The sequence below is a fragment of the Carettochelys insculpta genome, chromosome 1 (genome assembly GCF_033958435.1).
Source record: "Carettochelys insculpta isolate YL-2023 chromosome 1, ASM3395843v1, whole genome shotgun sequence".
Taxonomy (NCBI): Eukaryota; Metazoa; Chordata; order Testudines; family Carettochelyidae; genus Carettochelys; species Carettochelys insculpta.
In genome coordinates this window covers 331,076,549-331,220,727 of record NC_134137.1, presented here as the reverse complement: position 1 = coordinate 331,220,727, position 144,179 = coordinate 331,076,549, and the positions used below count along the sequence as shown (strand labels likewise).

The following is a 144,179-nucleotide window of genomic DNA, read 5'->3' as shown; positions in this document are numbered from 1 at the left end:
GCTCATCGTCAACAAGTTTGCTGATGCCACTCGCCTCTTTGGTTTGACCATCAGCCTAGGCAAGACCGAGGTACTGTTTCAACCTGCTCCAGGATCTGCTGTTCTCCCCGTTTCAATCTTTATTGAAGGAACAGAATTAAAAATAGTAGAGGAGTTCAAGTACCTTGGCAGTGTGATAGCCAATGATGTCTACCTTGATAAAGAAATCAATGCCAGAATCTGCCAGACCAGCTGGGCACTAGGACTCCTGAGAGCATGAGTGCTCAATCAGAACAATATCCGACAGTCCACTAACTGAAAGTGTACAATGCTGTAGTCCTGACCAGTCTCTTGTATGGCTGTGAAATGTGGACCCTTTACAGAAAACATATAAAACTGCTGGAGCGCTTCCACACACGCAGACCTGAGGTCAATACTCCACATTCAATGGCAGGACAGAGTTACAAACCTGGAAGTCCTGGACAGAGCAGGAACCACAAGCGTTGAAGCCATGATTCTGAAAGCCCAGCTTCGCTGGACAGGGCACATCATATGAATGGAGGAGTCACGAATCCCTAAGCAACTCCTCTATGGTGAACTCTCCCAGGGCAAAATGAATCAAGGTAGGCCTCATAAGAGATATAAAGACTGCATGAAGGCCAACATTGCTGGTGCTGGTTTAAAACCAGATCAGCTAGAGCAGCATGCAAAAGACTGAACAGGCTCGTGTGCTGTCCTATGACATGCATGTGACAACTTGGAAGAGCAGCGACGCGTATGCCTCATTGATGCTCATGAGAGGAAGAAAGCAACAGTAGCAGCTGCACCAACAGAGCCAGGACAATTCCTTTGCCCCCACTGTGAACGCCCATGCCGTTCAAAGCTTGGACTCCTCAGCCACATGCGAGTTCACAACCAATGAGCCTGTGCAAGCTCAAGACGTCATCATCGGACACAACAGACTACCTACTACTACTACTATTAATTTGAATACCTTTGCTATATCTTTTCTTACTCCAAGCTACAGAAAGATAATCTTTTTAACTCCTCCTCTGTTTCAATTTTATGCCTGATCATTTTTGTTGCCATACTTTGGACTTTTTTATATTGTTGTGATGTCTTTTTCTGCACATAGCTCCTGATACCTGTGGACTGCTGTTCACCCACTTCTGGGCTGTCATTTCGATAATCATCAAATCTAGCTCCTGCCTGTCTGCTGATATTTCTGGTACTGAAAAAGAGAGTTTGGCGTGGTCTTTCCCCCTCACGAGATGAAGGAGGCATTAATGCTGGATCACGTTTGTCCAAAATTACAGTCATTGCTCTGTTATGAAATAATTCTCTAGAGACTTAAAACCGCCATCTGCTTGGATGACTCACGGCAAAGCACTTTGTGATTATTTGTATCAAAAGTGATACAAGTGTAGACGAGAGAGCTCAGCAGGAGAGGGAAAGATTTGATCTGGCCACAAGCTGTGCTGTCTTCCACCAGCCTATTCCCTGGTCACAGTGTCTTGCAGAGGGTGGAAAGCCCACCCTGAGTGCATCACAAACCTTCTGTGATGAGAGCTGTGGAGCTGTCCCACATACATCAACAATGTGTGGTGCTAGCCTAAAGGAAGCATGGTCAGGTGTCCAACAGATGGAATCCAGCACAGCCATTCTGTAAAGCTAGACAAACTAGGTGTGGTAATAGATCTGGAGAAGAGGTTCGTATATCCGTCTCTTTCACCGACAGAAGTTGGTCCAATAAATGACATTACCTCACCCACCCCTCTCACTAATATCTTGGGACCAATCTAATTACACTGCAAACATACTTTAATGCTATCTTCCCTCAGAGAAAGTAGAGAGTGATGGTGCAAATATGACCTACCCTTCCCTGGTCATGAATCCACTTCCTGAGTTACAGCAGTTTCACTGGTGCAGGTGGGTGCAATTTCTACCTACTTATGACAATGAAGTTAAAGGAGGCCTGTGAACTTGCAGATCAGAAGTGCACTAACAATAGGCCCATGGTGCGATGGAGTAGGGCACCAAATGACTACATTAGTGATACATGTGAAAAATATCAACTCACACTTTGTATAAAGAAAGTTAAGTCGAAGGAGCATAGGGAAAAACAACTTTGAAATTATAATACTGTTGGTCTCTGGCAAAAGCTATGGTAACTGATTTCTTTTGAGTCCCAACTTCCAAGCTACTAAGTATCATTTACTGAATTAATGATTACGTGAAATTCTGAAGGTTAACACTAATGATTCTTATTCAAGTGTTTGTTAAACTTGTAATTCTGATCTAATGGGTAACTGAAGGCCTTTATTACCAGGAAAAGAAAGTTACACTTCACTCGTGAGATTAATCTTATTTAAAGCAAGAAATCTCTCTGTAGAAAGCTGGTGGTATGCATCCTACATTAGCATTTAGTGAAGTGAGTGGTTGAGCTTCGACTGACATTTATGAGGAGAAATGCATAAAAACTGTGCTTTGGTGATACCATTTCATGTCAGTGCAATTAGTTGCCACTTTGGATGTGAGAACTATCACTAGATAAAATATCAAAAGTAGGGAAATAAACTCTTGGTTATTAGGACCCAATGAATAATTGCTTCTTTTTTAATTTACATTTTGTGGCAGAATTTTCTACTGCTTGTGAAATTGAGAGACTGAGCTCTCAGGCTATATCTGGGCATAATAGAGTGGGGGAAAGTAATCATATTAACAGTGGTTGGTCTTCCTTGGTTGACTGCAAACCAACTCTGACTTTTGCAGCAAACATTAAAATTACTGGATGTGTTTATGATCACTCATCTCCTTAGAAGAACCAGGATTTTTATTTTCTACTACATTAATATATTAAATTAAAATTAAATTATATAAAATTAAAAAATGTGCTTGAAGATTATTGTGAACTTCAACCTGTTAGCTCAGCAGTTTACCAAGAACCCCTTTAATAAATCAGGTGTGAAGTTGGACTAACATTTTGACTGATTCCTCTTCTTCTAAAAGCATTCTTGTTTCCTGAAATACCCAAAAACCTGAAAGCATAATTTAGCACTACCCCAAAATGCAGAGATTACAGCTACCCACTCCAAATGGTGCTAATATGGTGCAATGATGCAAGAACACATTGCCTCTTGTTATGCTCTGCACACTGCAAATCCAATGCAAACATTAGTCCTTTCAAATTAAGATTTGTGTATTTGCTACACTAGTATTATGGGCCCAGGAATGATCCCATATAGAGAATTAACTCTCTCCCTTTCAGAGGGTGGTCCTTTCATGTCAACACTCAGATCAGCAAAGCAGTCTCTGGCAGCATGCACTGTGGCTGCTTGTATAATAGAGGGCCTTTGGATTTGTACAGGAATGCAGTTTTTAAGAGCTGCAAGTCCCTTAATCTTTATATAGACTGACAATCATCTCTAAATGTCTGACTGTTTCCTTTGGTTTTTTCTTTTTCCTGTTGGGATCCGTCAGCTGGAAAGTGATCCAGATAAATTTTTGTCTCTTGAAATTTTCATGCACTGGGTAATGACACGAGACCATATGAAGTTGTCTGAGACTATAATTTTGGTGGGTGGTTGAATCTCTTTCCCTTGAAAGGCAGGAATTTGCAATGAAATTCGTCCAGTTAAGTCACTAGAGTAGAACTTGGGAAATCTGGACTCTTTTCCTGATAGCACCATTCATGCTTTGTCTACACTATAAAATGCTCCTGACATAGCCAGTAACCAGTGTCCCTCATGAAATTGCCACTTACTTTTGTATAATGAGTAGAACTGTCATCCTGGTTGGTCTGAAATTGTGGTCACTGACAGGTGGACCCAAAACCTAGGATGTTTGGAGCTTAGTGCAGGAGCCTAGCAGAGGAGCCTCTACAGTTTGAGCTAAGAAACAGCGGGCTCTCAGCTAATGCTGTAAAGGACACTCATTCTTTCTTTCTGAAAGTGGTCTAAGAGCCACTACATGTAGGGTGACCAGAGGGGATGAGGAGAGAGGTGGCTCCTCCTGGCTCCACCAGGCTCTGGGGAGCTGGGAAGGAGGCAGCAGATGCCAGCCCTCATCAGGAGCCCCAGGGAAGTAACAGCTGCTAGTGCTCCGTGGGAGCCTGGGGAAGCAGCAGCCCCCAAAGCCCCCCGGAACCCCGTGAAGCAGCAGCCGCTGGTCCTCCCCCTGAACCCTGGGGAAGTGGCAGCTGCCAGTCCTCCCTGGGAACCTTGAGGAAGCAGCAGGGATGTGGCAGCCACCTACACTCCCCCGTTTCCCTGAGGTTTGGGGAAGTGACTCCCGCCAGCAGCTGTGCCCATGCAGCTGCTGGTGGAAAAGGTCAGCAGGGGAGTGCCCCAATAGGGGACAATTAGTCACTTTTAAAAAATAAGTCTGGGCACCTTTTTGGCATCCCAAATATGGGACTGTCCCACCTAATATGGGACGGATGGTCAACTTTACTACATGGGACAATGAATCACACCCGTTGGTGTGTTTGGGTTACAACATGACAATGCTGGAGCTAATGGGCTACCAAAAAAATCTTTCCAGATTCTGTCATTATGGATTCAGCTTATTCCAAATTCCTGCATCAACTTGCTTCATCTATCGCTCTGGGCCAAGAAACATTACTCACTCATTTCTACATACTCTAGAGTCACCTGTTCCAGGCTTGGGGGACACATGGCTATTGCAACCAAAACTCTATTAGCTGCTGGTCTGCGTTTCTCATCTCCACATGGAATATAGTCTCCTGACTTGCTGTATTACAGCTACCTTTCTGAAGTTCCACACAAATCCTCTCTTTCTGAGCAAGGAGTGAAGACAGACGCTGTGTGTTGTCACCCACCTTTTAAGACAAGGACAACAAATGCACGGGCACACAGTATCAGAGAGGTAGCCGTGTTAGTCTGTAGCTTCGAGAACAACAAGAAGTCTTGTGGCACCTTATAGACGAACAGGTATTTTGGAGCAAAAGCTTTCGTGCGCAAAGACCCACAAGCATGGATTCAGAGTAAATGGGCAGCCCAAACTGCAGGGGTAATGTGAACACATGCAATACTGATAGTACTCAGTGCTGTCCACTGGTTTGATCAACATTTTTTCAGTTCTTCAGTGCAGACAGACAGACAGCCAGCTTTAATTTCTGTGCCCCACTTATAAAATGGGCACATGAATACTCTCACAGGGGTCTTAAAATCCTATTAATCAAAAAGATGTGATGAGCAAAACTGGACACTATTTCAGCATAACAAGTTGTCTCATAATTGCACATGAAGAACTCTACTTCGACTAGCTATATCTATCTCAAGGGTGCTTAGGCCAAATGGAGAAAAAACTTTTCTAGGTTAATCATAATTCACAAATTGCAAATTGCAGCAGTTGTCAAGAAAGAAGGAAAAAAGAAGCTAACATTCTACATTGCACTTATTTTACCCAAGGCAGCATATTTATTTTGAGATTAATTTGGTACATGCAGGGAGTATTTGCCAAGGTATTTTTCCTGTTTAAATCTTCAGTTCCAAAGCTATGTTTTAATCCTATTACTGCTAATTGAGTGAAGTCTGCAGTCTTTTTCAGTTAGGTGAAGTTCAAGTTGTAACTGGTATCAAAGAAAGGCACAATGCAAGAACTAAATATTAATATTTAACTCTTGCCATTTTATTATTTCCACTTGAAAATCACAGCAGTGACTAAAAGAGCATTTCTGAGTTCATAAGGGCAGTGAATTGGGATGAGATTTTCACTTAGGCAGGGAGATTAACAAAAAATTGCTAGCTTTGGAAGAAGCGTGAGTTAAATATTATATTGGTGCCCAGTACCAATGGTTCTAGTCAAGGGTTTGGCAGTATTTTCATTATGAAGCTCTACCAACAGGTTGAGTATCCCCACTATAAAAATTCACTCAAGGCTAACAATTGGCATACAAAATTCCAGTGCAGCAGCTATTTTGTTTCGGATATGCAGTTTGGCATTTTGAGATAATGGGAAAAAAGTGACTCTATGGCAAGCTGTTTTGGACTTCAGTAGTTTTTCAGTAACTGTGATTTGTAAAGCAGAGTCTATCTGGTTGTAATTGTGTAATGTAGACTACTTGAGAACTGTATTCTGATTTTTGATGCTTATATTTGAGTATATTCAAGTTGCTCAAACCCAAATATGTTTAATTTGCTCAGTATTTTCATGGGACATAAGCCAAAGGAAAATGAAGGCAACAAAAACTTGACTTGACTTAAAGGCTTGTTAGTAAATGTCACCTTCAGTTACAGAACGTTTGGGAACCTTGTCCATTAGGAGAGGTTTTTGCCAGTAGGTATCTCCTCTCACCACAATGCATACCTAGTTTTTCATTGTTTGGGGCGTTCATGTAGATACAGGACCTTAGATTCACAAGTCAGAATATTGCATATAATGTTACTTTCTTCAGTTCCCACAACTGATCATCTGAAGTGAGACAGGATGGGTGCTGCTGCAGAGGGATTATTGCTGTGCCATTTCATTATAAAACAAATCTTCTGAAAAAGATACTCTTGTAATATTATGAGTTCCAGCAACACCATTGCTTGATAGGGAGAAAATTGATAGGAAGTAAGGCATAGAGTCAGAAGAAAGAAACAAATGAGATCAATGGCAGAATGGAGAGCAAAGAGAAGAAAGAAGTAAGCAGATTGAAATATGTAGAGTAAAAATGACAGATGAAGAGCAAATAGGCCACTAGGAGAACTAAACAAAAAGAATGACAATAAAATAGTACAGCCAAGTCAAATAACTCCCAGATACACTCATATACATGAGAAGAAAAAATCTTCACTATTATTATTTATTTGTATCTCCCAAAATGATATAAGATACTGTCTCTCAACCAGGGGTATATATAATATTGGGGGTACACCAAGATTTTCCAGGAGGTACATCAACTCACCTAGGTATTTGCCTAGTTTTACAGCAGGCCACATACAAAACAAAACAAAACAAAACAAAACAAAACAAACCCGCCCCAAAACCCACCAGTAAAGTCAATACATTCTCAGAGTTCATTCAGACAATGACTTGTTCTTTCTCATTCATATTCTTTACATTGAAATGTAAGTACAAGATTTCTATTTCAATCCATTTATTTGATAATAAGATGGTAGAAAGTCAGCAAGTTTTCAGTAGTAGTCATCTGTGATATTTTTGCATGTTTTTGTAAGTAGTTTTTAAGTGAGGTATAACTTGGTGTGCAAAACAAATCTGACTTCTGAAAAGGGTGCAGAAATCTGGAAAGGTTGAATGGCACTTGTTTCAAGACCTCAGCTTACCCTAGGATCATGTTTCTCAATTGGTGATGCATGTACCCTTAGGAGTACTTATAATTTTTTTTTTCTGAAAAAAGGGGACTTTATAAAGAAAGGTTGAGAAACACTGATATAAGGCACCTTATTGGACACACTGAGTGACAACTTCTTGCATTACAGATTTTACAGTCCACGTTAGTCACTTGGCATAACTAGCACTGGTAATGAAGATGGTCCCAACAGTGGACACCTGATATTAACAACCCTTTCCTTGAACACGGTGATTTCAGGACAATGTCTAAATAATTCATAAAATAAGAGTAGTCACTATGAGATTTAGTTTCTCCTTGAGTCATAACTCTCATTAGTTTACTGGGGAAATTGATCAGACCACTAAGCTTTCTACACTATAGTTCCATTTATGTCTTGAAGATAGCTCAATGGCTCATACAGACCTAAGAGTTCTGTGACATTTACAGTACATTAATTTGTCTCTAAAGGACCCAATTTCTACAGAATAGAAGAGTCTAATGACTCAGGACCTAATGGACTTCTAAAGCCAATGGGAGATTTTCCTGATGAACCATAATGGAACTGGAATCAGAGTGAGTTTAGATGAATATGAGCCTGTAGCTCCCATTGATACTACTGGCCTGTATATGTATGTATGTGGCAAAGAGGAACAGAGCCCAGATTTTGCACATATCCTCTGCAGCAATTACATAATCTGTTGCTGAGAAACGCACTTAAGAACTCTATGCCCAAGGACCTGAACTTACAAACAAGAGGTCTGAAGAGGCTGTTTCATGTAGGCTGTGTAATATCTAAACATATAGGCAAACAAATTCCTTGAACTCGGTGTTCCAACAGGAAATGGCTAGTGAGTTCTGCATAGAAAAGAACTGCAGGACCGAGTGCAAGTTAAGGATGCAGTGGAGTCCTCATTACTGAGATTCTTGATTTTTTATGAAAATGACATTTGTAATGTGGTTTATATGGATCTTTTGAGTACACATCTTTCCCAACATGCCCTGCAAACACAGTCTACATGCTATGCAGAGTCCAAACGCCCAAATTAACTGTTCTCCAGGGATTGGGATTTGCTACAAAGAGATTTTAAGAAGTTCAGCCCAGACTTTTGTTGAGGATTGATTGATCCTGGGGTCCTTTTCTATCCAAATACCTATTTTAAATACTTTATAATCCCTCTTTCCATAACGTACAAGGACTTTGATAAACTTGTCCTCATAACTATTGCAAAATGAACTTGTTTCAGTAAATAGTTGTTTCACAGAAAAACCGTGGCACTGAAATTATTAATATATTCAGGTCAAATTGAATAAATAGCTTTGTCTGAAATAAAATAAGGAATATTAGAGAAAGTCTGAACATTTCTCTTTGACTTTTTATGTATAAATATTTAATTTTGAAAATTTCAAAATGTTAATTTCAACTTTTTGTTTTGAAATGGCATTTTGGTTTCATATTTGGCTAAACATCCCACAAAGGTGAAAAAAATCATAATAATCTAAACTAAACTATGTGGGGAAAAATTGTTTTGAGTGAAGTGAAAAGTTTTGGTCAAATCAAAATGAGTTTTTTTTCAAGTTTTTTTTTAATTTGATGATTTTTTAAAATGATTTTTATTTGAATTTGATTTTTTTTTAGTTCAGCCCCTTACACAAAAATTCCATTACCTGTTTAGCTCTACTCACATCACCTCTGTGACAGGAGTACCCATTTTACAAGTGGGGACCCGGGGACTGGAGAGGCTATCTGACTTGACCAGAAAGTCTGCGGTACAGCCAATAATTGAACTTAAGCTTCTTAAGTGACATCTGTAGCTAGCACTTGATCCATGGGGCCCTTCTTCTTTCAACTCTAACGTCTCTGTTTCCAGAGAATCAGTCTTACTTGCCATATCTATATAATTTGTCTCAAAATGTCAGCAGAAGCTTTTTAACCCTTTTAACCCTTAGCTCACACCTGCTACCACAGAGACAAAAAAAGCAGTTCAGTAGCACTTTAAAGACTAACAAAATAATTTATTAGGTGATGAGTTCTCGTGGGAACAGACTCCTGGTATGGTTATGATCTGAAGAAGTGGGCCTGTCCCACGAAAGCTCATCACCTAATAAATTATTTTGTTAGTCTTTACAATGCTACTGAACTGCTTTTTTGTTTTGATAGAATACAGACTAACACAGCTATCTCTCTGTTACTTACCACAGATACATGCTTCAAGCAAATATTATTTGCTGTTATGGCATCTGAGCAAATTTCACAAAGTAAAATAACTTGTGCTATTAAATCAAGGTCAGAAATTGAATTGCTCTTCCAATTAATGAGACTGAAATTTTGGAAGTGGTATTAAACCTTGCACTTCAGAGGTTAAGCCTATTTCTATCTGTTAAAAAGCAGAATGAAATGTATGTGAGAACAAAGAGAGGGTGATTCCATATCTTCCTACCATGGGATTCTTCCACCTTCATCTGAAATAGCTGATGTTGGCCACCATCAGAATTAGGATATTGGACTATATGAGTGTCAGGTCTATGTGCCTATGATATGAAGTCCCTTAGGGTATATTACTTGATATTATATTGTTACAGTTTGTTGTTGTTGTTGTTGTTCTGCTGCATAAAATAACGTTGCTTTCCTGCCTGCCATTTGAGAACTGCTAGGTGACCATGGGCCTGTTCCAAAGGCCACTGAAAACAATGGACAGACACCAACTGACTTTTCTGAAAGCATTGGGTTAGGCTACAGAAGAGGAGATTTTTTTTAAGTTAACAAGGGAAAATATCACCCTGGTTTTAAAAAGAAAAACATGACTCTGAAAAGGTTTCTAAAGCTTTTGCATTAGCCATACCACTGTGATGAGATTTTGTCTCAGCAGATATGCCTCTTAGTCTAAAAAAACTGCATAAAATGAAAGGTATAATTTTGTTTTTAGGAAATATAACTTAAAGGGAACCTAAAAGTGATCACACATAAAATAGAAAAAATGTGTTTTTTTCTGTACCATTATTTGAAATCTTTATACTAAGTCATGTCTCTTGCATGCAGGGCTATTTTAAGCATATTTCCTAGCGGCAGAAGCGCTGATGACATCTCAGAAGTGATTCCCACACTGCTGTGCTAGTTATCACCACCGTTAATGGGCCCCTCTTGTGATAACAGCAGTCTTGATTCTAAAAATGTGATGATTCTCTGCAGATAGAAACGTCTTCTCCTGCATTATGCATATTGATTAAAAAAATACTAAAACACTTCTCCGTAGAAGGGAGGTCTGGAAGACATGAGGCTTCATTGAGCTTTTTTCTATATTAAAAATAGAAAAGAATACAAGAGGAATCGTTTTTAGAAGAGATGGATTCCTTTCCTTTCTATCCTCCTTGTTATTAATAATAGTGAATCCACATGAGCACACATATAAAATCTGTCCTTTTCCATATATAAATAGTCCTATATTCATGGTAGCATGACTTGGTAGAAGGAGTTGAAATGGGAGTACAAAAGTATCTAAAAGGCCTCACCCTGTGGAGCACTCAAAAACAGCAAGCAGTTCTGTGTCACCTTGGAGACTAACAAAAGTGTTAGGTAAGATGGGGCTCATGACCTAATAAATTTGTTAGTCTCTAAAACTGTGTCTACAGTACAAAATTCTGTCTACAGAAGTCACTGTCAACAGAGTTTGGCCAACAGAACCACTGTTTACAGTACATGTCCACACCTAATAGGGGCTCCCCCTGTTGAAGCCCTCAGTCAAAGAAGAGCGGCCAGACTGCCCAGACTTCTGTCGACAGAACAGCCAACCAGAAGCTCTGCAAACAGGGCTGCCAGGTAAACCAGAAGCCCTCTCTGTCGACAGAGCAAATTGCTTGCAGATGCAATCCATCGACAGAATACTGTCTATGTTTCCTTGTTGACAGTAACTGCTGTCAACAGATTCTTCTAGGGGGCTATGTCTACACTATCCCATATCTTCGAAATGGCCATGCAAATTCTGTTTGAAATTGCTGTGTCTCGCTGCCTCACGGCTCATCCAGATGGGTCTCCTTTTCCAAAGGACCTGGAGAACTTCGAAATCCCCTTATTCTGATGATAGGAATAAGGGGATTTTGAAGTTGGTGGGGTCCTTTTGAAAAGGAGCCCTGTCTGGACGAGCTGCACAGCAGCGAAATGTGGCAATTTTGAAGAGCCACAGCCGCTGGCATGCTAATGAGGTGCTGAATATATATTTCAGTGCCTCATTAGTAATCTTTGAAATGGCCAAGATTTGGTCTACGGTAGACATGGCTGTGTAGACATAGCCAAAGTGTCTATGCTACCTTTCTGTCGACAGAATCTGTCTACAGAGGCGTTATGCCTAAAACTTTCAAGACATAACTCTGACGGGAAAAAGGTCATGTTCTGTCAACAGATTCTACAGAGAATGCGTTTGTAGTGTGGATGCTCCCTAGTTTTGTTGACAGAAGGTCTCTTCTGTAGACAAAACTTTTTAGTATAGACACAACTTCTTGTTTTCGAAGTTACAGACTAACACAGCTTCCCCTGCATGAAACATTAGAAAAATACATATAAATACCCAGTCCCAAAGAGACTATTGTCCAGTTATACAAGATGCTTCTCGTTGAGTCTTGTTGATTTCAGTATTGTGTGTCAGGATCCTTTCATGCAAAACCCTTTTCAGGCAAGAAAGCTAATGACATAGGAAGGTAGGAGAACACAATTAGAATCAAATATTTATATTTTACAAACATTTGCTTTTTAAAAGATGTACGTAGATAGAGTACTACTGGCCACTCTTTTCAAACCTATAGCCTAAAGTTAATCTTCCAAATACATATTTAGGTACGTACCTACAGCTTGGATTTTCAGCAGTGACAAAGGATATTTTGGCATTGTATTCAGGAGGACATTATAGCTGTGTCTACACGTGCATGCTACTTCGAAGTAGCGGCACTAACTTCAAAATAGCGCCCGTCATGGCTACACACGTCGGGCGCTATTTCGAAGTTAACTTCGACGTTAGGCGGCGAGACGTCGAAGTCGCTAACCTCATGAGGGGATCGGAATAGCGCCCTACTTCGACGTTCAACGTCGAAGTAGGGACCGTGTAGACGATCCGCGTCCCGCAATGTCGAAATTGCCGGGTCCTCCATGGCGGCCATCAGCTGGGGGGTTGAGAGATGCTCTCTCTCCAGCCCCTGCGGGGCTCTATGGTCACCGTGTGCAGCAGCCCTTAGCCCAGGGCTTCTGGCTGCTGCTGCGGCAGCGGGGGATCCATGCTGCAGGCACAGGGTCTGCAACCAGTTGTCGGCTCTGCGTATCTTGTGTTGTTTAGTGCAACTGTGTCTGGGAGGGGCCCTTTAAGGGAGTGGCTTGCTGTTGAGTCCGCCCTGTGACCCTGTCTGCAGCTGTGCCTGGCACCCTTATTTCTATGTGTGCTACTGTGGCGTGTAGATGTACCCTCGCAGCGCTTATTTCGATGTGGTGCCGCGCAACGTCGAAGTTGAACATCGACGTTGCCAGCCCTGGAGGACGTGTAGACATATTTCGATGTTGCTACATCGAAATAAGCTATTTCGATGTTGGCTTCACGTGTAGACGTAGCCTATTGCAGCATGTGTAGACACACCTGAGCTAGCTTATATCTCACTAGATCAAAGCTGCTTGAGTCACAATAACAGTGAAAACACAACAGAATGGATGGCAGCAGGCCAATTATGTGCATAGGCTCCCTGGCAAATGAGACTAGTCCTTACCATTGTCTGTAAGCACAAGCTTCATTGTCTTAAATGATACAGCAACTAACAAATGGTGTGGAAAAAGTGAATCTGAAGCTTTCTTCATCTGAAACCCTCTAGCATCAACAGAATTGTTGATATTGGCTCTAGCCAGACTGCGGATTATTTCTTCTACATTTGGAGGATGAAAGTCGCTATCTTGATAGCTTTGTTAAGTTTCTCTGAAGCTGGGCATATTCTCAGGCTCTTGTTTGCTTTGTCTGTTACCAGTTTTGGGTGTTGTGAGTCATTTGGTTCACAGGCTTTCTTTAAAACTCTTAAATTCACTGTACACGTTAGGTGTTTTAGAAACTAGTCTCTCAGTGGAAGTGGAATTTTTCCAGTTAAAGCAATAAATGGGATTACTTAATGGGTTAGACAAATGTAATGTACATCTTTTATGAAACCAAATTAATTAAACACATCATGAAAGTCTTCTATTATTGCATGTTATTTAGAAAGTAGATCACACAAGGCTTTAATTATATGTTTGATTAAGTCAATTTTTTCCACGAGCCTTAATCATTTAAAAAAGCTGAACTTCCACACCCTAACTGTCAAATTCAATTGGCTGTGCAATTTTCATATGTATATACTTGAGATTTGATATTTAAAGTCTCATGATTGCTCTCTACTCTGTTGAGAATATTTTTTTATTTCAAATTGACTCCTGATTATCTGCTGTTCGTTTTCTGATAATATATTGGCTTGGGCTCCTAATAGAGTTTACCCTTGTCAGAATCTCTGTAAAGTTACCCTCTAGTTTTTATTTTCCTCAGTATCGACATGGGGCATCATTATAATAAATAGTTAACTTAGGCCCCAACTCATGAAAACATCAGTACAGTGTTGAAGCACATTTTTAAAGTCAGGCGTGTATTTAGCTCTTTTTCTCAGTCAAAGCCACACTGTTGCAATCAATCAGTTTCTGTAGCTACACGTGCATTGCAGTAACTGTGATTGTTCATGGTGATTATTCTTACTGTCATAGTTTTAGCTGACGTTTAGCTGACTGTTAGCTGTACTAGGCATTGCACACACATACACGCATGCATATATGTAAGCTACCTCTGCACTAGAGAGTTCTGTTAACAAAACTGGCTGAACTTGCCATACACAAAATGCATTTTGTTGATGTCCTGATGACAAGAACAAGAGAGTGTGGAATAACAATAAGCTGTACACTCACACCAAAATGCAAGTCTACAGAGCCTGCATCCTCAGCACCCTCCTTTATGGCAGCGAGACTTGGACCCTGCATGCCCGCCAGGAAAAGAGGCTGAATGTCTTCCACTTGCGCTGCCTCAGGCACATCCTTGGAATATCATGGAAGGACAGAGTGACCAACACCGCTGTCCTCGAGCAAGCTGGAATCCCAACCATGCACACCCTCCTCAGACAGCATCGGCTCCGCTGGCTTGGCCACGTCCACAGGATGAATGATGGAAGGATTCCAAAAGACATCCTGTATGGTGAGCTAGCCTCTGGCAAAAGACCTCCTGGACGCCCCCAGTTGCGCTACAAAGATGTCTGCAAGAAAGACCTCAGAGAGGTAGACATCGAGCTGAACAACTGGGAAGAACTAGCAGACGACTGCAGCAGATGGAGGCAGGGGTTACACAAGGGCCTTCAGAAGGGCGAGATGAAGATCAGACAGCTAGCAGAGGAGAAGCGAGCGCACAGAAAGCACACTAAGGACTTGCCAGACACCCACCACATCTGCAAGAGATGCAGCAAGGACTGTCACTCTCATGTGGGCCTTCATAGTCACAGTAGACACTGTAAATGAAGTCCTCAGTTGAAACTATAAAGGGCACGATCCATAGTCTATGCATACTGAAGGATGCCTACTACTACTACTCTGCTGACGAAACTCGGCATTTCCACTGACAGCATTCTGGTGAAACAGAGTTCCACTGAAGCAGCCCATTGCTCAGGCACACTTGCCGTAATCTGTTCTTGACCATCAGTTTCCACTTTTGGGACTTCTTGGCAGCTCAGCTCCTCCACAGTGCAGGGGTTATGGGAACATTTCCTGATGAACGGAGAGCTGATCAGAATCTTTGTGTCCTGAGATATGTCAATAGTAGCAACTTCTCTCTCTCTCTCTCTCTCTCACACACACACAGAAGTTGTCATATCCCCATAGTTGATATGTATCGACTGCTTCATAGTTCAAAGGATTGCCTGCTTGGATTCTTGCAGTAGTGAAGCAGCACAGTATATAATTTTAACATTAATGCTGGTTTATATCCTATGTAGGGTCCAATTTTCCACTGTTTTGCACCTGGAATTTTCATTTACACCTCTGAAAACTGGCTGTAAAATATAACCAGATCAGACTGGGAGATCTTGCCTAGGTTTAAACAGCTACAGAAGATGAATGGCTAAGGAGAAGCAGGATCCTAATTTTAAAGCACTGGTCCCCAGCTTCTCAGAGTTGCACTCCCCCACCACTGACCTCTGTCTACACCTCGCCCTCGCAAAGCTGGGGCTGTCAGTAGGTTCATGGAGGCAGGAGGTGGGGGTGAGGGGACCTATAGATGAAAAGAAAGGGCTGAGGCCATTGCTAGAAACTGGGGCTGGAGCCAGGAGACAAGCGGGGTGGCCAGCTCACCCTCCCTCCCGTAGGCTGGCCAGAGCCTCAGCTGCTTTCCTAAATGATCCTCTGCACCCCCTAGATAGTCACACCCCACATTCTGGGGGCCTTTGATTTAAAGTTTTAGGGCAGATTCAGGTTATCCTCCCACACCAGCAGTTCCTCTGTTCCAGGCTTCCAGGTCAATATACTGCTTCAGAGACACACAGAGGCCAGCTCTGTGCAGCAAATGGCCTGGGGAGAACTCAGTCATAAAATAACCTGTTCACAAGCACTGGGGAATGAGGTGTACTGAGAAGAAAGAAGCCAGTAGGAGAGGGAATAACTGTAGTTCATACTATTATGTAGATACTCCCATGAGGACCTGATTAAAAACTAGAGCAGCCACTGGAATACCTTTAATTCATGGCGGGGTCGGGGGGCGCTGTCAGTTAAGTTTGGAATAGCCCTGAAACCCAAAGGCACAAAGTTACTTTTGCCCTAGTCTTCCTGATCTGTGCTGGATGGCAACACAGAATTTCAACAGTAGTTCTGCCTATTATGTAATATACACGGTATTGGTGGTGTCAACCTCAAGCATTCAATCATGAGGAGATAGGTCCCCTTCCCTCCAAAAGTCATGTGATTGACTTAAAACTTGACATGATTTTAAAAATGAGAAACTTGAATCTGAATTTTCTGAGTCTAAAAAGTTGATGTTTTCAAGCTTTCGTCTATCCCCATGAGGCATAACAATGTATTTTTTAAAATGAAAGCTGAGATTACTAAATAGCTATGCCAGGCACTGGGGTTTAAGAAAAATGCCAAATATTGTGAGAATTGAGATAAAATTACTCTGTAGTATTGGTTAGAGTGTAGTTTTTAATCAGACTCAAGGCCAAGTCTGTATAAATAGCGTTGCTGACTCAAGGCACTTCTTGTTTTACTATGATAGAACACTTTAGCTACGTCTACACGTGAAGCCTACATCAAAGTAGCCTATTTCGATGTCGAGACATCGAAATAGGCTATTTCGATGAATAACGTCTACACGTCCTCCAGGGCTGGCAAAGTCGATGTTCAACATCGATGTTGTGCAGCACCACATCGAAATAGGAGCAGCGAGGGAACGTCTACACGCCAAAGTAGCACACATCGAAATAAGGGTGCCAGGCACAGCTGCAGACAGGGTCACAGGGCAGACTAGTGCTTCCGGGGCAACAGCTAGACGCTCCCTTAAAGGGCCGCTCCCAGACACATGCAGCCTGCACAGCACACGGTTTGCAGAGCCATAGGCACGCACACCTCGAGCGACGCAGTCATGGACCCCCAGCAGCAGCAGCAGCAGCAGCAGCCAGAGGTCCACCCAGCCGCCTCTGCAGGAGCAGTGCTTGCCCTGCTCTGTGCCATGCAGGAGGCAGCTGAGCACCTCCTTGCCACAGAGGAGGAGATGCCCGCAGGGGAGGAGGACGCAACCCCCAACTCTGCAGCACCCCGACCCCCCCACCGCCTCATACGCCAGCGGCTGTGGAGCTACCCCACCAGCACCGACTGGTGGGAGCGGCTGGTGCTTGGGGAGTGGGATGACTACCACTGGCTCAGGAACTTTCGGATGAGCCGGCAGACATTTCTGGAGCTATGCCAGTGGCTCACCCCCGCACTCAGGCACCAGGACACCACCATGCAGCGTGCCCTCCCTGTGGAGAAATGGGTTGGCATCGCTGTCTGGAAGCTGGCCACTCCAGACAGCTACCGATCCATGGGACAGCAGTTTGGCGTCGGCAAGGCCACCGTTGGGGCTGTCCTCATGGAGGTAAGCGGATCCAGGGGGGGAGTGGGGGAGGCAGCCCTGGCAGGGCAGGGGGGCCCTGGAAGGGCAGGGCAGGGCAGGGGAGGGGAGGTGAGGGGGGGCCCTGGCAGGGGAGGGCCACACACACCCTGCACACCCCTCATTGGTGCTCTCCCATGTGCTTCCCCTGCAGGTCGTCCACGCCATCAACGCCCTGCTCCTCCACAGGCTCGTGAGGCTGGGGGACCCAGATGCCACCATCGCGGGCTTTGCCACCCTGGGCTTCCCCAATTGCTTCAGGGCTCTGGATGGGACTCACATCCCCGTCAGCGCCTCAGAGCACAGTGGGGGATGGTACATCAACCGGAAGGGCTACCACTCAGTGGTCTTCCAGGCCTTGGTGGACAGCCGGGGCCATTTCCAGGACATTTATGTGGGCTGGCCTGGCAGCACCCACAACGCCCGGGTATTCCGGAACTTGGGCCTGTGCCGCCGGCTGGAGGCGGGGACCTACATCCCCCAGCGGGAGATCCCTGTGGGGGACACCACCATGCCCCTCTGTGTCATCGCAGATGCGGCATACCCCCTCCGGCCCTGGCTCATGCACCCATACACGGGCCATCTGTCTGCCAGCCAGGAGCGCTTCAACCAGCGCCTGAACCACACGCGCCAGGTGGTGGAGCGCTCATTTGGCCGCCTCAAAGGGCGCTGGAGATGTCTCCTCACCCGCCTGGATGCGAGCGCCACCAACATCCCTCAGATTGTGGGTGCATGCAGCGTCCTACACAATCTGGTGGAGAGCAAGGGGGAGGCCTTCTTTCAGGGCTGGGCTGTGGAGGCCGGCAGGGCCGATGTGCAGCCACACACCGCCCCCAGTCACCAGGTGGACCCCAAAGGGACCCGGGTCCGGGAGGCCCTGCGGGCCCACTTCGATGAGGCCGTGGGGTGAACGCTGCCAGGCCCCCCACAGCCCCCCCCACCCTCCACAACACTCCCTGCCCCTATGCCCACACCACGGAGCACCCAACAGCACCCCCCCCACACTTTTCCTGGACAAATAAAAGCAGACACTTGTTTGTGAAATCAAACTTGTTTACTTGGAACTCTGTTCTAACTAATACTAACTATATATAGGAACTTCTAACTAACTTAATATTAAATATGTATGTATATATTAACAAAAAAAAACAGGGATAACAAGGAAGGGGAGAACTATTTACATGGCGGGGGGGGAAGGATCAGACTGTGCAAATGGGGGTCACAAATAAATAAATACAAACTATATACAAGCCCGGAAAACAAAACAGTTGGGGGAATATATACAAGGGGGGGGCACGTCCTGGGCCCCACGCCCCTATAGTCCAGCACTGGGGGTGGGCGGCTGGGATCCCCGCCTCGGCCGCAGCCCTGTCCGGGGCTGGCTGGGGGCCAGGCGGACTGGTAGATACGGCCGGCGAGTGTCAGCTGGCCCCAGGTCTCCCTCGGCGGAACGGACCTCGGTGGCGGGTGGCGGGGTGATGGCGGATGGCGCAGCGACAGGAGCAGCAGGTGGCACGGTGGGTGGAGTACGCAGGGTGGGCGCAGTGGCGGCTGGAGCGGCATGGGGGGGCCAGGTAATCCGCTATGCAGTTGAAGGTCTCCATGTAGGCCCCCCATGCCTCTTGGCACCAGGCCAGCGCCCGTTCCTGCAGGTGGAGCCGGCGTTGGTCCACCCGCAGCCGCTGCTCCGCGACCTCCACCTGCCGGCGGTGGAGGGCCAGCAGCTGGGGGTCCGTCGCCGGTGGCTGCTGCTGGGTCCACCGTCTTGCCCGCCATGGGGCCGGTCGGTCCTCCGCCGAGGGGATGGCCTGGAGCGATGGCCCCGGAGGGGATTCTGCGACCACTGACGCCTCGCCGGCGCTCTCCAGTCCTTCCGATGGTGCAGCTGCGGAACACAGGAGGTGGGGAAGAAGAGTGGAGACAGGCGTTAGTGTGGGCCCCGAGCTGTGGCCCTTGTCCCCCCACCCCTGTGCTGCAGGTTCCCCATCTCCGTCCCCAGGAGATGCTGCTGTGATGGGGTTCAAGGGTCCCCCTGCACTGCACCCCGTCCCCTGGCGGGAGTGATTCTCACTTCACTCAGCAGGTCTGACAGAGAGGTTTCTTAGGCAACAGATGCCCAGTTTCTCCCAGAAGTGACAGTACAGCAGTCAGAGACAGTCCTTCCAACCCGTCCTGGGGTGTAGCTTTCCCCCTCCTCAGGCTGGCTGCCTTCCAGCTCTCCCATCCCCTAGCCTCTAATTGCGGCCTCAGATTCAAACCCAGCTCGGCTCCTCCCTCCTCTTTGTTCAGGGCAGAGGTGTAACCTGCCAGTTGTAGCCCCAGGATCATCCTTAGCCCCTGGGAGCTATTCAGCTTGTTGCTCATATCTAGCCTGAGTCTCGCATTTGCACTCCCCCTCCTCCATTCCATGCTGCTGCTGCTGCTGCTGCTGGGTGTCCCACCCCCTCCTCCCGGGGGACCCTAGAGGTTCCGCTCCCCCCTGCCCCAGGGATGGGGCATGGCACTGTCGTGCTGTGGGGGGAAGGGGCTGATGCACTCCTGTGAGGGACATGCCACTGCTGTCCTTGGGGCCGTGGTCATCTGGGCATGTGGAGGGCCCTGGCCACATATCTATTACCCCCACCCCTCAACCCCGGGGGTGTACACCGGGGGGGTACATACCTGTAGGTCCACTCCCATGGTCGGGGGACACCCGGGGGGCAGACGCCCAGCTGCTGCTCCTCAATGGCAGGAGGAGGATCTGGAGCGCCGTCTCAGTGGAGGAGGAGTCCCCCTCCTCCTCCTCCTCCTGCTCTGGTGCCCCGGATGTGGGCTCCAGGGGGGCCCCCCGGGGTGCGGGGCTTGCCTCCGGGGCGGACTCCGGCTCTGGGGCCTGCTGGGGCTCCTCAGCCGAGGTGTCAAGCGTGGCCGGAGGGGAGGAGGTGTGCTGGGGGCCCAGGATGTCCCTGAGCTCCCTGTAAAAGGGGCAAGTGACAGGGGCGGCCCCAGATCGTCCGGCCGCATCCCAGGCCCGGGTGTAACCCTGCCACAGCTCCTTGACTTTACTCCGGACATGGTCCGGAGTGCGGGCAGGGTGACTCTGGGCGGCCAGGCCCTCGGCCAGCCGAGCGAACGCATCCGCGTTCCGCCTCTTGCTCCCCATTATCTGGAGCACCTCCTCCTCACTCCAGAGCCCCAGCAGGTCACGAAGCTTGGCCTCCATCCAGGAGGGGCCCCACTGCCACTTCCCAGCCTGGCTCCTGCCCTGGCTGCCCTGGCTGCCCTGGCTACCCTGGCTCCCCTTCGGGGGGGTTCCCTCAGGGCGCTGGGGGGGCTGCCGGGCGGCCATGAGGTCCTTTGGTGGTCTGGATGGCTGAAGATGAGCGTGCAGGCGAGCCACATGTTATTGCTGCTGCCTGGAAGCTCTTTCAGCTTCCTGCACAGAAAGGGAGGGGGTGGGGACCTTTGAGGGGCCACTCCACGCGGCCACCATTGAGCGGAGGGGCTGGAGAGAGCATCTCTCAACCCCTCAGCTGATGGCCGCCATGGAGGACCCCACAATTTCGAAGTTGCGGGATGCGCAACGACTACACGTTCCCTACTTCGACGTTGAACTTCGAAGTAGGGCGCTATTTCAATCCCCTCATGGGGTTAGTGGCTTCGATGTCTCGCCGCCTAACTTCGATGTTAACATCGAAATAGCGCCCAACATGTGTAGCCGTGACGGGTGCTATTTCAAAGTTAGTGCCGCTACTTCGAAGTAGCGTGCATGTGTAGACACGGCTTTTATCACTACATAGTATCTTCATTTTCATTTATCAAAAGATTGTTGTACTATTGCCGAGAAAGGCTCAAATGTCTTGGTTCTTTAAATCACATTTATGAGATAGAAACCTCATGTTTGGTCTTTTTGATGAGGAATAGGCAAGTCATAGAATGTGAAAGATTCTACTTTATGCATGGACATGTTTATGTAAGAAAGAATTAATTCACAGAACGCTTTGTTGTCACTCTGGTTTTGATATTACAGTAGCTTATGAGTCTGAGTTTGAAAGTGAACGCTTAATAAATGTGAGTTTGTGAATAATGAGTTTTTGTGTTAGCCATGGCAACAGGTCAATGTAAAAACAAAAGTGATGGCTAACATCATGATTAGACTAACCACAAATATATTACGTTAACTTTCACCTGAGGACAGAACCTGAGTGGTTCTGCATGCATGTATAACCTATGATGACTATAACAAAAGTGTTTGTGATGGGGTTGCATCATAGATGTCCCCTTGAGTTGTCCTCTGGTGTGCTGATCATGCCACTGACATCTGCCTTCCTGCTCTCTGAGGCTCCCCATCAACCTGTCCTGGTGGGTCAGATCTTCTGGTCTCCCCCAGCCAAGGTAGAGAAATAGGGTTATCACACCTCTTTAGAGCAGCACAGACACTGAAACAGTTTAGTTCCAGAAGGGATAAGCTATAAGAGCTCAGCTCCTGAAAATGAACCCTCAAATGGGATTAAATCCCTCAACAAATCTGTCATACTTGGTATAAAAGTTTTGCACAGGGAAAGCTTATAAGATTGGGTCAATTATTGCTCCCCAACCCAAGTAACAATTATTTACATTGGGTTTGATAATAAACAAAAGTGCCTTTATTAAGTGAAAAAAAAGTAGGATACAAGTGGTTGCATGTGAAAACAATCAGATCAAAGTAAGTTACTAAATTAAAATGAACAAAAATGCTTAGCAAGTTTTAACCCACTAAGAAATGTGTTATATGCAAATTCTTACCCGAAACAGCCATTGCTGTCTCAGGTAAAAGAATGTCAAATCTGAGTTGATCTGTGCTCTGACTTGGACACTGAATTATAGTTAAGACCATAGTTAATAGGGAGGCCCCCATTTCAAAAGAGCCCCTATTCCCTGTCTACACAGCCTGTGTTCCGAAATATTTATTTCTGAATAGCTGAGGACTATTTCAATATGCATTTTGTGTGTAAACATGCTGTTTTGAAATAAACTATTCTGGAAAATCTCTTCTGGAATGGCTTATTCCCAAATAATGCTGGTGTGTAGACATAGTGTATCAGACTATATCCAGAAAATGTTGGTATAGACATACACACATCTCTCTCTATATATCTATGCATCTATCCACGAGGCTATATAAAGACTTGTTCAATTCAGTGTAGTTACTGACAAGGATAAAAAAGGAGGAAGCAGTCTATTATTAGTTGGTTGCTGTCAGTGGCTTCCAGGGGGGAGAAAGAATGCAATATTGTAAAATTTTTGCCAATTAGTTCTTAAATCTGTCAGTTCCCTTTTTTGTAAAATATCTAGTCCAAACATGCAGTAGTTGTGAGTATGGATGCAGCTATGTGGGAAAGAAAACCGGGTTTCTGTGGCTCATTCCCTCCATGGAGAAAGAAGATTACAGTCGTAAAACATGAGCGAACAAGTTCTTAAATCAGCTTTGGCCTCTGTCATAGAAGTCCTAGTGAAAATATTTTAGGCAAAGCTTTAACGGAACCTGGAAGGTTGCACAAAAATGCTAAGAATGGGATTAATTGGCATAATACAAGGTGGCTGGGCACAGTTGGGGAAAGTGTCAGTGTAAGGAGAATCCCCACCAAGTAAGACTGTCTGTGCAATTAGCTATTTGAACTCTAACCCTTCTAGAATAATTAATGAATAACAGAGGGGATCAAGACAAAGACACAAAGTGATTTGGTGGGTGCTAGCAAGTAATACATCAAAGAATGCTGGTAATTGGCCCTGTGGCTTTCATTCTTTGCCCTATTTCTTTCAATTCATTGACTCAAAATAATGGGTTCAGGTTCATTATCAACAGGTTTTAGCGGTAAGAGCACAATACTTCAACAAAGCTATGACTGAAGCAGTGCTGGTGGCTAAGTAAAAAGTTGTAGACTGCATCACTTGAAAGGGAAAGTAGCAGCACAGGCGTATGCTTCGTATTACATGAAACAGTTGGTATTCACAAAATTATTTTGCATTTCCTAAGGCTTGGTTTCCCTACAGTTACAATGCTGGAATACAGTTGGTATGGGCAGGTATGTATAACTCCACTTAAAACAGTCTTATAGCAGCAGTAAATATAGTATGTTCCTTCAGCTGTAAGAAATAAAATCAAATTCTTGGCATCGTGTCACATATTTATGTCACTATTTACACTTAACTGAGGCAATTCCTTGTTTTCTTTCATAGTTCTGGAAGCATTGAAGGAAATTGGAAATAGTTTGTTTTCAAGCCATACAAATACTTTTTGGTCTGTAAATTTTATGTTTTTTTTTTCTTTTGGCCTGACTGGGATGTGAACTATGTTTAACGGTTGACAAGGGTTTTATTCTATAAACGCATTGGGAGGGTATTGACCTGAAAAAGGAGATTCGTTTTCACTTAGATATAGAACTTGGGGGGGGCGGGGAAAGTCAAGATGCAGCAGAATAGCAGGGCAGGTTCTCTAGCAGGCATTTCAGATCAGTGAATGATATATATTGTTTTGCTAAGGCTCTGATATTCCCGTTTTCCATCATTGTGCTCATATTTTGCCCCAGTAGTTACAGTCTATAGTATATGTTGTCATTTTATTAGTGGTATTATTTGAATTAAATCTCCATTTGCTGCAAATAGCATAATGATAAACTTGTCATTTTTTGCTTAGTATTTGAGAGATGATGGTTTAAATGACATAAGCACAAAGGTTGTAATGATCCTTTGTTAACGTAATATGTGGATTTGTGCATAGTGAATGAGCAAACTGAGCTAAAGTGCCCACATTACCCTTCCAAATGGCTTTAGAAATCTCAACATTTCAAATCGTTGCATAGTGAAAGGTGTATGTCTTACGTTTTTCTTTACAGTAATAAGCAAGTAACTGCTATTTCAGTCTTAGGGCCTGATCCAAAGTCTACTAAATCAGTGGAAAGACGTCATTGGCTCCAATTGGCTTTGGATGAATCTCCTAATTATGAAATAGCTGCTGTTGTAACGTATTGGCTACTTGAACATTCTCGTTCAGTCTGAGGTCATTTACACCAGAATCTACGTGGAGCCACTGCACTGAATCTCGTTTTATGCATTTTAAAGTTTGTAGGTGTGAAAGCAGAAACCCAGTGGTTAATGTCTTTGTTTGCCTCAAAATTTGTTATGTTGTGGAATAACAATGGTGGATAAAGTGGTGTTGGATGGCCTCATGATATTTCATGCTGACCATACTTATGCTTCTGAAATGACACTTATTTGTGGAACGTTCAAATATAGGTATAATAAATCAGACTGTAAATATAACAGGTATAATCCACCCCCCCGCCCTCTTATGGACATACACTGATTATAACAATGTTAGAGATCTATTTAAAGGCATTATAAATGGGTAGCTATGTCATGCTTTCAGTTCCAGCATGGATTCCTTATTGTTTATTGCATAGCATGAGAAAAATATTTTATTCTGTAAAACTAATAATGACATTTGTATATCTTCTGGGTTAACTTGTCAACAAATTATTTGCAGCAAAATTGTTGCATAGCACAGAAAAGATTGTCATGAAACTATCATGATAAAACGTTTGAGCAACACTTTTCCTTTTTTTTATGATTTTTCCACTTTCAGCTGGTTTGACTTTAGATTTTATATGTGAAATAGGTTTGAGCTTATGCTCTAAGGCAGGAGCAAGAGGACTGTACTTCTGAGTTCAGAATCTAGCTCTGACATTGACTTTTTATGTGGGGCCTATGCGCTTCTTTGCCTCACTTTTCCTATCAGGAAAATGGCTCTGATAAAATATGACTCTATCTACCTCATAGGGTGTTGCTTATTTAAAAGAACTTTGAAGGTGATGAACAATGTGTCAGTATTGACTACTATTCTTGTTATTGGTCTTAATGCTGTTACCTAGTGGTAGAATAACAAGAAATATCAAGAAGAGACTTTTTTTTCCAATTCAGTAAAAAAATTCAGTAATTCAAGAGCTGCAATGCATACGAATATGAGATAGTCCTTAATAATAATGTCAAACCATGCTTTTTGTTACCCCTATTTTAACAAGAGCGTGTACACTTTGATTTCTAATGAGATACATATTTACTGCTGGATGTTCACAAATTTTTTACATATTGTATTTCCTCACATTTTACATGTGTGTTTGTATCCCTGTCTTCCTGACCTGCACTCCCAAACCTTCCCCGTCTCAGGAGGATGCTAGGAGCAGTTAGCCAACATTTCAAGATCACATATAGTTTGCTATTTAGATATGAGTTGATCATTTTTGGGCTTTTACACATTCACAATTTATCAAAAATAATCTGGAGGGTTATTTATTTATTTATGTTTCAATTATAGTGTTGGGCGCCACAAAGAAGTCCTTAAAAAGTGGCATGCAGCTCAAGAGCCTCAGGTTGCAGATCCTGGTCTTGAGTAATGAGAATATTAATTAACCTCCTGGGACATTTATTTTTTGGTGTATGGAAGGTCTGAGGCCTGAGGGTTTGGAAAACTGGAGGTTGTATTTTAAACTAAATTTGCTCCTCAGTTTTCTTGATATATCTATATAAAATGCCCCATGGGTGCAGATTTACGTGAACTCTTGAGATGTGTGATTGGCAAAATATCTACTATTTTTTCTATCCGTGGAAACTTAAATACACCTGCTGTATGAAAGTAACTTAAATTGCTCACTGCTCATGGAAATATAGTGCCTTGTTACCATGTTGGATGTTGTTACCCACGCCTTTCGAAAGTCATGCATGATGTTGTTACCCCCACCTTTCCATGTTAGCCTACAAGGAAGTTGTTTTTCCTACTACTGATAATAAGCACATGCATATTGACAAGCAATTATATTTGGTAACAGAATGTGTCTTGTATTTGGGTGGGCCTATGAAGCCATTTTTTTGCCCCTCAGCTGTAACTTATTCCTGTCCATTCTTATGAAAAGGGACAACTTAAAGATTTTTGAGAAGGTTTATCAGACAAGTACTTCAGCTGTTTTGTACAGCCATATGCAGGGGGTGGAGGGGATTTTTTAAAAAATGATTTAGATGGGTTTCTGTTCTCCAGTCTTTACAAAACGCATAGTAAGCTCTTCCAAAACTGAAAGCTGGGAGCCTCTTCAAATATTAGTTTCTCCAACACTAGAGACTCTGTGGCTGGTGGCCCAATTACTAACTCTGGCCTTGATTCGGAATAGCTCTTAAGTATGTACTTAACAAATTCCATCCTGGTTAGAAAAGGACCTTATTTATGCACTTATTTAGGTACTTAATGTTAAGGATATGTTTGAATAGGGAAGGTTTCTTAAATCAGGACCTCTGTTTGCAATGTATTTATGTGTAAAACAATATTGGGCCAGATTCTTGTAAGTTTATTACCTTCCATGGGATAACATGGGGTTTAATTTGGCCCATTGTCTATTTTAAGAATGTAGAAAATACACCAAATATTTTTTAAAAAATAAATTCTTACATCCCTGGAGTCATATCTTGAATTTTTCTTCTTGGCAATCACTCAATAATGAGCAGCATGTCTTCATGTCACCTCCTACTTTTTAAGTCCTTTGATGACTGGTCAGCCCACTGATTAGACTGTGGAATTAGGTAAAGGGAAACATATGACTCTTAGAACATAGACCTGGAGTCTGTAATTCTAGGTTTCCATCTCCATTTTGCAACAGACTAGCTATATAACCTTAGGTAAATCCCTTAATTTCTCCATGAATTAGTTTCCACATCTGTTAGAGAGAGATAACATTACATTAACACCCCGGTTAGGTGGCATTTGGATAATTGGCACATTTAGTTAACTGGCATGCCCAGCTGTGGCTGTCCTTGACCAGGCTGGCTACTGGAGGGCTGGTGTCCCACTGTTGCAGGGCCAGCTGCCCACTGCCTGTCCCAGAGAGGGGTTGGAGGATAGAGGGGGGCTGGCACATTTGTAATCTTTTACTGTACTCTCTTACCTGCATAATGCCTTTGAGATTCTCAGATGGAAGCCTTTAGCTGCACTGGATTACCACAGTTATTTTATTATGAAAATCAGCTCCTAGAAATGTAAATTATTTATTCTCATGGCCATTTGTAGCAAAGCTAGTTTAATGGGTATTTTTGTGAGCTCTTTCATTGCTAATGTTTTGCCTGTTTTCATGATGTACTCCTCAGGTATGCAGATGACAGCCTCTCTTGATTTCAAACAGGAGGATGTAAGGACTTTGTCATGTAGCAGAGACCTAGGGCCCATATCTGCACTGTGAGCAGGGGGAGGCCTCTGTTAGCTTCCTTGTGGCCTATTCCCCCTTTTGACAGCTCTATGTGGACTTCATGGAAAACAATTGCTGGAGGTGAAGGAAAGAGACAGCATGTGGAGACTGAGGAAAGGGCAGTGTAGGACATTGCCTCTACATGAATGTTTTATTGGTCAGTTCATGAAGACAGCATGGCCTGATGGGTTGCTCCACTCTTCTCCTTGCCTACAAATGTCTCTTTCCAGGCTATGGCTGCCATCTTGAACTCCGCCATTCACCCTCCATGTACGGCTTTGTTGTAGTATACGTGTGTTGGTTCTCCAGGATTCCTTTGGCATCAGGATTTTCTAACGGGGAAAAAAAAGTGTGTGAACTTGTCACCTCACTGCACGCTGGACTCTAGGTTTTATTGGTGATTCAATTGTGTTGAATTTATTTTAAAATTTGCCATTGTCTGGTGTGGTGAATGATGGACTCTAAATGATTGTTCTCAGGTAAACCCAAGCATAGGAGCCATGAGACTTCTGTTAAGTCTTGTATTGCTTGAAAGATAGATACCCCTCATTCATGTCCTCATACCACTACAAATAGATTTCTAGCATCTGGGCTGAATCCTTTGTTTGGTCAGATATGCAGGGGGCAGCCTGCATTCCTAGCATCTAGAATTTCCTCTTCTTCACCTGAGGAAATATTGATGCTACCTCCTCCCACTACAGCTGACAACTTCAGATCTTTTGGAAAAGAGTGGCAGACTTAAAGATGATATTTGCTCCATTGGACTTGTTCCTGGGAACGGTTAGTCATTTTAGGCTATGTTACAATTAAAAGAGGTTGTGGCACGTTGCTTAAAACCATTCTTAGCCCTTTTTGCTTATATGGTCTGAATAACGCATCATGCACTTGGTTGCAATCTGTGAGTCTTGCAAATGAGTGCCATTTTAATAGACGTAATAAACCCCATGAAAATACTGTACTTGTTACTTTAAATTATTAGTTTGCCTTTTTATTTTACAGTCAGTAGTCCCCTCTTTCCTGCACTTGATCACCTCTTCAGCTATACCTCATCCCTTCTTCTATTCCCTGATGTAGTAATAGGGCCTCTAGCTGAAACATAGACAGAAAAAGTGGGCAAATATGTGCGGCCTTTGGTTGTGAATCTTAGACTTTGTTTGGACAAGTGGGTGTAAACCTCCTATATGCAAACATTTGAATATCTTCAGACAGGCATAGGTTACAGTTATACTACAGTGCTCTGTCAACAGATATCACTCTCAGCAGAGATATCCTGACAAAGCTTCTGTTGACAGAGTGCAGCCACACACTGAAAAAAAGATCAAAGAGCCCAGCTGCTCTCTCGACAAAACAGGCACCCAGAAGCACAGAAGACAGGGCTGCCCATTGTTCTGCATGCCCTGTTTGTCGAGACAAGGCCCCCCAGAGCATCCACACTTTCTTTTTTCAGTTAACAGAATGCGTCACCAGCACCATTATGCCTCATGGCTGAGAGGCAGAACGCTGCTGGCTAAAGTGCTGAGTTTTGTCAACATACTGTTGACATTTGCATGCTGCACGAGTTTTGTTGACAAAACTGGGGTTTTGTTGTCAAAACTCACTACTGTAACTGCAGTCATTCAGTATTAATGTCAGCCAGGCCCCAAAATGAGAAAAAAATGCCTCTTTGAAGGGTTCAGAATATAGCCCCAGTTTTTAAGAACAGCTCATAAAATTTATGATTTTTATAATTACTCATAATTCTGAAGAAACTGCATTACAAGGAGATCCTCAATATAGCACTTTTTAATCTTTAGTTCAACAAATATTTCTGCATCAGTACATACATGAGTTGCCCTTTAAAATACCTAAACCTTGATCCATATTCAGGCCTATTTTTTCTTGAGTGTGCCTGCTGAGATGAAAGAGTCATCTCATCATGTATTAATTTTAACTGGTATATGAAATGTTGTTTCGCTACAGCTCTTGGGATAGTCTCACTGGCATATTGGAGAATGTCTGACCTTTAAGATAATGGTTAAAATTTTGCTTTCTGCTGAAAAAATATATTTGGGGTGTGGGGTTATATGGGGCCTATTTTCTTTTACTGCTTTCAGTTGTTTAATAATTACATGAGACTGAAACAACTGTTCTTTATTATGTGTAGCCTTTGCTAGTTTATAGGCTTATAGAAGTAATGGTAGTCTGATTATGGTATCAAAACAAAAGAGCAGTCAAGTAGCACTTTAAAGAGTAACAAAATAGTTTATTAGGTGAGCTTTCGTGGGACAGACCCACTTCTTCAGACCATAGCCAGACCAGAACAGACTCAATATTTAAGGCACAGAGAACCAAAAACAGTAATCAAGTTGACAAATCAGAAAAAAATTATCAAGGTGAGCAAATTAGAGAGCAAATCTTTATGCCTTAAATATTGAGGCTGTTCTGGTCTGGCTATGGTCTGAAGAAGTGGGTCTGTCCCACGAAAGCTCACCTAATAAACTATTTTGTTAGTCTTTAAAGTGCTACTTGACTGCTTTTTTGTTTTGATAGTGTATAGACTGGCATGGCTCCCTCTCTGTTGCTGATTATGGTAGTTTGATTAAGGCTTTGCTATCATGTATCCACATGTCTAGAAGCCATTAAAGAACAGCTAACTTAGGTCAAGAGCTGTCTTTACGCTCAGCAGTAATGCAAGTAGCCTGTCGGTAAGATCCGGCACAAGGGCCTTTTTGCAGAATTTTTCTTTTTCCCCATTTATAGGAAAAGTTAAGGTTAAAATAGCAACTTTGAGTTATTTGCATCAATCTTCACTATCAGCATCACTTTCTGCTATCAACTAGTACTTAAACTTTCCTTACCTGCTTCTGACTGGAAAGGAGTGATAGCTTTACCCTAATTTGAGTAAAGGTCACCTAATGTTGTTTTCCCTGACCTTTGCCAGATTTTACCCCAAAAGACTGACACACAGGGTACAGTTAGAGGGGAGGACCTCTATTTAAGGTCACCAAGTAATGGGGTATTTTTGAGAACAACAAGAAGTCTTGTGGCACCTTACAGACTAACAGATATTTTGGAGCATAAGCTTTCGTGGGCAAAGACCCGCTTCATCAGATGTATGAGTGGGGGGTGGTTTCAGAGGGGTATTTAAAGAGTGGGGTCCCAGTAAGAGGGAGGGCCAGAGCCAGAGCAGGGTATTTTTGGGAATTCTAAGGAACTGGAGCTTAACTGAGCATCAGTATTTGAGCACTGAGAGGTAAAATGGTATGTGGCATGTGTGCAGTGCAGAATTTGTACTCAGGGTGTGCCTAGCAACTTGCTGGGGCACCATTCTCTGTTCTCTTGTGCTATTGCTATTCTTAGAACAGCCTTTGTTTTCTTATTCTTTGACTTTGTATTCCACCTCTGCAATAACACCTTCCTCACTGATTGAAGCCAGCAGGCCTCAGCTTTTGGCTGTTCAGAGGAGTCAGTATTGTACTCTGCTTGTAGAGCACAAGTTTAGCCCATAAGTGCAGAAGGTTAAGTGAATTGTATTCTCTGTCATAACATTGTTAAGTAAGAATCTACATCTGCAACCCAATATTAACTGTATTTGACATCTTTCAGTTTGTATCTGTTAATTGTTGCTTGAATACCGCCATGCTGCTAAAATAAACAAATCATAAGTGCTGTAAAAAGTGTTGCCTGTGTAATCACCGGGATTCCTGAAAACTCACCTCAAGCCTGAGGCAAATGTTGTCCCAGACTATAAAATTAACCAGGGAAAGGTGCAAACTGTTGATCTTTAAAATTTTAAGTCAGATTGGCGAGTCTTTCCAAATCGGTAATTCCCATAAAATTCCATGTGGTTAACAATTGGCGAGCTGGCAGGCTACTTGCATTACTGCTGTGAGGAAAGAGAGCTCTTGGCCTAAGTTAGTTATTCTATAATGGCTTCTTGACATGTGGATATATGATAGCAAAGCCTTAATCATACTGCCATAATCAGGCTACCTTTACTTCTATAAGTCTATAAGCTAGCAAAGGGTACATATATTGCTGCTGGTTCTCCACAACCTACATCCTATCTCAATCTCTAGATCTGCAGACAGCCCTGGTCAAGTGAAAGGGGTGTTTCCTCTGTGGCAGAAAGGGAGCTGCAGACCTCTGGTCCTTAAGTGGTTCCTGGTGATGAATCAGGGGATATGAAGCTGTCTGGATCCACTGATCGTTTTCTTCTTTGTAAATGGAGCATACTAGCTATGTGGACAAATAAAACACGAGAAGATGCAGTAGCGGTTTCTCAGTTGCTGCTCCACTTCTGTGGGGATCCAGAGCGCATGGCCCAGCTAGACAGGCTGCACTTTCATAGACTTTAAAACCAGAAGCAAAGGGACTGTCATGATCATATAGCTTGACCTCCTGCACATTGCAGGCCACAGAACTTCATCCATCCACTCCTGCAATAGACTCATAACCTCTAAGGAAAAAGACTTAGAGGTGTAGCCACGTTCGTCTGTAGCTTCACAAAAAACAAGAAATCCCATAGCATCTTAAAGATTAACAAATTTACTTATTAGCTTTCGGCTACGTCTACACGTGCACGCTACATCGAAATACTCTATTTCAATGAATAACGTCTACACGTCCTCCAGGGCTGGCAACGTCGACGTTCAACTTCGACGTCGGGCAGCACCACATCGAAATAGGCGCTGCGAGGGAACGTCTACACCCCAAAGTAGCACACATCGAAATAAGGGTGCCAGGAACAGCTGCAGACGGGGTCACAGGGCGGACTCTACAGCAAGCTGCTCCCTTAAAGGGCCTGTCCCAGACACAGTTGCACTAAACAACACAAGATCCACAGAGCCGACAACTGGTTGCAGACCCTGTGCATGCAGCATGGATCCCCAGCTGCCGCAGCAGCAGCCAGAAGCCCTGGGCTAAGGGCTGCTGCACATGGTGACCATAGAGCCCTGCAGGGGCTGGAGAGAGAGCGTCTCTCAACCCCTCAGCTGATGGCCGCCATGGCAGACCCCGCAATTTCGATGTTGCGGGACGCGGATCGTCTACACATGCCCTACTTCGACGTTCAACTTCGAAGTAGGGCGCTATTCCCATCCCCTCATAGGGTTAGCAACTTCGACGTCTTGCCGCCTGACGTCGATTTCAACTTCAAAATAGTGCCCAACACGTGTAGCCGTGACGGGCGCGATTTCGAAGCTGATGCTGCTACTTCGAAGTAGTGTGCACGTGTAGACATGACCTTCATGGGTAAGACCCACTTCCTCAGAGTTTCTTTGGATGAGTCACTGGAGTCTTCAAATCATGATTTAAAGACTCCAAGTAATAGAGAATCCACCATTTACACTAGTTTAAACCCGTAAGTGACGTTCCCCAGGCTGCAGTGGAAAGTGAGAAACTCTGAAGCTCTCTGCTTATCTGTTCTGGGGAAAAATTCCTTCTGGACCTCAAATAAGGTGTTCAGTTAAACTTTGAGCACAAGGGCAAGACCCACCAACCAGACCCCTAGAAAAGAATTCTTTGAAATAAGTCCCCATCTGGCTCTCCTCTGTCCCCTACAATAGGTTAAGCCCCAGCTTATAACAAAACTTGTTGTTAGTCCCTAAGTGCACAACCTTGCATGTGACACTACAATATTTCATTTAATTTCTATTACTCCTGTTTTCCATCTTCTTGTATGATGTACTAGTGCCTCTCCATATTGGCAATACCTCCTAACTTTGTTCCATCTGCACATTTTATTAGCACACTCCCATTTTTGGAGCCAAGGCATTAGGAAAATGTTCAACATGATATGTCCCGAGACTGCTCCCTGGGGAACTCCACTAGTAACCTCCCCCAGCCTGACAGTTCACCTTTCAGTATAACTCACTGTAGCCTCTCCCTTAACCTGTTCCTTATTCTCCTTTAAACTGTCAGAGTAAGCCTCATATTCTCCAATTTAACTAATTTCCCATGTAGAACTGTATCAGATGACTCACTGAAATCCAGGTGATTAGCTCTATTGCATTTCCTTTGTCAAAAAGATTAGTTATCTTCTCAGAGGCTACATCTACACTACAGTGATCTGTCGACAGAAGGTACTGTGGGGAGAGATCTTCTGGCAAAACTTCTGTTGGCAGATCACTTCCACACACAAAAGCAGATTGGAAAAGTGATCTGCTCTGTTGACAGAGAATGGCAGCTCTCTCCACAGAATGGTCACCTGGAAGCCCAGCAAATAGGGCTGCCCAGTGGACTGGAAGCCCTGTGTGTTAACAGAGGGGCCCCAGAGTGTCTACACAGATTTTTTGTTGACAGAAGCTGTTGACAAAGGTGTTCTTCCTCATCCCAGAGAGGCAGAATGATGTTGGCAGAAGTGCAGAGTTTTGTTAGCTGATTATTTTGTGTGTAGATGCACTGTGGGTTTTGTCAACCAAACCCTCTTGTGTAGGTATAACCAAAGATGGAGATCAGATTGTTCTGGCTCAGAGTACTTTTGCTAAACTAGGTTGTACTTTATCTCAGTTACCATTTACCAATATGTTCTTAATGCCTTTCTCTTTCAAGATTTGTTCCAAGGCCTTGCAGGCAACTGATTTCATATTAAAAGGCTGTTGTTTCCCATATCACTTCCCACCCTTTTTAAAAATAGGAACTCTGGTTCCAGCTCCAGGGAAGTATTAACTACAGAACAGTGTTTAATTGTTTAGACATTAGTAATTGATTTAAATACTTATGTTTTACTGTAGCTGAATTTGTAGTGCTTTTTTGTGACAAGAACTGATTGGAAATAATTTAACCAATGCTTTTGGATTTAAATCATATCACAGTTACACTATTGTACCTCTAGAGTTGTACTGCTCCGTAACTAACAGGGGTTAAGCTAGGATATTAAACTAACATATTACTTACTGAGGAGACATGAACAATATATTTTCCAGTTTGCTAAAATTGTATTTTTATGAATCAATAGAATTAATGACTCAGTGTACAATCTTTTGCTGCTTATCCATGCAAAGCTGCTGATAAATTAAGCAAAATGTTTTCCTGCATGTTCAATGTAAGATTATGTTCAGGCATATGCACTGTAAGCTAACACATTATTCTTTTAGTGTATATTTATACTTGACACAATCTTTATGTTTTTATAATTTTGGTAGATATATATTTTATTTAAGCCTTTTCCTTTTCAATTTACATTTTCAAAGTTGTGTAAAATTATGGGTTTAAGCGTTAATTTTTATCAAGGTAAATTTTCCATAATTGCAGGAAATTGTGGAGCTTTGTGTCAGACAATTATTTAAGAATAGTTAAAGTTTTGTAATGATTAAAATATAAATGATCAGTATTATATGTCATAATGTACAAAGTGAGTACCCTTAAATCAAAATCCAGGAAGCATTCAAGCAGCGTTTTTCTCACTTTGCCTATAAATAAATTGTGATGATCATAGATGGAAATATTTTAGTCAGTTTGTGTGTCTGTGGTGAAACTGAAGTTTACTGTCATTTACCAGTAAGTTCTCTTTTCATTTTGAACATCAGCTCCACCTGGGGGATTGGGGGATCAGTGTGAACATTTTGTGTTCACTGTCTTCTTCCTGCCAAAGAATGTGCCATTTTATCAGGTGAAAGACTACTTGATTATGTTAACCCTTGGCTGAGGTGTTGGATGACTTTTTGTCTCTGGTAAACTGGTCTGAAGCTTCCAAAACAAACAAAGCATTCATGTAGCACCTTAAGGACTAACAAAATGATTTATTAGGTGATGAGCTTTCGTGGGACAGACCCACTTCTTCAGATCATAACCTTACCAGAACAGACAATATATAAAGCACAGAGGTCCAAAAATTGTTATCAAGGTTGACAAATCAGAATTTTTTTTTATCAAGGTTGGCAGATCAGAAGAGCAGAGGAATAATGTGTGTGTGTCTGTGTGGGGGGAGATTAAGATTTGGATAAAACATCAAAGTATGTAAAAGAGTCTTTATGCTGGGTCCTCCGAAGGTTGGGAGGTTGTCTATTGGATTCTCACTAGCAACCACAGGCTATACCACAATAATACTAATCCTGGAACCTTTTCTTACAGAAAATCCTGTTGCCAACTTTGTCCACATATCTATTCTGGAGATGCCATCACTGGACCTAACCAAGTTAATTAGAGAATCAGGGGCACATTCTCCTGTTCCTCAACTAATATTATATATGCCATCATGTGCCAACAATGCCCACACACCGTATATATAGGACAGACTGCAAATACTCTTCAACAAAGAACGAATGGACATAGAACAGACATCAAAAAACTCCAAACACACAAACCTGTCAGCCAGCACTTTAATGGAGTGGGCCATTCTGTTAAAGATCTGAAACTTTGTGTTCTACTGAAAAGGGACTTTAACAACCGTCTATAGAGCGAATGCTCAGAACTAACATTCATCTTCAAATTCAACACATTAACACATGGTTTGAACAGGGACAGCAATTACCTGACCCATTATAAGGACTCTATACTTTGATGTTTTATCTAACTCAACTCCCTTGCCCATCTTCCCTCCCCGCCTCCGCTGTCCCTCTGCTCTTCTCATTTGCCAGCCTTGGTAACAATTTTTCTGATTTTTCAACCTTGATAACTATTTTTGGACCTCTGTGCTTTATATATTGAGTCTGTTCTGGTATGGTTAGGATCTGAAGAAGTGGGTCTGTCCCACGAAAGCTCATCACCTAATAAATTATTTTGTTAGTCTTTAAAGTGCTACTTGACTTTTTTTTCGTTTTGGTATAATACAGACTAACATGGCTATCTCTCTGTTACTGGTCTGAAGCTGTTTTCCCAGGCTTTGAACATGCCTCATTCAGTAGAATTTTATAACGTTACATATCATGCTGCCATATATTTTACCAGGACAATAACGTTCAGAAGATTATGACCTTCAAATTCTACCTCACAGGGCACAGTTTGTAACAAATTATCATAGAGTTATAAAAAGTATGAACATAAGATTAGTCTGTCATATTGATATGTATCCAACAAGTGTTCATACTGCTATTTGATGTTAATGTAACTATGTTTATTTGCCAGCTGAAGACCTGGCCCTGTATGTACAGAACAAAGAGATGGACATTGTTTTAGAAAAGTTATATCAGAATGACTCCCTCTTCAAAGAGGTAGCAGAGTCCCCATGCACCTAGAATGTCGGCCTTCTGCCCTATAGGAGTTAAGGGAGGCACCAACCCCTTGCCCAGGGGATATTTCTATCAATCACCTGATATTTCTATCAATCATCAATCTCACACTTTATCAGACACAGGTGAATTCAATTTAGCCAGGTACACTGAATCTTAAGGGAGCCAGTTGCTCTGTGACAAATAACAAGAAGTCCTGTGGCACCTTATAGACTAACAGATACTTTGGAGTATAAGCTTTTGTGGGCAAAGACCCACTTCATCAGATGCATGAGTGGGGGTGGGTTCAGAGAAGGATTTAAAGAGGTGGGGTCTAAGTAAAGGGGAGGGCCAGAGCTGACAAGGTCTATTCAGTCAGGGTGGAAATGGCCCATTATTGGTAGTTAATGTGGAGTAGTGAACATCAAGACAGGAGAAAACAAATCGGATCATTCAGAGAGAATGTGGCTCATTGTCAGATTCTAACGTGGAGGTGTGAACATCGAGAGCAGAGAAACTGCTTTTGTAATGGGCCAACCACTCCCAGTCTGTGTTTAAACCTTGGTTGATGGAGTCAAATTTGCAAATTTGCAGATTTCTCTCTCCATTTGATTTGTAATGTAAATGTAAATGGCCATTTCGAAATTTACTAATGAAGCGCTGAAATACATATTCAGCACCTAATTAGCATGAGGGCGGCTGTGGCACTTCGAAATTGACGTGGCTTACCGCCACATGGCTCGTCCCGACGGGGCTCCTTTTCGAAAGGACCCTGCCTACTTCGAAGTCCCCTTATTCCAATCTGCTCATAGGCCATTTCGTAGTTTGGAGCTAGTGTAGACACGGCCAATGTGTCAAATTTGAATATAAAAGAGAGTTCAGCAGCCTCTCTTTCAAGAGTGTTGTGAAAATTCCTCTTCAGTAAGATGTAGACTTTTAAGTCATTAACAGAATGGCCCACTCCATCAAAATGCTGGCTGACTGGTTTGAGGATCAGGAGTGCTTTTATGTCTGTTTTGTGCTCATTAACTCTTTGTCTGAGACTTTGAAGTCTGTCCAATATACAGAGCATCTGGTCATTGTTGGCGCATGATGGCATATATGATATTAGTTGAGGAATATGAGAATGTGCCCGTGATTCTGTGAATAACCTCGTTAGGGCCAGTGATGGTATCTCCAGAATAGATATATGGACAAAGCTGGCAGCAGGCTTTGTTGCAAGGAGAAGTTCCAGGACTGGTGTTCCTACGGTATAGACTGTGGTTGTGGGTGAGAATCCTCATAAGGTTGGGAGGTTGTCTGTAGGAATGAACAAGCCTGTCACCTAGGGCCTTCTGGAGCATGGCATCCTGATCAAGGATAGGTTGTAGGTCTTTAATAATGCATTGCAGTGGTTTGAGTTGGGGGCTGTAGGTGGTGTTCTGTTCTTGGCTTTTTTGGGCCTATCTTGGAGCAGCTGGTCTCTGGGTATTCGTCTGGCCCTGTCGATTTGTTTTTTTTATTTCTCCTGGTGGGCAATTCAGGTTTATGAATATTTGGTGAAGATCCTGTAGTATTTGGTCTCTGTCAGTAGGATCAGAGCAAATGCAATTGTACATAAGGGCTTGACTGTAAACAAATTTTCACAACACTCTTGAAAGAAAGGCTGCTGAACTCTCTTATATTAAAATTCGATACATTAACATGTGGTTTGAACCGGGATGGGAATTTTCTGGGTCATTATAGGGGCTCGTTTGCACACTTGGCTTAATCTAATTCTTGACTCCCCCTCCCTCGCTTCTGCCCCTTTACTCTCTTATTTGCTCACCTTGATAATTTTTTTTTCTCATTTGTCCACCTTGATTACTATTTTTGGTTCTCTGTGCCTTAAATATTGAGTCTGTTATGCTGTGGCTATGGTCTGAAGAAGTGGGTCTGTCCCACAAAAACTCACCTAATATATTATTTTGTTAGTCTTTAAGGTGCTACTTGACTGCTTTTTTGTTTTGATAGTATATAGACGAGCACGGCTTTCTCTCTGTTACAATGTCAGAGTTGTTTCTGAGACTGTTGATGGCATTGCATTCTGCAGCCCTAACCCTACCCCCCTGCCACTCATGCATCTGATGAACTGGGCCTTTGCCCATGAAAGCTTATGCTCCAAAATATCTGTTAGTTTATAAGGTGCCACATGACTTCTTGTTGTTTTTGAAGACACAGACTAACACGGCTACCTCTCTGATATCTGTGACAAATGTATATCTTACACATTTTTTCAGAATTAATAAATGACATTCCTAATATAGCAGTGTACAAACATTAATTTTCATTTCTGGAAAGCTAAATTTTAGCTTTAGTTTTCAATATACTATTTTTATTATGGATTGAAGTTAAGATACAATGAAAGATTTTTAGAAGAATCTCACATGTAATAGTCCCAGTAAAAATCAAATGAACAAACCAGAGCACAATCTAGTAATTTAATCCACACAAAATGCTCTTTGTTCTGAATGATTCTGGAAGGAAGCAAAATTGAAGAATGATAACAAAGTTAGATTCTAAAGCATACACTGCATTTTCAAGTTTATCTGTTTAAGTTTGATTTACATATAAAAAGACTAAGCATACTGTATATCTTTGAAGATCAAGAATGTTCAACACCTAAACTGACAGGAGGCTCCAAAGGTGACAATTAGTGATAAGAAGAACAACTGTTCCAGAATTCTTATCTGTGTTAATTTCACAAGTTGTTTACACATGCTATGGTGGGAATTGCAAATGCATTTGAAAAAAAAAGTAAATTAAATAAGCTGACTTGAATTGCGGCTGTAAAAGGGGAACAAAGGTGGCTTTAAATTGTTTGCACAGCACCAGTTTTTAACTAATAAATTCTGGTCTAGTTCACTTCTCCAAATTGTGACAATTTTACACAGCCCAAAATGGGGGTTCTAGTAGCCAGGGATAACAAGGCATTCTTCCTATCTTGACAGCTGTTTGAACACCCCCCTGCGCAGATGATTCAGGCAGTTTTGCAGCAGTAGAGCATTGAAATTTTGTTATATGTTTCAGAGGGATAGCCATGCTAGTCTGTTTCAGCAAAAGCCACAAGGAGTCCTGTGGCACTTTGAAGATTAACAGTTTTATTTGGTCACAAGCTTTCACGGGCTGGAGTCCACTTCACCAGATGCGCAAAGTAGAAACAGAGATACATATACTTAAAAAGATGACTTGTTACATTGCTATGCCGAGGACCAGTGTTAATGAGACCAATTCCATCAAGGTGGATGTAGCCTACTCCCAATAGCTGATAAGGTGAGAATACCAAATGGGAAGATTACCTTTTGTAGTGAGCTACCAAGTCCCAGTCTCTGTTCAGACCCAGTTTGATAGTGTCGAGTTTGCATATGAATTCCAGCTCTGCAGTTTTACGCTTCAGTCTGTTTTTGAAGGCTTTTTTTGCTGGAAAATGGAAGATTGCAGGTCTGTTACTGGATGTCCAGGGAGGTTGAAGTATTCTCCTACTGATTTTTAATTATTATTATTGATATTCTTGATACCTGATTTGTATCCACTTATTCTTTTGCATAGACTTAGTCCAGTTTGGCCAGTGTACATGGCAGAGGGGCATTGCTGGCAACAATGACACATATTACATTAGTAGATGTGCAGGTGAATGAGCCCCTACTAGTGTGGCTGAAGTGGTTACAAGTGAGCATTTCACAACTTTAAAGGAGCATGTGCTCTAAAAGATAAGCAACATAACAATGAAAGAACATTAACTGGGACAACGTTAAGCAGGCCTGTATGCAGGGTGTGTGTGTGTGTGTGTGTGCATGCGCGTGTGTGTGCATGCGTGCATACAAGGGGTGTGTTTGCACCCCCACCAATGCCTCCCCTGCCCGTTCCATGCTCAGTCCACACCCTGATACCTTGCTGTCTCTTTGACCATCCCAGTCAGGGATTACCTGGGGCCGGGGCAGGCTGAGGATTGCAGCAGTGACTGTGGAGGATAACCTCTCCATGGCCTCCCTCCCCCTGCACTCACCGTGCAACTTTCTCCACTGACAGTTAGAGGCCTTCCAGATGCCTGCAGACAAGCAGGGCTCAGCAGGTCTGGACAGCGAGAAGGAGCACTGTGTGGTGAGTGCTGGGAAGGCCATCGCCTGTGACTGCAGCTGCCGTCACTGCCTTCCCTTGCCTCCCGCCCCCAAGTTGAGCAGGGTGGGGTTTTCGGGATCAGTGGGGAGTTAAGGTTTCAGGCTGAGTGGGAGTGGGGTGTTTAGGATGAGCAGGAGGGAATGCTGGGGCCTTGTGTGTGGTGGTGGCGGGGTTGGGCCAAGTAGGAGGTGAAGTTTTCGGGCATAATGGTGGAGGCAGTTTAGGGGGTTGGGGAGCCAAACCAGGATTGGCCTTGACACTGCAGCTCCAGAACCTACGGCCTCAGTGGTTGCTCAGCTCAGAAGCTCAGCTCCAGTCTGGGTCCTGCCCTAGTGGCCTGGGCCCCAGCAGCCATGTAAGATAACCTGGCCCCAGGCATCACCCTTCCTCCCCACACACTGTACCTTACCCACCACTCCCAGCCCCCTGCTCTGCCTCCTACACCAACACCCTGCCCTGAGCCCCCTCATGAACCCTGACACCTTGTTCTGGGCCTGTCATACACCTGAACCCTTACTCTGGGACTCCTGACATTCCCAGCTTCTTACCTTAACTTCTGCACCCCCCACTCATTGCAACTCCCTGTCCTGAGCCCCTCATAGCCTCCAACCCTGAATCCTGCACTCCACATTCCCAGCACCCTGCCCTAACTTCTGCACCCACTACATACGACAGTCCCATACCCTGAGTACCTCATACACCCCAGTCCTGACTCCTGCACTCCCACATCCCCATCCCACTGCCCCCAGCCTCCCATGCTCCAGCCCATAATTTTTTGGAATATTTCTAATTGACACATAGTTTTGTTTAGCATCTTAGAGCTGAGCCATGCATGGGCGCTATGCATTTTGGTGTGCTCACTATCTTGAGTTGTTAGAAAGGATGACAATACAGGTACTCCTAGTCTGGGTCTACACTTGCCATCAACTTCGAAGGGGGCATGTTAATCAGAGCGATGGGAGATTACTAATGAAGTGCTGCGGTGAATATGGTGCATGTCATTAGGGTAATTCCCCCCCGCAGCAACTTCAAAGCATCAGACTTCGCAGTGCCAGCATGTGTGTAGCCATGGGCACTTCGAAGTGCCTTAACTCCTTTTGAGTCAAAGTGCCTGTGGCTACATGCATGTTGGCACTTTGAAGTTTATTGCTTGGAAGTTGCTGTGGAGAAGAATTAGCCTAATGAAGTGCTGTGTATTCACCGCAGCACTTCATTAGTAATCTCCCTTCACCTGGATTAACATGCCCCCTTTGAAATTGGGGGCAAGTGTAGACAAGCCCCAAAAGTAGCATTCATTTTCTTTTCATTTGATTTCATTTTAAATAAACATCATAAGCATTGCACCTTCTTAATTATCCCTTATTTTAATATATTTTCTTCCACGCCTATGGACTGTTTATTATATATATTTATATCTAGGTTTGTTTCTTCGCACTTGTGGTGCACTTCCACACACTACCTCAGTACTGGTGTTGCACATAAGAAATTTTAACCCTCCCAAAAGAAAATTCAACACATCCAAGGATGAAATATCTCAGAGGGAACACCGCTCCCCTGCCCTGCACACTGCCAGGAGACTCCCAGTGCATGTGCATGGCTGGGGGCATCTGGGAGAGCCCAGCATGTGTGAGTGAGTCAGGACCCTGGCATACAGGGCAGGTAGGAGGTGAGAGACGTGTAGGGCAGCAGGGCCCCCCTGCACATAGACATGTCTGCTGGCAGCAGGGATACTGGGGAAGAGGGCCAGGGCCAGGCTGTCTGGAGGGGAGCAGTGGGGGAGAGGGCCAGGGCCAGCTGGAGAGCCAGGGTTGGGGAGAGAAGGGCAGGGCCTATGGTGTGGGAGTGGTCCATATTTACAAAAAAAGTACCTCCCAAATTTCTGTGTACAGGCCTGTTAAGTGAGGCAATATTGTAATTAAGTATAGCAGTCAGTAGATTTCTAATAAAAGGTGAAAAGCAGTCAAGTAACACTTTAAAGACTAGAAAATAGTTTATTAGGTGAGCTTAATAAAGACCTTATTAATAAAATAAAATAAAGCTTAATGAAGACCCACTTCTTCAGACCATAACCAGACCAGAACAGACTCAGTATTTAAGGCACAGAGAACCAAAAACAGTAAGCAAGGAGGACAAATCAGAAAAAGATAATCAAGGGGATTAACACATGGTTTAAATCATGATGGAAACTTTCTGAGTCACTATAGGGGCTCGTCTGCAAACTTGGCTCAATTTAATTCTTGACCTTCCCCCCCACCCCTCCATTCTCTGATTTGCTCCCCTTGGTTATCTTTTTCTGATTTGTCCTCCTTGCTTACTGTTTTTGGTTCTCTGTGCCTTAAATATTGAGTCTGTTCTGGTCTGGCTATGGTCTGAAGAAGTGGGTCTGTCCCACGAAAGCTCACCTAATAAACCATTTTGCTAGTCTTTAAAGTGCTACTTGACTGCTTTTTGTTTTGATAGTGTATAGACTAGCACGGCTTCCTCTCTGTTACTAATAAAAGGTGGTGTTTATATGACTGACCATCTCTTATTTGTACTATAGTGTCCAGGAAGTGGCTCCCTTTTGTGGGGTGGTCCGGGCTGAGGCTGATGGTGGGATGGATATTGTTGAAATCTCAGTGGAGTTCTTCCAGGACCTCCTTTCCATAGGCCCAGATAATGAAAATGTCATCAATGTAGCGCATGTAGAGGAGGAAAACTTGAGGATGAGAGTTGAGGAAGCACTGTTCTAAGGCAGCCATAAAAATGTTTGCATGCTGTGGGACCATACAGGTATCCACAAGTGTCGCTAAATTTACAGTATAAATTTTCTTATACAGGATGAGTGTCTCTAATCCAAAACTCTCTCGTATGGCAACATTCGTAATCCGACATGATTTTAGTTAGCTGGACGACCATAGGGTTGGTATGGCCAAGTTTCCTGCAATCCCAGAAAGTTTGTTTATAGCCACCAGTCCTGGATCTCAGTGTTCTGGGCTGTTATTTAGTTCTAATTTATCCCTAACTCTCTTCTAAGAGCTCAGTAATCAGTGGAAGTGTTCGTAATGCTGCTGGACAATATTGATCTCCTATGGTTTAGCGAACGCTCTCGTTTGGATCTGGTCAGGTCCAGAGGGTACTGGACTAGAGAGGTTCAACCTGTAGTTCCTAATATGTACCTCACATGTATGTACTCTATTTAGATTGCAAATTCTAAGCCTGAGAACCTTCTTTGTAGAGTGCTTAGCCCTGTGCTGGCACTCTGCAAGCAGGACAAGATCATCCTTCACTCTCGTATGTGAACATGGAGAGTGCAACCTGTGTCTACACTGACTTCAATACAGGGCTGCTATGTACAAAATAGACAATGTGCTCTGTAAATAGTGACACTCTAATGCACGCTACAAATGTGTGCCTGCAAAAAACTAGTGGTTCCAGTTGCAAAACATGAAATTGTCAGAGGCAAATCAGTAGCTATTCATGGATATAAATTGGTATTCACAGAACCACATGGCTTTCCTGGGAACCACAGCAGTGAAAGGATGAATTGAATGTGTCTCTTTATCTATAAACAGGCAAGGAAGCAGCTTTCCTGTGCTGGGAATTCCTACAGTTTGTCTGTACCATCCCACCCCCACCCCTGCCATCATCTCCTTATGCAGCTGTCTGTGTGACGGTAAGCCTGGTGCCCATCCCACTTGATGTGGCTGGCGGTGATACTGGCACACTGTCGGCACTGGCTGCTGTTGGCCCTGGCTGCTGACTCATGGGAGCGGTGACTCCATGATCTACTCCTTTTACAATAGCGGTCCCCAGGAAAGCCCCGTGATTCTGTGGATTCCAGTGTATATCTGTGGATATCTGAATTTGCATATATAAATTTGTGTCCACCCAAGGTTCTACAAATTAAGCAGTTGTGCACATAAATGGCCTAGTAAAGTCTTCAGCTACATGTTTGAGTTACATAGGCAGGTTCAAAACTTGCCCACTTGAAGTTTGGCTGGAAGCAAATTTAAGTGTGGGCTGGGGGAATATGTAGCAAAAGTCTCAGATTATACCTCACTTTATGAAAAAATGTATGGTAATTTTTTTCCTTTAGCAAAAAATAAAGAAGTCGAGAAGAGAAAATGTGCATATGGCTCAGCTTTCTTTGAAGTTCGTGTACAGCCCAAGGCAAATGTGCACCCTGCTCTTCCCTTTTGGGGATTGCCTCATACTCCTTCCCTTTCCTGAGCAGATAGCTGGCTCTTCTGGCCTGTGCTTTAGTAGGGGATGGGGGTAGGGAGGGCAGCTGTGGTTTTGGTATCTTTCACCTTACTTATTGCAGAAAGGCATTTTGTTTTTTTTTAGGTACTTAACAAACATTGGTGCGAAGAAACAAAGAATGAATTTGTTCAGAGAAAATAAGTTCAGCCAAACCTAAATAAAACCTGTAAGGTTGCAAAAGTAAGAGCTCAGGTCCCAGAGGCCCATTGTGTTAGATACTATGCAAATACATAGTAAGGTGACATATACACACTGAGCGCTATTTTGGGATATGGCAGTGTCCCGAAGTAGCTGCTTACATCTAAAAAAATGTGCCCGTTGTCTCAAAACAGTTTTTGAGCTAATGGGCATGCTATTCTGGCATTCCTGTGTACCACATCGCAGGAGGCATATGGGGATGCCTTGAAATAGCACTTCATTTTGGCCTGTGGCACCGTTTAAACAGCACCACATGCAGAAATAGACTATTTTGAAATCTACTGAAAATAAACCAAGCAATTTGTGTAGCACAAATTGCGTAGCTTATTTCAAGGTTGCCCAAAAATTTAAACAGAAAAGACAGAAAATGGGGGACAGAGGGAAACACTGGCAAATTGAGTTGCCCAGAGTTATGCTCACTTAACAGATCAGTGGAAGCCCTTTGGTAGAACCCATGAGTCTTAGTCCAGTACATGCTCTACTAAACCAAACTTATTAAGTATATTTTTCATACTGCTTTCACACATACCCCCACACTTACTTCTGCATTTCCTAGTTCCAGGCAGGGCAGGCTTGGAAACAGTTGTGAAAATAGCAGGGGGTGGGGGAGGGGAGAGGACCTGCTCTCATAGACTTTCCAGCCTAATCATAAACAGGAAGTATCAAAACTATTCCAACTAGCAGATTCTTATAAAACTTTTAGTTTTGCAAACACAAGAAACCACGTGTAGCTGTATTGCAAACCAGTTAAACTCCATACAATTTACTGGAATTGTTTCCACTTGAACTAAGTTTGACTTTTACCCAGTAAATATGGATAATATTTTTTATTATTGTTTAGTGCTGCATGTGCTCAGTGCTGTAGAACAGAGATTCTCAAACTAGTGTTCAGAGCTATAGCTAGTCATCTACAGAGAGCTATCTGACCACATGGTACTCATTCTCCTCCACATTTCCATCAGGTAAAGTGCTTTCAAAGACAGCTACAGGTACATAAGACACTTTCATAGTTTTGTTTTTATACAAAGGCAATTGCTGTAGGTGCTACGGTGATATTATATGAGTGCCAGTGGAAGGGTTTGGTGGACAATGAAGCTGTCTCTTGGTATTAAAATGTGGTCTGTGCTATGAAAAAATTGAGAACTGCTGCTGTAGAAGAAACATAGGCTATGTCTATATTACAGAGATCTTTCGAAGGAAGCCCTTCCGGAAGATCTCTTCTGAAAGAACTTCTTTTGAAAGAGTCCATCCACACACAAAAAAGTGGATCAAAAGAGTGATCTGCTCCTTCAAAAGAGAGTGTCCACGCAGTCCCTGCTATTTTGAAAGAGTTGGCCGAGGGTCAAAAAAGCAGGCGTCATGAGGACTGCTCTTTCGAAAAAAAGAGAAGCCTGCAGACTGTGTACACACGTGTTCTTTCTAAAGAAGCTTTCAAAAGGGAACACTCTTCCTGAAACAGAAAACGCAAAGCAATTTCAAAAGGAGCACTGCATTCTTTTGATTTACTTTCAAAAGGACACTTTTCCTGTGTAGATCTTCCACGGGATCTTTCGAAAGCACCCCCTTCTTTCGAAAAATCTTTCGAAAAATCTTGCTAGTGTAGATGCAGCCACAATGAGGATTGTTGTGGTCTCAAAGAGTTCAAAGTCTAACAGAGAACAAAGGATAGATTGTGAAATTGGGCAGCGTGAATAATTTAGTGTTGTTGCTTTTAAATGTTCAGCTTTTTGGGTGAACCTGTTGATATTTACCTACCACTATTCTAAAGCGATTACAGTAGATTCCATCTTCTTAACTTGCATCATTTTATAGGTTTTGGACTGGAACTCTGTTTTCAGACTATTTCTAAAAATAAGACAGTGAAATTTCATTATCTTAAGCAATTAGCGTATGATTCATGCCATTTCTTAGAATACACTGTGCCGCATTGTTGATTCATGGTAAGGGTAGCCTCTGCTCAGTTTTAGTTACTGAATGTAGCGGTAGCTTCTTTACAGAGCTTTGAGAGTAGAGGGGAAGAAGATGGGGTGGAGAGTCAAGAATTAGACACATTAACACGTGGTTTGAACTGGGATGGGAATTTTTTAGGTCAGTATAGGGGCTCTTTTGCATAGTTGGCTTAATTTAATTCTTGACTCTCTCCCGCACCTTCTGCCCCTCTACTCTCTGATTTGCTCACCTTGATAATATTTTTCTGATTTGTCAACCTTGATTACTTCTTTTGGTTGTTCGTGCCTTAAATATTGAGTCTGTTCTGGTCTGGCTATGGTCTGAAGCAGTGGGTCTGTCCAACGAAAGCTCATCACCTAATAAATTATTCTGTTAGTCTTTAAAGTGCTACTGGACTGCTTTTTTGTTTTCAATGGCCTCATAGTTAAAGAGTAAAGTTTAATGGATGCTCCTCAATTCCATTAGCAGTCTCTTTTGGCCAGGGGGCAGTGCTGCTATTCCAGCTCTCATGCTTGTATGCCGTTAAGTTTCTCTCCTGTAGATAGAAGCTGTATTACCTCCTGATTCTTCACCTGTCAGACATGAACTGAGCCAGGTTCTCTCCTTTTCTTTCTCCTCCGGGCCTGGCACTGGCTGCAGACATAGTGAGGCAGGGCTAGTTGTCTCTCTATAATCCTTTCTCTTCCAGTGTGAGGGGTCTCTGCTCCATCACAGTGGGACAATGTGTGAGGTGCCACCAGGTTCCACTGTGCTACAGGAGCCAGAAATGCCAGTATTGATGCCAAAAAGGTGGTGGCTGGGAAGGGTGCATTTCCAGAGGATACAATGAAGTTTGTTCTTTCTCATTGTATTCTAGGAAACCTCCATCAGCAAGGTTCCTATGGAGCACTAGATATGTTAGGGTCTGATTCTGCCAAATGCTCAGTGCTTAATGAATATTTTCACTTCACATGTAGGCTAATGGTGGTGGCAGCACCCTGAGAAACATAGAAGGCATCCAGAACCTTGCAACAAGACACTCTTTAAAATCCTGCTGTGGCAGATTCCCTGAGAAGAGCCAAACTCTAAATGTTGCTTGTCTTACCCCAGGAATAACTCCTTTTGTTAGCAACTATGGTCCCTTCAGGTGCAAAGGGCTGTAGTTTGCAGTCCACATCCCACTACCTGCAGATCGTTCCTTGCCTGAGTCTGCAGCTTCTTGAATTTTACAGTGAAATCCCAGAGAGACTGCTGAACCAATTATAAATGCCAACAGGAATCCTAGTTTATCTTTACAGTTATTAACATGATAGTAAGTTAAAATATTCCTACTTCCTACCACTGAATTAATCAAACTTATCTTTCTCTTTGATGCCCACAACTCATCTTCCATGATGAATTCAGCAAAATGCTCAAAGGGTTAAACTCAAGATGAAACAGAATGCAATAGTGTTTAGCAGAGGTTCCCCCCGCAACCCCTCAAATCATATTTAAATGATAAAAAGCCTGTCGACAGGGTTAGTTCCAAACTGTAGCATTCCTGTTATATTTAATAGTGTAACTTCATACATAATGATAAAACTTAATTCTTTAAATTTAATTTCTGGAATTACCGGAATGAATTTACTATTGATGTACAAGAAGAGTTGAAAGAATTCACATACTGTTTATCTGAATATTGTTTAAAGTTAACTGTTTAGATGATGCAGCCATTTTTTTCAACAGATTTTGATCCTTAAGTTCTTCTTTTATTTTAATTCCATTGGTTTCATTGTTTTTTTCACTTTGCTGTTTCTGACTTCACATCATTACAATTAGATTTTATTTTAAATTTTATCTGAGTAGAATTGTGCTCTGTTAGGATGTTATAAATTTGCCAAGAGCATGCGCTTGTGAGGATAGTTGCTACTTAGTGTTTGGAACAACTTCATACCATAGGCTATTTCCAAATGCAGATGGCCTAGCAGCTGTAGGCAGGGCTTTGAGGTTACTTTCTTCACCAAAGAGGAACAAAAGGACATTTATGAAACTGAAAATGGATTTATATGTTTAAAATGGCTAAGGGTAACCTTTTTTGTTCATATAACACGATATAACATGTAACTCTTTGTCATAAGATATCTTAGAAGCCAAGGTATAATAAGCCAGATTCCATTTACAGTTACTTTAGAACAAAGCTTTTTTAGAAGAGATGTATACTCATCTTTAAGGGAAAAGCCAATCGCTAACTGCTAAGGTTTAGCAAGAAATTTCACTAGTGACAGGTTATTCCATAATTATCTGTATTTTTACACCTGCCTGAGGAACATCTATTATTTGCCACTATCAAAGAAAGGATAATGGACTAACTAGACCAATGGTTTGATTTGGTATGACTTTTCTGATATCCCTTACTGTCTGGCAATCATTCCTGTTCATAGACTTGTAATACAGTGAAACCTCAGACTTATAAATGCCAGATTTACAAAGTAACCAGCCAACCATACACTTCATTTGGTCCTGAAAATAAGCAATCATGGAGCAGCAGAGATAGGATGGGAAAAAATAAAGCAAATACCATATAGTACTGTGTTAAATGTGAACTACCACAAGAAAAGGGGAGGAGGGAAAATTTTTATTTAAATATTTGACAAGATAAGGAATTGTTTATGTGTTTGTTTCATGTAACTTCAGATGGTTAAATTCAGCTTTTTACATCTGCATAGTGACGTTTCAAAGTGTATTGAGTCCAGTGTTCCCTGTAAGCTGAGCGCTTGGGTGGCTATGCTGGAGAGATTCAGGTGCAACCCAGATGATTAGCAGAATGCCCACAGACAGCTACAGTGGGCAGTATCTGTTTCTATTGGTGGTGCACATCCACACAAGCCTTGGTGCACACAACAAAATTTATTCTGTCCTTGGATGGGAAAAATAGAGGGAACACTGATTAAGTCACTGTGAAGTTGTAAACTTTTGAAAGAACAACCAGCAGGTTTTGTTCTGGGTTACGAACAACCTCCATTCCCAAAGTGTTCGCAACTTTCAAATTCTACTGTAACATGTTCTGGTCAATCTCTTCCGTCATGCAGTTGTAAGTGGGCCAGGCTTCCCTTATCCCAAAACCCAAAATAGGCTTAAAGTTCCAAAAGAGTGCCTGAGCCAGGTTATTCCCAAATCGCAGAATGAGACAGTGGACATTTCAGTTGACTCACAATCTTGAGTTCTGGGTAGTAGATAGGTGCCTGATTCACAGGAAGGGTTTATCCCTTAACTCCAAACCTGTCATCGTTTTTAAGGATAGATTCCTTTGAACTAAAAATTCTTGGTGGTCACTTAATAATGAGTAGGACATCTTCATGTCACCCTCCTATTTGTGAGTCCATTAATGGCTGATCAGCCCAATTCTGGAGCTGCAGGTCTTATCACAGAAGGGGCAGGTGTTGGTAGCCATTGGAAGGGTGCAGGGCAATTTTTGCTGCTTTTTTCTTCTTCTCCACCTCTCCTCATCTGCACTGCAGTGGTACCTCTCAAACTGTGTCACTCTCTCATGAATTACTACTCTCAACTGTGGATGGTCTCGGCAAGGTTCTCCCAGGTGTCAATGCTGATGCTGTACTTTTTTGTGTGTGCCTTCAGCATGTCCTTATATCACTTCCACTGGCCCCCAGCATTCCTCTGTCCTCTCTTCAACTTCAAAAACAGAATCTGTTTTGAGAGGCACTGATCAGACATCCGAACCATGTGACCAGTCCAACAAAGTTGTTGGTGAGTGACAATAGCTTCAGTGCTGGTCATGTTTGACTCTTCAAGGACACTAGTATTCATGTGCCTATCTGCCCAAGAGATATTTATGATTCTCCTGAGGCAGCATTAATGGTGTTGTTCAAGTGCCTTCAAATGATGCTTGTATGTTGTCCAGGTTTCACATATGTGCAGTAGTGTTGGAATAACATGTGTGGTGTACTGGGAGCTTTGTCTTGGCATAGATGTCCTGGTTTTGGAAGACCCTTTGTCTCAGGAGGGCAAAAGCAGAAATTGCACAGCTCAGACAATGCTGGATTTTTGCATCAATGTTGACTTTAGCAGAAAGATGACTCCAGGGTATAGGGAATGCTACACTTTTTCCATCAGCTCTCCGTACACTTCAGTAGAAGGCATATGAGATTGCCCCATCAGCGAGGATTGATGGAGCATGTTGGTCTTTTTGAAATCCAGTGTGAGGTCAAGATTCTGGTGTGCTTTGGTGAAGGCACTTAAAATGGTTTGAAGGGCTCTGGGAGAAAGAGCAGCAATCATGATGTCATCTGCATATTGGAATTCCATGATCGAGGTCATGGAGGTCTTGCTTTTAGCCATCAGTCTCCTGTGGTTGAAGAGCTTCACATTCATTCTATATACAATTTTCATGCCATCTGGAAGCTTACCGTCAATGAGATGAAAGCTCATGGTGATGAAGATGCAGACCAGTGATGGTGCAATGACAGCCTTGTTAGACTCAAATTTTGACCCCAAAGGGCTCACTTTGGGATCCATTGTTGCTCATTACTGTCATGTTGTTGTAAAGTGGCCTCAAGATGCTAATGAATTTTTTGGGGCAGCCGATCTTTGAGAGGATGGTCCACAGGGTGCCATGATTGATTGAGTCAAATGCTTTGGTTAGCTTGAAGAAGCTCATGTTTATGGCTTGGCTTTGTTCATGACATTTTTCTTGCAGTTGCTGGGCGGTGAAGATCATGTCCGCTGTTCCTTTGAATGGTTGGATTAAATCTGGAATGAGTAGCAATGATTAGCCAGTGGTACCACACCTCCCTGGTCAGACAATGTGACAGTTTCACCACAGGAAGTTGGTTTTGCAGCATCAAACTCTGCAATGCAAAGCAGCTGAAAAGGGATTAAAATAGAAGCATAAAATTATAAGACTGTAAGGGAGCTCGAGAGGCTACCTAGTCTGGTCCCCTGCACTTGCGGCAGGACTAAGTATTACCTAGACCATTCATGACAGTTGCTTGTCTAACCTGCTCTTAAAAGTCTCCATTGTGGGGAAGTCCATAATCTCCTGATGCAATTTATTTCCATTTCATTTGAAGTCAATTCAAGCTAAAGATGCTCAGCATCTCTGAAAAATCAGGCCTGAATTTGAATTGTTGGACTATTGTGCTGGTCTTAAATGTACATTTTTGTAAGAGGACTCCATATTTGCAAATAAGTCCTGTTGTTAGCCTCTGTTTCCCTTTGGCAGCTTACAGAGACCATGGTCATAGCTTTGCCAGGAAACCACTCCAACCACCTTCTTTAGAACACTGTCCGGTCTGCATTTTCCTTTTCCTTGCCTCTGAGGTGTCAAGGATTGGGATTATAACTAGAATTCATTGGTGAAAGAGCAGAAATCAGTCTTACAATGTGAAGACTAGTGCAGAGGGAAGAGACTGTTTGAAATGTTCCATATCTTACCTTTTGAACAGTATGCAAGAAATAGAGATATCTAGGTTATCAGTCAGCAGCAAGACCCAACTGGATATCCCCATGCATATGTGTATCAATATGTTAAGAATGCTAAGAATTCCCTTGTCCCTCTATGTTCTGCACATTTGTGATTTGATCGCATTTCAAATCTTACTTTTATTTAGAAAAGTAAGTGATCATTCTAACAAAACAGAAAAGCAGTAAACTAGCACTTTAAAGACTAATAAAATAAAGTGCTATTTTACTGCTTTTTTGTTTTGATAGTATATAGACTAGCACAGCTTTCTCTCTGTTACTGATCATTCTAAGTTCTTGTTCCCCATGGCAGGATACAACTGGCATACACTGAAACCAATGAAATTAATATGTTGAGACAGAAATTAGAGGCCATTGGCTGAAGTCTCAGCATTAAAGCATTTGAACTAAACCTCAAGCTTTCACAGAGCTTTCAGATCTATTTATCTATCTATCTGTTACATTTCAGATTTGTGGGGGTGTTTATTAATATGTAGTATTAGCATTAGTAGGCATCCTTCAGTCCGCATAGACTATGGATCGCGCCCTTTAAAGTTTCAATTGAGGACTTCATTTACAGCGTCTATTGTGACTATAAAGACCCACACGAGAGTGACAGTCCTTGCTGCATCTCTTGCAGATGTAGTGGGTGTCTGGCAAGTCCTTATTGTGCTTTCTGTAGGCTCACTTCTCCTCTGCTAGCTGTCTGATCTTCAACTCGCCCTTCTGAAGGCCCTTGTGTAACCCCTGCCTCCATCTGCTGCGGTCGTCTGCTAGTTCTTCCCAGTTGTCCAGCTCGACGTCTACCTCTCTGAGGTCTGTCTTGCAGACATCTTTGTAATGCAACTGGGGGTGTCTGGGAGGTCTTTTGCCAGAGGTTAGCTCACCATACAGGATGTCTTTTGGAATCCTTCCATCGTTCATCCTGTGGACGTGGCCAAGCCAGTGGAGTTGACGCTGCCTGAGGAGGGTGTGCATGGTTGGGATTCCAGCTTGCTCGAGGACAGCAGTGTTGGTAACTCTGTCCTTCCATGATATTCCAAGGATGCGCCTGAGGCAGCGCAAGTGGAAGACATTCAGCCTCTTTTCCTGGAGGGCATACAGTGTCCGAGTCTTGCTGCCATAAAGGAGGGTGCTGAGGATGCAGGCTCTGTAGACTTGCATTTTGGTGTGAGTGTCCAGCTTGTTGTTATTCCTCACTTTCTTGCTGAGTCTGGACAGAGTTGTGGCCGCTTTTCCGACCCTCCTGTTTAGCTCAGTGTCCAACGACAGGGTGTCAGTGATGGTGGACCCGAGGTAAACGAACTCGTGGACAACCTCTAACGTCTAGTTGTCAATGCTGATTGATGGGGATTCAGCAACATCCTGACCGAGTACATTCGTCTTCTTTAGGCTGATGGTAAGCCCAAAGTCCTTGCACGCTTTGGAGAACTGATCCAGCAGTTTTTGAAGCTGGTCTTCTGTGTGAGACACTACAGCAGCATCGTCTGCGAACAGCATGTCTCTGATGAGGACTTCTCGCACAAAAGCCAACTATCACTATTTTGATTCTACATGCCCCCGGCCGTGTCTACACTAGCCCCAAACTTCAAAATGGCCACACAAATGGCCATTTTGAAGTTTACTAATGAAGCGCTGAAATGCATGTTCAGCGCTTCATTAGCATGCAGGCGGCCGCGGCACTTCAAAATTGAAATTGACGTGCCTCACCATCGCGCAGCTCGTCCCGACGGGGTTTCTTTTTGAAAGGACCCCGCCTTCTTCGAAGTCCCCTTATTCCCATGAGCTGATGGAAATAAGGGGACTTCGAAGTAGGCGGGGTCCTTTCGAAAAGGAGCCCTGTTGGGACGAGCCGCATAGCGGCGAGGCACGTCAATTTTGAAGTGCCGCGGCCGCCCGCATGCTAATGAAGCGCTGAATATGCATTTCAGTGCTTCATTAGTAAACTTCGAAATGGCCATTTGCGTGGCCATTTCGAAGTTTGGGACTAGTGTAGACGTAGCCCCCTTGTGGCAAGACTGGAATGTCACTTTGCATGTCTCTTGGTGCAGAGCTACAGAGGTTTTTATGTAGTTAACAGTGCTTCTTCAGAGGTCCAGTTGGTTTAATTAAAGGCCAAATGGCCATACAGGTAAGTCTTCAGCCCAGCATCTAAGCTGGTAGGGGTGGCTGAAGTAAACTTAAAGTCTCTGGCCCATGTGAGTCCAATCAGTAAAGTCTTCTCATCCTGGAAACTCACAGCGGAAAACCCTGGCTACCAACTCCTGCAAGGGTCAAAATAGTAGAACTCTGTGCAGTCTGGCCCACTTGCTGGTTTCTTGAAAGTTCCTTTAAGAGAGACCAGGTCTTATTAGAACCTGGGCACTCATCTCTCCTTGCTTACAGAACTTCTTACTTCTAGGAATAACCTTCTGAGGTGCCATTCCCTAGTGAACTCCCGAAGCAGCTACCCTGCTTTCTGGCTTCTGATCTCTCCTGACTGACTCCTCAGAACACTTTATTAGTTTCGTGTTTTCCTTAGCCCACTAACTGCCATCCAGTCACCTAGTCAAGTGTAAGGAATGTGGCAGCAGGAACGCAATGCGGCTGAAGACTGGGAGGAATGTGTCTCCCAGAGATCATTTGCATGAGAATGCAAAGGGGTGCATGTGTGATACCTTTCAGGCAAAGCCTAATGAGTAGTAAGTAAGCCATGAGATTTTGTCTATTGTAAACACATTGTTGTAAAATCACAATTTATGCTGACACTCAGTGTTGGAGTTGTGGGATCTCACCAATGCTCTGGGTTGTTGTGGGGGACAGGGCAGTCACCATAGCTGCATCCAAGGCATCCATCCATCCAAGGCATCCTTCAGTCTGCGTTGACTATGGACTGTGCCCTTTGTAACTCCATTTAAGATCGTCATTTGCAATGTTGACTGTGACTGTGGAGGCCCACACGAAAGTGACAGTCCTTGCTACAACTGCTGCATATGTAGTCTACAGGCTCGCTTCTCCTCTGCCAGCTGTCTGATCTTCATCTCGCCCGTCTGAAGGCCCTTGTGTAGTTCCTGCTTCTAGCTGCTGCGGTCGCCTGCCAGCTCTTCCCAACTATCAGGGTCGATGTCTACCTCCTTGAGGTCCCTCTTACAGGCGTCTTTGTAGAGCAGTTGGGGGCGTCCGGGAGGTCTTTTGCCAGAGGCTAGCTCACCATACAGGATGTCTTTTGGGATCCTTCCATCATTCATCCCATGGATGTGGCCAAGCCAGCGGAGCCGCCGCTGCCTGAGGAGGGTATGTATGGCTGGAATTCCAGCTTGGTCGAGGACAGCGTTGATGGGCACTCTGTCCTTCCATGATATCCCAAGAATGCGCCTGAGGCAGCACAAGTGGAAGACATTCAGCCTCTTTTCCTGGTGGACGTACAAGGTCCAAGACTCGCTGCTGTAGAGGAGGGTGCTGAGGATGCAGGCTCTGTAGACTTGCATTTTGGTGTGAGTGTACAGCTTGTTGCTACTCTACATTCTTTTGCTATGTCTGAACAGAGTTATGGCTGCTTTTCCAATCCTCCTATTTAGCTCATACTCCAGTGACAGGGTGTCGGTGATTGTGGACCCGAGGTAAGTAAACTCATGGACAACCTCTAGCGTATAATTGTCAATGCTGATTCATGGAGGTTCAGCAACATCCTGACCAAGTACGTTTGTCTTCTCTAGGCTGATGGTAAGCCTGAAGTCCTTGCATGCCTTGGAGAACTGACCCAGCAGTTTTTGAAGCTGGCTTTCTGTGCGTGTCACTACAGCAGCGTCAACTGCAAACAGCATGTCTCTAATGAGCACTTCCCACACCTTAGACTTAGCCTTCATCCTTGCAAGATTAAACAGTTTCCTGTCAGATCTTGTGTGCAAAAAGGCCTTCTGTTGAGGATCCAAAGGCATGCTTCTGGAGGAGTGTGAAGAAGATCCTGAACAATGTCAGAGCAAGGACACATCCTTGTTTGACGCCACTCCTGATGCTGAAGGCATCTGTTGATATGCCATTATATTGGATGGTTCCTCTCATGTCTTCGTGGAAAGACTGGATCATCTTGAGTAGCCATGGTGGACAGCCTATCTTGTGGAGCAATTTAAACAGTCTATCCCTACTGACCGAGTCGAAAGCCTTGGTCAGTCGATGAAAGAGACATACAGTGGCTTCCTCTGCTCCCTGCATTTCTCCAGCAGCTGCCTCAGGGAGAAGATCATGTCAATGGTAGATCTATCAGCGCGGAATCTGCACGGGGATTCAGGATACACCCTCTCAGCAAGCTTCTGGAGTCTGCCGAGGATGACATAAGCAAACAATTTACTAGTGATACTTAGGAGGGAGATTCCACGGTAATTGTTGCAGTCACTTCTGTCTCCTTTGTTCTTATACAAGGTTACAATATTGGCATCCCGCATATCCTGTGGAACCTCACCTTCCCTCCGGCACAGGCACAGCAGCTCATGTAGGGATTCCAGGAGTGTGTCCAAGGCACACTTGATTACCTCTGGTAGTATACCATCCTGGCCTGGGGCCTTTCCTACTGCAGTGCTGTCAATAACTTTCTTCAATTCGACCACAGCTGGTTCCTGGTCCAGCTCGTCCATGACTGACAGGAGCTCGACGGCGTTCAGGGCTGTATCAACCACAGTGTTCTGGCATGAGTACAGTTCAGAGTAGTGCTCAACCCATCGCTCCATCTGTTTGGCTTTGTCAGTGATGACTTCACCAGATTTGGATTTCAGAGGTGCCGTCTTGTTCTGGATGGGTCCTATTGCCTTCTTTATGCCCTTGTACATTCCCCTGAGATTACCAGAGTCAGCACAGGTCTGGATACTGCTGCATAGCTTAAGCCAGTAGTTGTTGGCACAGCGCCTGGCTGCTGTACTATTTTTCTGGCTCCTCTGAGTGCTTGCTGGGTACTCTGACTGAGTGAACATTTATACTCCAGAAGTGCAGCGCGCTTCTTTTCGATGACTGAAATCATCTCATCGGAGTTAGCTTCAAACCAGTCATTTGTGTTTCCAGCTCTTCTTCCAAACACTGACAAGGCCGTATTATAGATTGTGTCCCTCAGATGCTGCCATCTGGGGCTACGTCTACACATGCACGCTACATCGAAATAGCTAATTTCGAAGTAGAGACATCGAAATAGCCTATTTCGATGAATAACGTCTACACGTCCTCCAGGGCCGGCAACGTCGATGTTCAACTTCGACGTTGCTCAGCCCAACATCGAAATAGGCGCAGCGAGGGAACGTCTACACGCCAAAGTAGCACACATCGAAATAAGGGAGCCAGGCACAGCTGCAGACAGGGTCACGGGGCGGACTGAACAGCAAGTCGCTCCCTTAAAGGGCCCCTCCCAGACACGCTTTCATTAAACAGTGCAAGATACACAGAGCCAACAACTAGTTGCAGACCCTGTATATGCAGCACGGACCCCCACCTGCAGCAGCAGCAGCCAGAAGCCCTGGGCTAAGGGCTGCTGGACACGGTGACCACAGAGCCCCGCAAGGGCTGGAGAGAGAGTATCTCTCAACCCCCCAGCTGATGGCCGCCATGGAGGACCCCGCTATTTCGATGTTGCGGGACGCGGATCGTCTACATGTCCCTACTTCGATGTTGAACGTCGAAGTAGGGCGCTATTCCCATCCCCTCATGGGGTTAGCGACTTCGACGTCTCGCCGCCTAACGTCGATTTCAACTTCGAAATAGCACCCAACACGTGTAGCCGCGACGGGCGCTATTTCGAAGTTACTGCCGCTACTTCGAAGTAGCGTGCACGTGTAGACGCAGCTTGGATGTTGCATCAGCACCCCCATGGCTGCTGCACAGATTCTCCTCAAGGGTCTCTCTGAACATTTCAGCTTTTTCTGAGTTTGCCGTTTTTCTGGCATCAATGCGAGTCCTTCCAGTTGGTTTAGAATGGTGCGGCTTCTTGGGTCTCAGCTTGATCTTGGAGCAGACTAGTGAATGATCTGTATCGCAGTTGGCATTATGGTAGCTGCGTGTCAGGAGGACGTTTTTGACGTTGTCACATCTGGTGATGACAAAGTCTAATTGGTGGCAGTGTTTCGAGCGTGGGTGTCTCCATGACACTCTGTGCTGTGGCTTGGTTCAGAAAAATGTGTTTGTGACACACAGATTGAGGTATGTGCAAAGTTCGAGGAGACGCTATCCATTGTCATTCATTTTTCCCACACCGAAGTGACCTAGGCAAGAGGGCCATGAGTCACGATCGGCTCCAACTCTTGCATAAGACATTGATTACACAGGGCTCCCTGGTTTAAAGCATTGTAAGGCAGGAGAGGAGTGGTACTAGTTGAGCCAGCTTGTGGAGTGCCTTGGCCCTGCATATGCCTTGGCCATATAGCTGTAAGCCTGGTTTGACTAGCCCTCTCCACCTGTTGACAGCTAGAGCTGGATACTAGGGTTTTCATGAAAGTCCACACTGGAGATATTAAGAGCTGAAATCACAGAGTGGCAGCTGACGCCATGCAGAGCTGAAATCACTGGGTCCTGCCTCAGGGCGATCGCCCCAGCGGATGTGGCGGGAGGCTGGTAGGAGCAGTGGTGGACACCAGTGGGTGGCCAGTAGGAGGCGCGGTGACTGGCGGGTGGCTGGTAGGAGGAGCGGCAGGTGGCGCAACTGGCGGCCGGCCGGTAGGGAGCAGTGGACGGACGGACGGCGCAACCGGCAGGCGGCCAGTAGGAGGAGTAGCCAGCAGCCAGCAGGTGGCAGTCAGTGGGATCCTACAGACAAGTGGACAGCTAGTACTGCCCTGGTGATGTATCTGTGAGCTCTGGGTCCGGGACTGCACCCTGTAACTGTGTGTGGGATAAAGGCCAAGAGTGCCAGCAAGAGACGTGGTTCTATAGTGTATGGGGATGGTATCTTGTTAAAGGGGTTTGTCTCTCCTTTGCTTAGATATACTACATCTGTCACAGTAAACTTGGGGTAGGTTATCATCATTAAATAAGCTGTTCTATCTTGGACTCTGTGCTTGCGAGGGGAGGGAGAACTGCCTTACAGGCACCCAGCAAATGGGGTGAGATTGTCCCAGGCCACTGGGTGGGGGCTCGAGCCGGTTGGTTGTATCCTTGACAGGAAACCCCTAGGAGCTGAACCCAGCCCTTCTGGCAGGCAACTGGCATTAATACACAAGTAACTACGCACAGTTGGATCTAGGTTAACATATTTTCCTTAGCAGAGCCTGTTGCTGTGAGCTGAATGTCTGACCTGTTCAGATGGCCAGTTACTGTGTAACACCTTTCAGCCTTGACATCCCTGATGGTCTGGTTTCTCGTTGGCACCATGACAGGCATGGGGCTGAAAAGCAGGAGATAGCTGTTGATGCAAAATGGTGGCCAGCATGAGATCCAAAGCAATCAGTAATAATAGTTGCTACTCAGAGATGATTATTTTTGAATAAATTACTATATCATTATTATCTGACTGCAGCATCATTTAGTTTTCTAAGTCATGCAGCATAATTCTGATAAGTGTATGAGATCCTTTAGGAAACTCATGAATGTTTGGCATGTTTTGAACAAGACTTTATCTTCCTTTTCTTCTCTTGAAAGCACCCCAAAAATGTGTATTTGAAGCATATCAAATGAAAGTTTTGCCTCCTGTAAATGATTCCACAGTTACTAGAAACACATAAGGGACATGCATTCAACTACAGCCTGTTCTGAAGACCTCTCGTGCTGATAGTGTGATTGACCATTAAAAAATATAGGTTCTACTTTGAAACTCAGAACAAAACTTACTGTCCTTTTTTCTTCTGTTTGGCTTTGGGAACACAGAGGATGTTTGCATTTCACAAGTCAAAGTACAAACAACATGCTACACTTTTTACACACGTGTTCCATAATCCATAGCATTATCACCAAATGCGTGCATCTGAAGAGTGGGGGAAGGCTTTATGATGAATAGCTATGCTGCTATGTGAAAACTAGCCCATAACTACGTAGAAACGCATGGTTGTTGCTAGCTTGCACACAGTGATCCTTCAACTCTTCTTTTCTTTTTTTTTTTCTTTCTCTTCTTTTCTTCACACAGCGCACAGTCAACCTGTGGAACTCCTTGCCCGAGGAGGCTGTGAAGGCCAGGACTCTATTAGGGTTTAAAAAAGAGCTTGATAAATTTTTGCAGGTTAGGTCCATAAATGGCTATTAGCCAGGGATAAAGTATGGTGCCCTAGCCTTCAGAACAAGGGCAGGAGATGGATGGCAGGAGATAAATCACTTGATCATTGTCTTCTGTTCTCCTTCTCTGGGGCACCTGGCATTGGCCACCGTCGGCAGATGGGATGCTGGGCTCGATGGACCTTTGGTCTGACCCAGTATGGCCGTTCTTATGTTCTTATGTTCTTAACTCCAAAAAGCAGCAGCCCTACTACTTGTACAACAGGAGAAGTTTCTTCAGCTGAATTGATTACTGTGCAAGGCCTTTAATAAGAAGCTGAATATTTATGTTTCTATCCAGAAAAGGGCAGGTGCATGCTTATGCACAAGTCAATGCATTTGTGAATATAGTACTTTGTTTGGCTATGGTCACAGCCTCTTCATTCAGTTGCCTGAAGTATCCTCAGTGATTTGTCAGTGGATTGGGTCTGTACTAATCTACAAAGGTACATGAAGGCAAGTTTTCTGGGCTAGATGCTATTGTGAATGAGATCTGGCTATAACATATGGAATATTTTCATATCTGGAGACCCAGGTGCAGCAGCCTGCTTGAAAATGAAATGTATTTAGCGATATTAATCGCATCCTAAGCAGACATTAATTCTTATCACAAAACCACTGCAAAAGATTTTATGGATGATAGAAGTAAGCCCCACTAATTGAATAACTGTAGTACTGCAGGTAAGGACTGAGGTGTATGCAGAGACTTTCACAGAGTCTGCCTGCATTACACCTATCCCTCTCTCACTTTTATGAGTGCTACAGTTCAAATACAATTATTTTTTTCTGCGAGAAAGGGCAAACAGCTGGTGCCAACCCGCAGAGTGGCTAGCTATTGTTATTCCATCTTTTTTATTAACAAAAGAGCACTGAATATTCATAAAAAAGTTGACATTGTTTTATTAGTGATTGTAGGGATATGTATAAACCTCTGCGGGAGGTCTGCATGGATGTTTCTAAAACATGACTTTCGGGGAGCACTGCGGGACATGCTGCAATGGACAATGTCACTGAACATGTGGTCCCAACCTTTCATCTCTCTCTCTTTGTTAATTCAGAACTGTATTTAGTATGAGTGAGATGTGGCACAGGAGGTGCGAGCTCTGTCAGAGAAAAGCAGAAAGGGAATGTTTTTCAGATCTCTTGCCTCCTTAGATGCAACAACAACAATAACAAGCACCCTAATGCCATTAAAACGTTTTTTATGGGAGGAGGCTGTCAAGCTTTTTTCCAGATGAGCCCTGTAGTACTGCCAATTCCTGGAGTTTACAAATCATGAGTCCACCCCCTCATTCCTCAAAATCACAAGCTTTCACACCAAAATTAAAAAATAAATAGATAAAGCAAAACCAATTTCTGCCTGTGGTCCCCGCACCCGTGTGTGTCAGTGGGGCCAACTCTCACAATCTCAATTTTGTCCACTGCAGAAGGAGCTTTCCCTAGAGGATTCAGGTGGATCCTCTTATGCTAGGCCCTGTATAAGGCCATTTAGGGCAGAGTCAAGACTGTCATTTTTTTCTGTGTCTGTTCAGTGTCTGACACAATGCAATCCTAGTTGGCAGCTAGGGCTCTGAGGCACTACATCTGCAGAGAAGGAATCATAGTGATAAAAAGAGTCGCACCCTGTTCCAAATAACTTGCAGTCTAGTGGGAAGTTTGTAACATGGGAGTTGGACTCCCCACATACATCTCATCTAGAGGCTACCAACCATCTGTTAGACTGGAGTAGTTTTTACTTCCGTGGAGTTAGACAATATTGCAACTGATGTTCTACAGGGGAAAGGCTCTATACTGGCAACACCCTGAGCCATCCCAGTTCCCCCAAGCATTCATGTTACACTTTAAAGAAGGACACGTGGTTCTTGGAAATGTAAGTTTATTAAATCAAGTTCTGATCTTTGGGAAGTTTGCATAGACAGGGTCTTCTACTCTCAGTCCCCACATACAAAAATCATTCATGCCTTGTTGTCTCAAACACTGACTGTAAGTCTAGCATACCCTTATTGTGGAAGGTGGAAGTCCATTGACTAAATACAAACGATTAAAAATACAGCGTTAAGACAAGCATTAACATGGATCCACATTCACTTTGGAATACACTGTGTAAGAAAATAATAGAATCTTCAATCTAACAATGACCTGCCGCCCTCCCCCCATCCTTACATTAACTCTTACCCGTAATTTTCTTTTCACACCAAATAGATAATCAGCAGGGTATTAACTCACAGCCCCGAGATTGACAGCGCTAAGAGGTAGGAAGCTCTGCAAGGAGGAATGCACGCTGTTGTCCTCTGTGTGGACCAGTCAGTGCAGGGATATGCCCTCAGTGCCAGGGAGTTCCTGAAGGAGACAGCAGTGAAATGATGGGCATCAGGCATTTTGTTTGGCATTCCTTGATCTGGAAGTAGGGGCTGGGCTAGTGGTTACAGACAGCATAGCTGAGTTACCTGAGTGGGTAAACCCAAGCTGTAAAAGAGGGAATTTTCTGCCACTCAAGATAAAGATTCAAATCTTAGTATAAAAGCAGTTGCAAAACCCCATGCATTTGTCACAGTATGTCTCATTACTATAGTGTGATACAGAGCCACACTATATATATAATCCACAAACTGAATTTGCCATCCTCCCTCTGAAAGACTGTGTGGCAATGTGGATGAGACTTAGCACCAATGTGTCTCAAAATAGCAACACTATGTCTTTTCTCCGTGCTCGAAATAGTGCTGCCATTTCGATCATAGTATTCTGGTTCTTCTACTCCTTGGCGTACGAGGGGTAATGGAACTTTCAGAATAGCTGCTTATTCCAAACTTTGGTGCTGTTTGGATTGCAAATTGCATAAATTATTTAAAAAACAACTTGCCAGCCTTGGAAACCTGGGTTCTCTTTTTAATATTTTCTGGGATAATTTATGTTTAGTTGTGAAACTAGTGAATGCTAATTACCATGCACGAAACCTTGGCCCATAATAAGGGTAGTGAAGTGCACAGAAATATTAACAGCAGCCACTGGAAGAGCTGGGACTGGAACCCATGACATGTAGAGTTCAATCTGTAATGGGGCCACTAGTCAATTATTGCCTCCAAGGAACAGGGAAGAATTGTCTCGCTGAGGCATGATTCATAATCCATGCTGTTCCTGGGGGCAGATTGTAATGGTATGGTCTAGCTCTAAATCTGAAATAAACAAGACTAAAGAATGCTCCCTCCCCCCACCCGCCCGCTTCAACCATGCACACACTTTTTATGCAAAATGAGTCCATTAATTTTAGGATAGAACTCAAGATTGTGCATAATTCATTCACTCATGTGGTCGATCATGTGTAGTTCCTGGTGCTGCACTGCAGGTTTGTCACTAAAACATTAATTTACAATCAGTGAACAGTGGGTGATGCATTTTTAGTGTGAATTGGTGAAGCTCTTGACATTCGTAGAAGGAATAGTTATATTTGGGGTTGGAGTCCTGACAGATTTTTGCTGATCTGCACCAAACCTCAAAACCAATACACGTTCCATCAGCCTTGCACTGAAGTCCATTGGATTTGAAAATGTTGACAAGAACAAAATTCTGGTCAGAGGTGAAAGTAAGAGGCTGTGTGCCCTGTTGTGCAGCTCCCACATGAGGTGGCTGAGCTGCAGCAAAAGCCAGCAGGGAGCCATTTATAGAGCTGACAGGGAGCCAGGTTGCAATAGGATAGTACCTGTAAGAAATTTTAAGTTACTTTCACTGCTGATTCTCTCACAACACTGTTCCAAAATCTCTGCAAAAATGGATGGAATGTATATGCATCAAAAATTGTGTGTTGTATGTGCAGACAGTGCAAGTTATTTTACAAAATTAAGGTCCAAACTCTCAGCTGGTGTAAATCACTTTAATTCCACTGATTTTAGTACAGCCACATTAACTGACACCTGAGGACTTAATCCTACAATCATCTTAGATTTCTTTTTGTTTTGGAAACAAGGACACATTTGGAGCCTATTGTTTTAAAACAAAGGGCACAAATAAGTCATGTTCCCAGCTATGGTCATCAGACATCCTGTTGAGTTTGACAGTTATATCACATGTAAAGGTACATATATTGTTGCTTTAATGCATTCTCTCACTACTTTCATAAAAGCCTTAAGATGTTGCCACTAGTTCTTTGATGTTTTCTTCTGATGTTACAAGACATCTTTCCCCCCTCTTCTAAAAGTTCTGTTTTGCATAAACATGAGCTGGCAAGTTTGGTCTAGTTAAGAATAGAAACAAAGTTTTATCAAACAGAACCATGTAATGCAGATTTTACGTGCTATTGTCAAGCACAAAAATATTCTGTGTGGATGTTTACATTGGACTTGTGGCAAACATGAAGTTAGCCTACTTCCCTATAGGATTTATAGGAATGATCTATGGGAACTCTGAAGAAATAATTCCCCATCTTTATTACCCTATGGTTCATAGATTGTTTGTGGATCCAGTGCTCTCTGTAAACTTCTAGTCAGCCCTTGACTCATTTATCAGGGGTTGGTCTGTTAGCAAAATTCAGCTCAGCCTTAATTCTGACACACAAGGCCATAGCCTCAAAATAGTATCTTTATCTTGAGAGAACAAAATGGTTAGACGGTTCTTAATGTATGCAATTAAAAAGATAATGAAATATGTGTAATGGTTGCTTCTGTTCTTGAGTCCAGAGGTCCCAACAAATACCAGGGCTCCATTGTGCTAGCCACTGTACAGCTTCTAAAGAAGGTGCATAAACACCAACAGTACCACCTAACGGTTAGGCTGGATTTTAGTTTGGTTCCCCTCCACTGAAAGCAGTCAGATCCCTCACTACCCCTGCCCCAAGGAGAGGGCTGTCCTTATGGCCTTGGATGCCCTACACAGCAATTGTACCTACTTCCACCCTCTGCACTTGGGAGCTGAACAGCAACTCTGCGGGTTGGGGGGCTGTGCTCAGGCCTGTGGGGGCAGGAGCAGGACAGGGAGGCTGCTTGGGGAACAGATGAAAGGGGGAGCAATGAAGCCCATCAGTGTTGTGGGTCAGGAGGCGGAGCAGGAGACCAGGGGATTGAGGCCACCGGAGCTGGGTGGCCATCAGAGCAGGATGGGGGAGTCTCAGAGATTCAGCTGTTGGGGCTAGGAGGTGGACGGAGGGGACAGTGGGACCCAGGAACTAGACCTCAGGGCTGGGAGGCACAACAAGGTAGCAGGACTCAGGGGCCAGGGGTTTGGACAAAGGGGATGGTGTTAGGCTTAAAAGAAGCACATGGGATCTTTTTCAGGGGGATAAGGCAGCTTGCCAAATTTATTAAACCATATAGGCAAAGCAACATATGCTTTCACACACACACACATACACACCCATCCTGCTGATGTTATAGTTATCAGTCTGTTGCCCACCCTGATCTACTGGCCAGATAGATCAGGAATGTGGAGGAGGGGGAGTGCTGAGCCCAGTTCTTTCTGTCAGGACTGGTGCTCTATGCTATAGCAGGATGGAAACCAAAGACCAAGACAAGAAACCCCATTCTTTATAGGGTTTTTCCCTCCTACAGGTCCACATGTTTCACTTATCAGGCCTTACTCAATCACTCAGCATTTCAAACAGTCACAAAGTTCCCAGCATTTCCAGCACTCCTTCTGGGTGGGACCTCATCTGGGTGTTGCCTTGCATGCTGATGGCCAGAAGATGTTGGTCTCTTAGGAAAGTCCTTATCCAGTCTTCATCAAAAAGGGGTGTCTGCCTTCAACTTTGAGGTAGTCAGTCTGCCTTGTTTTGATTTACTGAGTCCTGGTCTCCACCTCTGATACTCTAGGTATTGAAGGTCCTTTCGTGTCCGTTCTTTCTCTCATTCACACACCCAGGCACACATTTACACTACTGCAGCATGGCATGAACAAAGAACGTGTCTCCTAACAGAGTAACAGGTAACGTATGTCAAAACTTATTACAATTTAACATATTTCAGAGTGAAAAGAGTAATAAAGTATACATATGTTACCTAGCAGAAAGTCTTAACAGAGTCTATAATAGTATCACAAACATCTACAAAGCTGGAAGTCTACATTATCTATTATAAGTCTAGATTATGGAGGCAGAGCTAAAAACAGCACAGAATACTGAGAGCTCAGGCTGGTGGCTGTGACCAAACTTTATCGGACCACAGGAAACGTAGCCACACCCATGCTAAGAGGTTGTCTGACTAATTAAAATCATACCGCAATATGGATTTTGCCAGACGAGAGTGCCATATTAGAGAGGTTCAGTCTGTGTTAAGCATGATTTTGGCCTTCCACCTAGACATCATGTGTTTCCTACCCTTCCTAATAATATTTTTGATCATTGCTTCAAAGTTTTTCAGTACATCTAATGTCACCTGGAAATCTAAGGTCACTGAGGTATTCTCCCTTAATATTGTTATTATTTTCTTCTCATTCAAGGCTCATGAAGACCTTCCCCAGGCAGGAGGTGAAATATGTTGATGACATAGCTCAACCTGATCTTGTCAAACATAAATGTCACCTCAACAGCACTAAAAGTGTTTCTGAAGAGAAAAAATTTACAGTGTGAGTTGAACCTTTGGAAGTAAAAATGAAACTAGTGGTTATCACGAAAGTCTTGCTTCAGGAGTTGATAATATAGGTTAAAGTTAGCTAGGCAGCAGCCTTGAGCATTAATGTGGTATGCTACGTTTTTACACTGGGGATCAGGCTTAGGAATGACAGTTGGAATTCTGCACTTTAAATTAGTGGGATTTCTTGAGCTTTTGGGAAAGGTAACCTTGTGTTGTGCTTGGAATGTGTACAGTTGTAGCAGTGCCCTGTTTTGAAGTAAAGCTGAGAGCCTGGGGTATCGAGAAATCAGCAGAACAAAGAATGGCACAGATTTAAGTAGTGGAACCCTACTTATACTCAACCAGGCCTTCTACTTTACTCTGTGAATTCTTTACTCATTCTGGCAAATGGTTATTCATGCTAGTAGTTCCATTAAATTCAGCAGGATTTCTCCTTAATGGAACTGCTCACCACTGGAAGTCTAGATCTTAATTAGAAAAGGCAAAACCTTTTTGATTGAGGGGAGTTAATGGAGAAGACACTCTGAGTGTCTTGCCACCAAACTATGTGAGTATACTATAGTCTTACCAACATTAATATAATCCTGGTAGAAGGAAAAACTACTAAAGCCAACTCTATCAGAGAAAATTGTGGAATTAAGTGACTTCAGAACAGTGAATCACATACAAATATGTTGAGCTGTGTGTGGGATATTTCCAGTGCTTGATGTACTGTTAGTCTTCAAATAGAGGAAGTTAGTCCATCCTAGATAAGAATAATAATATGTTGTTAGGAAAATGCTGCCTTGGTGTGTTTTTTTGCAAAGAAACAGTGATGACAGAGCAATAAAGCGATTAAGGAAAACCACTAACATGGCTTTACTATTACCCTATGGTTTCACTCTAGCACTGATTCTTCAGTTAGTAACACATTTTATACACAAATAGGAAGTGTCTTTTCCTTGAAAGTGCTGTATCATTTCTTCTTCTTTAACTGAAATTCCAGACTGACTGTAATGAGCCACTTCTCTTTTTTCTCCCCTCAATTAAGTGGATTTTGCACAAAACACACCATACACTATTCGTGGTCAGATATTTTACTGTTATTATTTGCCTGTCCTAAGCAAACTGCTTACATTGTGGTAACAGGGCTCTGAGTGGATACTGTTATATGTGATAAAACTGATAGAAATTCAATAACAACTAGTAGGTAACTAAGCTGGCAAGTCAATGTTTGTGCTTTGAGTGGTAAAAGCAGCCTAATCACTACTTGCTTTATGTTGCACTTGTAACTCAATACAAACTGTGATTATCTTGAGAAAGCAGATGAAAAAGACTACAGAATACTGGTTACAAATTCAGCTATTGGTAAATGTCTTTCTGGTTAACATTCATAGATCTTCAGTTGTTGCACAAATTCTTTGTCATTCCTTCATTTTTAGAAGTTCTTTATCTCTTGTAGTTTACAGTGGGGATATATTTTTTTAAAATATTAAAATAATCCGAAGTAGAATGGAAATCAGAACATGCAAGACATAACTATCAACAATCCTGCTTAATCAGATGTTTTTATTCTTTTGAAATTCACCTCATTATTAAACATTTCATGGCATTGTTTTAGAAGTAGGTTCAGTTTTTTTCTTTGCTTTTAAAAATGCTGGATCCAAGTATCCAATTTGAAAAATGACATTTAGCAACCATGATAATTATTTTCTTTGCAATTCCACACTTTTAACATATGCTTTAAAATGTTTATAGAGTGTATAAGGCTTGTTAAGTCTGCCTTATTCTGTACCATCTATCTTTGAATGATACTATTAATAATGTCATGTCTGAAGTAATCCTTAATTCCTTATTCACCCCAAACTCCCTTTAAAATTAATGGGAATTTCACCTACTTAAATGAAAGAAGGATCAGTCTTCTTAATTTCCTTTTTATTTGATTAAAGCATTCCTGAGTAGATAATGACAGAAAATTACTGATTTAATAGCAGATGTACCCAGTGTTGCTTGGCTCTTTAACTGAAGTCAGATTTTGAAAATAAATGTAAGAGGTACATGTTTTTCAATGGTAGCATTTTTCAGACATGAAGAAAAATGAAGGCTGAAGTGAGGGTTCAAGAGTGAGAAGGGGAAGCGGATGGATGGATTAGGGCAGAGGGTTGGTGGGATTCAAGGTGTGGGTCAGGGCAGGTGGGAGGTGTAGAAGTTAGGGCAGTGGGTCTCAGGACAAGGGCTGGGAGGTGTGTGTGGGTGGGGTTCTGAAGCCACTCATGGTGATGAGGGTGCTGCTCCATCAGCAGCTCCTCCCATGGAGTCAGGGCAGCACTCTCCCAGCCAGTGGCTCCTTCAAGGAGGGAGTGACCCAGGGCTGTGTGCTTGTTGGTTGGTGCTTGGGGCTCTCTGTGACCTGGCCCAGCCTCCAGTTGACCTTGGGTTTACCGCCTGTTGAGGGGTGGGGGCAGCTCCCTGAGGGCAGTCCTCAGCCCTCTGCTGCCCACCAAGCCTACAGCTTCTCCAGGGGCATCATTGTTTGGGGGTAGTGACTGCCAATCCTTCAGCCTGTTTGTGGTAGGGCAATACTGTGGCAACTGACCTCAGCATCCAGCTGGTTACCCTGCCCCCGCATTGGTCTAGAGGGGGTAGGGTGGCCTGAGGTCTGCATACTGTTTGAGGTGGGGGAGCTAAGCTCCAGAGAGTTATGCCCTCTCCAGCTGGCCCCTATGGTATGCAGGCTGTCTGGGTGGGGTGAGGCGACAGGGGGCTGGCCGTTCTTCAGCTATCCCCCACACAGTCTACTGGCTGTCTATGGGGGGGAAGCTCTGGGGCCTGTCCCACTTCCAGCTGCCTCTCATGGTCTGCAAGCTGCTGGGGTGCAGGCTTGGTGGGCTGGCCCCTCTCCTGCTGCCCCCACAGTCTTCAGGCTACTGAGGGGGCAGGCTGCAGGGGACTTCCCCTTTTCCAGCTTCCCCCCTCCAACTACCACCCTGTGGCCTGCAGACCATCGGGGGCATTGAGGTTATGGGGGGTTTCTCCTCCTTCCAGCAGCCTTCTCTGTGGCCTGAAGGCTCTCCATGGTGGGGCAGGCTCTGGATTTGGGCAGAGGAGCTACTTATCCAGTCTTTGTGGCAGACACATTGGTGGAGCCCCAGCCCTGCTGGCCTCTCCCTTGATGCTGCAGCTACCCCCATTGACCACTTTCACTATCTGTTTCCTCCTGTCTGTGCCCTTCCCTTTTGCCTCCCTCTGCCCCCTCCCTTTCTGTGTTCTGGGAAATCCTGGGATTTCAGGCATCCCAAGCTTCCAGGCACAACTAAGCTTTGACCTTGGTTTAAGTTAGGGTAAGAGGAAGCTGCATATCAAATTTTGTGGTTGTAGCTCTCATGGTTTAAGAGTTCTTGAACACATGTAGCACAGACAGACAGACAGACTCTAAAATATATGTATAGGTAAAGAAACAAATAATAAAACCACCTTGGATAGAGACAATATTATAATAATAATAATGGTAGTCCATTGATCTGATGATGACAATCTGTGCAGATCGTCTGTTATTGGTCCCATGGTGTGCACTCTGGTGACTGTATAAGCCAGTTCTAGAGGTGCACATTTTGCTGCAGATGGTGCATGGGAAGTTTGCAATCTGTGGGTGGTGCATTGCTGATGCTCTGTGATGTCATTGACATGCCTCTTGTAGATGCCGGCAGCGGTCTTCCTCTAAAGCAATGCGGGTATTTCTGACTGTTGCACGCCACTGTGTTCTGTCACTGGCAGCATCCTCAAGGTCCCTAGGTTTGATACTGCTGTACTGCAGATTGGCTTTGATGGTATCCTTGTAGCGTTTCCATGGACGACATATACGCCAGATGCCCTGGGAGAGTTCAGCATACAGAAGCTGGTGAGGGATTCTGTTGGCATCCATGCGGCTCACATGACAAGTCCAATGTAGTTGTGACTTCATAATCATCATTTCAATAGTTATCATCTGGGCTCTCTCGAGGACCTCAAGATTGGGCACTTTGTCTTGCCAGTGGATCTCCATGATGTTACGGAGGCAGCGCATATGGAATGCTTTGAGCTGCTTGATGTGACGCCTATATAGTGTCCATGTTTTGCACCCGTATAAAAGAGATGAGAGAACAACAGCTTTGTACACAAGCAGTTTTGTTGACATCCAGATGTTATGGTGGTTTAGAACTTTGACACGCAGACAACCAAGTGCCTGACTCGCTTTGGATATTCGCGCGTTGATCTCATTATCCAGTGATCCGTCACTGGATATGACACTACCCAGGTATTTAAAGTTCTTCACTACTTTAAGCTGAGTGCCGTCAATGGAGATACTCGGGACAGGAGCATTTGATCCAGGTGGAGGTTGATGGAGAACTTCTGTCTTTCCGAGCCTGATAGTTAGTCCAAAAAGTTGCAAGGCCTCAGCAAACTTGTTGACAATGTGCTGAAGATCATTTTCAGTGTGAGCCATAAGGGCACAGTCATCAGCAAAGAGTGCCTCAGAAAGGAGTTTCTTCACTGTCTTAGTCTTTGCATTCAGCCGATGGAGGTCAAAAAGTGAACCATCATGCCGGTATTTCAAGTATATACCTCGGTCCAGATCTTTCATTGCATGGTTAAGGACCCATGCAAAGAACAGGTTAAATAAGACAGGAGTGAGAACACATCCTTGTTTCACGCCGTTGGTGATGTTGAAGGGGGCTGATGTGGCTCCATCAGACAGTACTTCGCCTGTCATGTCGTCATGGAAAAGGCATATAATCTGGACAAATTTTCTTGGGCAACCAAGTCGTATTAGAATGGTCCAAAGGGCTTCCCTGTTGACGGTATCAAGCGCCTTTGTCAGATCTATGAAGACAGTGTACAGGTTCATGTTCTGTTCAATGCACTTCTCTTGTATTTGTCTGACAGCAAACACCGTATCGGCTGTGCTCCAGCCGGGTCGAAAACCGCATTGACTTTCAGGTAGATTTGCCTTGGAAATACTGGCTATTAGGTGGTTCAAGATGATGCAGGCGATGATCTTCCCTCCAATGGAGAGGAGGGATATGCGTCTGTAGTTTCCACATTCTGCTTTGCTGCCTTTATTCTTGAAAAGGGAGACAATAATAGCATCGTGGAGGTCCTGTGGTATGTTTTCATCCTCCCAGATGCTGGTGATCACGCTATGGAACGCTGCTCGAGCTGCTGGACTTGCCGCTTTATATATCTCTGCTGGTATCCCATCTTTTCCAGGAGCTTTTCCTGAACTCATCTGGCTAACAGCTTTCTTAATCTCATCTATAGTGGGCGGAAAGTCAAGATCTGTCAGGACGGGTTGTTGTGGAATTTCATTGAGGACATTGTTATCCACGGTCGATGGTCTGTTAAGGAGGTTGCTAAAGTGTTCTCGCCATCTTTCATTGATGCTGTCTTTGTCTTTGACCAGTGTTGTGTTGTCTGATGAGAGCAATGGGGTAGTCCTTGATTTAGAAGGTCCATAGACCCTATTAATAGCACTGAAGAACATCTTTGAGTTGTGGGTCTCAGCATAGTGCTCAATTTCTTTGGCTTTGCTTTCCCACCAGCTGTCTTGTATCTGACAGAGGTCTTTCTGTGTTTTGCTCTGAAGGTGCTTGAAATGGTTCTGTATGGAGGCTGAGGAGGGGTCATTCTGCCATTCAATAAAGGCTTTTCTCTTTACTTCCTGTGCTGAACATATTTCTTCTTGGTTCTCCTCGAACCAATCCTGATGTATTCTTTTCTTTGGTCCAAGCGATGTTATTGCTGTGTCAGTCATTATCTGCTTCAACCGATCCCACTTTACTGTTACAGTACTGATCAGTTGACCGTGGGATGTTAATTTATCATTGAGACTCTTCTGAAAATTGTTGAAACATTGGGCATCCTTCGGTTTGGCTATGTTAAAAGCAGGTCTCACATGCTTAAGGCATTTGTGCCGCGAGGGAGCGATGTAAAGTTGAAGAGACATCCTGACTAATCTGTGATCTGTCCAGGACTCTGTGCCTCGCATTACTCTGGTGATCAGTACGTCTCGGATGTCTCGCCTTCCGACAATGGCATAATCTATCAGATGCCACTGTTTAGACCTAGGGTGCAGCCACATCATTTTGTATTTATCCGCTTGTCGGAACAGAGTGTTGGTAACAGTCAGGTCTTTTTCAGAACAAAGGCTCAAAAGTCCATTGTTGTTCATTTTGCCTACACCATGTGGCCCAGTTACTCCTTTCCAGTTCTTGTTGTCAGCCCCGACTTGGGCATTCAAATCTCCAAGTAGGAGTAATTTGTCTGTTGCAGTTGTGGCCTTGATCAGTCTGTCGAGATCTTCATAGAATTGTTCCTTTGAGTTGTCAGGGCATGTTAGAGTGGGTGCATATGCACTGATGATGGTGGCGTGACGTTTGGCATTTAGTGGGAAGCGTAGTTTCAGCAATCTTTCATTGATACCCACTGGAAGGTCTGGGAGTTGATGCATCAATGAGGTTTTTATTGCCAGACTGACTCCATGTATTCTATCCTCTGTCTCAGTCTTACCCTTCCAGAAGAAGGTATACCACTTCCTGGTTCACTCAAGAAACCTTCCCCAGCCAATCTTGTTTCACTTAATGCTGCTATATCGATGTTATAGCGGGCTAGTTCACGAGCAATGAGAGCTGTCCTTCTCTCAGGTCTTGCAACAGCTTCTCGATCCATAAGAGTATGAACATTCCATACACCAAGGGTAAATTTTCTCAAATTTTAATTTTGGTTTTGACTGCAAGTAGGGTTGAACTGCCAGCCGTGGCTTGCTGCCCAGTTATTGTTGTAGGGCAGGCAATATTTAAGCCACCTTTTCTAGGCTCCTCTCTTACTAGGGTGAGCAGTGCTGTCCTAAAGAGGACTGCTCAGACGCCTGGGATGCTGCCGGGCAACTCTGCTGCCCCAGGTACAGAGCTGGACGACCACTTGTCCACAGGCCGCCTATGTGCGGGATTGGGATTATGACTCCCAGTGGTAACCTCCACCTGTCGCTTTGCCCCTCCCCCATCGCTTGGGTGATGTGATGATATGATGATTTGCACAGGAACTGTGCGTGGAAGCTTTTTAAGTGGTAGAGCCGTTGCACGGGAGCAATCCCACTTTCCCGGCCTTGGAAGCCAGGCACCAGTGGTACGTAGAATCGTCACAACTGGTAACTTCTTTGGTTGCAGTGGATGGTCTTGATGTCTTTCGTGCCTTGTCAAGCCCTTCACTTTCCACGAAGCGTTGCAGAACCGCCTTCTTGACCGTTGGATCTAAATGATCTCTTCAGCCCAGTCTGCTGGAACTGACTTCACATGCTGGGTAAGCACATCCAAAAATTCACTGAGGGTTTGAGCCTTATCGGTTACACTCACCTGGTTTGGCTGGCCTGTCAAAGCTGTTGCCCGGCATGTGGCCGCTGCGCATGCTGCAGATACTTGCAGCCACAAGTGAGAGCTGAGTGACAGGCGGGGACCAAAGTGTATGGACTACCCCCAAAGGGGTACGACAAGTCCCTCCAACAGAGGTACTACCCCTCCCTGTACACCCCATACACCCCAGTGACAATATTAGCATTTGGCTATTTCCCTACTTATCCACCCTTACATTTCCACTCCTGCGAATGCCAACTCTTGTGCAGTCATTAGTTCATACTCACACAGATACCTGCTTCCTAAAGTCTACTCAAGTGAATAGTAATAGAGAAATAGCCATGTTAGTCTGTACTCCAACAAAACAAAACAGCAGAAATGTAGCACTCTACAGACTAACAAAATGATTTATTCGGTAATGAGCTTTTGTGGGACAGGCCCACTTCATAGGATCAATTTCATTTCCAATACAGAATGAAATGGGTACAGAGGTCCAAAAAAAAATTGCAATAAAAACTGACAAATCAAGTACGTAGGACTGAAGGGGTGAGTGAAGGTTTGCTGCAGCAAGCTCTAAATGTAAGTGAGAAAAACTAAAGTTATACAGTGGATGAACAAGTACTGTTTTCAGGTCAGTTTGTCTCCAGATATGTTTATAGTATGTTTGTGGTACTGAAATGTAAGTAGAGAAGCTCTTTTTTTCAAAATAGTTTCTCAGAAGTTGCTTCTAAAAGTCAAATAACTGAAGATGGAAGTGAAACTTTCATCCGTTGCACATTAGAAATAGTTTGAATGGTATCTTTTTTCAGCTAATTGAATGACTATTGAATGAGACGTACTGAACTAAGATTGGTTAATATAAGAACTGTCATACTGGGTCAGAGCAAAGGGACATTTACCCCAGTATTTTATCCCCCGATACAACCTTTTTCTTTTTGGTATCATCCATAATATTTAAAGTATACTCTTTATATCAGGGGTCTCAAGCTCCCAGCCCATGGGTCATCCCCAGCCAATGCAGTTGTGCAAGCTCGCCCAGGAGTACTGGTGGTCCAGCATGCAGGGTTGTCCATTCCCATCACCCAAGTCCCACTGCCCCATCCTCTCTCCCCTGCCCATGGCACCTTGACTCCCAAGGGATGCAGCAACAGGGATTACTGAGGTGGGCCTAGCACAGGACAGAAGCGATAGTCGGGCTTCTCTGCACTCCCCACATTGGCAGAAGCTGTGGAGAAGTGTATCAAAGTGGAGTGAGTGTGTCTGCTACATGTTCTTCACTTCCTCATGGCTCCTGCCATCATGGAGAATGCAGGGTAGCCTGCCCACTGTGGCCTCCCATACCAGGTTTTCTCACTAATCCCTGAGGCTGGGTTGCTTGGGAATCAGGGGGCCAGATAGTGGGAAGGGGCGGGACTTAAGCAATGGGAATGGGCAGCACCCACCTCCATTGCCTGAGGGTCCTCCCAGACTTAATAACCCAACCAATCTGGATGGGGATGGCTTATGGGCTGGGATTTTGAAAACTTTCCTCTTCGCCTTTATTTACAACATTTATCACATACCACGATGGCTATCTTCAGAGCTCCTCCCACAAGCTAGTGGTCATCTACTCACATCTGAAAAATGTAATCAGACTTCCAGTATATAACTTCACAATATAATAAGTTCTTTGTATTTGTTTGTGGGCTTTGATCAGTAGTGAAATAGTTAATCATATGGACATTTAAAATATTTGTGAAAGCAAATATTCTAATTTTCCCTAGATCTTTGCACCTTGTATACTAAGTAAGTGTACTTTGTGTTCTAGTTTTTTACCGTAGACATTTTCTTGTGGAATTTGTTATATTTTGTATTTGTGAATAAAACACATCTTTCCTTTACAGATTTCCTTCACTGCTGACGTTATTCTCTTGTAAAAATAATCAGTTTTTGTTGCTGCAATGGACAAATACAGAGAAATTCCTCATATTACTATGGGAATGTCGCAAAATGTTTTGTTATGGGAATGTTGCAAAAGGTAGCAGCTACACGTTCATCCAACAAAGGCCTTGTTATAGCCATATAATCCTGTGTTTCATGTTCAAAAGGTAGTGCTATATATATGCATATATATGGATATGTATGGTGCAGTATTCATCTAAATTTTCCTAAGAGTCTGATACCCTACTACTCTTGTTCAGCAGCCCGTTCCACCTTCAGTAGCCCAGCTGATTTCAAATGGACTTATTATGGAAATAACTGATATGCAGTATAAGTAAATGTATCAGCGGTTTACCTGTTAACAATATCTACCCGTTCCAAAGGTTTCTCTCCAGTTATCAACTTCAATAGCCCTTACATTTAATAATGTCAACAATAAATACAAACAGGAAAAACACAGATGTGTTTTATTCACAGATCTAATTAAATCAGTGGGACAGCTGGTGAATAAGGTGCTGCTCATCATGAGTAACAATATTAGAATCTGTTCTGCAATTTGATTGTGGTGCCCTGGGAAGCCTACATGTTCCTGTTAGGAGGAAAAAAAAAGAAAAAAAATACAGGTTAAAGACTCTTTAGATAAGTTAAATATATTTGATTTGGCAGGACCTGATGAATATCATCCCAGGGTATCTAAGGAACTTGCTGAAGCAATAGCTGTCTCTGAGAACTCATGGAGGACAGATGGGGTACCAGAGGACTGGAAAGGGGTGAACAGCTTTAAAAAGGAGACAAGTCAACCTGCAAAGCTACAGGGACAAGTTATTAAGCATTCAATTTGTAAGCACCTAGGAGACTATATGGTTACACATAAAAGCCAACATGGATTTGTCAAGAACAAATTATGCCAAGTCAACTAATTTCCTCCTTCAGCAGTGTTACTAGCCTAATGGTTAGTGGGGAAGCTGGAAATGTGGTATATCTTGATTTTAGTGGTCTGAATGAAATTAGCATGATGTGGGTGCAAAACTGGCTGAAAGACCTCAAAGAGGTGTTATCCGTAATTTGCTATTAATCTGCAGGGAAGTATCCTGCAGGGTCATTAGTGACTTAGTTAATGGAGTGGAGAGTATACATAAAAAATATGCAGAAGATGCAAATTTCAGAAGTGTTGCATTTTAAGGAACAAGATTAAAATTAAAAATGTCCTTGATGAATTGGAGAATTGGTTTGAAATCTACATTCACTAAAAAGGAGTACTTAGGAAAGAAAAATCAAATGCACAACTACAAATGGGAAATAACTGGCGAGGCCTTGGTACTGCTGGAAAGGATTGAATTGAATATAGGCCCACGAATGTGATGTAGTTTCAAAAAAAGGCTAATGTCTTTCTGAGGTGTACTAACCGCAATTTCGTATGAAAGACATGGGAAGAAATTGTCCTGCTCTACTAGGCAGTGAAGTAGTCTCAGGTGGAATATTGAGGTCAGTTTGGAGCACCATACAAATGTGATATGTGGGCAAACTAGAGAGAGTCCAGAGAAGATCAACACAGTGCATAAAAGGTTTAGAAAACCTGCCCTATTAGGAAAGATTAAAAAGGTTGGGTATGTGTATTCTTGAGAAAAGAGACTGAAAGGGGCCTGATAACAGCCCTTATCTATCTATCTATCTATGAAGACTGTTATAAAGAGGATGGTGATAAATTATTCTCCATATCCATTGAAAATACAACAAAGTAGTTGGTTTAAGCTGTATCAGGGAAAACATTGGTTGCATATTAGGACAATCTTTCTAACTATAAAGGTAAGTAAGCTCTGAAATAACTTGCCAGAGTAGGTTGTGAAATCCCAGTCACTGGAGGTTTTAAAAAAGAGCTTAGAAAAAATACTTTCGTGTGGTGGTCTAGGTTTATATTGTTCTGCCTGAACTTGTATCTAAACTGGAACACCCATTGAGGTCCTCTGAAGTATTTCATTTCACAGTGTAACTGTACTATTTGGTCTCATTCCTAGTTTATTTTTCAGTTCCAATCTTTCATTTAAATGACAGTGCATAAAAATCGTGCCTGTTGCCTGTTCGTTTTGTTGAAGATTATATACTGTTTTTTTAGACTTAATGTTTTGAAACTTATATCCTTCTGGGCCAAGGAGTTAAATTTTCTTAAATGCCAATAAAGTCTGCAAAGTTATAAAGACCTAAATTTTATTTTAAAACACGACAAGCTAGCCTTAAAGCCGTAGGGCTCCTTTCAGCAAAAGTCTGAGTTAGACGATTTTGGCCAAGGAGCCATCAGAGGTTCAAGCCTCTTGACTGCATGAGTTCAATTAAAGAGCCAAAAGTCTCTTCAGCATTTCAGTGTGATTGCAACAGCAAGCTTTGATGGTATCTCTATAGTTGTGTAGTACAGCTAGGTGGCCTCATACAACTCATTTCCTACTGAATGAATGTTGTGTGAACAATGATGTTAACAGACAGAAACAGAGGAAGAAAGGACTGAGCTCAACCAATGAAAGTTAGCAAATATCACCCTAGGGAAATCCTGTCAAAATAATCACCCTCCCAATTGTTAAAAGAACTTTGCAGGGAATGGCCAGTTCTAAGATGTAGCCTCTAATGGTCACATGCTGTTGCGCTGATTTTCTGTCTTTCTGGCCATGGGAGAACTGTTGTTCTACGTGTACCTTTATCCATAACTTGCTGAGAGCTTTTCCCTTATGCAACACTGGTATCTACAGTCTCCTTTATTACATCTGACCCACATTTTCCAATTTCTTCTGTTTGCTAATTTGCTGGACCACATTGTTTAGTTCCTTTGGCTGAATAGTTGTATATGTAAATGTGTTTCCTAATGCCATTGCTCTGATAAGTGTGTGGGCTTTTGGCAATTGTCATATAACAGGGCAGATTAACGGTGGGTGAGGTAGGCAACTACCTTTCTTTTCTGTGGTTTCTTTTCTCACCTTAAGATCAAATGACTGCACTCATTCAGTCATTACTTCAGCCTTTTAAGCTAACTCTCTGCTCTTCCCACTAGCCTCTTACTTAGAGCTGGATCAAAGTATTTTTCAAAGCATTGTGAAATAGGTCAAAATGTTGAAACTGTTTCTATTGCGCAGAGTTTGAATCAGACCTATTTCCCACTAACTAACTGTGAATTTTTGCAAAGTCATAATTGAAACAATTGTTGACATTTTTCATTTAGCAAAAATCAAGTCTGAGTGTAGGCAACTAGTCTAATGACAATCACGTCTGTGTGTTCAGGGATAGTGTCCAAGACTTTGACCCCTGCAAAACTTGTACTCAGCTTTATCTGTTAACCTTTTTGTGGTCCTATTAGCAAAACATTTTCTTATAAGAATATGACAGTGGCCCTACTCGGTCAGACCAAAGGTCCATCTAACCCACTGTCCTGTCTTCTGACAGTGGCCAGGGCCAGATGCCTCAGAAAGAGTGAATAGAACAGTTAATCATCAAGTGATCCTTCCTCTGTCACCCATTTCTGGCATCTGACAAAAAAGACTGGGAACACTATTCCTACCCATCCTAGCTAATAAGTATTGGTAGACCCATCTTCCATGAATTTATCTAGTTGTTTTTTGAATCCTGTTACAGTCCTGTTCTTCACAACACCCTCTGGCAAGGAGTTCCCCACAGGTTGACTATATGCTATGCCCTTATACTTTTTGAAAAAAAAATTGCCTTGTTAAGGCTTTCAAGCCATGTGGTACATATTTTCACAACTTGAACATTCAGCATTTTTATTGAAAATGTTTTCTGCTCTGACTGTATAATTCTTCTTCAGCTCTTGGTAATAAAGCTGGTAGGTGTAAGAAGGATTCCACTGAAGTGCATTTTGTAATACACTCTCAAAGTCAGTCGGCTCATGGAGGGTAAGAGGTATCAGTCACATAAAACAGCTTGCAGGAATGGGATCGTATTTACCCTCTTTATTTCCAAGTTTCTTGTAGATCGGAGTAGGAGATATTTCTGGTTGCATTTTGCTAACTGGAGCAAAACTAGGAAATGTAATGCCATTCACTTTTCTAGAGTTTGCCTATAAAGTTAGAAAATTGTGCTTAATTTTTAATTAGACACTGGACACTTAAATACTGAAAAATATTAATGAGCTTTTTCAAGATCCCAGTGAAATAATGACAAATAATGACAGTGGGAGGAGGATCAGACCTTCATGAACATCTGTGAAGCAGATGGTGAGAACAGAATAATTCAGTTTAAAATCTTGATTTGGGAAAGTAAAGTGTGTACTTAGATTATCCTTATTCAAGAAAGCATCAAAGCTTGCACTCAATTTTGACAAATCTTTACGTTTCAGGCCTCTTCTACACAGTGTGTCAGTTCTCATGTATTTTGCTCAACAACAGGCCAATGTGGACCCTGCAGACATGCCCAAAATGTTCCTAGAAGGTAGCGTTGTTTGAAACAGGACTATATCAATGTGCTTTAGGGAACTTTTAGTGCACATGATCCAGGGTGTTCAGGGATCAGTTTGTGAGTGCTTTTCTGAATTAGAACTTAAATGACATTTTTTCCATGATAAAAATAAATTTGTACAATTATTGCAATTTTTAAATGAACAGGAAATGTATCATAGCCTTGATCCTCTATCTGGATCCATTGCCATAGATCCAGGGTCCATGCTTCTGAGTCCCGTTGTCTTTAAGTTTGTATTACAGTATCACCTGTGTCCTTTAAAAGTAAAAGTAAAAGATGTCTGTCCGAAACTATTGTAGTTAACTTAAAAGTCTATCATTTTCTTCTTTTTGGACAAAAAGAGCCACACAAACCTATTTCAAAAGAAAATAAATGACAAAAGTTCATAGATTTCTTTCATTGCTGATTTTTAAAGATGCTTTTCTTAAATTTATATCACGGTTCTAATAATGACTGACAGCCATGGTAGAAAAATTTAGAATCCTTCCCGTTTCCACTTATAGCTGTCAGAGCTATTTTAGGACATTGAGATACCGAAACAGAGAAGACAGTAGTGATTGTCAGATGCATGGCCTTTGTAAAAGAAGTTTAAAAACATGCGTCTTCAGTCTGTTCACCCTTGAAAGAACATTCACAACTTCTTGATGAATATGATGTCAAAAGGTTAAACAGGATGAAAAATAATTCATTAGAGTCACATGAGAATTTTGTTTTAACTTGAAAGCTACTGTATGGCAGCAGCTAAACACAGTTGAGGATTGCCAGACTGTATGTCTTTTTCTTTTGTAATCTTTCTTCATGCATATTAATAGAAAAGGTCTCATCTAGTCAGATCAAAGTTCCAATCAACAAAATTTCACAGAAAAACATTAATTACTGTGTTTAACTGAAATAATTGACATCATTACACGTACTTTTAGACACCAGCCCTGACATGAGTAGCAACATTATTTGGTGATACATTTTTAGATAGAATAAAAATGTTGCATTGTTCACTTTAATTGAAATTTAATTTTGGTATGAAACAGCCTGACAAATACATGCTATTTTTAATAAAGCTTAACAACAAACATAAAATGACCAGGACAAATAAACAATTTATATTTGGTCCGGCTAGCAGTTAGGAAAGGCTATTCCATAATCAAATATACTATCTTTCTAAATGTTACTTGAAAAACCAATGAAAAATTATAATAATCTATATTGCTTTACCACTTGTTATCTTAGAATAAAATTACAGCTTTAGGTTCTTATAGAATATTTTATTAACAAACAAGTCATAATTCAGTGCTTATTGGGTAGTATTATGAGTGAAAGAACATGAAATCCTATAACTAAAATAATTACAGCTGAACATTTGTATTCCTGTTAAATGGTGATTAGAGTATTCCCCTCTGAGTAACTGTGATTGCCAACTAAGAAGTTTATTTCACAATAGTTAAAATATGGTAGTACCTTCATCTGATATGCAAGTGGAGAAACTATACTGAAGTCCATTGAGTTGTGTCTTCTATAACAAGAATGAATGTGATCCAGTGATTTTATAATAAGGCTTTCAGTTCTAACGCTGTTTTCTGGAAACTCAGAATTACTTTTCATCAAAGAAAAAAGGAGCTGTAAAGCCAAATTTATAGACTAATTCATACACTAAACTTCAGATGAGACTGTTAGATCATCCAAACTGATCTCCTGTATATTACAGGCCATTAAATGTCACCCATTAACCCCTGAACTGATACTGGTAACTTGTGTTTGACTGAAGCATACTTACTAGAGAGGCGTGTAGTTTTGATCTGAGTACATCAAGAAATAGGGAATACACCACGTCCCTTGGTAGTTTGTTTCAATGATTAATAACCTGGATTCTTAGAAATGTGTACCTTGTTTCCAGTTCAAATTTGCTGCACTTCAATTTTCAACCATTTATTCTTGTGATGGCTTTCTTCACTAGTTAAAGAGCCCATCACCTGAAATTTCTCCAACTGAAATTGTTAATGCATTGTAATCAATCTTATCGATAAACTAAATAGATTAGGCTCTTAAAGTTTATCACTGAAGGACATTTAATCCAACCATTGAATCATTTTTATGTGTGTTTTCTGCACCCTCCACAACTTATCAGCATACTTTTAAAAAAGTGGATGTCGCAAAGGAAGTCAATATTCTAGTATTGGACTGATTGATGCCATATATCAAGCTGAAATGATTTCCCCTTCTCCTGCTTATTGTATCCAATGATCTCATTAGCTCTCTTTTTACCACATCATCACACTAGGCACTCCTGTTGAGTTGCTTTTCTACTTTGACCACTAATTCTGTTCAGAGACATTGCTTTCCACAATATCGGCTCCCTTCTTTAGGCATGGCCTTCATTCCTTGTGCTTACACATGTAACATTTCACTGCATTTTGTTTGAATGGGCCCAGTTTACCACTGGATCCAGATTGCTCTGTACAGCAGACCTGTTATTATTATTATTTCCTACTCTGCCAAGCTTTGTGTCATCTTCACATTTTATCCACAGTGAGTTGATGTTCGCTTCCAGATCTTCCAGGAAAACATTGAATGACACCAAAACTAGTTTCAACATCTCTAGATATTCACAAATTCCTCTTCTCATCTGATAATGTCTCATCATTACCAACTGCTTTTTGAGATCTCCTTGCTTGTTAATTCTTAATCAATTTAACTTGTGATTTATTGATATTATATAGTGCTGATATTTTAATGTCATGTTTTATTAAGTAAAAATGATACAAAAGTCTAAGCATGTTACATCTGAACAATTATTTCTGGAAAATCTGTAATTTTATCAAAGAAAGGAGTAAGGTTTTTTTTGGCATGACCTAGTTTCCATAAAATCATATTGATTGGCATTAATTATATTCTTGTCCTTTACTGACTGAATCCTATATCAGCCTTTCTATTATTTTGCCAAGGACTGATGTCCAGGTAATTAGCCAGTATCATTTTGTTTTTCTAGTTTGAATACTAAAACAATATTTGCATGCTTACTTGCTCAGATATTTAGAAACACTCGCATGACTCTCACCTGCCAGCTACACATGATTTTTCTTCCCCTTAACATTAGTGCTAAAAAAACAATGAAAAATAATTTTGTTTTCCAATTGAAAAATAACATCAGAAAATAATCTGGTTAATCTTTGCTTAAATAAACAAATTGGAAACCCCAGCTATGACATTGTGCAAGATGCTAATTTTACTTTCATTTTGAATCTAAATTTTATACTTGTGCAAGAATAGAATGTTTATTACACAGTTTTACCACAGATTTACAAGAGAGTCAAGATGTGTGCTCAAATTAGAAAGAAAGAAAGACTTTGGCTTTTGCACCTGTAACTCCTAAGAGGGTTATATTTGTATCATAACTGTTTTTTTTCCAATTGAATATAAATTAGAAATACAGTAGATATGAAAGACATGTTAGCTGATACTTCAAAAACAAGACCTAAACTTTCCCCAACATTTGGGAATGTTTGGATTCAAAGTTTGGTTTAGCTGAAATCATGACGTTTGTCTCTGATTTTGGGAAGGGATTTAATGACCGGTGTTCAGGATGCTAGGATTTGGGATTCTGATTCTGGGCTATCTGATTATGTAATTCTACCTGGAGTAGGCAAGCAGATTCAAAATATAGTTGCAGTGGGCAGATGAAATGTTTTCTGCTAGAACTTATGTCAGCTTTCATTCATTAAAAAAAAAAATCTTAGCAATAGTCTGCATTTAAAAGGCCTGGCTGAAACAGCAACAAAAGAATGCCTGGGAGGAGAATCAGTACCACTTGCGCACATTTCTCTTAGTCAGAGTGTGAATGTGAATACAGCCCATCATGTAGACACCACTGACATTTTCAAAGATGGAGCCCGGGATGTTTCAAAGAACATCCCCTTCTCAAACTAAGGCTACGTCTACACGTGCACGCTACATCGAAATAGCTTATTTCGATGAGTAACGTCTACACGTCCTCCAGGGCTGGCAACGTCCACGTTCAACTTCGACGTTGGGCAGCACCACATCAAAATAGGTGCTGTGAGGGAACGTCTACACGCCAAAGTAGCACATATCGAAATAAGGGTGCCATGAACAGCTGCAGACAGGGTCACAGGGCAGACTCAACAGCAAGCCGCTCCCTTAAAGGGCCCCTCCCAGACACAGTTGCACTAAACAACACAAGATCCACAGAGCCGACAACTGGTTGCAGACCCTGTGCATGCAGCATGGATCCCCAGCTGCAGCAGCAGCAGCCAGAAGCCCTGGGCTAAGGGCTGCTGCACACGGTGACCATAGAGCCCCGCAGGGGCTGGAGAGAGAGCATCTCTCAACCCCTCAGCTGATGGCTGCCATGGCGGACCTCTCTATTTCGATGTTGCAGGACACAGATCGGCTACACGTGCCCTACTTCGACGTTCAACTTCGAAGTAGGGCGCTATTCCCATCCCCTCATGGGGTTAGCGACTTCGACGTCTCGCCGCCTAACATCGATTTCAACTTCGAAATAGCGCCCAACACGTGTAGCCGTGACGGGCGCTATTTCGAAGTTGGTGCCGCTACTTCGAAGTAGCGTGCACGTGTAGATGCGGCCTAAATCTCCTAGGGCTGAAATATTTTCACAGCAATTTAACTACTGCCTCAACTCCATAACCAATGAGCAGCCTAGAGCCCTAACTCAGGATGAAGACCTAAAAGCCCTGAGGTAGGGAATGCCTATCTTGCCTGTGGGACTTTATCCCATAGGTATGCACACTTAAGACCTGCTACCTGTCAGACCCCCATCACAAAAAGGTAGACCAATGGTGGTATGGCAGCGCTCACATGGAACATAACCAGGGGCAGAGACATATGCAGGGCAAGAGAGAGAAAAGTATTGAGCATGAACTGAAGGCAAAGCGAAAAAGAGAATGAGAAACAGATTTTGCTGCAAAGGTGTGGGCCACAACATTGGGCTGGGTAGGTGTCCAATCCAGGAGAGGGTTTGTGGCTAATGCACACCTGATCAGTCATTTGGGTGCTTAAGCCCCTCTCCTCACCTCAGCATTTCACATATGGGTAGCTTACACAGCTCCCTGTTCAGATGCCCAGCTTCTGAGAGTCCCTTTCCAAGGTGGTCCACTTGCATACCCTTATGCTGCTTCCTCTCTTCTTCCCATCACTATCAGGGAGCAAATGGAAAGTACACAGTGCTTTCCTCTCACTACTGGTTGGTGAGGGAAAGGGGCAAAGGAGTAAGTGATGAAAGGTGTGTACTTTCTCCTGGCTCCCTTATAGTGAGGGGAAGACAAAGAAGAGCAAGCAGTGTCTCGGTACATACCTGCCGGCCCTCCTAAAATGGCACTCTTGCCATGGGAGGAGCTTTCCTGCTTGTGAAACATCTGCTACAGTATTCTCAGGACCTTTGTTGCTCCCACTGAAAGAAAGCAATCTACTCTACAAAAAACATTGATGATGAGCCTGATTTCTGATTTGCTATTGCTCCATGGTTAGTTGAAAATTCCAAGCAAGACATAACTTTTTTATGGGCATAAATTTCATGTAGTTCGTATTAGTGGAACCCAATGGAATGATTCGGACTATTGGACTGTTGAAATCAGTGACTGTAACCTAACGAAGTGTGTCTTAACCATAAATAAATATGGAGATATGCCTATCTCATAGACCTGGAATGGACCTTCAGAGATATTCAAGTCCAATCCCCTGCCCTCATAGCAGGGCCTATTGCTGTCCCTGACAGATTTTTTTTGTAATGTTTTTGCCCCAGATGGGCTCCCTCAAGGACTGAGCTCACAATTGGGAGTTTAGCAGGCTAATGCACAAACCACTGAACTATCCCTACCCCCACCTGAGTTTTAGTTCTCTCTTTGAACAGGACTAGTCAAACCATACTTATGGCTATATGGCCAAGGTTCAGTTTGGCCTAAGGCTACCAGCCAGCTGCTTCAAACAGTAAGCCCTACCCCTGAAAGCTCATTGCCTAACAAATTTATTAATCTTTAGGGTGCCACAGGAGTGCTTGATATTTGTGAAGCAACGGACTAACATGGCTACCCCACTGAGACTAGCAACCTATTTAGGAAGGACTAAGTGGGCAAAAGGGACTGAGGGATGGTACTATGTCAAAAATGGCAATACCTGTTTCTGAGTCCCGATAACTCAGAAGCAAATGATCCTGAATGCTTACTGATCAATTTCCTAATGTATAAAGCACACAGTGAGGTACTGATCTCTGTTTCAGACAAAAATCACATTTGGGAAGAGGATGACCACTTCCTATCTAAAATGTGTTGAAAAAAAGGCTGCATGATCATGAGAAAGCAAAGTATGCTGGACGTCTCAGGCCGCTAGCACTGAAATATTCTTGGAATTTTCTAAACATTAGAAATAACAATTTTCTAACTCAAAAAGTATTGCAGACAGTATAGGTGGCAGGGGGCTGGGTGGGGCATGAAGTGGAGATTCTTTATTAGTCCTTGTCTGAACAAATAAAAAGGAACAAAAAATTAATGGTAGTCTCGGTACAAGTGGCCATGGCTTGATCAAATTTAGAATGTGTACACAGAATAAAGTACTGACTATCAGTACATATACTTGATGCTTTAATAGGGCCAATTACACAAAATGGAAAACAATTTTCAATGAAATAAAGTTGTAGTTATAATTTAATCAGAGTAACATGCCTGATAATTGGAATATTTTAATAACAGCTTACTAGACTTACAAAGAGCCCAGATGTATTAGTTAATAAAGAAAGAAAGAAATGGTTTAGATGGGACGTGAAGGCAGCCAATGAATGGAAGAAAGTGGAAGCTGACAGTAATGATTATAAATCAGACATTAGGGCTGTGTCTACACTACCCTCCCGGCCCCGAAAAGGAGATACTAATGAGACACTATGGGATATGCTAGTGATGTACTGCAATGAATATGAAATACCTCATTAGCATAATGGCAGCCGCGGCTTTCGATTGCGCACGGCTCATCCACATGGGGTCCTTTTTGAAAGGACCCCACACACTTCGAAATCCCCTTATTCCTACAACCAAATTGGAAGAAGGGGATTTCGAAGGGTGAGGGGTCCTCTTGAAAAAGACTCAATGTGAACAAGCCGTGCGTGATCTAAAGCAGCACTTTCGCAGTGTCACGGCTGCCATTATGCTAATGAGGTGCTGCATATTCATTGAAGCATCTCATTAGCATATCCCAAAGTGTCTCATTAGCATCCCCCTGTTGAAGGGGGACTAGTGTAGGCACAGCATTGGAATTGTAGAAGAGAAGACAAGGGGTGCAAGGAAAAAAACTATGGTCAGCAAAGTTAAAGGCAGAGGCAGTGGCTGCCTGTGGAAAGAGGGGGGCACCTCTCCTTGCCTCCCCAGTCCACGAAAGGGCTGAGACAATCCCCTTCTACCTCAAGCCATACCTCTTCCTGTTCTTGCTCTGTCCTCTTGCCCTTGCTCTGCCCCTCCCTGCTGCGCCTCTTCCCTCCACCAAGGCAGCCGGGGGACAAGCGTGCCCAGTGCCAGCAGCAGGAGTCCACACCTTACTCCCCCCAACTCACCAGCAGTGGAGATGAGGGACGCACCAAGGTGGCTTCCGCTCATGTGGCACTGCTCCCTGGCTGGGCCACTACAGGGGAGGGGAGGGACCACCCTGGCATTCCTCACAGGAAGTGGCACAGCATGGCAGAAAGCAGTGCTGTGCGAGCTGGAGCTGCCTTTCTGCACTTTTCCCTTCCCCACTGAGAGTGAGTGCGGGGAGAAGTGGGGCTGGCACATACTTCTGCTGCCAGCATGGCCCTACCAGTCCTCCTGCAAGTCCCCTGCCACCTGCACTCACCAGCAACGGGGAGGAAAGAAGCTCAGCAAGGCGGTTCCAGATCATGCTGCTCTCCATCTGTGCTGCTCTGCGTCCCACTGGGAAATGCAAGGGAGAACCTGGCCTTCCCCGGAGAGGTGTGGCTACAGACCAGTGCCACGTGAGTTAGGGCTGCCTTCCTGAGACTTCCTCGGAGGATGTTGTGAAGACGAGAACTTTAACAGGGTTAAAAAAAAAGAAAGAAAGATAAATTCATGGAAGTTAGGTCCATCAACGGCTATTAGCCAAGAGAGATAGGAATGGTGTCTCCAGGCTCTGTTTGTCAGAAGCTTGGAATGGATGACAGAAGAGAAATCATTCAATGATTACCTGTTCTGTTCACTCCCTCTATGGCACCTGGCATTAGCCACAGTCAGAAGACAGGATACTGGAATAGATGGACTTTTGATCTGACCCAGTATGACCAATTTAATGTTCTTTTGGACTCCTGCTGCTGACCAGACCCTCATGGCCTTCTTTCTTTCTTTCTTCCTTTCTTTCTTTCTTGATTTCAGGTTTGGGTGCCAAAGATAATATTGTTCATGGAATATAGTTAGACTTGGCACTACACAACAAAAGTAGGATAATATAATATGAACTTGGTACACATTAAGTGGGTTGAAAATTGATTAACAGATATGTTTTAAAATGTAATTGTAAGTAGAGAAGTTTCATGAAGCCGGTGTGTTCCCAGTGTATCCCACAAGGCCTGAATCTTAGTTTTATGCTATTTAACATTTTTATTCATGTCCTGGAAGAAAACATGGAATCATCCTTAATAAAATTTTCAGGCTTAGAAAAATTGGAGAAGTGGTAAATAATGAAGAGGCCGTATCACTGATTCAGGGTGATCCGGATCACCTGATAAACTAAATGCACGTAAAGAAGATGTGTTTTAATGTGGCTAAATGTATATAGCTGAGAATGAAGAAGGAGGCAATACTTATACAATGGGAGACTCTATCCTGTAAAGCCGAAACACTGAAAAAGATTTGAGGGTCATGCTGGTTATCAGCTGAACACAATCTTCCCTGCTGATGATGTGGCGAAAAGAGTTAATTTAGTCCTCAGATGCATAAATGGGTGAGCCTCTAAGAGGAGCATAGAGATTAGTTTATCTAACTTGTTCATAATATCTCCAATATTTGAATGAAGTGCATATTTACATATCTCACAACTCGTTTGCATAGCCCTGCGTGATTTCACTTCCAGATGAGCCCCTTCTGGAAGCCACAGAACTGCGTAGACGTGGCCCTTCCAGAAGAAACCCCCCCACACCTTCTGAAAGCCCTCTTATTCCTGAAATCTTTGAGGAATAAAGGGGCTTTCTGAAGAGGGGTTCCTTCCAGAAGGGCCCCATCTACTGCTTCTGGAAGGGGCTTTTCCAGTCGTGAAATCTCACAGAACTATGCAAATGAGGTTTGAGATATTTAAAACCACACCTCTTTTGACTATTTCCCTTTGCGCATTACCATGCGCTTTCCAGAAGGGAGGAGACTGTGTAGATGCAGCCTTTGTGGGTAGACACTGTGCTGGACCTTCTGAACGAAGCCCCCTCTTCCCAAAAATCTTCTAAAGGAATTGCTACTGTAGAGCAGCCATGGAGAACTGTTGAAGGTTATGTGTGTAATCCCCTTTTAGTGTCCCATTTTTCACCAGACTGGCTCCCTTCTGTAACTCAAATTAGCTCAGTCCATCAATTTCATATAAAATGACTCAATCAGCCCTTAAGCTCCAGGGTTTCCAGTCTTCCTTTTCCCTGAGCATCATCAAGCCAGCCTAAGTTTGTAGCCCTCGATCATCTGAGAACTTTCTGCCTCCTTTTTCTCTGTTTTCTTTCCTTGCTAGCTGGGCTTGTTTACCTTACTGGTCTTATGTGTGTCTCTGGCAGTTGTGTGTCTCTGGTAGTTCTGTCCATATGCTCAGCCTGTCAGTGGGGAATACTCTCCTCTTTCCACTGCTTACATTTTGATTAGGCTTTGTAAACCCCATTAAAGGAACAAATATTTAATATTGGGCTCTTCAGTCTAGCAGAGAAAGGCATAACATGATGCAATGGCTGCAAGCTGAAGATGACAAATTTAGACTGGAAATAAAGCATGCATTTTTAACTGTGAGTGAAATTAACCATTGGAACCGTTTACCAAAGATTGTGTTAGATTCTCCATCAGTGACACTTTTAAAACCAAGATTAAATGTTTTCTCCTCTGCTGTTGCAAATATTTTAGGGGAGTTGTATAGCTTGTATTTTACTGGTGGTCATACGAGATGATCACAATGGTCCCTTCTTGCCTTTGGAATCTATATCTATGAATCTGTCTTCTGGATTAAGTGATTCAATATATATGAATTTACAACCGCCATGCATAGGACATATATATTCATAACTTAAAATAATAGGATCATCTGAATAGCATTCTTAGAATTTTACAAAGATGTTCTAATGTGATGTATTAAAGCCTATATCATGTACACTATAGCAATATGCATGTTTGTTATTGCAACTCTTAATCTTTTTATATGCTTGAACAATTTGTTTATGGGAACCACAATTAAAATAATTCTAAAAGTAACAGCATAATGCTACTAATAAAAGAAGTATTACAATATCATACTAAAATATAGCTAATTTAAATCCAAAATAATTTTGAATGGGTATTTGTTTATGTTGATGTATGTTGGGAAAATTAAAAAAAAAGTTTATTTAAGTAGAGTAAAAAACCAGAGAAAATAAGGGCTGCCAAATGAGATTTACAATCGTGTAAGAAATATTAAACATCCAAGCACAAAGGCCACTTGAGTAAAATTGATTACAAGAAAACTGTGACTAGTCATACCAAGCATACAAAGAGAGCCGAAGGGCTGAAATGACAGTACAGTTTGTGTGTGTAGTAGTGGCTGAATTGTAGGAATGTGACACTGATCTGAAATGGGTCCTGTTTGAAGTAGTAACTGTCAATCTGCAATTAAAGGATGGCCTAAAGTCTTACTCAATTAGCTCTTTTGCATGATCACTTAGTTTATAAAGTCTCATCGTCTTCAGACATTGTCATTCTCCAAGTGGAGCCTCTAGGAGACACGCTCTGGTTTGGGGGTGGTTAGTACCCATCTAGGATTGTGTTTGGAACTGCACTGTTTTTTCCTTTTGCAAAAATGCCTCATTTAACAGACTGTTCTTACTACAAGGTGAGCTGAGCAAGCCTCTTATGAGATTTGATGAATGAATGCTGCTGTTTAGTTGCTCAAACACTTTTAGATTATATAGTAACATAAAGAAAGCTTGTTTTACAATACTTTTATTCATTCTGATACTTACAAAACAATATTTATGCCTTGTAGTATATATATGTTTAAACATTTGATTGTCATTTTTGCAGATCTGGTCAGTGTTTTCAATTAGAAATGAAACATCAAGTTTGAACAAGCAAAAGAGATGTGCCATGTTTATCCTGTATTCTTAAACTTATGTATCATGATTGTACTTCTAACTCCTTCCTCCCCTTGCATAATTTAAAAAAAATATAAATTTGTTAAATGCGTATGTTCGGGGGGAGAATGGCATGTGAAAGATCTTATCAGTATATAACATAGTGAAATATACCAAAGAGTTGAGATTTATAATAATTTTGCAATGCTGATAAAAGGACCAGATCATCACGGGGATTAGGTCCATTTACTATAATGGCGCTGCATCTATTTACTCCCACTGAACATCTGGCCTTGTATGTTCTTCACCATGGTTACATTATGAAGCAACATTATGTATACATAATTGTACTGACAAATATAAGCTTTGGAAATTATTTCCTTTTCCCCCACAGGTGCAAACACACTTGGAAAATCAGTCTAGATATCACATACAGCAAAGCCAGAAACATCAAGTGAAACAACACCTGACACTTGACACCAAGCTCTCCAGTCAAACTCTCTCACTCTCCCACTGTCATACCGTCCAGACTGCAGGAGCTACGCCCATACTAAGAAACGGACACATGCCTCCTGTCAGTGATATTGGCGCTCCGGAAAGCCCAGTTACCAACTTACTGGGTCCTGGAGGACAACATGAAAATGTGGTATGACATATATATAGGTTTATGATGCAGGCGGGGCTGAGGGAAAGTGTGGGAGAATGATGGTTATCTTGCACACCTTGTGTTATTTGTGAATAATAATTAAATGTTAATTAAATGCCTGTATACCAGTTCTTTGCTGCAGGTCATCACTGTTCTCTTTCTTAAGGGCCTTGCTTTGCAGCCCTTGTTCACCTGAGTATTCCTTGCTTACACAAGTATTGACATCTAGGGAGATGTGCGTGTGAATAGCTGCCTGCAGGATCAGACACTTAAACTTCGAGGGTACATCTGGATATTTTGTATTTGCAGAATGATGTCAAATGCAAAGTCTGACAGTAATATGTTACTGTCCGCTTTTGAATATATTCCTAGATGTGCAATCCAAATCCTAGTCAAATGGAAATTATTTCTGTCTAAAAATAGTATTTCAGATGTATGGCAAAGTCAAACTCCAGATCAGACTAAATTGTAGATGCAGCTACTGCCTCATTGCCTTTGAGTTAATAGATATATATTATTTGGGCCTCTTTTCAGCTAGTATAAATCAATGTAGCTCCACTGACTTCTTCACTACCACTGACTTCACTGGAGCAACACCCAGTTACCCCAACCAAGGATAGGGCCCATACATCTTATTAAGTCAGATATAAGTCAACAGGTGGTCTTTAGTAGATTTCAAGAGCTGTTGTCTACTAGCCAAAGGTAGAGTCATCCAATAGCATAAGAAAGGGAGCAGCTTTATTCCATGATGCAATTTAAATAGAACAAAAAAGATTCTTATGAGCATACTCATAAGAAAGGATGAATTCCTTCCCATTCTATTGGTGGAGTAAAAGGAAGTGGAATCTTGTACCCCAGTGCGGGACCAATGATGGGAGGAAGCTGCAGGATAGCTCCCCTCTTCCTTGGCATGATATTGGCTGCGTTAGTGGCTGCAGCCTCTCAGGCTATGCCTACACTGGGGCAAAACTTCGAAATGGTCATGCTAATAGCCAAATTGAAAAATACTAATGAGGTGCTGAAATGAATATTCAGCACCTCATTAGCATGCTGCCAGCTGCAGAACTTTGAAAGTGCCGTGTTTCGCTTGCACGCAGCTCATCTACATTGGGGTCCTTTTCGAAAGGACCCTGCAAACATCAGTTAATAGGAATAAGGGTATTTCAATGTTTGCAGGGCCCTTTCAAAAAGGACCCCCATGTAGAAGAGCTGTGTGCCAGCAAAACACAGCACTTTCGAAGTGCTGTGGCTGGCGACATGCTAATGAGGTGCTGAATATTCATTTCAGCACCTCGTTAGTATTCTCCAATTTGGCCATTAGCATGGCATTTGAAGTTTTGCCCCAGTGCAGACACGGCCTCAGTGACAGGTGCATGGAGCTTTGGAGCCACCAGCTCTGTATAAACATTACTGCATTGAGAACAACTAGAAGTCTTGTGGCACCTTATAGACTAACAGATATTTTGGAGCATAAGCTTCCGTGGACAAAGACCCGCTTCATCAGATGCACGCATGGGGGGGTGGTTTCAGAGGGGTATTTAAAGAGTGGGGTCCCAGTAAAAGGGAGGGCCACAGCTGACAAGATTACTGATTACAAGATTACTGGATTGCCTCATTTGTGGCCTTTCATGGTAGCTGAGATGTGGGACCAAGGAGTGTCCTAGTACCTCCACACAGCTATTCCATGAAGAGTTCCCTTAATAACTCCCCTTATACAGAACCTCATAACATGAGTCAATCTTACCTATAGACAATTTAGGTAGCAACAACTTTTGACTATAGGGCCTTCTTCAGGACTGATTTAAGGAAATAAAACATTTGCGAACCAATCCAGACTGTTACATGTAGAGGCTTCAAAAAGTATTTTAACTTTTGGAGGGGTTTAATTATTTTTCAATTTCACATGTTTCTGAAGTTTCTAATACTTGTTCAGATCAGCCATGTTGTTTTTGATATGTACCCAATATTTGGAATGGATATCCAAACTGAGGTACCATCAATTTGTGTGCTTCAAAACACACTACTCAGCTTGCTGAATTTTGGCAGCAACATTATATGCTGCAGCATGAGTGACCCGGATTCTTGAACAACCACAGATTCCTGGCAGCCTTCCTGGACCAGTAGACAAATGTGTTACGGATATGACACACTTGAGAGGGGTTGGGATGGATGGTTACTAGTTCCCCACAACCCTCCTGACATCTGATCTTGGTGTGACATAGTGTTAGGCTCAGAAAGGGGGAATGGGTAGAGAGTTGTTGGTATTCAGGGAAAAAAGTAACTTAATGAACCACAACCACTTTTACTTTACTCATGGAAACTAATATATATGAAAATCCTACACAGATGGTGGATTTTGTATGAGACTTAAGAATTTGATCTTTGTTTTTAATCCACTTCTGTTGATTGCAGTTTATTTTCTCTTTAGTTTCATATGATCAAAATATGGATCATCACTAATAGTTTAAAACTATTATTTTCTTAGATGGAAGACGTTATTGATGACATCATCAATATGGAATCAAGTTTTAATGATGAAGGGATAGGTTGCTCCGAAGCTACACTACTAATGCAAAGAACTGTAAGTATTTTATGGACTTTCATCCTGCTACTAATAATATACATTTGTAACATAGAATTGAATTGTAAACTACAGCTTGCGGGAATAAGCGGTATTGTCAAGCGGTGAAACTTCCTCTCCCTTCTCCTGAGTTGTTTGTCTTTGTGCCAGGAAATGCCATAGGAGTTGAGGGAATCCACAGCCCCAGGATGTGGCCAGGATGAAGATAGAGGCATCCAACATAGTTCTGGTATTGCTGTTATTGTAGACTCTGAGATGGAATAGCAGTTTCAGCTCCTCTGTAGCCATATGCAGGGGTTTTAAGACTAAATGGATGCATGAAGTTTGGTGTAAAGTCTCCCTCCCTCACCTCAAATAACATGCAGGGAGTTCAGAGATCCACAGCATAGCAGCTACTCCTACATGATATTCTGAAGTGAGAAAAGGTGGCGTGGGCTCCATTGATTGCAGAGGCCTTTATCCTAACTCTCTAACATCAGTAAACAGCATCCATGTAGAATCGTAGAATCACAGACCAGTAGAACTGGAAGAGATACAATACTAACTCTTGTATGAACAATACCAGCTGAATAGTAACACTGAAGCATTAGATATGCTGAACAGGCTGTTTACATTGTTAAATATGCTACAAGTTTGAGGAAGGAGAGTGGATAAAATCTGAGTAGTAGATAATACAGAAGAACATTGTGTATTTGGGAAAATATTGTGAAACATCACTTAACGTGTCATGTTTTCTGCTCTCAGCCCTGACTCATGTTGTGATCCTTATTTCCAGACTGCTCCCTTGAAGTGATAGTGCTCAGATTGGCGATTAGAACACGGAGTGAATGTTCAAACATCTGCAGTATATGGCAGTTACAGAGTTCAGATTACTATTTTTATACAGTATTATAACTATGCAGAACACTTGCAGAACATATCAAATACATGGCTCTTGATGAGCAGAGCTAATGCTCTCAGCTCAATCTGATGCATTGGAGGAGCCTCATATTTGCAAGATGGTGCAGAAGGATGGTCAATGAGAGTGCAAAAGGGTCCATGAAAAGTGTGTTTTCAAGCAGGATTGGAATTCCTTGAAACTGAAGAATGTTCATTATGCTAATTCAAGTCTCATTAAATGTTCAGGTTCAATCATAAAGTGCACACACTCTGGGCATTGCCTATGGCTACCTTAGTTTTCTCTCATTTACACTGTTTTGACAACGCTGCATCTTCACAGGGCCAAACAACACCATTTACCAGCTGGCTTCTCTTGGAGATGCTGAGAGGCCAGAGAGATACAATCTCTCTTTGAACAGTGTGTCCCCTAGGACAGTACCGCCTGCTTCCTGTGGAGCACCTGGACTGGTCCAGGGGTTATTGCGGAGTGAGGGCAGATCGTGGCTTGGTCCCTTTTGGGTGGTGTGTGTTCAGAGAAGCGCATGACAGAATCAGTCATTGCCAAACACTCATTACCTCAGACTTTTGGTCTGAGAGACTCAGCATTTTATAGGATTTCTTATGCCCAGAGACCTATCTCCAAAGTCTAAATAACCACAGTGCCACAGCGTGAAATGAACATTGAATGGAGCACAAGAAGGATAGAAAGATGAATTCTTTTCAGGCAGCTTGCAAAAATGACAGTTCCTGAGCTTTTCAGTCCCACTGTTGTCCAGTATCAAGTAAAGTAGAGGACTATGTTATTTTCCTGAATTAAAACATCTCTGTATATTTGGTCACATTATAAAACATTGCCTCAAGGACATGGATGAGGAAGCAGCCAAGATGAAAACCTCAGGATTTTCAGTTTCCCACGTGGGGCAGTTATCTCCCATACTATATATCATTTTTGCGCTTCCAGAGAGACTTCAAATGTAGCCCAGTTCCTTGAACAACGGCCCAAGTAACTGTGTGTGGGGGGGAATCTTTGGGGCTTCCCCTGTGCATTTGCACAAGTGCCTGATATAATTTTTACACTTGTAGAATCAGAATGAGACCCTAGCAGTTTGTGGGGGTGGCTGACTTAATGGTCTCCCCTCTCCTTATCCTACACTGCTGCAGCTGAGATCTACAGAAGCATTTCTAGAGATGTGGCTGCTGCAGCGATTTCCTTTATGTACGGGGTTTACGGTTTGAGTCAATGGCTGTCTGCACCTTCATTGTAGACACACTTTAGATTTGTGCTTCTGTAACATTGTCTGTTCAGGAACACATTTCCTCTTACACGCTGCTAGAACCCAGCTGCTTAGGCTTTCAGATAAAGCTCATCCTTTCAATGAATTTTGGCTTCAGGGATTAATCCATAGACCATTTTCTTTCCTAATCTTTCTTAGGCTATGTCTGTTTTTACTGGTATGCCGGCACTGCTGCAACTGAGGCAGTGGATCTGGTGAAGATCCACCAAATCACTCTCAAGAGTGCTCTCCGACCAACTCTGATGCTCCAGCTCCCTGAGAAGAGTAAGGGAAGTGGATGGGAGAGTGTCTCCCATCAACATAGTATCGTCCCACACTGCTTCCCACAGCTCCTACTGGCCAGGAATGCCCATATGTGGCCACTGGGAACTGTAGGACTCCATGCCTGTAGACCCTCATATAAACGGAGCATCTGGCAGCTCACCGGTGGCTAACCCTGACAGGGTGGAGGTTCCCCACCCCTGCTCTAGGCACTCATTGCAGATTCATCCACATTAAAGCAGCTGGTCATCTGTTTGTTTGTTTGTTTTTTTCTGAAATTCAGTCTAAGTTTCACTATATCACAAAATCATTTATCTGTTATCATCAAGTTTTTAAACCAATTATGCAAAGAAAGAGAAGGAAACAAACAATTAATTTAGCTTCCTCAATACTTTTGCAACTATTTGTAGGCCACAGTTCTGTCTCCGAACATGTAACACTGGTTTGAAATAAAACATATCTATTAATTTCATCTATTGCTCAACTGCAATTTAAGGCTATCTTTGTTTCAGCAATACTAGTTTCTTGTCTACCCTGAGGACAGCAATTCGAGAATAACAAATCCAAATGTCATTTAGGGGGTTGCATTTTAATATAGCTTTTTAAAAGAATGAGTCTTCATCCTGAAACTCTGTCTCAGTTTTGTTGATATAATCTAAACATTTAAATTAGAAAAATTAAAGTAAGAATAAAAAAGAATATGATGAAGATTAATTTTTCCATAATCTTAAGGAGCCATTGTGCTGAGACCTGTTATTTTGAATGTTGTTAGTGACTGCTCTAGAAAGTAACATAACCCCACTGAGAGGTCACTTTGAACACTGAGGGCTGAGCTGCTAAATATATCTTGTATATTGAGACAATAGAGGCTTTTATAATTATTAAAAAGCTGCTCCATGTACTGAAACAAGATTAAATTAACTGTAGTGGGATCTCAAACTTATGAAAACTTTAGGAATGGAGGTTGTTCATAACTCTGAAATGTTCACAGAATCATAGAATAGATGGGATCTTGAGAGGTCATTGAGTCCAGTCCCCTGCACTCATGGCATGACCAAGCCCAGTCTAGATTATCTGGGACAGATGTTTATCTAACTTGTTCTTAATATCGCCAATGGTGGAGAATCCACAACCTCCCTAGGCAATTTCTTCCAGTGCTTAACCGTCCTCACAGTTAGGAAGTTGTTTTTGAATGTTCAGCCTAATTCCCCCTTGGTGCAATTTAAGCACATAGCTTCTTCTCCTATGATTGGAGGTTAAGGAAAATAATTTTCTCCTTCTTGTGACACCCTTTTAGGTAGTTGAAAACTAGGTTTCTCTTTTCCAGTTTTTCCAGTCATGCCTCAGAGGCCATGTTTTCTTCACCTTTAATCATTTTTGTTGCTCTTCTCTGGATCTTCTCCAATTTCTCCATCTCTTTCATGAAATATGGTGCTGAGAACTGCATAACCCAGAACAAAGCATTATGGCTGATCTTTCAAAATTTGCAACTGAGCATTGACTTAATACAACTTTGGAATTTTATCATTCAGAAGAATAATTCTGCCTTTACCCATTTTCATTTAAATGAAACATGCGGAAAAAATAGTTTCCTTACCTTGTCAGAGCTTTATTTTTATTCTGTCCCTTTATTTTCAGTAGTTTACATTTAACATAGTACTGTGCTGTAGCATATTTGCTGCCTTTTTATGTCTCTGCTACTTGGTTTGAAATAAGGTGTAGGGTTGACTGGTCAGTTTGTAATTCTGAGGTTCTACTGTAGGTAGAAGTTCTGCTATAGTCACAGATACCAAAAAGCTACCCATTCTCCATCTTCATTCATCAAACTTGCACTTAACATGAAACATGAACAGCAACCTCAGCCTGGTTAACATATCTTAACTTTATAAACTTGGAAAAACGTGACAGTTGGATATCTGTTGATATAAAGTATATGACTTCACCCTTAAGATTTTGCAACAAAGAGCAAGTTTGATGAAGTTAGTGGAAAACATTACTTTTAATTTCAGATCGAATGAATGCCTTATGGAGCCTATTATGAACAGTGCAGCAGGAAATTTTAAAAAATCAAGAAATGCGAGACAGACTTTTCATTTCCAGACTTTTCAGGTTTTGGTGTACTGATGCTATCTCAGTGACCACTAACCATACCTTTTGTTTGTATTACTGTATACAGTTTGAACCTTGGTAGTCTGGCACTCTTTTGTCTGGCAACATCCATAATCCTGTTTCATTTTAGTTAGCCAGATGACCACATATCATGGGTGTGGGCAAGTTTCCTGTAGTCCCTTAAAACTGGCTTACAGTCAGCAGGCCTGGGTCTCAGTGTTCCGTGCTGTTATTTAGCCGTAATTTATTCCTAAATGTTTTCAGAGAGCCCAGTCATCAGTGGAAGTGTTGATAATCAGTTAGACAATATTGGCCTCCCATGGTCCAGCAAATTCTCTTGTTTGGCCCCAGTCAGGCCCTGAGGGTGCTGGATTAGAGAGGTTCAACCTGTATATGCAATGCTACTTATACTAATGCTTAAAGAAATAACTTAAGCATTTCAGATAATGTCAGTGTATTAGCTGATGAGGAATGGTTCTTTTTAATGGCTTCTGCTTAATATTCTTTCCTCCAAACATTACATCAAAAGAATTAGAAGATTGTTAGTATCCTGACATTTGGATTCTTGACTAAAACAAACTCTTTTGCAAGAGCCTGAACTCCATCAATAAGGCTGTGTCTTCACATGCCACTTCTTCTGGAAATGGCATGGTAATGAGCGGTCCAGAAGATGCTACTGAGGCGTGGATGTAAATTTCCCGTGCCTCATTAGCATATGGGCACATGATTCGGAGTCCAGAAGAAACTCTTCCAGACTCCAACATACACACGCAGACGCATGGCCTGTGGGGATCTTCTGGAAGGAGGGTTTCCTTCCAGAATATTCCTGTGGGTCACGTGTCTGCACATGTATTTTCAAGTCCGGAAGAGCTTCTTGTGCCAAATCATGTGCCCATATACTAATAAGGCACAGGAAATTTACATCTATGTCTCATTAGCATCTTCTGGACGGCTCATTACCATGCCACTTCCAGAAGAAGTGGCACGTGTAGACGCAGCCTAAAGTACTGAGTGGAACTGTCTGGAAAATATCTCTGAATATCTTCATGAAAAAGCACAAGAGAGAAACCCACCAAAGAGCAACAAGAACTCTGGTTATTGGGGTGGTGCATTCAGTTAAGGAAATGCAGATTTAGAAGCCTACTCTGCATCTAGGGAGTTAAACTCAAAGTTCTTATATCACAGCAGGGTGACTTACACATTAGATCCTGGAGTTACTCTTTTCCTATGATCCTGGCCCAATGAATACTTAATCGTTCACACAATGTGGCATAGCTCTACCAGAAGATCTTGAGAAATAATGAATTTTCGATGGAAGAAAGTGTAATTTTTGACCACAACTAGCAGGCAAAAAAAATCTGATTATTTTTTTCATAATTTTTAATGCAGTTTTAGTCCATTTTTATGTAAATTATGTTCTTGTCAATGAGTTTGCTAGTAGTTTTTATTTCCTGAGAACAGTGAATTAAAAGCAAATATTGGAGAATACTAGTGGAAAACACTTTTTAATTAGTAATTGTAAGTACTTGTTCCAAAAACATTTTACAGAGAACCAATTCATTAAGCAAGTGTTCAGTTGCCTATTTTGCTGAATCTGGGCTAGATCTTGTGATGTTGATAACCTTGAAAGCAATAGGAGTGTTCTCTGGGGAATAATTTTATCATGACCTGGGTATGGATGAGATGACCTAATGGGCCTTTATCCTGCTGTAATTTTTCTGATTATGTTAACAGCAGTAGATAAAAACTCTCATCAAGTATCTCAGAGCCATGCTTCTGACACTACAGAGACTCTATTGATGAATGCACATTGCTATCTATCTGCAAAATTCCATTGCTATCACAAGGTCTTTGAGGTCACCATTGCTCATCCTGGCATTAATAATTTGTATTTATATTAATTATTTGTCAAGTACTAATGGTTACCATTTAATATTTGGATGGATTACAAAAAATGACTGTCTGTCTCATTTCTAGAGACTAGATATAAAAAAATCCCTTGATAGGATATTTCTCTAAGTACTTTATAACTACTCTGATAATTCAGGCAGTTATATCGTCTTTTAAAGGTACACAAAATAAACAGCAGCCCAGTGCTGCATATCGTATAAGTAATTTTCGATCAGTAAGCACTGATGTAGTTTGGCAATTTTCATAAACTACTCATGTTCAAGATCATTCTCAGGAAAGGGCCAGAGTAAATATTAACAGTCCTCTCTGCTTATTATGTGAGAAACTTGAAAAAGGTGAATAACATCAATGTGAATGCTGTGTCAATCACATTCTACACCAAATTAGTCTTAAAGTCCAAGGAAGAATCAAAGTTCACCTTGGTACACAGGCTTCAGCTTAGCTCTCCTGGATATTGTTTACAAGATTAATGAAAGAAAAATGAAGGAGAAAGGACAAACTATTGCTATTGTGGAACTTCTAGATTCTTCAAAAATTAAACTGGTGAGCAAATATTTTCTTTGTCTTTATTCAATAATTTTTGGTTTTAGTTTAAAATATATAAAGCACATGGATCACAAGATACTAATCTTAGAATAAACAAGGTAAAGTACTGGGTTAGAAATTGAGACTCTAAAAAGCATATAAGCAACAATGTAGTTAGTTAACATAGATTACCCAAGAGCTATGCATTCTAGCAATCTTTTGGAGACATCTCTTAATATCAGAAAGGGCATTCTCTTCTGTTTGTTACTGAGCTGTCATAACAAATGTTTAGTACCACTTTCCATGACTTAGACCATTTTGAAAAGTACTCTGTAAATGAAGCTCATTCATGATGTGAAAGGCTGGCTCAGAGCTCTCTATCCCAGTCAAGCCCTTCATAAGAGCTGCATGGGGGCTGTTTTGAATGACTGGCAAACTGAGGATGTCTATGAATAGGAACAGATTTTTATAACAGCTGTACAGAGGCCAAAACAAAAACTACAGTGGGTGTTGTCCAGGCAAGGTGCCGCAGGTCCACCTGACCATACAGATATCACTTCATTTGTTTGATTTAATTCACATTCTTAGGCTATCTTTTCACTGAGAAGGGCCAGGAATATTTTCTAAAAGTACTTAAAATGTACAGCCCAGTGCATAACTCTGAGGGAAGGAGCTGGTTCCAAACCAAATTCCATAGCTCTGAAGAATTCATGAGGCCCTGGTCTCGTTTTTTGCTAAACTGGGGACACTTACATATATGTAGGTACTAACATTTCTTCCGGACAGATAATGTATATAGGAATCTGAAATTAGTTCATTTTTCTCTTGCAAATAATGAACAAGCTTGTTGCTCTTTATTTAAAGATAAAAATAAGTTTTTCATAAACATTATATTGTAGTATTAAGTACCAGGTCAAGGCAGTGTACAGTTATAAACCAGGTTAAAGATAAATGTAGAAGGTGTTGGAATTTGTGCTGGATGCAAGTATGAAGGTCTGAAACTTGGAGTATCTGTTCATTTCATGTTTTACATCAAAATAAAGAAAAAAGGAACAGGTGAGGTTTGAATAAGCAACAAAGCAGGTTTATTTCCCAACACTCAGTGGTAGTAATTTAAAACTTAACATTCGTAATTATTTATAAGTTTCATAACTGTAGTACCTTTAACTTCGCATTGCAAAAGGGATTCCTAGACTCTTGTAAATACTCATAAGCTGTGTCTACACTACAGAGTTCTGTTGACAGAAGTCACAGTCGACAGACATTTCCTGACAGAACTTGTCTAGAGAATATGTCCACATCTCAGAGGCGCTCCCCCTGTCAATGCCTTCTATTAGCTATGTCTACACGTGTATGCTACATCGAAATAGCTTATTTCGATGTAGCGACAATGAATTAAGCTATTTCGATGAATAACGTCTATACGTCCTCCAGGGCTGGTGCCGTTGATGTTCAACGTCAACGTTGGGCAGCACCACATCGAAGTAGGCACTTCAGGGGAGCGTCTACCCGTCAAAGTGGCACACATTGAAATAAGGGTGCCAGGAACAGCTGCAGACAGGGTCACAGGGTGGACTAGCACTTCCGGGACAACAGCTAGCTGCATCTTTAAAGGGCCCCTCCCAGACATACGCAGCCTGCACAGCACGCGGTCTGCAGAGCCACAGTCACACACACCCGTCGAAGCAGTATGGACCCCCAGCAGCAACAGCAGCAGCAGCCAGAGGTCCACACAGCCGCCGCTGCAGGAGCAGTGCTTGCCCTGCTCAATGCTATGCAAGAGGCAGCTGACCACCTTTTATTCACAGAAGAGGAGCTGCCCCCAGGGGAGGAGGAAGCAACCCCAGACCTTGCTGCCCTCCGACGTCCCCTCCGCCGCACACGCCGCCGGCTGTGGAGCTACCCCACGAGCACCTACTGGTGGTAGTGGCTGGTGCTCGGCGAGTGGGACAATGACCGCTGGCTCCAGAACTTTCGCATGAGCCGGCAGACATTCCTGGAGCTGTGCCAGTGGCTCACCCCCACACTGAGGCACCAGGACACCTCCATGCAGCGTGCCCTCACAGTCGAGAAAAAGGTCGGCATCTCTGTCTGGAAGCTGGCCACTCCAGACAGCTACCAATCCGTGGGCCAGCAGTTTGGTGTGGGCAAGGCCACCGTTGGGGCTGTCCTCATGGAGGTAAGAGGACCCGGGGGAGGGCAGCCCTGGGAGGGAGGGCCAGACACACCCTGCACACCCCTCACTGGTGCTCTCCCATGTCCTTCCCCTGCAGGCCATCTACGCCATCAATGCCCTGCTCCTCCACAGGCTCGTGCGGCTTGGGGACCGTGATGCCACCCTCGTGGGGTTTGCCAGCCTGGGCTTCCCAAATTGCTTTGGGGCTCTGGATGGGACCCATATCCCCATCTGTACCCCGGAGCACAGCGAAGGACGCTTCCTGAACAGGAAGGGCTACCATTCTGTGGTCCTACAGGCCTTGGTGGACAGGCAGGGCCGCTTCCTGGACATTTATGTTGGGTGGCCTGGCAGCACCCACGACGCCCGGGTGTTCAGGAATTCAGGCCTATGCCGCCGGCTGGAGGTGGGGACCTACATCCCCCAGTGGGAGATCCCTGTGGGGGACACCACCATGCCCCTCTGCGTCGTCGCAGACGCAGCGTACCCCCTCTGGCCCTAGCTCATGCACCCTTACATGGGCCATCTCTCAGCCAGCCAGGAGCGCTTCAACGCGCGCTTGAACCATGCGTGCCAGGTGGTTGAGCGCACTTTTGGCCACCTCAAAGGGCGCTGGAGGTGTCTCCTCACCTGCCTTGATGCAGGCCCCACCAACATCCCCCAGGTTGTGGGTGCGTGCAGCGCACTCCACAACCTGGTCGAGAGCAAGGAGGAGGCATTCTTCCAGGGCTGGGCTGTGGAGGCTGGCAGGGCTGATGTGCAGCCACCCGCTGCCCCCAGTCGCCAGGTGGACCCCGAGGGGATCCGAGTCCGGGAGGCCCTGCAGGCCCATTTTGACCAGGCCGCAGGGTGAATGCTGGTAGGCCCCCCACTGCACCCCCCACATCCTCCACAACACTCCCTGCCCCCACGCCCACACCACAGAGCACCCAAGAGCACACAAACCCGCCCCTTTCCTTGCAAATAAAAATGGAGCTGTTGTTTTTGAAACCAAAAACCGGTGATTTCTCTTATTATTCATACAACAAAAATAGAGAGAGAGAGAGCAGAACAAAAGGGGGGAACTATTTACATGGGGGGGCAGGTACCATATAACAGAACAGGGGTGTAACACAAACTATATACAAATATATTATAAGGGGGGATATGTACAAAGGGGGAGGGGGGCCACGTCCTGGGCCCTGCACCCCTCTACTGTCCGGTGCCTGTGGTTGGCGGGCGTGACCCTTGCCTCGGTCTGAGCCCTGGCCGAGGCTGGCTAGGGGCTGGGCGAACCGGCAGGTATGGCCGGCGGGTGTCAGCAGGCCCCAGGTCCCCCTCGGCGGAAGGTCCCAGGGTGGTGGACGGCAGTGGGACTGCGGTCGGAGCAGTGGGTGGAGCAGCGGGCAGGGCGGGCAGAGCAGTGGCTGGCGCAGCATGGGGGGCCAGGTATTCCGCTATGCGCTCGAACGTGCGCATAAAGGCCCCCCATGCCCCCTGGCGCCAGGCCAGCGCTTGCTCCTGGAGCTCCAGCTGCTGCTCCTCTGCCCGCAGGCACCACTCTGACACCTCCAGCTGACGCCGGAGGGTTGCGAGCAGCTGGGGGTCCGTGGCCATCCTCGGGTGGTGGTGGCTCCACCGTCAGCCCCGTCCTGGGGCTGGTTGGTGCTCCACCAAGGGGCTGGCCTGCTGAGATGGCTCCGGTGTGCTCTCTGGGACCACTGAGACTTCTCCGGCGCTCTCCTGGCCCTCTGATGGTGCAGCTGTGGAACACAGGGGGGAAAGAAGAGTGGAGACAGCCATTAGTGTGTCCCCCGAGCTGTGGCCCTTGTCCCCCCACCCCTCTGCTGCTGGATCCCCATCCCCATCCCCAGGAGATGCTGCTGCTGCTGATGGGTGTCCCACTCCCTCCCCCCCGGGGGACCCTAGGTTCCGCTCCCCCCATCACCAGGGATGGGGCATGGCACTGTCCTGATGGGGGGTCAGGGGCTGATGCACTTTTCTGAGGGACATGCCACTGCTGTCCTTGGGCCCATGGTCATCTGGGCATGTGGAGGGCCCTGGTCATGTCTGTTGTCCCTGACCCTTAATGCCGCGGGTGTGCACGCTCCCACAGTCAGGGGACACCCTCTAGGCAGACTCCCTGCTGGAGCTCCGGGACGGCAGGATGATGTGCAGCCCCCCATCACTGGAGGAGGATTCCCCCTCCTCCTCCTCCAGCATCACAGGGGTGGGCTCCTGGGGGGGGTCCTGGGGTGTGGGGCTTGCCTCCAGGGCAGACTCCGCCTCCGGGGCCTGCTGGGGCTCGTCGGCCGAGGTGTCAAGAGTGGCCAGTGGGGAGGAGGTGTACCGGGGGCCCAGGATGGCCCTGAGCTCCCTGTAAAAGGGGCAAGTGGTGGGGGCGGCCCCAGATTGGCTGGGCACATCCCAGGCCTGGGCATAACCCTGCCACAGCTCCTTAACCTTACTCCTGACGTGGTCAGGAGTGCGGGCAGGGTGACCCCGGGCAGCCAGGCCCTCGGCTAGCCGAGCGAATGCATCCGCATTCTGCCTCTTGCTCCCTATTACCTGGAGCACCTCCTCCTCGCTCCAGAGCCCCAGCAGGTCCCAGATCTCAGCCTCTGTCGAGGAGGGGCCCCACTGCCTCTTCCCAGACTTGCTGGCTGTCTGGGAGCCATGGCTTCCCCTTGCGGGGGGTGCCCTGGGGGGGCTGTGGGGGCTGGCGGGTGGCCATCACAGCGGGGGTGGTGGCTTGGGGCTGCAGGAAGGCGTGCAGGCAGGCCGCATGTCAGTGCTGCTGCCTGCATGCGCTCTCAGCTTCCTGCACAGGAAAGCAGGGGGTGGGGAGCTTTAAGGGGCCGCTGCACATGGCGACCATAGAGCTCAGGGGCTGGAGACAGTATCTCTCAACCCCTCAGCTAATGGCTGCCATGGTGGACCCCGCTATTTCGATGTTGTGGGACGCGGATCGGCTATGCGTGCCCTACTTCGATGTTCAACGTCGAAGTAGGGTGCTATTCTCATCTCCTGATGGGGATAGCGACTTCAACATCTTCCTGCCTTACGTCGACTTCAACTTCAAAATAGCGCTCGCCACGTGTAGATGTGGCGGGCGCTATTTCGAAGTTGGTACGGCTACTTCGAAGTAGCCAGCACGTGTAGACGCGGCTATTGACAGAGAGCAGCCAGACTGCCAAGCCCTCTGTTGACAGAAGAGCCAACCGGAAACTCTGCAAGCAGGGCTGCTCAGTGATCCAGAAGCCCTCACTGTCAACAGAGGGCCCCCTTGGAACATCTACACTGTTTTTCTGTCGACAGAATCTGTCTGCAGAGGCGCTGCGCCTCAAACTTTCAAGACATACCTCTGCCAGGAAAAAGGTTGCGTTCTGTCTACAGATTCTAGACAGAACGCATTTGTAGTGTGGACGCTCCCTAGCTGTGTCGACAGAAGGCCTCTTCTGTTGACAAAGCTTTGTAGTGTAGACACAGCTATAGTGATTGAGACCAGACAAAGAGCTGGCCAAAGGGATTTTTGATCTCAGGCCCCTTGCTTTGAAAGAGCAGAGGCAGTGTGGATGCTCTCTGTTGAAAGAACAGATTAACTTTTTGATCTGCTTTTTTTGTGTGTGGACTCTGGGATTGGAGGAGCTGCCAGAGGTCAGCCTCAGACAGCACTCTGGTATTTAGTCTCCTCCAAACCCAAGGGTATTATTGCTAGTGATCTGTCCCTGACTTTACTAAAAATACCCGTGGCAGAATCTTAGCTTTAATTATAATAAATATGCACAGCAGGGCCAAATTCAGGCAATTTTAATTCCAGGATTTGTGTGTGCTTGACTTTGCAATTTTAATTTTTTTTAGCATTGTGTGTGTGCATGTGCATGCACCTGCAACATTCATGGTTGATTCATACATGTGGTCTCCACTGAAAAGACATCAACCAACAATTACCAAGCTGTGGTATCTGGAACAGTGCAGTATTTTTTTATATTACAAAATTGGTTTGCCTAGCAGCATGACATTTTCTTTAGAAAAGGAGCTATGCTATTTCAGATACTGAATTGTGGTGACTGCTAGCTCTTCAACAGCAACTACCAACCACATCTGTATAACATTCATGTCTACAGTTATATGACTTCAGGCTGGAATCTCATGAGCTAGCACAGATTCTCCAGGTTCAGGCATAAGTGCTGGAACTAGGGGACTGTGTCTACACTACAAAAATAACTTTGAAGTGGAGCATCTACACACACCCTACTTCGAAGCTAAACTTCAGAGTAGGGCACTGCTTCATTCCACGAGGGAAATGGAAAATGCATTTTTTATGGGAAAAATTTTCTTTCGAAGAAGGTGTTTACTTTCTAAAGAGCCGTGTCGACACTGCTTTTCTGCTTTTGAAAGAAGCATTTTTGAAAGAGGAATATGCAAATGAGGGACCAGATTTGTTAATCTGCAACTCATTTGCCTTTTCAATTTCCTCATTTGCATGCATCTTTCGGAAGAGGAATGCAAGTGTAGACGCAGCCTTATTATAGTATTTTTCTGAAGGCAGGCCCACCGGATCCAAGAGGGCTGCTTTAATGATGGTATAGTTTCTTGCATACTCACCTGCAAGAGCCATATATGCTGCCTGTGCTTTCTTAATTAAACAAACTGCTGGCCAGAAAGCCCAGATTGCTCTGTCCCAACTGGGTCCTATCCCTGTGACTAATTTATCTTTCCCCTTGTAGGACTCAGTAAATTTTGCAGGAATTGCTGCTAACATGGTTTTTGATCCTATATACATTCAAGCTGGCATTTTTGCTGCTCTGCCTGCCAGGCAAGCAGGAACTATTTCTTTGTGGGGTGGGATTGTTGGAAGGTCTTCAGGGCTGTGTACAGCTTTCTTTGCTACTGCTCCAGACATTGTGTTGTTCCCAGCATTGCCTAGACTGACAAACCTGCGCATTGGCTTCCCTGTGAGGTTCCCAGTCTATGGAGACACAGGTACAATCCTCAACAAGCCTCCACATTGTGATGGGGCAGCCTGGCATACCCCCACCTCTTTCATGAATTTACCACAAAGACCTTGCTTATAAACTTCACTTCATAGTTTATTTACAACGTTTTAATCCATCCAAAATACACAGCATTGTCTCCACGCCTTTGCATACTGTATCTCAACTTTCTTAACCTCTCCAAAAGGGGAGGGAAGGAAGTGTTTTAATTGCATGGACCTCCGTCTTTGCCAAATTTTCCTAACCTTCTGTTTCTCTTTGAGAACCGCTTCCTGTGCCCTTTTATAAAGCTTTTCTATTAGAGGGTATGATGAATGTACGGACTATCACCAATCAGCCCATGTAATCTGGTGCAGCTCTGTCTAATTAGGTCTTCTCCAAGGGACCAGTGATGACCACAGTGCTGGCACAGGTGCTAACCCTTAGTATTCAGTTAAATAACATTAGGAATTACAATATGTTTACCATTATTATTATTATACTCATACCTGGTTTTGACTGTGTATGCATAGCTGTAGGAGATGTTTTAACTGCATCTGAACAAATACCATTTGTAGGAGTATTTGTACATAAGAAAACCGTTATTTTATTAATAGCTGTTTTCCCCTGTCATTTTGTAGTATCCAGAGGCACTGAGACCTCATATTAGGGTGAGTGAAGTCTCTGCTCTACACCTTCAGCTGACTGACAGCTGGCCTTTAGCTCATGTGGTAGAGCACAGGGCTTTAGCTCCTGCAATCATGGGTTCTGTCCCTGGTGCTGCCAACCCAAGTCTGTCAGTGTTACAATTTCATGAAAACAATAAGACTTATCCCAATAAGCACCTCATCTAATGCCTATTGAAGTGAAAGGTAACATTCACAGGTGGGATTTTTGAATTTGGCTGTAGGAAGTCATCCATTTAATCTTATGTCAGGAGACCAAATTCTGCTTTAATTTACCCTCATGTAACATCAGAGCAGTCACTAAATATAAATCTGGAGATGACATAGAATCCACTGTTACAGTTTAGTTATACAGTAGTAGGATGGTAACACAAACATTACCAGCTTCAAAGAATAATAAATGCTACCATACCCTTTGGTTCACTACTTAGAAATGAAATAAAGGTGCTTAAGATGGGAATGCGATTAGCTTTGAAATCCTACACATAAACATAGTTTGTGCTTGGAATACTCAAGTGAATTCCCAACATTTTTTTAAAAATTCTATCCATCAAGAGATCAAATATTTAAGAAGATTTTCAAAACCGACTCAGTGTGGTGATTTCGCACTGTGTTGAGTAGCCCTTAGCACTCTGAAGCTCTGCTCTTCCAATAAAGTGCTTTGAAGTACATAGGTTGTTGTATTTGTATGGGTGCAGGAGTGGTAGATTCTTTCTATAATTGGTTATTAGGAGAATTTGCAGTAACTGGCACCTCAAGTGGAAAGGGTTTTTCAAAAGAGACTTCTTCCTCCTGGAAGATAAAACTTCTTTGTAATTAGATACCAAAAATGGCTCACAGAAGAATGTAGTCATGTTTGCGTGAAACAAATAAACATTATGCAAATCATGTACCAGCCAGACATTAGAGTTTCTGATCTAGCTTTGTAACTTTGATGTTTGCCTCAACAGCATGTTCTCTGGTGCTCTGTTCACTCCTATTTTAAATGCAATTGGGCTTTAACCACTTTGCATGGTTAAAACATAAACAGTCTGACCTACTAATTCTGAGTTCAATGATGTAGTTAAATATTTCACTATGGACCAGGTAAAGACCAGCAAGGTTATTTTCCTTTTGAACTTAGCTCATCATTGAAGTGTAGCTGCAGTAATCCTGTTATTGGAAAACAGGCTAAAGTATTAATTCAAAACCATACACCAAGGGCCGTATTCTGCCATCACTCTACATTGAAAACTTACAGTGATTTGTATCACAGGTCTGCATGTGGAACAATGGCATGCTTTGTCCATTAACCTTTTAATTTTCTTTAATATAAGTTAATGACAAATTCTCCTTTAGATGCATATTAATTTACAGCTCATACTTCAGAACATGAGACATGAATACACATCTGAGAGAGAATTTTGCTCTTAGCATTTACATATTCTTTTTACCTTTTAAGCTTGTAACATATTGTGATTTTTTTTCCTAATTTTTCCTTTGTTTCCTTAAGCTGTCCAGTAGTATTTTGGATATATACAACGGTGACCAAGGAATGCCACCTGTTAATATAGGTCATACAAATGCTTCCTGTCCATCTACTCTACCCTTAAAAAGGCAAATTGCAGGTAATCTAGCTATGGGATTTTGGCATGTAATAATTCATGAGGCAGTAATGCTTGGTTTTAAAGTTCATTGAACCTTACCCATAAAATATTTGTGAAATACATAGCAGTTTTTGCTTAAAAATTTGCAATGTGTATGGTATTAAGGAGTTGAAGAGTGAGCAAGGGAAATGTTTACACTGTGTCCCCTACATTAGCAACTTAGAAACAATGTGTACTCTGTCATCTTTATGAACATCATGCTTCTAATAAATCTCATTATTTTAGGAAACAAGGGGATTCTTCCACATTTTGGCTTCTGATCTACAATATAAATAAATTATTACCCATTAAATTTGTTCCAGCATAGAACAAATGGGTCTTTTAAAAGCTTACAATAAGTCTATTCAGGAAAATCTATATTAATGGATTAACAACTTTAAAAGTTACATTCAGTAAATCCAAAGAATGCTAACAACCATGTACAGTTTATTAGTGTCACTCAAAGGAAACAGTGAGTTTGTTCAATATGAATATCTTTGAAATCTGATTAACTCTTCTATTATGGGATACACAAATCCAGATTCGCATTAGTTTATTGTAAAGGGGAGGGGCATGGTTTCTCCCAATGTGAGGTACAGCAAATTGGAGGAAAAATAGTAAATGCAATGATCTTCCTTAGCACTTTTAATTTTTTAATTAAAGTACATGTTCAATAAAGTCTTACAAAGCCTGTCAGATGCACTGGAAAAAGAAATACTGGTCAAATGCCTGGCATTTTTTAATAAGGGAAATGATAAAAATGCTAACAGTCACTGCCAAAGAATACCCTTTAACTTAATGAAAAGGGGACACTGTACTGGGACAAAGTAGTAAAACCGTGACCCAAGGACTGCATTAATAATTGTAACTTTCTGTCAGAAGCAGATACACGAGCAATGGCAAAGGAGAGGCAAAAAAAGGATAACCACAACCTCAGTGAGTATATATTCTACTTCTACATCATTTTATGTTGTGTACTGAGAGAATAGAGATAGGGTGTGCCAGCTACCAGCTACCTGCTGTTGTCCAAGACTAAGGCTGCGTCTACACTACAATCCTCTTTTGGAGGAGGAATGTAAATGAAGGAGACAAAAATGCAAATGAAGCTCTCATTTACAAATCTTGGACTTCATTTGCATAATCTCGTTTGATCACATTTCCAGAAGAGACTTTTCTGAAAACAAAATCAGCAGTGTAGATGCGGTTCCTTTGGAAAAAAACAAAAACACAAACAAATCAGATGTTAATATATGAAAATCTAAGTGTGTGGACCATTTCTTGCAATTTTTAGCTTTTCTACTTTTCAAAAAAATAAATGTGAAAGTTTGTTAGGTGTTTCATGCTCCATCAGATCAACAGTCACATCTTAGCACGTCCACAATGTAAGGTGAAGTGGCTGACAGCTTGATGCAATGTTTTGTTTAGTAATCTCAAGTGTAAATTCCAAAATACTCGGTCTCCATGTCCTAATAATACTGACATGCTAATGCTATAACTGGTTTTCCTAGTAATGCACATCCACATTGGTAACACATGAAAGGGAGACTGCAGTCTTCATAGATAAAATCATTAACCAGAAGACTAGACATCCTATTTATGTCTATCTTCTTATTGTTTTATAAGAATCAAAGAGATGAGGGAATGGAAGTTGCCTGATGCTGTAAGCCAGATACTTGTCTTAAAAGACCAGGCACATATTCAGAGACATATCTCTTAGAAGGAGGTAGGCATCACCAGAACGTTAGCCTTGGCTTGTGTACAGAGTAGGCTAATATGATTTATAGGGGATGTTTTCTAACATATTGTACGTTAATTGGCTCATATAGGCCCTGCTAGTGCACTTTAATATAGTTTGTTTGAAAAAGTAGTACATTCAAGTACACTTAGGGTATCTTTATTACTCACCACTTGGATGTCCAAGGACTGGTTAATGTGCAACGCAACACAATACTAGCTATTGAGGACCATGGTCAGAGCCGTCCTCTTTAATGAACCCAAAGCACTTACCAGGAAACAAGAGTTGGCTGGACTATTGGTCACAGTCAATAAAGGGAGTTTTGACAGGTTAAGGGCTGAGGGATCAATCGCATCATACTCTGAATGGATTTAACGGCAAAACTCTGGCTGTCAGTACTGAGCTCTGCACAGGAAGAATTTGGGAAGTGAGAAGTTAAATATGACCTTATAAGCAATATGAGCCCAATTCACTCCTAGGAGTGACCCTCAGTGGAGGAAAATGCACCAGGGACCATGAGGACCAGAAATGGCCATTTCAGGCAGCCAAATGGATATGGAGAAGGGCCAGACAGAGGCTCCTAGGGTATGTGATAATGGGGCTTCTATGGAACCCCAGAAATAGTAAATGATGACAACATTAATAACATCTGCCCTGATGTAATTCCCTGCGGGTAGAGCTGCCCTGTTCATAGAAGGACATGAATTTGCTCCCTCTTGGACCACAGGGCTAAGTCAAGCTCTGTAAACTGCATTTAATATTGAAAACTAAAGCCAAGCTATATGACCAAGACCCTGAGACAAGTGTGGGAAGGGTGCTGAGCTATACAGGTTTTGAATTTGACTCAGTTACTTATTAGTTCTAAGGTAACTTCAAGATTAATTCTATCGTTGTAAGTCAGAATGTATTGCAGTAGTGCTTAATTGATCCTCCTTTTTTAAACTAATTAAAATGTTTCATTAGGCCTTTTCACAAGAATGCTTTATAATGAAAATAGTAAATTGTTCCCCTTTTTTAACAGTTGAAAGAAGAAGAAGATATAATATTAATTACCGAATCAAGGAGCTTGGCACCCTTATTCCAAAGTCTAATGATCCGTGAGTTCAACATTTATTTCTGTAATATTTTCTGTAGTGTAAACACAGAGATGAAGGAGTGATAACATAGCCATGAGAGGGGCAAATGGGAGACAGAGACTTTCACTCCTAGGTCACTTGCTCAAATCCAACCCAGCTGGTCATATAGGTAGCAAAAATCATTAACTTCTGATGGCTGCAATGAAAAGAATTGGTGGCCTTACCATTCTGTTTCCTCAGAGAGAAATCTCCACATGACAAAACCCACCATTACGTCTCAGAACAATTGCTATGCCCACAGGGAGTCCCACTGAAGAGCCCAAGGGTAGAATGATAATGGAGAATGAACTACCTTCTCCTCCCTAGAGATGATCCCTTTAATGTGATGAGGCAGCATGTACAATGATGCTACCTGCTCTCTAGATAAACAGAACACTTCAGTCTCTGAGGCTGCGAATTTGGCACCTTTCATAAAAAAACCTACATTCACTGAAGAAGAAGCTGAAAGGCAAAGGGAAATTGGGTATCTTAAATAGATACAAAAATGGTTATTTTTATTCTAATGTATAAATAGATGTACAGCAACTTAAAATTTATGCTGCCAAACCTTACTGCATTCTCTTAAGGTTTATATTTTCATAATCTTTTCTAAATTAATTGTAATAATATAGTTTTGGTGTCAACAGTTCTGTTTAATAAATAGTATCTCAAGACTATCTTTTGGGAAGTCTTAGTAATTAGTGTGGCCTATTAAAAGAGTTTGCTTCAACTGTCTTTACATAGGAAACAGGGAGGTGATGCCTTTCAATCAGCTGCCTTTCCCTGGTACTAACAAACTTTAAAAACTCTGCAATAAACAAAATGGGGAAAAAAGACACACCATGGCAAAGCCTATTGGAAGATTAACAGTAAAAATTCAGTAAGTTATTCAGTAAGCTAGCCTTTTAGCCTTGGATTTCTCATGTCATTCAGTGAAGCCTAAAGAGTATGCACTAGTATGATTGTGACGCGGTTATACAAATATTGTGGATTTCATTTGTTCACCAGTGGCAGCTTCATGATGCTCAGAATAAAACTATCTGTTGACACTTCAGCCCTTTTTCCTCAGGGCTAAGAAGGTTTTAAAAATTTATTATTATTATTATTATTATTATTATTATTATTATTATTATTAAATAAAGAATTTCTCTAACAATATAAAGCTGTGTGAGATTTAGATAAGTATAAGATTGGCATGACAAGACACTATGAACAAAATCACCAGGGAGAAAGTTAACACAGTCACAGCTCTTTTGTATGGAATGACATTTTCCCAGGCTCAGTTCATTCTCTGGCATTGACCCAAAATGAGCAAAATTTGTTGGTTAATGTTGATGCTCATAACACAGTGAAGGATATACCACCTTAGTTAAAGTGGCATATCCTTTACCCCTATTTCCTTTGTCCACATCAGATATCCTGTAGACCACATTGGTAACGCTGGTTTTAATTTTAGTGATACATTTTACAGTACTGTAGACCATGTTATGTAAAGAATTGTGAGAAAATATTACTGTGAGAAACAGTGGAGGGCACTGAGCCATGAAGCACTGATGGATGCAAATCTTAAAAATGGGTGTGAGCTGCGACGTTCAGAGATGAATCAACAATTATCGAAAGTATTTAGGGGTGTTTGGGTTGAATATTATTGTTTGGATTCAAGTCTCCATTGAAACATGTAAATTGGGCCTTAAATCTGCTGTGGTACTTCTCTAAGCACAGAATGGATTTATACTTCTGTCTCTCAGTGAATCCAAAGAGTATGCACTACTATTTTATTGATGTTGGGGCAAAAATAAAGAAGGTATCACATGCTTGTTTCTTTCAATATGAAACTGGTTAGAGGATGTGATGGTCACAATGTGACCAGTGAATCTGCTTGCCTCCATTTTTGAGTGTCCAGTTTGAGGTACTTTGAAGGGGCTTGATTATCAGAGGTTGTGTGCTCAGTACTTTCTGAAAATCAGACCCCTTTAAAGTGTCTCAAGTTGAGCATCCCAAAACTGAGGCACTCATGCTCACTTTTGAAAAAGTAGCATGTTTTAGCCTTGAACAAAGAAGACAGGGGTCAGATTATTGTTACAGATTGTTACAGAAGCACACAGATGCCATGGGAAGTATTGAGGTTTCACTGTGATGGACCAAAACATAGTCAGTGCCAGATTAAGGAGCAGGTTACCCAGGCAACTCTCTGGGGTGCTGGGCTATGGGTGCTTTTTTTGTTAGTAACAAAAGGGTAAAATATGATGTTTATAGTACATATTTCAGGTATTCCGTATTTGCATTTATTTTCCACTAACCTCCTAGAACATTCTGGAACCTAATACAATCTCATGAAAACTTCCAGATTTTCTGAGAACTAGATAGATTGCCCTTGAATTTCTTAGCATATTGGTGTAAAGAACTTCTTCATCCATGGCAGCCAGAATGGTGTTTTCAGGAAGTTTACTGATGTTCTGTAGTTTCCTCAGGAAATTAGTGGTGTCTTAGAGACAGCTAAGGGTGCTGGTAGCATAAAGTTTGAGAAGAGATGGTCAATCAAGCAGGATAATCCAATTATAAGGGTGCCAATATCTGAGATGATAGGATGTCTGGGGTTTCCATGTTTATGGATCTTGGGCAGCAGATAGAATACTCCTGGTCAGGGCTCTGGGAATGTGCCTGTGAGGATTTGGTCCCACACTGTAGCAGGGAATTTCTTGAGTAGATGGTGTACCTTCTTTCGATACTCCTCTCCGTGATCAGAGGAAAGAGGCGTGTTGAATGTGGTATAGGTGAGTTGCCTGGCAGCATACTGTTTATAATCTGACCTATTCAAGGTGACTACAGCACCCCCTCTGTCAGCCTCTTGGATTATAATGTCAGAGTTGTTTTTGAGGCTCTGGATAGCATTGTGTTCTGCACACATGAGGTTATGTGTCACATGATGTTTGTTCACAATGTCAGCCTGTGCATGTTTGCGGAAGCATTCGGTGTAGACATCCAGTCTGTCATAAAGACCCCTAGGAAGACGCTACATAGAATACCTTTTCTTGTGGTGTTGGTAGGAGGGATTCTGTGAGTCAGTGTGATGTTCATTGTCTGAGACTTCTAGAATGTTGTCATCCATGCCTTTGTGGTATATAAGGCACCGGGTGCTGCCAGTCCATCACTAAGATATAAGAACCAACTGAAGTAAAAGTGCAGGTGCAATATTGCAAACCTTGTTTTATTGTGCAATTGTGAATGTGTAGTTGTGTTTTAAGATTTGAAGAGTGAAGTCAAGACTAATGAATAATAATGAAGGACATATTTGATGAGATGCCGGGTATATCTATTGAATCCATATCAATGCAACTATATAAAATAAATACTATGACTTCCTTTGTCATGCTTAACACATACATGGATGGAGGTTGAGTCCAGAGTCAAGCTGAATAAAATGCACAGACACAGAAAACCAGCACATTATCAAAGTAGGAACCCAGCATTAGAGGGCTGTACTCAAGCATCTAATCCCAATTACCTTCTTTCTTGGAAAAAGCATTTTGGCTTTCCAGGGCTCTTCAGGTAATTTTTCCACTTGCCATCATGGTTATTTCCTCATTTTTGTAGAGTTCCTTAGGAAACACAGCAGTGTGATGTGTGAACACCTACATAAAGAAACTAAAGACCATTCCTGCAGCAAAACAATTAAAAATGAATTGATTGACCTTATTGCAAGGAAGTTACTTAATAACACATTGATGTGGCTCAGCAAAGCAATGTACTATGTTGTAATAATGGATTGTTCTCCTGACATTCCTCACAGCGATAAGATGCCATTTACAGTAAAATTTGTTGACTGTGGGTGGCTGTATCCAAGCAAGGGAACTTTGCCTGTTCATGGATAATTCTATTGGAAAAAGCTTAACAGAACTATTTATGAATTTTTTGAATGAGAGTAAAACAAAGCTTCAGGACTGCAGTGGCAAAGGCTACAACAACGGTGTAAAAATGAAGGAAAGAAACAGGGCTATCTAGGCAAGGATTTTTATGCTGAATCCAAGAGCTGTCTTTCTGCCATTCCCCTGTTGTGGCTGTGTCACAGGCAGCACCACCTTTTTTAGATTCAGTTTCTCTCTTCAGATGGATGTTACAAACCTGACACTGAAGCCTACTCTAGCAAGCCTACACTAGCAAGTTCTTTCAAAAGATTTTTTGAAAGAAGGGGGCTCGTTCGAAAGATCTTGTGGTGCATCTACACGCAAAAAGCGTTCTTTCGAACGTAGATTGAAAGAATGCAGAGCGCCTTTTAAACATGCTCTTCCTTTCCCATTTCAGGAAGAGTGCCCCATTTCAAAAGCTGAGAGAGGGAACACAAACAGACAATGACTGGCCAGCAAGGTGACACGTAACTGCCCTTAATCTTGTGCCTGTCCACATACACCATCCAGTGCAAAGTGCAGTCAGCACCGGCTGCTAATAGGAGAAGAGGCAAGGCCCTGCTGGCTAAGAACTGGCAGTCAGTGGGGCTTAAGTGACAAACCAGCAGAGAGAGCAGCTGGCCCTGCACATGGCATCTTTGCCCTGCCATCAGGTTTGCGTAACCATCCCCATCACTGGCCATTGATCTCTCCTACTCACTGCTCATAAGTGGGCAGCTGGCAAGCAGGGATCGGGTCAGCAGCAGGACCCATCAGTATTGGATAGAGGGGAGACAGTAAATACGGGACAATTTGATTGTTGATTAAAGAAAAAGTCAGGACACCAGCAGAAGGTGATTGTTCACAGCATTCTGGTCACCTTGTCTATTATAAATCAGCTATTACACATGCAGGACCTGGGCCCATGTGAGTTCTTTCCTCTGTAAAGACTCTTATGGGCATGTTGGTGATGTAGGTATGCTAAAATCTTGCAATCTCAATCTCTCCTGCAGGCTGTATTCATATCTGTATTATAAGATTTTAAAACATTATCCAACAAGCTAAATGCTTCATAAAATCCATTTTTGTTTCAAGAGGATAGACCCAACAAAGTCCTTGAGTACAATGTTAACGTTGTACCTAGCTCAAAAATTGGAAGGGACCTTCAGAGGTCATCAGGTCCAGTTGCCTGCTTCACAGCAGGGCTTATCACCATCCCTGATAGATTTGTTTTAATCTATTTGCCCTAGATCCCTAAATGGCCCCCTCAAGGGCTGAACTCAGAGCCTTGGGCTTAGCAAGCCAATGCTCAAACAACTGCGTGATCCCTCCCTCACATTGAGTTTAATGGGACTGCTTGTGCACTTACCATTAAGCATGTAGTTTTTAGATCTTTATTGGATCAATGCCACAGTCAGTCTGACCCTTGGAGAGGTATTTGGGACATGTTTTTAACCATGCTGCTTAACCAGCTATATGTTGTTCCCAGTGTTGTCAAAGGGAGTGATTGAGAATGTTTTGTCATGTTACGTTTTGTAAACCATAATTTGTCTGCTTCACCATTGGTGACGGCCAGCATTCAGGACAGACCATTTTTTTTTCCAGCAAACATAAGAGCTACCTCATTAGACAGTCAGGTAAAAGGAGTAGTATATTTGAAATGATCTTTAAAAATTTAGACTTAAGTCCCCGGTAATGTATATTTCCTAGTTCATTAATGCAGAAATGCTGCACAGAAATTTTAATCCTAGAGTTAATAATAAAAGCAATTTTCACTAAAAATATAAAAACTGTAATGGTAGAATCATGATATTGCATTTAGCTCTCCCACAAAAAGTCACTTTATTACTTTCTTTTGACACTTATTTTCATTCTGGGATTAATTTTACTATATAAGGGCTTCTTAACTATTCTATTAAAATTTCCATTCAGAAGCAATAATATCTAAGAGTGAATAATAGTCATGTAAATCATTATTTCATATTAATGTAAAAGATTTTGTAAGTTCTTATGAATTCTGCTGACATGCACAATTGTGAAAAGGTTATCTCTACATTCCGCAGTGATATGCGCTGGAACAAAGGAACTATTTTAAAAGCATCAGTGGAATACATCAAGTGGCTACAAAAAGAACAACACAGAGCCAGAGAATTAGAACACAGACAGAAGAAATTAGAGCAGACTAACAGAAGACTTCTGCTTCGAATTCAGGTTTGTATAAGAATGTCACCATGAACTACAAAGATTTCTCACTACTTTTCCATCATCAAATTTAATTCATCTATATCATTTTTCCCCTAAATGTAATTTATTAAAAGTGGATTGGCATTTTGCAGGAATGACACAATTTTACAAGCCCATATTTATTGCTATGCAAGTTCTTTTAAATTTCTAAAAATCTTTCTGATAATTAGGCCTTATGTAAGGTAGAGAACTATTAACATCTTTCGAAGAAATATTACCTTCATATGTAGTATGTCTACATTATAACTATAGCAAAAATTCATTTGTTTCCCTAAAACAATATTGAACATTAAATCCTCCTCCGTATTTTCTTTTCCTCTTTGTAAAATTTCCATGGCATTGCATTGCCTTGGGGCACATTGTGCCATGGTATATTAAGTCACACAACATCTCCTCATGTGACAAAATATTGGAGTCTGGCTCTTCATAGTCTAATTACAAGATTTAAAGAAATATATCATCAGGTAAGGTACCTGCTATCTCTCCAGGTAGCAGCCCTGAATTTCTTGTATATAATAAATAGGAAAGTCGGCAGCATTTTCTTATCACCTTCAAGTGGTTCAGCACTGTAGGGAATGGCATTATGGGACTGTCATAACTCTCATATTTCCATAGGGCATCCATTTTACTACAGACTGGCTTTGTCTACACATGCCCCTCCCTTTCAGAAAAGACATACAAATGACACAGATCAGAATGGGTTAATGAGGCCCTGATATGAATATTCAGTGACTCATTAGCATAATGGCGGCCAGTCATGCTTCAAAAGTGCTGCTTTCAGAATGCAAACTGGCCATGTATATGCAGGAGCTTCAAAATTAACACCACACTTCGAAATTCCCTTAGTCCCAAAATGAATTGGGAATAAGAAGATTTTGAAGTATGGGGTTTATTTCGAAGCGCCCGCATCTATAGGGCCAGTTTGCATTTTGAAAGCAACACTTTTGAAGCACGACCAGCCGCCATTATGCTCACGAGGTGGTGAATATTCATATCAGCACATTGTTAACCAGTTTTTGATCCATGTAATTTACATGCACCTTCTGAAAGGCAGGGGCATGTGTAGACATGGCCACTGAGAATTAAAAAGAAAACCAGCCTGTGTTCTTTATTGCTATTGATTTTGGATTGTACAGTCACTGCATTTTTAAACGTAGTGCCAGAACTTTGGGATTAAGAATTACTGTCAATGTACGTGTACAATATATATATGTGCATCTCCTACCTAGAATAGTTCTAAACAAATCATGTTCCTTTCCAAAATTACTGTTTAAATATTTTTGTTTGAAACCATAGGAACTAGAAATACAAGCTCGTGCACATGGGCTACCACTCATGTCTTCATTCAGTGCCGTGGATATCACTGGCCAGCTCATCAAGCAACAGACATTTCCAGAGGAGAATTCTGTAGACTGTTCTCAGCAACTGGTTCTGGTACATGGATCAAGTGCTGACCTTTGTGATAGACCAACAACCTTCTCTGATCCTCTCTCGCATTTCACTGATTTGTCCTTTAGCGCTGCTTCAAAAGAAGAACAAAGGTTAGAGGAAACCTTATTGGACAACACAATATCGCCGTTTGGAACAGATCCCCTCTTGTCTTCAATGTCACCTGCTGTGTCAAAGGAGAGCAGCAGAAGAAGCAGCTGTAGCACGGATGATGGAGATGATTTCTAAAGCTAGAAAGGGCATAATTAATGTTTATAATCATTTGCTGGTGCTAAGCAATTGTGTTATAAAGTGTGATGTTTGTGCTCAGTTCAAAGAAGGAGGAGAACTGTTGTGGATATAAGCTGCTGCCTGGGTAGGATGTGAGTGAGTGCCAGTTCAAAGAAAGATGAAAAGTGGACATGGATTCTTATCCCTTTGCCCAGAATTGACTTCTTTGGTTCAAAGCCAGCATTTGCACAGACCCTTCGTTATTCACTGGAAGGCTTTAGCCATTTCCCCTTCAGTTTCACAACAGTAAATAGTTTCCAGAAAAATGAACATCCACATTGCAAAAACATATTAAAATCTCTGTTGAATCTACCACTCACTTCTCTCAAATGTAATGGTGAGTTTTAGTCAGAAATATTTGTTCATTTCTTTTTAGATGAAAGGGAGAAATTCAATAAACACAACTGCAATACAACCATGAGGAAATGTTAGAATGTGATGTACCTGCAATAGTGAAGTTACGAACATCAAAAACAGAGAGCACAACATTATTTTTAGACCAAAGTCAGCATAAATTCAAAGCTTCATGAACTGCATATACTTCAAAGCCCACAAAGTTGTTTTAAGAATCCTAATAATTTCTGTTCTATTCCCAAGTATTTTCAACTGCTTTAGCTTTACAGAAGAAAAACAAAAGCTAACATAATGATAGTGTTTTAAAAGGATTCATTGGGCATAAACAGATGAAGTGTTTAAGCATCTTTGAGAGAGATTCTATTTGGACAACAGAAAATACTATACGAAGGTATGCTCAAAACACAATGGGCATATTCAGTGTTACATTAGTACAAATAAAAATAGCCATTACAGCTGATATAGCTAACACCAGCCCTATATTGCTCTGCTTTTCTCTACTGATTTTCTCGATAAAATTTTTCTCAAACATTAACTGTGCCTTGTTTTCTGTTGTGGCACAAAACGTTTTTTTTAAAGAAACTATTGTTAAATGGATACCTACGTCTTTGAGCCTGTTGAATATGGAAGGCAATGAACTGGATTCCCATTAAATGCATTTTGTCAGAGAGAGAATTTCACTTTAAATTTGTCTCTAGATTCACTATAAAAATGAAGTAGCCAGACCTTGGAATCATAAGGGAGATTCCTGATATCTATTGATATGATCCACAGCTTTATAATAAGCTGGTACTGGGTAAGCATGAAATATGTGGATTGATAACCCCACAGAGGTTTGGCAGTTGGAGGGCAGATATAAGGCACATAATTTTTGTACATAGTGAGATTTTGGAGAGTGATGTATATTCTTGGAACAAAGTGCAATCATTCTAAATCTAATATTAATACACTGGAAATTGAGGCGGCACAAGTTATTCACAGCTTACCTGAGTTGAGTCAGAAGAGCGTCTTTGTGCAAGTCAAAAATGTTTCAGAAGTAGTGTTCAACTTTGCTCTGCCAGAGCCTACCTAAAAGGGTATTATATAGATGTGGGCAGTGGCGTAACTAAGGGAGACTTAATCAGGTTCTCACTGAGTGAACATTTTAAATTTATTAATAAAGCATATTTCTTTACCCTGTTTTGTTTTGTTTTTTAAAGAAAAATATGTGCCCAGAAGTCAAATGAGATCTTCTGGAATAGCCATTCAAATTGCTAAATGGATAGCTCCCTTAGCTAAATGTTTTCACAGGGAGCCAGACTAAGGTGCCATCAGCTATCCAAAAAGTTTGAGGCCTGTAACTTCCTTATCTGGTGTATTCTTAATTGAATTGTATCTTTGCATTCTATTTCATTTGCACTGACTTCAGAGCACTGCTAGGAGTTTAAGACATGGAGTTATAAATTGTATGACTGCATCAGAGGGTCTAGGAAACATTGCAGATATATAGTAAAACCAATCAAAATATATCTAAAGGAAACACTTGAGTTGTCCTGTCAGCTTAAGGGCTATGGTTACACTAGTGAGTTTTGGTAACAAAACCCCTGTTTTGTTAACAAAACTGGTGGAACATCCACACACAAAATGTGTTTTGTTGACAGTTTGTTGACAAAACTCAGCACTTCCACCAGCAGCGTTCTGCCTTCAGCCACGAGGCATAACACTACTGTCAACAGATTCTGTTGACAAAAAGGTTTTGTGGATGTTCTGGAGGCAGGGGGAGGGACTTTTCTCAACAGACAGGGCTTCCAGGACAATGGGCAGTCCTGTCTGCTGTGCTTTCTGATGCCTGTTTTATCAAGAGAGACGCTGGACAGTCCAGCCGCTCTGTTGACAGAGCCAAGCGCTCTTCTGAATGGCTTTTATGTGTGGCTGCACTCTGTCGACACAAGTTTTGTTGGGAAATCTCTTCCAACAGTGACGTCTGTTGACAGATTGCTCTAGTGAAAGCATACCGAAGGAGTTCTATTAGCTCATATCAATCAAATTACTTAGAAGTAAGATCTTTGAGGACAGGACTTTCTTCTTTTTAGGTGAGTGTACATGTGCCAATTACAACAGAGTTCAGATCCTTGACTGAGTTCCTAGTGGTTACTAAAATACAAGTAATAAATAATAACAACAAATGATGTGTTGAATATTTTTTAATGAACATCAGGAGTGGGGACAGGAGCAAGAAGTGACATTAACCAAAAGCAGATGAATATGGAAAGTGGAGCCATTTTAATTAGAATGGCTCAGTAAACTAGGATCATATTAGGAGAAGAGGGGATTGGTGGCTAATGTAAAATATTTTCATGTGTCTTTGTACTATAGTTTCTACTACATTACTTTTAAATGCACCAGTGTGAGTTTGTGCATAATGGAGAAAAAATATTAAATATGAATGTGTTACATGATTTTCTCATTGAATTTTTAGACCATAACTAGGAACCATATCAACTTTAAGGAACAGCTTGAATTTAATAACTTTTACAAGTGCTGTCCTAAAAAAGTATTATAGCATATCCATGAATTTGTTTTAAAGTTCATTGTTATTCACCTGACAATGCCCTCAATATGAAACACCAGATGTATTTTCTGCATGAGAAATCTAAACAAGGGTGCTTCAATTTCCACATAGTTAATTGCTGAGTCTGCAAATAAATATATTGACAACCATACTCTGATTAAGCTGTAGTCACTGGTGATAATGCCATATCAATACCATCAAATTATTTTTCCAGTAATTTCAAACCATCTTTAATGTTTTCACGAATTACTGCAACTTAATGTAGTGTCTTCCTGGAAACTATTTGGTGGTATATGGTGGAAAATACTTCTCTTACTCATCTGTTAGGGGAAGAATCTTTGAGGAGGAAAGAATTAAGTTGGGTTCTTAGTGGCAGAATCTATATCCTTCTGGTTTGATCTGTTAAAACAAACATTTTAATGCTTACAAAAAGGGCACTGGACAGTTGTCCTGCTGAGTTAAGGAAGATTTGCAGAAGGATAAAGGGCCAGAACGATCTATTTGTTGGTATCACTGTCCTAAACTTCTAAGAATAACCAATTCTCTTTCAGGTAAGCTTGAGTAGCATGCTACTAAAGCTCAGTACTTTTTAAACCAGGGTATAAGGCTTTCTTCATTGTGTGCTTGTGCAGAGGAAAGGAGTACAGGGAGAAGTCCTGAAGCACAACTCAAGCAAAATTCCTGTTAATGTCAATAAGTGGGCTACTACTCTCTGTCAGAACTATTCACTTAGGAGGAAAGGACACTAACTAAACATCACCTTATTATTTCTTTGTGGGGAGGGATAGCTCAGTGGTTTGAGTATGCACCTGCTACACTCAGGTTTGTAAGCTCAATCCTTGTGGAGGCCATTTAGGGACTAGGAAAAATAGATGTCAGGGATGGTGCTTGGTCCTGCAAAAAGGGCAGGGGATGGGATTAGATGACCTCCCAAGGTCTCTTCCAGTTCTAGGAGATGTGTAAATTATGCATCAGGACTGAAGAGTTTGGTGCATGAAGAATATGTCCAAATTATTTCGAATATGTCCAAATTATTTCTAATATGCCCTTCTTTGTAGATGACTTACACCAGAGGTGTGGAGCATGTTTATGTCTCAGGCCCAAAGAAAGTCTTCTACAGTTCTTTTAGGTGCTGGAATTTGGGGTGCTGGGGCTTGATGTGGTTTCCATCATATAGAGATATTACAGCTAGATTCAATGACTCTTTGTGCCCCCATTATATAAATTGTTCCAGCACCCCTGCCACTAGCTTCATTTTTTTACAGAAATGTTACATGAAGAACTTTTGCCTATTTTCAGCAGCAGATATTAAAAGCTGGTCATCATATTCGTACAGTATACATGAACCAGTGAACTGATAATTATACAAAAAGAAAGGGAGTTGAAATATTACCCTCTTGTTTAATTCATGAAATGGATATAGATAGTACACTAAGAAATGAGACCTAAATTATTTCACTGTCTCGAGTTGGGATACTCTTTGAAAAGGTACAGCAAGTGCAAACATTTTAACAAACAGAACTGCAGTAGCTTTATAGGGCTAAATATAATTCAGTCATTTAATCTTAATAAGAATATTGTTATTATAATACCTTTTGACTTTAATAGGGCTGTATATATGAATGAAGGTTGTAAAATTATTGCAATTTAAAATTATGTTAAGTCTGTTAGATCAGTAAAGACATTTACATTACTAGCATGAGACTAGAATATTTTTATAATTGCTGTTTTTCATTGTTAACCATACAGTATCTTGTTTTCTAAGTAAATGTATGTGACAGAATATACATTATGACATAAAGTACATGCAATCTTTATCCAAAGGCACTTGATATGTCCTAGTATTTTATGTTTATTACACTAATGCAATTAAAGAACTAAAATTAAAACATCTTTTTATACCTCCCTTGTGAAATCTCACTGTCCAGACCTACTAAGAACTCACTGCAAAACAATATAATAAGCCAAGAGCATCTGAGGCTATACCTAGTAGATTTCACAGCTGCTAAACATTTAGTCCATTATGATGCATCATAATCCAGAAGTCTTCCATTAATGAAAATAATTTTTATATTCTTTAATATGGTCTCCTGCTGTCTGCTTATTCCTTCTGCTAAGGCTTTGATTTATGGAAAGTGTTTTCCGAATATTGCAAAATTACTAGCAGGCATGATGGTGTTTCTTAAAACACTGAGATGCACTCCAAAAATCTTTTACTCTACTTGGAGCTCCCCAGACAGCCTACGATAAACAGAATATTGTTTTAAGATATAAAACATTTTTAAAGCTGATAATCATGCAACATTTTGAATTAAGATTTGGATTGAGCCTGTTGAGTTCCTAATATCTGAAGTGCCACTTACAGAATACAGCTGGCATTTTATGAACATGAATAATACAAATATTGTTAAATAGAAATATATACTTTCAGCCAGGTTTGGTAGCATTTTTGTTTATTTCTTTGAAAATAATATTTTTCATTTTTATATAGAACTTGATAACCATTGCATTTAAAATGAAAAGTATTGTCAGCTTCATTATTATTATTATTAGTTCATTCATTAAGAGTTTCCTGATTCACATATAAAACCACACAGTCTAATTATCAAGCTCCTAATGGTTAAATAAATAGCAACAGGAAAGCTAATAATAAGTTACTAAAAAGATGAGGAAAGACACTGTGTGTTAGACTGATTGATTAAAAATGGTGATGTTAGGAAATGATAGCCAATCAGATCTGAAGTAAGCATCATTTGTATTGACAACCGATGAGAGATTAAAGGGAAACCCAGTAGTTTTGATACTAATCATTTGCAGGCCAAAAATCTAATTATAAGGGTGGCACAGTAGTGAAGCATGCTAAGGTTTATTGGTTAAATCACTGATATCCATCAAGTTACATATATATCAGTTTCATTAATTGGCAACCACAAGACAAGTGTACTGTATTCCGGATGATGATTTTGATATAATTCACCACATTGTGGTTAAGTATATGATTCATGTAATAAGAAAAAGGTGCCTGCAGGCTATCGTTCCTAGCATGGATTAAAATTTACATATTGCTTCTCCTTATGTCAAAACATCTGGTGTCTGCAAATGCTAACATTTCGTTAAAAAGTTTCATGAGCTAGGAAAAGTGGATTGGAAACACTGGCTGTGAATCATTCAAGCATTATAATGGAATAAGAAGACTATGTTAAGAAAAGGCAGATTGCTGAAAACAATACCATAGTCAACACTGCAGACTGCTATGCTTGTCAGTGTGATGAGTGATTCTCTTTGTATGAAAGGGGAAAATGCCCCAAATTTCAAGAAATAATTAGTAATTTTCCAAAACAATGAGAAGTCCTGTGGCGCCTTATAGACTAACAGATTTATTGGAGCATAAGCTTTTCTGGGCAAAAACGCACTTCGTCAGATGCTCTTGTGGGTCTTTCTCCACAAAAGCTTATGCTTCAATAAATCTGTTAGTCTATAGGGTGCCACAAGACATCTTGTACTTTTGTGGATATGGACTAACACAGCTACCTCTCTGATATTAATATTTTTCAATTGTCTTGAACATTTTCTCTTAAATTCAAAACTAAACTATTTTTTTCATTTCATTTAAAAATGTTCACTGAAAATAGCAACAAAATATGAACTAAATGAATTTTTAAAAATTTTCTGTCCCAATTTTCCCCTAAAATTGATAAGTTTCCACCAGGTCTGTTGCATAAAGTGTAATGAGTCTCACTGGAGGAGCAGTGGAGGACACTGGCAGAAGCACAATGGTGGCAGGTGCTTCAGAAGAGATTTTTTGCAGATGAATTGGTTCAGCATTTGATCCACACAAACTCGGTGTTCTTTAAAGTGTGGTACAACTCACTATAAAAATAAGCATTGGGGCATGTGAATAGCTGACCTTAGTCTTTTTTTACTGTTATTTATTGTTGCTCTAGATGTAAAAAAAACAAGCCTGATATAGGAGTTTCATCGACCTGAGCAAAGTGTTCAACTCAGTCAATTGTAGTGTCCTGCAGACCATCCTCTCAAAGATTGGCTGCCCCAAAAAATTCATTAGCATTTTAAGGCTGCTTCAAGATAACATGACTGTCACAGTACTGAGCAGCAACAGATCCCAAAGCAACCTCTGAGGTCAAAATGTGAGTCAAACAAGGCTGCATCATTGCCCCATCACTATTCTGTATCTTCATCTCCATGACCCTTCACCTGATTGATGGCAAGCTTCCAGCTGGTATGAAGATTGTCTATAGAATGAATGGGAAGCTTTTAAATCTCAGGAGACTGAACACTAAAAGCAAGACCTCCCTGACCTCAATCTTGGAGCTTCAGTATGCAGCTGAAAATATGGTTGTTGCTCTTTCTCCCACAGCCCTTCAGACCATCTTAAGTGCCTTCACTGAAGCATACAAGAATCTCGGCCTCACACTGAACATCAAAAAGACCAAGATCCTCCATCAGCCTTTACCAATGGGACAATCTCATGCACCTTCTATTGAAGTCAATGGAGAACTGATGGAAAATGTGGAGCACTTCCCATATCTTGGAAGTCATCTTTCTACAAAAGTCGAAATTGATGCAGAAATTCAGCATCATCTGAGCCATGCAAGCTCTGCTTTTGCCCACCTGAGACAAAGGGTCTTCAAGAACCAGGACATCTATCCCAAGACAAAGTTCCGTGTACATCATGCAGTGGTTGTTCCAATGCTACTGTATGCTGTGAAATCTGGACAATATACAAGCATCATTTGAAGACACTTGAACAATATCTCATCACTGGTGCCTCAGGAGAATCCTAAATATCTCTTGGGAGGACAGATACATGAATACTAGCATCCTGGAAGAACTGAACATGACCAGCATTGAAGCTATTATCATTCATCAGCAACTTCATTGGACTGGTCACGTGGTTTGGATGTCTGATCAGTGGCTCCTAAAACAGATTCTGTTTTCAAAATTGGAGGAAGGACAGAGGTGCATTGGGGGCCAGTGGAAGTGATATAAGGACATGCTGAAGGCACACATGAAAAAGTGCAGCATTGGTGTTGACACTTGGGAGAACCCTGCCCAAGACCGTCCCCAGTGGAGAACAGTTATCCAGGAGGCGGTGGTGCAATTTGAGTGGTTCCACCAAGATGGAGGAGAAGAAAAGAGCATCAAAACCTGTCCCATGACCCTCCAACAGCTACCAACACCCGCCCCTTCTGTGATAAGAGCTGCGGCTCCACAACAGAGCTGATCAGCCGTCAATGGACTCACAAATAGGAAGGTGACATGAAGATGTCCTACTCATTATTGAGTGACTGTCAAGAAAAAAAAGATATAAAAATAGAAGTGTATCTACACTGCAATTAAAGACCCAGAGGTGGCCCATGTCAGCTGATTTAGGCACGCTTGGCTTGGGATACTGGGCTATACAACTGCAGTGTTGATGGGCCTGGGCTGGAGCCAAGAATCTTGGACCTCCTGGGAGGGGAGATTCCCAAAACTCAAGGCAGTTTTACTGCACTGCAACCTAAGCCAACTGACCTGGACAGGCCACAGGTTTTAACTGCATTGCAGACATGCCTGTACCAGCTCTTCAGGGTGTGTCTACACTCTGATGTAAACCCAGTGTTCTAACACAGGCTTAAGCCATTTCCCACCTCCTCCTACATACTTACTGTTCTACCTGAGGGCGTGATCATGGGGACAAGAGTTTAATCCCTCTTGCTCTGGATTGTAGAGGCAGCACCCCTGGACTCATGTTCTGGAAGTCCTCACAAGCCCATGGGGTTACTTTCTGTCCTCTGCATGGTCAAGTCTGGTAGACAGTCAAGTTGACTCAGACTGTTCCCTGAACAAAGAGCTTGACCAACGGCATTTTGGGAGGGTGTTAGGAAGTTGATGTAGTCCATTGAACTAATGCATATATAATGTAATATATATGCTGCAGCCCCGTGATTGGACCCATTGTTCAAAAATTCTTTACCTGGGACTATAAACAAGGGCAGATGCTCAGGTCCTACATTAACACCACCAGGGCCAGCTAACTTAATTCCTATGGATCCTAAACTTACCTTGCAGTGTAGGCATGCCCTGATAGGTGACAAGAGATGGACCACTTGATGATTAGATCTTAAGACAGGATAGTGTGATTGATGGAACTTTGGTCTGACCCAGTATGACTTTTGCTATGTGGGTAGAAGCTGCAACCAGAGTTCTTACATCAGTGAAGGACTGTGGTAAGCTGGGGCAGCAGCAGATGCCTGAAAAGACTGCAGCAACACTATTCAAATGTGTTGACAATAACACTGTGGCCATGTCTACACTAGCCCCAAACTTCGAAATGGCCATGCAAATGGCCATTTCAAAGTTTACTAATGAAGCGCTGAAATGCATATTCAGCGCCTCATTAACATGCGGTCGGCCGCGGCACTTCAAAATTGATGCGGCTCGCCGCTGCGCAGCTCATCCAGACGGGGCTCTTTTTAAAAAGGACCCCACCTACTTCGAAGTCCCCTTATTCCTATGAGCAGATGGGAATAAGAGGACTTCGAAGTAGGTAGGGTCCTTTTGAAAAGGAGCCCCGTCGGGACAAGCCGCACGGCAGCGAGCTGCGTCAATTTCAAAGTGCCGCGGCTGCCCGCATGCTAATGAAGCACTGAATATGTATTTCAGCACTTCATTAGTAAACTTTGAAATGGCCATCTGCATGGCCATTTTGAAGTTTGGGGCTAGTGTAGACATAGCCTGTGTGGAGTAATTAACACATAACAACTGTTCTATGATAAAATCCCACTGGAGACAAGGCACTTTAGTTTTACTGTGAGGTAAACTAGGCACAGCCAACAACTGGCAGGGAGTGTAATGCAAACCTCATATACCTTCCTCACAGTAGGCACTACGAGTGCCTTGGCTAGACTTAGGATTTTACAGTGCAATAACTATTGGAGTTTGTTAACTCATTGTCAAAAGCAAAAAGGCCTTGGTGTCAGTGAAGGCAAAGCCAAGGAGGGCAAGGAATATGGGGACAGATGCACTTGTGTCCCTCCAGCTGCGAAATTGGGATGTGGTGCACTTTTAAAGTGGTGCAGGAAGCAAAACACAGATCAGTGGCAACTGAAAGAGCTGCTAGGAAAGGGGCGCAGGGCAGCTCTCACTTGAACAGAGATAGCAACAAGCACAGAGTTGAGAGCTCCCGGCTGGGCTTGGTAAACAGGCTCCCACCATGGGCCCACAAATCCCACATTCTCTGTCTTCGTTTTTTTTTTTTTTTTGGAATTGACTACCTCACTCCCTCAGCCCTTTGAAAAACTATCTTTATGTATGTATGTATGTATGTATGTATTTATTATTATTATTATTATTATTATTATTATTATTATTATTATTACCAGAATGCTTAGTAACCCCAAAGTCATGGGCAAGGCCCCCATTATGTTAACTCCAGATATCTTAGATGCCATTGAATAAGCGGTGTTTCAAATGAATTTTCAAGCATATTCTCTGATTCTGGGAGCATACATATTGACTTCAAAGGGCCTTCGCTCACAGGAAGGTTTTGCAAAGTCAAGTTTTCAGATTTAATGGGTAGTGCAGAAGTATGTGAAAATGAAATTTTTTTGTGTTAAATCTCTACCTTCTCAATTCAGTAAGAAGTAGGTTTAGTTCTTATTTTATGCAAAGCAATGATCTCATCCTTTGTAGTATGTGTGTTGATTCTGTTGATATCAACTGAGTTGCACTGGGGTAAAGGAAATTCACTGGCCCTAATAAAATTAACAAAACGGTCATACATGCACAAGTTTTACATGCACAAACATTTGAGGCATAAGAGACTGGTGACAGGGGGATTTAGCCAGCAGAGGCATGTCCACACAGCATCTGCCGTGCCAGCATCCCCTTCTGCCGATGCCGAACTCTTGTGGGGCTATGATAATGAGCTTTGGGAGTATGCAAATGGTATTCCATTTCCAATCCCAAGAAGCTCATTTTGCATAGCTCTGCTGGCAGCAGTGCTGGGGGAGTGCCGTGTAAACCCAGCCTTCCTGTGCTCAGACCCCAGTATTTCTGTTTCCTTTGCAGAAGAAAATTTGTAAACTTCGTTCTATTCCATTATGAAGGCGTGTCTGTGAGAAACAGGGATGTGGAAGCTTTAGCTTTAGTAGAAAATGAGTTGTGTTTTAAAATGTTCAGACCAAGTCCAGAGCATCTTCCTCATTTATAACCCATCTAGACCCTAAGTCTGTATTATAAATAACAATACACATATGTGGTATATGGTTCTAGTGATGTAATTGAGTTTCAGGTTTTTACTTCCATTCATTTACTATTTCAGCAGATCTCTTTTAATCTATTATATCAACAGAACCCCTTAAATTACATCCTATATTCTGCCATGTGTTGGCCTATGAAACAAAATGGCTTGTATTCACTCTCACTGTAAGAACAGCACTAAAGACAGAATTAGACAAAAGTCAACAGTCCTCTTTCTTTAAGCTTTGACCCCCTTAACACAGGGAAGAGTGGGTAGAGGGCCAGCTGAGAAGACACAGATATTGCAATTATACAAGGAAGAGATTTCAGCCCCATCCCCTTTTGGTCAACTGAAGTGTAGTGGGAAGCCCAAAATCTTATTCCTAATCTTTTCTATCCTCTTTTTTTTTCAAGGTTTGGCCCCCCTAACACAGGGAAAAGTACATGGAGGGACAGTTGAGCAGACACACACTACTGCGTGATCCCAGGACACAGAAGCTGTGTAATTGGCCGGGAAGCCAAAAACTCTGCCTCACAAAATCTCTTTTTTCAAAATCTTTGCTACTCTACTCTTTCTTCAAGCATTGCATTGTTCCTGTATTATTTTCAGGGAGGATACGTAATCAAGGGAGGGGAGAAAATGGCTGGAAGGCCAGTTCAGAAGATTCAGACATGTGCCGCTTTTTGTAAAATCTTTGATAATTCTGTTAAAGCTACAGTTATGAAAAAGCAATTCACTTACCCTGTGTCTACACGAGCCCCTTCCTTTCAAAAGGGGCATGTTAATGAACGGGTTTGAAAGAAGCTAACGAAGAAGAAGGGCTTTCAAAAACTAGGGGGGTCCTTTCGGAAGGTCCTGTCTCCACGGGCAGCATGTGATTCGAAAAGCCGCAGTTTCAAATCGCTGCAGCCACCATTATGCTAATGAGGCGCTGCATATTCATTGCAGCACCTCATTAGCATCTGTCAAACCTGCTCATTAACATGCTCCTTTCGAAAGGAAGGGGCTCATGTAGACCCAGCCTTACAGAGGCAAAAGATTTCAGATAATTTGGCAATCTTTTTTGATGCCCTACTTTTCCTTCCTTCCTCGTGGAAAAATGGGAGGGGATGAATGAGATAAATGCAATGTGGGAAGGTGACATCACATACTCACAACCACTTGTAGGGCATTTTTTCCATGCTGCGCCAGCAAAAATACTGAGAACGCTATGGGGATGAGGCGACAGTGAATGTTTAGTGATTGAGTGTGGCAGCAAGGTCGACTTTGTGAGGAGCCTGGGGGGAAGTCAGGATACTCAAATTCGGATTTATAAAACTCAGCGTTACAAAATCAATTTTAACAAATTTGAATGTATCTCATAGTGTAGATCTAACCTGAGAATGGAAGTTACCACATATGGGCTACGTCTACACGTGAAGCCTACTTCGAAGTAGCTTATTTCGATATAGTGACATTGAAATAGGCTATTTTGATGAATAACGTCTACACGTACTCCAGGGCTGGCAACGTCGATGGTCAACTTCGACATTGCGCAGCACCACATCGAAATAGGCGCAGCGAGGGAACGTCTACACACCAAAGTAGCACACATCGAAATAAGGGTGCCAGGCACAGCTGCAGACAGGATCACAGGGCGGACTCAACAGCAAGCCGCTCCCTTAAAGGGCCCCTCCCAGACACAGTTGCACTAAACAACACAAGATCCACAGAGCCGACAACTGGTTGCAGACCCTGTGCATGCAGCATGGATCCCCAGCTGCGGCAGCAGCAGCCAGAAGCCCTGGGCTAAGGGCTGCTGCACACGATGACCATAGAGCCCCGCAGGGGCTGGAGAGAGGGCGTCTCTCAACCCCTCAGCTGATGGCCGCCATGGCGGACCCCACAATTTCGATGTTGTGGGACGCACAACGACTACAGGGTCCCTACTTCGACGTTGAACGTCGAAGTAGGGCACTATTCCTATCCCCTCATGGGGTTAGCAGCTTCGAAGTCTCGCCGCCTAACGTCGATGTTAACTTCGAAATAGCGCCCGACGCGTGTAGCCGTGACGGGCGCTATTTCGAAGTTAGTGCCGCTACTTCGAAGTAGTGTGCATGTGTAGACATGGCTATGATGAGGCATAAGGCAAGCGTAAACTTGAACAAAACTGATATAATACACAACTTACTTGCTTCTGAAGTTTTCTAAATAAACATATGGGGGTAAACATTGACTGTAACGCTGGGTGAGACCTTCCTCACTCTAGTTGTCTTAGGGGATTAATTAGGGGGCAGTGCTAGAAGTTCGTCTACATGTACATCCGTTACAGCAGTGTGTAGAGTTCATACATTTCATGGCCCCATAGCAATGGTACAAATAGCATTGTGGATGGTGAGGCACTGCTTAGATGAGTAAAGCCATGTCCAAACCTTACACAGCTCATTGCATGCTGTGACAGGGTCAGGCCAGAGGTCACTCTAAAAGCGGGAACAACCCTGGCTAATCAGGTATCATCACAGGCACAGTGGCAGCAGTGGGGGAGACGCTGCTATAAATCACTTCAGGGACAGCTGACCCTACCAGAGGCTGCCAGGGACAGGAGGCTTTTAAGAAGCCTTCCCCACTCTCAGGTAAGTGGGGGGAGGGGAGAGTGAAAGAGGAGGTTGGAGAGAAGTGAGGAGACTAGAGCAGATGACGAGAGATTTAAAGAGTGGCAAAGGAGAACACCAAGGCTATGTCTACACTAGAGTGATCTGTCGGCATACGTTTCTGTTGACAGAGAGCAGATGGACTACCTGGTTTATCTCTCAACAAAACATACAATCAGACGCACAGCAGACAGGGCTGCATAGTGTCCCTTATGCCCAGTCTGTTGACAGAGGGCCCCGCAGAATGTCCAGACCACCTTTCTGTTCACAGGATCCGTTGACAGAGGCATTCTGCCTCATGGGGGACCATCAGAACACTGTTAACCGTAGTGCCGCGTTCTACTCGTTTACTGTCGACAGAAGTGCTGTGTTCTGTTGATATGTTGTCAACAGGAAGCCTTGGAATGTGAACGCTCCATGGCTTTTGTTGATAAAATGCCGGCTTTGCCATCAAAACTCTCCAGTGTAGACCTAGCCAGAGTCCCAGAGACAGCAGAAGAGATGAGGAGCTCCTGAAGGGAGTGTTCGGGCTCTCTGCCCCTGGTAAACTCCAGGACTCAGCTGGAGGCTGGGAGGGACTGGTCATTCAGCCCGGTCAGACGAGGGGCTCCTACCTGCTGCCCTTTGGGCCAAGGGACCAAAGCCTGAACCCTGGTGAGGACAAGTGGGCTCCATACTGTGGACTGAGCAGAGTTCTGGGGCTCAAACAATGCCCAAAAAACCCCCAAACAATGCTTCCTGTCTATGCTGCCATTTATAGCAACCCAGTGACAGAGCCTTTCCCTGATTTCTGCTCCCAGCACTGCTTTTTACTGTCACAGTTACGCACTGCAGAGTCAAAGTAGCCTGCTTTTCATTGAGGCGTAAGCTGCTTCTACACTCGCTTCCTCCCATCGGAGGTGGAATGGTAATGAGGTAATTCGAAGCAGGCTAATGAGGCACTAATGTGTATTTTCAGCACCTCATTAGCGTAATGGCAGCCACACGAATTTCAAAGTGCAGACTTTGAATTGCAGATTGACAGTGTAGATGGGGGCAGCTTTGAAATAAGCACCCCACTTCAACATTCCCTTACTCTGATCAAGTTCTGTGGGCATAAAGGATCGTCAAAGTGGGCTGCTAATTTTGAAGCTGCCCTCATCTACACTGTCATTCTGCAATTCATATGACACTTTGAAATTTGCGCAGCTGCCATTATGCTAATGAGGCACTGAATATGCACATTATCACCTCATTAGCCTGCTTCAAACTGCCTCCTTACCATGCCACCTCCGACGGGAGGGGGCGAGTGTAGAAGCAGCCATAGTGTGTGGGATGAAGTGCAGGTATATGCCAAGTAGTAGCATTTGCCTCTGTGGGAGCTCCTGCCAAACATGACTCTATGGCAGTGGTGGGCAATAATTTTTGCAGAGGGGCCACCCCACCAATTTGGTACTGGCTTTGGGCTGGCTCTGGGACCCCTGGCAGAGGCACAGACTTAGGCAGAAGGGTTAGGCCTGGAGGCTACAGAGAAAGACGAAGAGAGTGTGTGAGTTTGAAAGAGAAACACTTTGTGAGAGGCAGCCTTTGTGATACACAGTCAGTGTGTGCCGCAGTGGATATCTGGCAGTGACTTTGTGTGGGGTGGCACAGACTGGGTATGTGTGACAGTGACGGACTCTGTGTGCTGGCTGCGGCTGGATAGATTTCTGAGAGAGGCCACCTTCTATCTCTAAGGGAAATCTGTTCTGCTCTGTTGTTTCCCCCACCCCTGTTCTGCACTCCTGAGTCACTTGCCATCCATGCTTCAGACTGGAGCAACTACACTATGTCTTTTCCACTCCCGGATCCCTGCTCTGCAGAGGTGGTGTACGGGGCAGGGGAACACCCTGACTTCAGCACCACACTCTCTCCCCTACCTCCTCCCCCTCCACATAGCTAGCAGGAAAATCTAGGAGCGGCTCTGCTGCAGATGGCACATGGTGGGAGACAGGAAGCTGAACACAAATGCTTGGTGGGACAATCCAGCCCTCAGGGCTGATTTTGCCCACCCCCACTCTCTGGGCTACAGGCCTGACCCATGCTGTCACTGGCGTGGCCCCTGTGCTGGGGGTAGCTGGGGGTCTGCAGAGAGAACCTTAAAGTGGCACTATAAAATGCCTGCATCAAGAGACATGTCTACCCAGGGGCTGTTGGGGTTTCATGGTGCTTATGCACTGAGACACCAGGTAGGGACCATAGTATTAGGGATGAAATGATAAGCAATGAAATGCTGCTGTAATCCAATTTGGATTTATGTGCCAGTTGTTTTGAATATCTGCAACCCTGGCTCACACTGAATTTCTCTCTGGTTTTGGTGGTGAAGGGGTAAATCCTACTGAATCCAGTTGGGGGATGGATCACAGCAGGGTAGGCAGCACTCCTTCCTTTCAGCTCTCACCGGGAACCCATTTTAAGAAGGTAGGAGCTGCAGATCTGAGGGAGTAGACAAGGGACTCTTCACAGCTCTCCCCCCGTTAGTGCTGACTGTGTTAGCTTTATTTCAGGCAGTGTGGAGGTGCAAAAACTCTGAGGGGAAACTCATCCATGACTGGGTGTCTCCTGCAAAGGGATGGTTAGTCTGCAAATTTTAAAATAATTAGGAAATAATGGGTAGGATTGTGCTGCACAAATTGCACTTGCAGAGCCTCCAGAACTCCTCAATGACCATGTTTAATTTTATCTTGAGGTAACTTCCTGACAATTAGTGCATGCAATTCTTTGCCAAATTTCAGTGATGAAAGTCACGTGTACTGAGGCATCAAAGTGGGATTCAGAAGAGACACCAAATCCATTATACTGTCCAAAATATTTGAAACGTTAATAGGATTTTTAGTAGTTGACAGTGACAGCTATGATTTTCAAAGCATTTTAATGGAGTTTGACCTTGTTACCTCTGAGGCAAGATGACTCTAGACTTGAGCTTTTCTCATGAGAAAAGAGCAGAAACAGTTGCAACTTGTTTTATGGATCTAGGGAAACTATTGTAGTTCAAACTGCATGCAATTGGCATTGTCTGGCTTACCTGAAAAAAGTCTAAAAGTCTTGTTCTGAACTTCCAGTAGTGTTGGAGAAAAAGTGGATCTGGACCTAAACTTTAAGTATTGGTTCTATTGGTATCTAAAAACAAACAAACGCAATAAAACATGTAACTTTGACACAAAGAAGACTTAGCAATTGAAAACGTATCAGCTTTTTATGCAGTACCTGAATCATATTGTTGCTGCACCTAACTATTTATAGAGGACAACCTGCCATCCAAAGAGAATGTTATCTAGGTTGCCTTTTATCACATTGCTACAGGATTTTATTGAGCAAATTTTTGTGGCATTTAATTCTGGACATATTGTGTATTTTCCATCAACAAATGAAATGAAATGTATACAGTAGAAAATGAGTTGTGTTTTAAAATGTTCAGACTTGTCAGATATCCATTAATCTATAGATATATTCTGTGCAGGGAGTAGAAAGTAGTATGAGTTTTTACATTGTTTGTATTTAATATTTACCTGTGGCCATGTATGAAATAATTCTAATAAAACTGCAGCCACTTACAGTTTACAGAATGGGGCTAACTCTGGCAGTTGATCCTAAACTGACACAAACCAGATATTCTCTTAATGTTACTCCAAGGAATTTTAAACTGACTCTGTTAAAGCCAAGGTTATTTGCCTTGGGGATGCCTAATGGAAGGGTTATTATAACACTGTCCACAAATAGGTGTCTTGAGAGAGTCAGGGCCATAATACTTCATTGACAGCTAATAGATTGTGCTTTTGCTGTATCATAGTGATCTTTGTGGTCAAAGGTCATATCTCCCCCTTAATATTTAAATAAAGATACTTGACTAGAGCAGAAAACAGCTTATTGCCAGTGATGGCTGCTGCTCAATTTACAAGAACCTTTAAAAAGTCATGCTAATTCCTGGCCTTCTTGGAATGCACAGTAACCTTTCATAAATCCATCTTTTCTGGATGTCCTTGGGAATGACAGTTATGAAACTACAAATGATTTGTAATGCAAAATGGGACTGACAGACTTGAAGATTAGTTCTCAATGTACTAAAATGACTAACGACTATAGCTAACAAAAGGCTTAAAATACATCAATAAGTATCCGCCAAAACAGCTCACAATTATCTTAAACATGCTTAGTAACTACTGGAAAATATGAAATACTTGTGTTTATGATATGAGAAACAGCAGTTTTCCTCATCCTGGAACAGAACTTCCTCTGTTTTGGGTCAGTCTGGAAGACAGATTTTAAACACACCGTACTTTTAAACTTCTGACCTTATTTTTTGTATTATTTTCTTTGTGATTGAGACCCTGTTTGACTCATGGGATGATTGTTAGCTACTAGTGGATGAATTGTGGACAAGACAAATGAAACTATGAAAAAGTTATAATGGACCTTTCTTAATTACGGTAACTTGGAAAAGCCAGAGAAAAACTATCTAAGAAAAAATTGCAGAACACTATAAACACTCAAGTATTATGTTATGCCTGCCAATTGTTTTGATAAACAGATATTTTACTGTAAGTATATTGCAATCATTAATGTTATGAGCCTGACAGCAAGAGTCCTGTCTCCCCAGAGCTGGCAGCTGGAGCTCCGCGTCTGTCAGTTTTGATAAATGGGGTTCTACTGTGCTACTGGGGAGGGGAAGAAAGTCTGTGTAACAAACTTCACAATATATGCAGAATTGTGGGTTGTGCAAAGTAAGCTAATTAAAATTAAAATTCTTGTGGAAGCCAAAAATTACAGGATCAGAAAATCATGCAATGTGGCAGATTATGTGGGGCCTTATTTATGACAAAACAATGGGGCCAAATATTGCCATTTTTACACTGGGAGCAAATCAATAGTGTTTTATGAGGTTTCAAGGAACATTTAGATTTGGAAATGAATACAGAAAATGTACGTTGTTAAAATTCATAATAATTTCTCCATTAAAATTTACAAAAACTCACAAAAGCCTTCTTTTATTCTATAGGGTTTAGGAAGTATATAGATCAAGGGTTCAAGTTTTCAGTGACATTTTATAGGATAATGTATATTTATAAAAATATTTTCTGTTAATTCAGAGACTGTTTACAATTTGGAAAACAAAAAAATGATGTTTTAGAAATATGTTTTTAGGAGCCATACATAATTTTACTCTCTATTTTCAGCCAATGGAAGAAGTTCGTAGAAATAAAAGGCACCAAGGATTTCTGGATCTGCAGTTTTCTAGGAAAGGGTGAAAAAATATTTTCTATTGCTTTTAAAAAACTTATCTTATGATAGCCCAAAACACAGAGTATGTGCTCTCTGGCACATAAAATTCATCCAGCTTTAATCTGCTTCATAAAATAATCGCTCACAGAACCAACTAGACGTGCTGTGGAAAAGAAATCTGCTTTACAGTGCAGACCCACAACACCTCTCTTCTGTATTATCTTTCCTACTTTCAGCTCGTGTAACCTCACTTTAATTCTCAAGTCCATCATCTGAAACCATTAACTATGGAGAAATGATACTGCATGGTACCATTGGAATTCTGTGGCACTTTTGTCACTGAAGTGTTTTGCTACATTTAAACACATAGCAAATGTTTGTGGTGGAGTTAGAGCAATATATATTTTGAGAGCTTGAAAGTGACCTAAAAGAAAGTTAGCATTTATTAAACCAAATTATTAGCTGTGATTGGGGGGCTGACAGACTTCCCAGGCCCCATAGGCAAGACTGGAGGTGTTGGTTCTGTGTTCTCAGAAAGGGTTGGACCTCAGGCAGAAGAGTGGATCCAGGGCAGACAGACTTCAGTGACACCTGGAGTGTGGTGCACTGCCCCGCCCCCGCACCACCAGACAGCCCTAAAAGCTACCACGTGCCACTCTGGCAACTGTTTATAAACTCCAAGACTCCAGCCACCACCACTCGTATGGTAGCAGCAGCGGCAACTGGGAGCCACAGGCCCTTCTGGATCACTGGCCCCCAGGGCAAATGCCCCCTTTGCCTCCTACCCTATTGGTGGGCCTGGCTGTAATACATTATCAAGTGACATTAGCCTTTTTTGTTTGTGAATTTTTGCCAATCCTGATAGATTGGTGAAAATCCATTTTTAAGAAAAAGTATTGAATAATTTATCAAAATATATTTCAGTACATAGGGTATTCCCCAAGTTTCACCTAAGCTAGTTGGCATTTTTTTTAAAGGATGTGACCATTTGTCCAGACTTCCAAGCAGATGTAACCTTACAAGCAGGCCGTCTCCCTCAAGCCATACCAGGAATGCCCAGTGCTCACCATTATCATCAGACTGTTCTTTCTCCTTCTGTCCTGCTTCTAGAACCTTCTAATTGACTCACCTACATGGCTCACAAGTACAGCTATGGAGATGGCAATCTCTTCTTAAGTATCAACTGCACAGAGACATCTGTAACATCTGAAAGTAATTGAGTAATTAGATTTGCAGGTAAACTGATGTAATTTCAGTGGGTTCAGATTTACATGCAGGTAACTGAGCTCAGAATTTGGCTTTCTTTGCAAGTTATAAATAAAATTTACAAAGATTCCCTACTGACTCTAAATAGAAAATACACCTGGAATTACATGCCTGGCTTGTGAGCGGTATATGGACAGTTTATTTGGCTACACTGAGGTTTAACTAATGAAGGTTAAAATCAGCAGAAGCATGGCTAATTTTAAAGAGTCAGTGAAATGTACAAAGGTCAAAGATGTTTATTTTGTGGGGAACAGAAAATTGTGGTGATAAAAGAAACATTCCCATCAGAGGTAACAAGGTCAGAGCATGCAATGTGATAGTAGTACATCTTTTACCCAGGCGGTTAAGAAATGCTGCACAACCTATAGTAGTGTAACAGCACCATTGTTCTAAGGCTACGTCTACATCCCAGCATAAAGATTTTAAGGCACTTGGTTTGATTTTAAAATGTGACTGTCTTCACGGCAAATACCATTAGGTTAATTTTAACAGGTGCTAAAGTCACCTTGCTCACTCCTTCCCTCAAATGTGGTGTAATGCCAAGTTAGAATTTAAAATGTCAAATTAGTGCTAGTGTGGAAACAGTGTTACTTTAAATTGATTTTATCAGCCTCCAGAGGTATCCCACAATGCCCGGAAGGTGTCCATTTTGGCCACTTTTACCTCCACTGCTCTCCAAGGCTACGTCTACACGTGAACGCTACATCGAAATAGCTTATTTCAATGTAGTGACATCAAAATAGGCTATTTCGATGAATAACGTCTACACGTCCTCCAGGGCTGGCAACGTCGACGTTCAACATCGACGTTGCGCAGCACCACATCGAAATAGGCGCTGCAAGGGAACGTCTACACGCCACAGTAGCACACATCGAAATAAAGGTGCCAGGCACAGCTGCAGACAGGGTCACAGGGCGGACTCAACAGCAAGCCGCTCCCTTAAAGGGCCCCTCCCAGACACAGTTGCACTAAACAGCACAA

The 144,179-nt window shown here is 42.6% G+C and overlaps 1 protein-coding gene across 1 annotated transcript; it reads left to right on the top strand.

The window, feature by feature from the left end:
• The first annotated feature begins 92,294 nt into the window (after window positions 1-92,294).
• TFEC (transcription factor EC) lies at window positions 92,295-122,872 on the top strand. Its single transcript, XM_074984097.1, has 8 exons — window positions 92,295-92,327; window positions 92,963-93,214; window positions 95,700-95,795; window positions 112,085-112,199; window positions 113,097-113,153; window positions 114,974-115,049; window positions 121,015-121,162; window positions 122,492-122,872. The coding sequence occupies exons 1-8, from the start codon at window positions 92,295-92,297 to the stop codon at window positions 122,870-122,872; spliced, it is 1,158 nt and encodes a 385-aa protein (XP_074840198.1).
• The last annotated feature ends 21,307 nt before the right edge of the window (window positions 122,873-144,179 follow it).

Bases quoted from the DNA above. Each gene is read 5' to 3' on its own strand.
- TFEC (XM_074984097.1), top strand. From the start codon at position 92,295: ATGCCTCATTTAACAGACTGTTCTTACTACAAG. The intron at 92,328-92,962 runs GTGAGCTGAGCA...TTTCCCCCACAG, and splicing joins CAGACTGTTCTTACTACAAG to GTGCAAACACACTTGGAAAA. The intron at 115,050-121,014 runs GTGAGTTCAACA...TACATTCCGCAG, and splicing joins ATTCCAAAGTCTAATGATCC to TGATATGCGCTGGAACAAAG.